This window comes from Amborella trichopoda, chromosome 4 (assembly GCF_054954075.1).
Source record: "Amborella trichopoda isolate Santa Cruz 75 chromosome 4, AtrichopodaSantaCruz75HAP2 v2.0, whole genome shotgun sequence".
In the NCBI taxonomy this organism is placed as follows: Eukaryota; Viridiplantae; Streptophyta; class Magnoliopsida; order Amborellales; family Amborellaceae; genus Amborella; species Amborella trichopoda.
This window is the reverse complement of record NC_142339.1, coordinates 49,898,733-50,010,669: the sequence shown is the minus strand read 5'-3', so window position 1 is coordinate 50,010,669 and position 111,937 is coordinate 49,898,733. Positions and strand designations below refer to the sequence as shown.

General features: G+C 36.8%; 2 protein-coding genes, 2 long non-coding RNA genes and 2 pseudogenes across 14 annotated transcripts; 3 read left to right on the top strand and 3 right to left on the bottom strand.

Annotated features, from left to right (window-relative positions):
* Positions 1 to 2,668: 2,668 nt before the first annotated feature.
* Positions 2,669 to 54,497, bottom strand: EMB2016 (mRNA methyltransferase EMB2016). 7 transcript variants are annotated; one of them, XM_020664543.2, is made up of 30 exons: positions 54,411 to 54,497; positions 54,161 to 54,250; positions 53,810 to 53,919; positions 45,307 to 45,395; positions 43,681 to 43,804; positions 40,140 to 40,808; positions 39,622 to 39,990; positions 39,400 to 39,504; positions 38,041 to 38,223; positions 37,562 to 37,703; positions 37,286 to 37,467; positions 37,104 to 37,189; positions 36,962 to 37,010; positions 36,785 to 36,851; positions 36,200 to 36,678; positions 35,983 to 36,082; positions 32,750 to 32,883; positions 14,037 to 14,104; positions 13,706 to 13,922; positions 12,720 to 12,935; positions 12,413 to 12,568; positions 12,253 to 12,306; positions 11,945 to 12,153; positions 11,237 to 11,306; positions 8,990 to 9,315; positions 8,696 to 8,873; positions 6,072 to 8,603; positions 5,861 to 5,932; positions 3,197 to 3,246; positions 2,669 to 3,050 (listed from the first exon to the last, which is right to left on the bottom strand). In XM_020664543.2, the coding sequence occupies exons 3-29, from the start codon at positions 53,882 to 53,884 to the stop codon at positions 3,229 to 3,231; spliced, it is 6,969 nt and encodes a 2,322-aa protein (XP_020520202.1). In that variant the 5' UTR covers positions 53,885 to 53,919; positions 54,161 to 54,250; positions 54,411 to 54,497; the 3' UTR covers positions 2,669 to 3,050; positions 3,197 to 3,228. The 7 variants fall into 7 exon arrangements, with proteins under 7 accessions (XP_020520202.1, XP_020520204.1, XP_006838394.1 ...); XM_020664545.2 differs by lacking the exon at positions 54,411 to 54,497 and having other exon boundaries at positions 2,669 to 3,080; positions 54,161 to 54,315; XM_006838331.4 differs by lacking the exon at positions 54,411 to 54,497 and having other exon boundaries at positions 54,161 to 54,315.
* LOC148782552 (uncharacterized) lies at positions 46,922 to 51,275 on the bottom strand (annotated as a pseudogene).
* Positions 54,498 to 59,146: 4,649 nt separating the features above from the next.
* LOC148782551 (uncharacterized) lies at positions 59,147 to 60,413 on the top strand. Of its 2 annotated transcripts, none has more exons than XR_016053187.1 (2): positions 59,147 to 59,410; positions 59,914 to 60,413. It is a non-coding gene; the product is annotated as an uncharacterized LOC148782551 (long non-coding RNA). The 2 variants fall into 2 exon arrangements; XR_016053186.1 differs by having other exon boundaries at positions 59,174 to 59,410; positions 59,850 to 60,413.
* Positions 60,414 to 73,567: 13,154 nt separating this feature from the next.
* Positions 73,568 to 75,092, bottom strand: LOC105420266 (V-type proton ATPase subunit G-like; annotated as a pseudogene).
* Positions 75,093 to 81,217: 6,125 nt separating this feature from the next.
* LOC110006812 (uncharacterized) lies at positions 81,218 to 83,470 on the top strand. Its single transcript, XR_002280095.2, has 2 exons — positions 81,218 to 81,403; positions 81,555 to 83,470. It is a non-coding gene; the product is annotated as an uncharacterized LOC110006812 (long non-coding RNA).
* A 16,185-nt stretch (positions 83,471 to 99,655) lies between these two features.
* On the top strand, positions 99,656 to 109,260 carry LOC18429035 (IAA-amino acid hydrolase ILR1-like 6). Of its 4 annotated transcripts, none has more exons than XM_088865488.1 (5): positions 99,656 to 99,701; positions 101,874 to 101,999; positions 105,488 to 105,802; positions 107,701 to 107,829; positions 108,613 to 109,260. In XM_088865488.1, the coding sequence occupies exons 2-5, from the start codon at positions 101,916 to 101,918 to the stop codon at positions 108,973 to 108,975; spliced, it is 891 nt and encodes a 296-aa protein (XP_088721614.1). In that variant the 5' UTR covers positions 99,656 to 99,701; positions 101,874 to 101,915; the 3' UTR covers positions 108,976 to 109,260. The 4 variants fall into 4 exon arrangements, with proteins under 4 accessions (XP_088721614.1, XP_006838393.1, XP_088721613.1 ...); XM_006838330.4 differs by having other exon boundaries at positions 99,656 to 100,304; XM_088865487.1 differs by having other exon boundaries at positions 99,656 to 100,685.
* The last annotated feature ends 2,677 nt before the right edge of the window (positions 109,261 to 111,937 follow it).

Below are 111,937 nucleotides of genomic sequence, written 5' to 3'. Positions count from 1 at the left end.
TTTATTATTAAACATACTTATAATTTAAATTTGAGCTTATCTATGGATATTATTTAGATTTAAATTTTATCTCTGAACTATAATTTTTATGAGATTTAATAACTAAAATTTTAATAAAGTGAATTTTTTTTGAAGTAGTCGTATAACTATTGTACGTAATGCAATTTTTATTAAAATATTTTTTTAATATTAATCTTAAGTAAATTAATGCTTAGAGCAACCCAATATCTTATGGTTGTGGTGGTACTTGCATACACAATTACGCTGTAGAAAATAACAACCTAATATTGAATAGCAACCAATGTGGTTGATTTTTTGGTTAAGGGCGGTGTTTCTTTGTCTTTATTTGTTATTTCTAATGATGTAATTTTTTTTTTGTAGTTATCAATAAAAATAGAAACATTTATCAAAAAAAAAAAAAAAATTTAAGTAGTGACTATCTAATTAGTTGGAAAAGGGCTTTTATGATGACATGACCATCTAATTGTTTTTAATGTGAGCAACTCACTAAAAGGTGATTGATTTCAATATTTCGGCTAGTCTTTCAACGTTTTGACATCTTAAAATGATATGTAGAGAATTATTATTCTCATTAACTTCCTCAAAATTTTCTCTTTTCATTAAAGCAACTAAAGTGTCATCGACTAAAATGTCTTTCCACACCTTCATCTTGTGATACAACAAATACATCTTTGGGTTGCCAAAAGGCCATATCCGTACATCATGAAAAAAATTCAGATAGCAAAAATATGTTACCACTTTTTATAAATATTCTTTTCAGAGTAAATTAATGGATTTTCTAGGCTTGGCATGTTATGGAAACTTCATTTTTATGCATGAAAATGCATGAACTAGCCTCCAAACTTTTAGAGTAACTCATGACTCCTACATCCATGAAGTAGACAACCCAAATTTTAGGATTGGCTAATAGTGGTTAGCTATTCTACACGATACGATTTCTATTGAAATGTGGTTTTTGGCATTAATCTTAAGTAACTATAGTTTAGAGTATTATGTTTGTAGTGGTACTATGCTAAGATGCTTGCTCAACTTATACCATGACCATAGGTATTAACTCTTAAAAGTGTTTGATTAAGTGGTTCGTAAAAGAAACTAATGAATCGATAAAATGGTGGAACTTCATCACCAACCATTCATTGTATAACTCTTAAAGTGTTTGATTAAGTGGTTCATAAAAGAAAATAATGAACCGAAAAAATGGTGGAACTCCATCACCAACTATTCGAATTGCTTATGAAGGACACAAAAAAACAACAAATTCAAGGTAGAGCTTCTCACAGCCGAGGGATAATGATATAATTACTTTTTTTAATTTCTTACTTTATTAATTTTTAAAATATTAAAATTCAGGTTTAGAGTTATTTGGATTCTTCTTTTGGGTATTTACAATTTTTTTCTATTATAAAAAAATGAGGGTAGAATTAAAAATTGAATTCTTTAAGGATGAAGGCCTAGGGTTTAATATCGATTACATTTTTTTAAGGAGAAAATTAGGTTTCATGTTATCTTCTATAAATATGTACTTGGACAAGAAAATAGGAGAAGAAGTGATTTTGGTTATTGTAAAAATAACTTTTAGGGTGGACTCTTTGAAAACCTTGAAAGAGAGTATATTCTCTTTTCATTTTATTTTAAGTTTTTAATTTATTTATTTTTATTTTCCCTTTTCTCCCTATATCTGTGAGAAAGATAAATTATATCGCAATATACAATCCCATTTTGGATGGAGTGATCTATTTTTACAACCGGTGCCTTTACAAATGCTCAATTGCATAAATCAATCACCGCAAGTGTACATTGCAAAGGCTCATCATGCTTATAATATAACACCTTATAGAAAACCTTTTGATTACGTCCCGACCCTTAGCCGCACTGTACGCCCCCTAGTTAGGGAATATTGTCCTAGAAATTTTCTCAGCATACAATACAATGGCAAAGTACGCAATAAGATTGTTTAAATTTTATACAAAAGACTCGCAACTGAAGTTCACAATCGGAAGATTAGGAGTACTAAAGAAATCACTGTTGTCAAACACTGAGCATTGATCAGCAAAACAAAATCATGCGAGCGGCCAATACCGCGTTCTAAAGCCCTTTCGTAAACAATACATAAAGAGAAGGAAAGCATTCAATTCTAGCACTTTGGGTTTCTTAAATTTTGCTAGCACCTCCCCATGCATTCGATTTCACACGCACCACCCCAGACGTCCAATGTCAAGAATGGATGGTCGTGGTGCATTGTTCCCCACTTAATTCATTCTGATTACAGAAGAACCGACACTGCATGGGGAACAACAAACTCCAACTGTTCCTCTAGGAGATACAAGACTATTGGAAAACGCAGTGCCTGCATTCCATATAAACCCGAATAGAACAATTATGGTTTAGACTTCTAAACGTATGCTCTAAAATCTTTTGTTCACCAGAGATGACTTACTTCCCATTTCATGCATAATTTATATTAAATATTAAACAAAAGATTACAACAATCCATGCTGTTATGCAACCAGTGACTTGCACATGTCTTTATGCAACAAGTGAATATGCTAATGCCTTCATTTCCTTCTTTCAAGATAAGTGCTGCAACCTTGCTACAAGTCTCTATTTTTCCTAACAATTCCAAAATGTTGGTAAGTACGCACAAATATATAGAAACAAAATCGTAGATTCATGATATATACAATTTTAAAAGTTACATGAATAATTTCTGATACAATCCGCTCAGTTTCTTCTCAATTGAAGCGGGTTCTAACTCTCAAACTAAGAGGAATATAAAAGTTTAACTGGGCTTGTAGAGAGAGCTTTATAATGAATAAAAGCTTATATGGGGTTTATCTTAATATAAAGGTCAATGAATTGGGAAACAAATACAACGAAAAGTTTCAAAACATAGTTACATTGAAATATAACATACATGCCAGAATCCGAAAAAAACATTCTTGGCCGGCCACAGCAAAAGCTTCCTTGGCTCCATGACTTCTTAAGACAAGAAGCTTGTGATTACTTTGTTTCTTCACAAAGGAAAAAGCCTAAGAAATTCAAGCATCAATATTCAGGCTCTGCAGAAAGCCAAAAGAGGAGATAAAAAACAAAGAAAAAAAGATAAAAGAAGAAAGAGCTAAAACATTGGGTCCAAAAAATTCATGACTAAAATGGCAATTTAAGCACCCTATACCTGCTTCAATCTCAGCAGCTATTCGTTTGTTGTTATTGATTCATACGTTCCTGAAAAATAAATAAGAATCCAAGTTAAGAGAGGAAGGAACGCAATACCACTACCAAATGTTGCGCTCCACATTTATTCAATAAGGCAGTAAAATATCAGCTGAAAACAAGAAGAAGACGACCACTACTCAAGGGAACAAAAATAGAAGGAAATTTCATATGGATGTAACAAAAAAAATCAGGAAGTATTAATCCAGCCGCCCAATTTTCCTGTGTGAGACTCCTAAAATCCTTGTCAACCCTTGTAGATTATGCAGAAGCAAGTAAAAGTTCCCCTGCTTGGAGAGGCACCTTGTAGGCTATCCAAAACATCGTCACACTTCAGAAGACTAATTTCTCAATATCAACCAGATACTAGAATAAAGCAAGGAAACCCAATGGAAAAAGAAGTGGAGGATTAGCAAGCAAAAAATCTCCTCGGACAGTCAACGACCATCAAAGGAAAAGAATCCACAAGACTTTTCAGGATACAAAGGCTCAAAGTTCTGGGTTTGCCATCTCATGATTGTTCCCATCCCCAAGTTATTCCTTCCAGATATATCTCCAATTGGGACCTCCTAAGGAGACAAGGCAGAACGATTTTTTAAAACAAGACAAGTAGTCAAACTAAAGGCCAGTGGAGACTTGGGGCCCATTTGGATGACCATCATATTATATCAAATGGCACAAAAGAAACACCACTTTTTAATGTTGGCTTGGAAGTTGGCAGACATTATTCCGATGCAATCTCGGTATATTGTGGACCAAGAGCAATAAAAGTTGCTCCAACATAAGCGCACCCCAATCTTTTGACAAGTCCACTCATTGCATGCCTCTCATCCCATATAACCACTAGGGGAAAGCACCAAAAGACTCTGTTTCAATTCAACTATTTCATTAACTAACATCTTGCCCAGCATTGCTAAAATATTAAATGCACCTCAGAGCCCAGTTCATAAATAGATTTTGTGAGTTCCGAGTAAATTAAACCTGGTTTTCCTCTTTAAGATAGTAACATCCACATCCCCAATAAATCATGGCATGAAGTTATGTAATCTACATTGCTACTACCCTAGCTAATTTTAATAGTAATTATATGGGTGGAGGGAACCATGATATCGGACTACAATGCCTACTGTTGCATGCCAAGCAGACTTCTGTGGATTCTTGAGGTTATTAACAAATAGAAGGTGCATACTTTTAAAGCATTGACCCAAGCTCAAACTAGTCCACACTCCAAATGGTGTGCAAGCATATATAGGGACCCAAACTAGATGATCATCTGGCTGGCATGGTAACTAGAATGGCATCCCCCAGGATAGAGCTCCACTCCTCACCTCTTAAGAACTTACACAGCCCAATTGTGCCCCATTCAGTCAAACCCTGGCAAAATGGTTGATATAATCTGAAGTCAAAACACAAAAAAGAACAACTTATTTCCATGGAAAAGTCTGTCCATGAAAAAGATCTTCCAAGTAGTCCAAGTTGCATGTGTATCTCCCAAGCAGTCCAAGTTATATGCGTAATTATCAACTCCATTAGTTTGACGAGCACCACATCACATTCCAATAGTAAAAAAAAGGACACTCAACATTTCAACACATCTATCGTCTTGCATTCCTGAGCCTCTTGTTCTTCACGCTTGACATGCCATGAAAACGGGGCTCTGATTCCATACTAGCTTTAAAATCTGATCTGATGATTTACAGAAAATGGAAGAAAAATAAATAAAAAGGAAAAAGAAACAGACCAAACTCTCCAAAGTGGAAGACCAGTATAAACCAACCTTTCCCTGCATTTGGCTCCTTGACACCTCTGCACATAAACCCTTCACCACCTTGTACACAATAATAACGAAAAAATATGACCATGCATAGGAAATTCCTCTATCCAAGTTTCAATACCTTGATCTTGTCAGTATCATTCTGCTTTGATTGCAACATCTCACAAAATGCCCCTGACATTGGTTCTGCATCCCCCACTTGGCATCTATATCTTTATTTTGCAGCCAAAAGTTATGAGGTCACTTTCAGACCCCAGGGTCCCTCAAACGCTATCCTTTAACAGAATCCTACCATTATGCCAATGATACCATAACATCTAATGTCATGTTAAGCAAATATGATCTTACAGGTATGAACCTTCAGCTGGATGGCAGAATATGCAAATTTTATGGTGTTCCGGAATTAGGGAAAGGCAAAACAGTTTAAAAAGATGAGAGGGATTCTATAGGACAAATTATGATAGATAAATAATAGTTTTAGGGAGATATCAAAAGGGTAAAGCAAATTCTTCAACACTCGGGACTGAACTTCCAACTCAGGACATCAATGCAATAATTTAAACCACAAACTTCACAAGGAAAACTGCTTGCTACACAAATATCAAAGAAGGCCATTCATTGATTTACATGTAACCTAAATTCAAGTTATTAAAAATTCTGTTTGTAAACCAGCAAAACAAACTTAGGACCGAATGAAGTGGCAAGTAAATACATACACAAAAAAGTACCAAGGAAAATAATTTTCTATACAGAAAAAGTGCACAAAAACAGGAATTTGCCCTATGATGTGAAACATGAGTTCATGTTCCTTAAATTTAAAATCATTAGAAGACAAGTTATTGAGGACCACACCTGAAGCATCTGCATTAATTTTGGATGTTGCTCTAGTAGTTGACGAAGCCTTTCCTGATCGCTCAATAGCCACTGAACAAAAAGCAAGGAAATTCAGCCACAAGAACAGAAGGAAGCAAATCATAGGAGTATGCAACTAAAATCATAGGAGTATCCAACCTATAATCAAACAACAAGGAGTATTTATTCCAGAAAAATAGTCCTTATATACCTGAATGATTTCAGGATTATTAAAATCCAAGGCACCCAAATTCATGCCTAACTCTTGTTGCTGCTGAGGAGCCTGATCTCCCTGGCTTTGCAAATTCTGTGCCTGAATATGCTCAACTTGAGTTGGCTGATGCTGCATGTGAGGTTCTGACTGGTGAGGTTGATAGAAAACATGAATCTGAGGTACTTGAAGAGGTTGGGGAATTTGTGTAGGCTGCACTTGCAACTGAATTGGGGTTTGTTGCATTGAGACCCCACGCTCTGATTGCTGTTGGGATACCTGCATAGGTGGCCTAGGGTGCTGTGGAGGAAGAGGAGGGCGAGGTAAATGTGGTGGTTGAGGAGGTAGTGGAGGTCGAGGTTGCACTGATTGTATAGAAGGTTGAACACTTGGAATCGAATGTGATTGACTTGGCTGATTCTGACCTTGTTGCATGGTTGCACTACCAAAGGGATTTGCAGGTAATGAACTGGGCCGGCCTGGAGGCAAGGGTGGAACAAAAGAAGGTAAAGGAGACTGCAAACTAGAAGTTTGGTTATTGGCAGCTGACGACATTGTTCCTAATATTGTTGTCGGGGGACTGGGTGATGGAGGAAGGGCACCTAAACTAGTCTGGCTGCTGTAAATTGATGACTGAGAAGTAGGAAAACTAACTGGTGCTTGTATACCAGGTGTTGAAAATGGTGGAGGAGTAGGAGGAAGAGGAGGTTGAGGTCGTCCAGTACCAGAGGAGGAAGCATTCACGTCATCATGTGATCTACCACTAGAAGTGCTATTCCAAAGAGGTTTATCCAAAACAGGGTGGGGAAGCATCATAGATGTCATATGATGGCCAGCTGCTGATTGAGGATCTGATTGAACTTGAGATGAAAACTGATAAGGGACAGAATCTGACAATGCACTAGAGCTAGGTGGAGGCAACAACAAACCAGCAGCAGTGTTGTGACTGAAAGCTCTATCCTCTCTAATTAGAACTGAAGTTGTACTAGCTCCACTAACTTCAAGGGCTTGAAATGGGTGGCGACTAGGAATTGGCGGATGGATGTCTCTTGCTGGATTGATATAAACAGGTGAAAGTTTCAAAGGAGGCTCAAGTACTTGGGGATTTATAACAGATGAGACAGTTGATGGTGGTGGCAAAGGTGGTAGAGGTGGCTGGTTTGGAGGAAGTTTCTGATCATAAAACCCAGAAGCATTTGCTATAGGAATATTACCAGTTTGATGTTGACTATCCCAATACTGAAAATTTGATGAAGCCAACCTCATATCTCCAAAAGATTGTTTGGAAGGTGACGAAGAGCTTTTATCATAAAATTGCTCAGTTTGAAATGAGTAATTATTTGTGTTGGTTGCATATCCCTGAGATGTGTTAAATGAAATAGCATTCCTTTTGTCATCAAATTGCTCACGAGAGAGAGATATTTCAGAAGCTAGCCCTTGATGTTTCTTCTCTGAAGGTGTGCCCACATCTCGAGCTCTTGAACTTTCAGCTCTAGAGAGAGACCGTCGAGAGGAATTTCCTGCGCTGTCATCTCCATCTATTCTATTTGAAGAATCCATGCTTGAGTGACGATAGAGTTTACTATCTTTCATATCTGAATCAGCCTCTACATCCAATGAACCTGGAGAATTGTTTTCACTAAGGATGACAGGGGCTTGTGGCAAATTATCATCTGACTGTGGGAATTGCAATACGTCATCAGTTTCAGTTTCCCCATCAAACACAATATCAATTTCGTGAAGATCATCATCAAGGTCTGATTTAAACTGTCGGGACTTGGAGCTCTTCACAGGGCCATTGTCACTCTGAAGAGGCATATTCTTGACCTGTGATAAATCAGTAACCGGCAGACCTGCAGGGTTTTGTCGCTCCTTTTGTCTGGCCATAAACTCATCCACATGTATTGAAGGAGGCCTTCCACCCATCGACCCTCCACGCTGAATAGAATTTGTAGCGTTTGAGCCACTACTGACTCCATCAATGTTTCTCTCTCTGGCAACATAGTCATCCACATGCATAGAAGGAGGTCTGCTCGTGTTCGGTTTCCGTTGTCTAAAAGTATCCCTTCGAGTAGGACCAGATGTTACATTGGGTGTGTTTCCTGTTCGATTAAGTGCACTTGTGCTTGGATTTTCAACCCCCAAGTTGTCTCCTCGTTGACGCCTATTTGAGCCCTCTACCGAAGAAACCTTCCTTCTCAAAGGAGCTGGCATTGAGAGTCTATCGGGTGAAGAATCAGGGCATTCCCAAACAAACTTATCACCAAGGCCCCCAAGGTCATAGTAGCTATCAGTTCTCTTGTCATTCCCAACCGACTGTTTGCTGCTCAAAATTGACAATCCAGCTTCATTCTCAATCATATTCATCAAAGACAATGAGGATCCTGATAGATGAGGAAGCAAGTCTTCAGAAGAAGCCAGAATTTCATTAAATGGGGATGAAGAACCTCTTTTTGAGGTGACATCTTCAGGTTGAATTGAACCCACAGGCTTCTCCAGCAGCAGGAGCATAGCTGCTATGGTTCCCTTTACCTGCACAAGACAAAAGTGCTAAGAGTAAGAACCAAGAAAATGACAGATCACTCAATTGGAAACAAAAATAAAACAATAGCTCCAAATTGCACCTGATCTAAAAATATTTTCAAGACTGAAGGCTTTAAACTGTTAAGTTCATTAGCTTTCTTGTCCAAAACGGATATCATCTCGTGCACAACAATAAGCTTCTCTTCATTATAGCCACTCGCAGCATCAAAACCATACCGCACTCCAAAAAGAAATTTTGTGCTGGAGATCCCCTGCAAACTGGATATCGAGCACCGATAAAAAATTAGAGGCAGTAGTATGACAAGAGATAACTTTTCAGCACTTCAAATGGATATGATTCTATATGCTCAACCTACACCAAGAATAGAACACACCTTTCACCGTAAGCACACAGGGACAAAGCACCCGAAGAAAGTATGTTAATAATGTCAAGGGTATCCATGGAGCACCGATTTTCTGCACTAATGAAATGCAATATATTTTTCCAGCAATTTAAAAGGGGTGGGGTCCTTCGCCAGTAATCTTCAGGGACAATACCACTCTGATCCATGTCATTCCCATTATCTGGATCTTGAGCATCAACAACTGAAGTTTCAATACGTGAAACTATAGAAGATAAAGCAACCCTTCCGTGATTTTGCGAAACCAGTGCTTTAAAGGCAGAAAGACATGCCCGCATTTCCCCTCCAACTGGCAAAACCTACATGGTGTATCCATCGTAGAATCAAAATAGAAATCAGTGAAAACCTCCTGATAGACATGCATCAAAAAGTGCACATAACATGTTTGGGAAGAAACAAAGTAAAACATCAAATAAACATTAATAGACTAAAATTCTTTCACGTGAAGGTTGTGAGACTACATGAAGAGCCCAGAAAGTTGACCCAAGAATATAATAGAAGGAACCATGATGAAAAAATACATTTTTCTTATTAGATAATGGTCACAGAAGGCCAAAGATATATAACTTATTTTTATTAAAAATAATCTACAAGTTGCCTCCACCTCATCCACAAATTTGAGTACCAATAGTAGTATGAGAATATTATGTTCAAAAAATACAGTCCGAGAATATCAGACCATGATCACAAAAATCCAATTCAATAGATGAACAAAATCCACATAAATAGAAATCTAAGAATTACAAGAATTTCTGATACGTGATCCCATGGAAGAAACTCAAAACCTTATATAATGGACTACTTGAAATGCCAACAGTAAAATTTGAAAAAAAAGTTACACTTAGAATGATCAACAGAGCAGCCTCAACTAGTCCAAAGACAAACTAAGTCATACTGAAATTACCGCCCTTTGACGAAAGTGGAATAGAACATCCAATGCTTAAACAGTAACGACACTAAGGCCACAGATTGCACCAAAAATGACACTAAGCATCAATTTACGTACTTTTTTGAAAATTTCTGCTTCCAAGATGAGATTAGACTGATTGGTGACTAGGTGATCAAAATATAGCACAAAGTTATTAGGTAATCCAACTAAATGTAGATCAACGACTAAGCTGATAATACGAACCACACAATGTAGCATAGTCATTAACAAATAGAAATGCAGTTATCTGAAGGAATCATCAATAGCACAGTTGTAACATTCATGATACCAAACATAAAAAACAACACTTATTATAAGATATGCTTTAATCAATAGTAAAATTTTCCTCACATAATAGCCAGTTTGAATAATAGTTCATCCCACCATCGGCATAACTCGCTCCTCTCAGAGAAGTTCAAAATTGCAATGAAAAGATATTCACTTGTGATGGAAGTCAATTGTTTCACCCAAGGGACATGGAACTTCAAAGTTCCACCCAAAGGCTCCTCAAGCCAATCATGTCTCCAAATGAATGAAGATATAAAAATTTCAGGAAAAAAAGTTCAGGTGTATTAAACTAGTCAACAGCCTGTGCAATGCACAGCCATAACCAATCAAAGTAAATTATATTTTAAATTTTGTATTCTAAATTAAATAAACTATTTTTAAGCAATAAAAATTCAAGTGACATTTCTCTATTTTTACTGGAAAATAAAAAACTAAAGGAATCCTTAAAATTTTAGATAAATTCATCAAATAGACTTTCTACATTAGAACTATATTTTATTAAGAATAATTTATTTTTATGAATCCTTTTTGAACCCCGTCATTTAAAAATTTTAAAATAAGAAAGTGTAGTTCTTATTCTATTTAAAATTTTAAATAAGTACCCAAAATATAAAAACTTATCTTAATCCCATACATGCAAGGAAACTTGATTATAAGGAGAGATTTCTATTTCCTACTTTATAAGGAGAGAAAGATATGCAAGGAAACCTTATTTATTAAGACAATTTGCAAGGAGAGAATCCTACTTGGCAAAGAGAGAGGAAAGATCCAATGGCAATTGTGAGATAAAACAAGATGAACGATATGAATTGCATGATGAAGAGACACGTATACATTCTAAAAAATTCAGTATATGTAGTATAGATTCTTAAATAGATACAAAACAGCACATATGCATAAACTAATATATATGTATCATGGCTATGTTCCTATTGTGCATTTAAAGCTCCAATCAAATTCCCTATAAAAGAAGCTGAGATAATCTAGAACATTAACATGCCTACCGGACAGAAGTTAAGAAGCTGAAGAGCAATTGAGCAAAGATCTTCAGTACTCAGGCAGCCAACAAAGCACCTGAATTAGGAAATGGAGAACTGTTAAATAACACCAATGAAACAAATTAACTTTGATAAGACATTTTTCAAGCATTCTGCATAAGTAGACATAAACATATATATAGTCATAGACAAAATGAACATAAAGGCTAAAGACAGTCAATGTCACATCTTGCCCATAATAAATAGTTTTTATTTTTGTTGATATAACATATACAATGTCTGACAAGTCATTTTAACAAGTCATATTAGATCCTTTGCAGTATACTACTACTAAGTTTCAAAAGGTTCATCGATTGTGGTGCAATTAAAGCTTTTTTCAAAAAATTCAGAAATTGTAAAAGTCCTGGGACAACAGGCCCCAACAGGCTGACAGAGCCAGCACCAGGCCAGTCTAAGGAGCCATAACCTTGCCTAGATTAATATCCAACTTCCATCCATATGAAAGTCTGATCAATCCACGAACATGTGGATACGCATATGTACATAACACTATATGCATAGATGCATGCAATACATGTATATACTACAAATAAGCATCTTGAAGCATGTCTAAGTATGTTAATATGTCATTGTAAGAATAACTGTGCATGTGTTATAAACAGTTTAATGGATCCCACCAACAAAAACCAGTGAAGTGCATGAGTATTAACTCACTTCTCAAGAGTTCCAGATGGGTGCAGGGGCATTTCAGAGTCACATATCAATGCAAATGATATGAAAATTGGCAAGCACCAACAAACAAGGTCACATTTAACTGGAAATTTTGATTCGGCAGAAAGTACGCCATCCGTTAAGTGCGGAACATAACATCTCCCAAGCATCTTTACTAAAAGTTCAACAATCCCCTCCTTCAGTAACAAGGTCTGAGAAAAATGGATAAACACGAGGTGAGCAATATTAAGAACTTGTGGAATAAGTTCCACAAGCGGCAAGAAAGTGAATAGTAATAATAATAAAACAACCTTTGCAGATGGATGCTCCAGCAAACTAGCAAGAAAATCAAGCAGCCTTTGCACCTATAAGAACAAATGTCAGCAGAAACATCGGATTTTTTTTGGATGGAATTACAAACATCTGATTTCAATTCAGAAAAAGTTCTAAACTTTAAAATATAATCATCACCTTGAACACATCAGTTTCCGATGGAGTAGATGCTTCAATAGCATGATCACGTAACCAAGAAATTATTGGACGAAGCAAGACAAGTGCACATTCAGACTTCTGGCGTGCAATGCGAATTGTGAATACCCGAAGCATATCTTGTATAACATCCAAAGCCTAATTGAGGTAAATTAGATCAAAGTCTAATATTAGTCATGAAAAATGAAAAAGACTATCGCTACAAAGACCTCATTTGACATCCCATTATTCCACCAAACATGTATACGAAGATACATAATGCAGTAGTAAATGTATGAAAGTTACTTACCGTAAATGCAAATTGCAGAACAATTTGAGAGATCTTTTCAAAAAATGGAGCCAACTGGCTCAGCAGTTTCTCAAAATGAGGAGGGCGTAGATACCAATCGACATCCCATTCACCATGAGGCCCCAGGGATGCCCCTACTCCTAAAGTTCTCAGAGCATTCAAAGAGGAGGTGCCGCTCTTCCAAAGCCATATCCCTTCATCTGGAAACAGATCTCCCTAATGATACAAAAATCAAATGTTGTTACCACTAACACAATTTCAAATCATGTGATAGGACATGAACAAGAAAAGGAGGATAGAAACTAGTGTTGATTGTTAGAAATTTCAGAAGCCCAACCTATCCAAAAAGTAATTCAATTGTATAGAACTATGTTATCAGATTCGCTTCAAAGGGCTCTTCATTTGGGCAGAGAAGGGAAGCTTTTTGGTTCTTCAGCATATTCAGTGGAAATCTTCAGGTATATTTAAAAAATTACAAAAAAATAAAAAATAAAAAATAAAACAATTTAAAAAAATTAATATGAAAGGTATATTTTATAAATTTTTGATAATACAGCAGCATTTTTCCAAAATTATATATCTTTTCGGGGTACTTTTACTATATCAATATGTTCAATTTTATCAATATGTTCAATTTATAGGATGAGTAATTTGTTTCACTTTGGTTAAGAGCCTGAAGCTGAAGATTTCAATCATTTCAGCTGAAGCAAAGCAAATATGATAACTTTGGTACAGGCACAACAGGCCAAAATGTCAAGCACTACTTATTCCTTGACAATGAACATGAAAACGAAACAACCTTGTATAAAGACCAAAACAGCAAAAAATAATAATAAAGAAATATATTAGCAAAACATTAGTTTAAAAAAGAGAGTAACAGAATACTGACCATCAGTTTTGGAATGCATGTGAAATAATGACATGATAAAAGTTCTACTAGTAACTTAAAAGGGAAAAATGAAAAGCAGAAGTAGCAAAATGCTTACCAGAAGACAGAGAAGACTACAGGCCTCCTTAGGGCCCAATGCTAGTGACGCAGTAGCAGGATTGCTTTCTAGAAGGCAATGAAAGAGTCCAGGTGTCCATCCAAATACAGGCCAACAAGCAAGAGCAGATACAAGAAGATGGCAAACAGCTCCCAAACCAAGAGCAGAACCAGGATAAGAGAATGACAAATCTGCAGCACATGATGCTAATTTTGGACTGCAATAAAAATCCAACAACAATTTAATCCAAATGAACATATCAATACAACACCCAGAATTAATATAATACTATACTTTTCATCAGTGATCATACACAGTAGCACTTCTTTACCTTATTTCTCTGTGTAAAAATAGAAGAGCATTGACTAGCTTTGTATTCCGATGTTGCTCCCCAGTTTCCTGCAGACAATATATTAATCACATTAGAAATATAAAACTAGCAGCTCCAAACTTCTAGTATATAGCATATATAATGCGGCTTCCGAAATTCACACATATAGTTGAATGATATTCAATAAAAGGAAAAAAAAAAGGAATAAGAAAACACACCTCCAACCATAATCAGGAGCTAAAACAACATATGATCAAACCCACTGACAAATGTCTCAATAGAAACTATCCAAATAAAGCATGAGAAACACAAAAGATCAAAATTCACCAAAAAAAATCCCCACCTTGGACACGTAATCACTTGACAGTTTTCCTCTCCAGTTTAGAACTCTCCCATAAAAATAGGACTGGAGAGCTTCTATTTTAAATGGTTTGATAGAATTGTAGTCGAGATTGGGAAGGAAAATGTTATGCAGGTCATCACTGAAAATGCCAAAAGATAAGTTAAAAGCAAGGAGGTTGTTAACACAAAAAGAAGAATTTAGTTTGGAGCCCTTGCTCACTGTATTGATTTTAATGTTAGAAGCCATCAGTGAATTGAGGGAGGTGAAGAGTTGTGCTTAGCGAGGGAGGATTACAAAATTCATATACAATCAATCATACATTCATCATTAGCAGGAAGAGGCAACATTGTGATACAGAGTTCATTACTCATTAGGCCTGTCATCACTAGGTTTGCCACCTCATACTTAACACTAAGAGTTAATACTAGGGCAGCAATCACGATTGAAGAAAATGGTGGCATCAAAGGAGTGGAGTTCTACACTCCTTCATCCTTAGCTTGATGAGGCAATCACTTAAAAAATTTGTATAGAATCATTTAGAAAATCTGTATACAATCACTCCTTCATCCTTAGCTTGATCAGGCAAACATTGTGATAGAAACCTCCTAAGGCCTGCCATCACCAGGTTCGCCATCTCATACTTAACACTAGAGTTAATCCTAGGCATCAATCAAGATTGAAGAAGATGGTGGCATCAGAGGAATGATATTCTACAACCATCGCAAAGACTCTGGCTGAAAGAGAAGTTGAGGAAACTATTAATACCAACAGATCTTGGGATGGATACAAACAGGTTGTTAGTGCCACCACACTACTTGTATAAGCCCCAAGGATGGTTGATTCAGATATTAAGTCTGCCATGGGATGCACACGGTTCAAAGCAAGCCACATAAGCCAATTGAGAATTCTACAATAAAGTGTGGGAGATCATTAATAACAAGTGGGGTTGCACAGAACACCACCCTATCCATACAAAAGGTAACTTTCAATTTCAAGTTTCAATGTATATCCATAACTTAATTTGTGATTTATGTTGGCCTTGAAAGACGTAAGCTTTTGTTTGAAACTTTAAAATGTAAAACATTTTTGTTCTTTAGTTTGTTATAGTTTGTAAATTGAGAATGCACACTATATGGATGTTCAAGGCAATTTCGGGACTAATATGGCTAGAAGAAATCAAGTACAATTGGATTTACGTTAACTTTCATATTTTCGAGAGTATTATGCGTGACTATAATCAAATATGAATAATTTATCTTACGTCTTTCCAGTGAAATTGTGGAAATTACATCATTATCATAATCTTCCGAGCCTTATCCTAACTATTTGAGGTCAGCTACATGAATTCTATTTTACCATTCTGCTCTATCAAGGGTCATACCTTCAGTCAGACCATAAGTCACCATATCCCTTCTCACTACTTCCATCCATGTTATTTTGGGCCTTCCCTTGTCCTTTTAGAGCCTTTTACTTGAAAAAATCACCCCTACTAACCGGTGTTATATTAGGTCTATGTTGCACATGGCCACACATCCCAAGTCTACTTTCCCTCATCTTATCGTCTATTAGTGCCACCCCTAAGTTCCCTCAGATGTATTAATTCGAAAATCGATCATTTCTTGTCTTACCACTCATCCATCTCAACATCTTCATCTCCTCTACACTCATCCTATAGATATGTTATTTCTTGACTGCCCAACATTCCTGCTCAAAGCATGGCTGGTCTTACAGCCATCCTATAGAACTTCCCTTTCAATTTCATTGGTATGCAGCAATCACATAAAACTCCATATGCATATCTCCACTTTGCCCACCCAGCTCTAATTTTATACGCATCTTCTTCAATCTCTCCATTCTCTTAGATTATCGACCCAAGATATCGAAAATAATCTCTTTTGGGTATTTCAAGGCTATCAATCTTAACTACTTCCTCGTTTTTTCTCTTATTATTACTAAATTTGCACTCAATATATTCCATCTTAGTCCAGCTAATTTTAAAACCTTTAGATTCTAGAGCATCCCTCCGAAATTCTAACTTTGCATTGACACTACCTCTAGTCTCTCAAACAAAACTATGTCATCAGTAAACAACATATATTATGGTACCTCATCCTAAAGATGCCTAGTTAACTCGTCCATAACCAAAACAAAGAGATTCAACATTGGACCCGTATCTCTTTGTTTTGGTCTACTGTCACTAAAAACTCTTGTCACACTACCAGTTATCCTCAAAGTAGTTAGTTCTGCGACGTACATATCTCTCACCATGTCAATGTATCCTTTAGAGTTTCCTTTCTGTTACAACATCCGCCAAATTAACTTTCTAAGTACGTATCGTATGGTTTTCTAAATTAATTAAGACCGTGCAGGTCTCTTCCCTTCTCCCGTAGCTTCTCGATTAGTTGCTTAAGTAGGGAAATAGTCTCAATTGTTGACCTCCCTAGCATAAAGCTGAATTGATTTTTTGATACACTCGTTTCATGCCTTAGTCGTTGCTCAATCACTCTCTCGCCACATCTTCATGTGGCTCATAGTTTTGACTCCTCGCTAGTTTGTATAGTTCTATATGTTTTTTTTGTTCATGTAAATAGGTACCACAGTATTTTTTCTGCATTCGTCAAGAATTTTCTTTATTCTCAACATCTTGTGGAACAACCTTGGTCAACCAGAATATGCCAATCTCTCCCATGCAATTCCAAATTTTGATCATTCTCAAAGCTTCTTTCACTTCAAAAATCCTAATTCTATGAATCAATCTATAACCTCCGACCTTATTTATGTTGAAGGTTCCTCTCATAGTTCAAAAAGCTGGCCGCCTGGCCACCTAGGCATGCCCTTGACGGCCAGCCTAGGTAATCTTGCTCCTAGGCACCCATGGTACCTCCTAAGTGGTCACTTCAAGCTAGCAACCTAGGTGGTGCCTCAATGCAAAGGCCAAAAAAGGCCCTCAGTTACAGACAACAAAGCACACCTCCCCATCTAAAGACGGTGGGGGACGAAGAAGGGGAGGAGGGGGGGGGGGGGGGGTGGTTTCATTCTAGCCCCCCAAACCCCTTTGTGCCTAGAGTCACCCAAAAAAAGAGAAAAAAAGAAAAAAAAAACCGTAGGCCCCATTAAAACATAAAAAAAATAGTTAATTTCTTAAGGCCCTTCTCTGTCGCTCACAGGCCCATATGCTCTCTCTCTCTCTCTCTCTCTCTCTCTCTCTCTCTCTCTCTCTCTCTCTCTTTCTCTCTCTCTCTCTCGCTCTCTCTCTCACACACAGTCACAAACATACACAATACACACACATGGACCCATACGCTCTCGCTCCACATATAAAAAGAAGAAAAAGAAGAAGATGCCCTCCAAGTGTTTGATGTGAGATTTCTCTCTCACACATATGCTCTCTCTCTCTCTCTCTCTCTCTCTCTCTCTCTCTCTCTCTCTCTCTCTCTCTCTCTCTCACCCATGAACACATAATTACATATACATATATACATATAAATACGTACATACATACATCCATAATACATGTAAACAAATGCTCCGCCCACCCCCAAGAAAAGAAACAAAACTTGGGGTGCCAATGTATCTGGGCGCCCACCCAACAGCCTAGGCACCCACCTCCATTTTTTTGAAGTCCCTCCTAGTGTTGTGCTCCTATAGTGTTTGTCATTTTACAATTTTTGAAAATAAATTTGCCACCTTTTGTTGACCTCGTCATCCTTCACCAAGACCATCTTATCCATACTCTTAATGCAATCAATATAATCTACCACCCTACACTTCCTCTCTCACTTTCACTAGTTTGAAGACATTTTTCACCTTCTATTGTCTTTAGTTCATTGTGTAGATCATCATATGCCTTAAGTTTAGCTTCAATATTTTCTTAGTGTTTTTTTTAGCATTTTTACAATTCTAAGTTTTAACCATTCCTATTACATCACCAAGGTTTATAATAAGATCAAAGTTCCAAAAACTTCGGGCCGCGCCTAGGCGGCCGGGGGGGTCTAGGCCGCCGAGCGCCTAGGCAGGTGCCCAGAACCTAGGTGGCCTAGGTTCAAAAGGGTGCAAGAGGTGTCCAAAAATCCCATTTTAGGTGCAGATTTTGCATAAAAAAATATATATTCATGCATTTTTTATAACCCAAACAAAAAACATCAAAAAAACCCCACCCGATGGCCATTTTTGCACCTAGGTTGGCACAGTCCTCTAGGGGCCCGTCCAAGGACAACCTGCTTGGTTGGTTCGCCTAGACCTGGACAGTGCAACCAGGCCCCCCTAGCCCACCTAAGCGCTAGGCGGGCTGCTCTTTTAATCAATGACTATGATTGTTTTTCGCTAATAGCCTTTTTTCGCAAATAGCCTTCTGAACCTCATCAATCCACTACCAAGTTTACTTATCGACATTTCTTTTCCCTATGGATTCTCCTACAACACTTTTAACACTTTCTTAATACAATCTGCCATCTCATTCCACAGCATTAACCTCGTGCATTCTATCTTCCATCTTTTACCAATTTATTTCTAAACAAGTCTATTTTCTCCTCTTTTAAATTCTACCACCTAGTTATGCGACACTTATTAATTCACTCGTCTTCCATCCCTTTATGTAGATATCCACAACCATGAGCCTATTTTGTGTGGTCAAATTCTCCCTTGTGATAACTTTACAATCTTTACATGATGGCCGATCTACCTTCCTAACTAGAAAGAAGTCTATCTCGCTTTTTAAAGTAAGTGTTTTCTATTGCTAGGTCATAAATCATAACAAAGACTAGAATAGTATCACCCATCTCATTTCTTTCCCCAAAACCACATCCTCCATGTACCCTTTCATATCCTCTACTATCTTCTCTTACACGAGCATTCAAGTCCCCTCCTAAAAAAGCCCTCTCCATTTGGTATTACTTGAAATGGTCTATCCATTGTGGGAATTACATGGAAGCACTAAAAGATCATAATCGTGGTGCTGAGCCAAACTTGGGGTGTGAGAAACAGTGGAGCACATTCCAATGGACCCATATTCCGAGGAGAAGCACTTTGAAAACCGAGAGGTTGTAGAAGCACTTTGAAAACCGAGAGGTTGTAGAAGCTAGTAGACATGCATTATAATATAAACATGAGGATGTGACAACTAAGAAGGGAGAAGGGAGATGAAGTATTATTAGTACAACATAATCGTGAATAGGGAACAATACTAGCTACCTACCAAATTTATTGCTAGTTGGTGAGGCAATAGCTTACCAAGGTGATGATCAGTAGCTGGTCCGAGAGGATGATCAGCCACACTGGGACTGAGACATGACCCAAACTCCTTCAGGAGGCAACAGATGGGATTTTCCGCAATGGGCAGAAGCCTTACGGAGCAATGCCACGTGGAGGTAGAAGGCCCACAGGTCATAAACGTCTCTTCTTAGAGAAGAAGCAATAACAGTATCCAAGGAATAAGATCGGCTAATTCTGTGTCAGCAGCCACGATAAGACAGAGGATGCTTGCATCATCCAGAATGGGCATAAAGCATCTCTAATAGATTCTATTCGTCTCTTTTTCAGATAAAAGAGTCGATTCCATTACAGAGCCATATGCAATGCACAAAAGATGCATGTACAGTAGTTCAATTTTATATTTTTTTTTTTTTTGTTATTCTTTTTCTTTAGAGTAATGAACCTATGAGACCCTCACACATACGGGCTGCATAGGACCCCACTCTTGTACTGTTAGATCTGCATACAAATCTCGAGGAGAGATGGGGATGCCAGCTCACTGGTAAAGGTCACTAGTAAAGGCAGTCACATCTCTATCACTCACTTTATTATCCTTGAACCAGCACTGCAACTTTCATCTCTTGAACCAACATTGTAACTTACACAAAGGAACCCAAGTCCATGTCTCTCTCTCTCTCTCTCTCTCTCTCTCTCTCTCTCTCTCTCTCTCTCTCTCTCTCTCTCTCTCTCTCATCTAAGAAATTATACGTGCAAATAAATAACCACATTGGTCTTTTGCATCCAATACCTCTCCTGGACTGGTCTTTTGCACTTTTATTATTCTCTCTCTACGGTAGAAACCAGTTATCTTGCACTCCTGGAGTGGTTTTTGCTCTTTTATTAAACCTTTTTCTCCCACATTCTACAGTTAAATCCTTTCTTTCACCATAACCAAAAAAGCCTCATGCTCCCAAGTGTGTCTAGTGTCTACCCATATCTACCCATTGAGTCTTCTCTCTCTAAAATTCATCCTTATCCTGCTACAATATGAGCTCGCTGAAATCTACACAGCGAATCCTCCCCCCTGTTGCCCTCACCAATGCAGTCCCTCTGTCCCCCACACGTGCCTGCAAAGCCCATGAAACCTATGTCTCTGATCTAGTTCTCTCTCTACTTCCATGGAGAACAAGAAGTCAAGCTTGTTGGGTTGTCAGAAATTTTCCCAAAAAGTCAAGAATTCAAGCTTCCATTGCCCGCCATGAAGGAAGAGGGGGAGAGATGGAAGAACCTGTTTCAAGTTTTTTTGCTGATTTAGATAGGCTAATTGTTGCAGTTATGTATAATGGTGGTTATTCTTCTGTTTTGGATATGAGTGAATTCCCACAAACTCCATTGGATTCTTCTCACCATGACCTCTTGAGATCCATATGTCCTAGGATCAAGAGCTAAATTTTGTGTGTTCTTAATGTGGGTTTCTCTCTCTCTCTCTACACAATAAATAGATGGAAGACTCGAACCTCTCGGGTTTTCCCTTATTGACAAATTTCAACAGGTTTGATGGGATGTTTTAGGAAATTGGACTCTCTCTCTCTCTACATTGTAAATGAATGCAGGACCAGTGTCTTGTTCCTTTAATATTAGTTTTCTAACATTAATAATTGTTGACCTTTCAAATGAATATTGAGGTTCATGAACAGGTTTGAAATTGATATGCTGAATATTTTGTTTAGCTAATCTCTCTCTCTCTCTCTCTCTCTCTCTCTCTCTCTCTCTCTCTCTCTCTCTCTCCCCCCCCCCCCCAACAACCCACCCGAGCCCCGGTTTTACTTTGTGTTCCCCACACCCCCTTCCTCTCTCTATAATTGCAATTGATTATCGTAGCTATGTGCGGCTTCTCTTAAGTAGGAAGACGTCGGGCCGGTGCTCTCAATCCTTCAACATTTCATCAACCTGTGTGTGTGTGTGTGTGTGTGTGAGAGAGAGAGAGAGAGAGAGAGCTTCATCAGGGAAGAGTCTAATGGCAAAGCCTGAGATCGCATGGACTTATGCCCTGTTTCCTTTTTATAACTTTAACCATTTCACCCGGTTCCTTTTTACCACCTTTACCGGTGAGCTGGCGTCTCACCTCTCCTCGAGATCTTTATGCAGATATGACGGCACAAGAGTGTGGTCCTATACAACCCCATATGTGTGAGGGTCTCATAGGATCATTACACTTTTCTCTATCCACTCCCTTCTGTCCAATTATGCGAATAGAGAAGAACCACTTACTATGTCATATTATATTAAATCATCAGGGTTATGATCCACCAACCCACTAGTTCGCTTATGAAGCACCAGCAGGAGAACTTATCCTGGAAGAGGGGGAGGGTGCGAGCCTGATCAGCACAAGGACGCTACAGAGATCCAAGATTGTGGGAGCTCTACTGAAAGGAGCGCCAAGGTGGTCAACTTTAGCTTAGGGACTGCTGATTATTGCGAACCAACTCCAGCCTTTGAGATAGGGACTGTTTGGAAAAAGGTTGCCCCCTTGATCTCAGAGATATTTGGGAGGGACCCCCACCTTGACACTCGGGGTCCTTGTGTACCTTCACAACTCTCCTTTTAGTATTCGAGTGTTTAGTGATGCATTCATGTATTGGAGTGCTCTTTATGAGACTATGATTCCACGTCTGCAAGACATTGTAGAGTAGAGCAATGCGCTATCTTAATGGTTAATCTTCATTGTATGCAATGTGAACTTGCGAAATGGAAATTAATGGGCCTCATTTGATCTTCATTGTATCCAAGGTACCGGGACTCGGCTCGGCCATGGGACTCACCCTAGTCGAGGCGAGGTACTACTAAGTCAAGTCTGAGTGACCTGCCCAAATCCAGCCCATTTCCAAAAAATAAAAATAAAAATAAAAATAAAAATAAAAATAAACAGACTGTACAAACCTATTGTTTAATGCCTGACAAGGAGCATTGGTAAGCTTTTGAGGGACTCTCCCAAGAGGTCTTCGGATTGAACCCCATCATATGCATTTCTTTTTGAAAAACTGACATAATACTAACATAAATAACAAAAAAAAGAGGAAAAGACACTATACATAAAATAATTTAGCTATTCTTTGAGCAGTGTGTGAAATGGGGCATTGGCTAGCTCTCGCGAGTCTCTCCCAAGAAGTTCTAGGATTGAACCCCGTAAGATGTACTTCTTTTTGAAAAACTAACATATTGATAACATAAATTTAAAAAAAGGGACATGCATTTAAAAGATTATGGTGATGTTTGAGGGGGTTCAAACCCCAAACACAAGGCAAATAAACTACAAAAACTAGCCAAAAAGATACTTAGATATTATTTGCATTAAAATGAACATAATATTACTTATAATATAACATTAGGGTGTACACCCTACTCGGCGTCACCTATATGGCAAATCCGGGTAATTCACAGAACTCTGGTTCAACTCCAACAAGTCACAGAACATTGATAGTGATTACAATATCATTTTTTATGTCATCAATTTATCACCAAATAAAATCAAATTTTTATCACTTTCCATCTTTTACGTACTATTTGTGTTAGTTATGATTTCTTTCATTTCTATTAACTTTTATTTTTAGAGATTTTTAATAGTTCTTTTGATTTTTAAAAAATGTGTGCAAATTTGTTTTGGGCCGTTTTTGGCCCTTATCTTGGCTTGGGTATGACTTGAAGTACTCGACTGAGTCCAGGCCGAGTGACCCAGCTCAAGAATGTGCCAAGTCCATTGCTTGAGCCACGTTTTAAGACAGTAGTTAGAATTGAAGACTATTTGAGAGGAAATTAGGTAAAATATGTTAAGAATATGTACTTAATAATGCACAACATATATTTTAGTCATATTATATTTTATTCTGTCCCATAATATCATAATCATCATAGTCAAGGTGTAAATATATATACTCAACAAGAGAGGCACACACCCCAAGTACGATCTCATTTGGGATATCACGCACTCCTCTCGTGCTCGCTTTTTCTCTCTCTCTCTTTACACCAAGCTTTTCTATCATGGTATTAGAGCTAATTCAAAAACCCTAGTTGTTCAAGGGCCCTTCAAGCATCTTCTTCAATCTTCTCTCAGAAAACAGCAGCCACTTTCTTCAAATTCCTCTCAGCAAACAGCAACCCTTCTCCACACAAACCCTAATGCAAGGTACCTCCTCCTCTTTACAACTAATTTACTCTCCACATACTCCTTTTCTCCTATCACTTTAATTTTCTTCTTCAAAATCGTAGATCTCTTCGAAAACCTACTTACTTCTCTTTTAGGGTTTCATATTCTTATTCAAAATCCCGATAACCTCCACTAGATTTAGTCATTAATATAGGGAGAAAAAATCTACTAGACTTAGTCCACATACCTTCCCTTAAATTAGATCTAATGCTTTAATCCATAAAACCATCCCGACAGTGCATCATATGCCCAATTCTCTTTCTTTAGGCCTTCACTTGCCTAACTTCCTCTTCTCTTAAACCCTAACTTTCTCTCCACGCACCCATTTTCTTCTATCACTCTAATTTTCTTCTTCAAAATCCCAAAAACTTCTCCTAGATTTAGTCTTTAAATTTACCCTTAGGAATATAGGGAGAAAAAATCTACTAGATTTAGTCCGCATACCATCCCTTAAATTAGATCTAAAGCTTTAATCCATAAAACCATCCCTATAGCAGCTGTCCAGTACGTCTTTCTTCTTCCTCTCGACAAAATCCCAAAGTTTCTCCTTTGAAATCTTAATGCTCTATACCCTCTCCCTAGGGCATCTTGTGCCCAATTTCTTCCTTAGGGCACTATGTGCTCACTTTTCTTTCTACAGGCCATCATGCACATAACATTCCAGCAACCTTTTCCTCCTTCCTTTCAACTTCTGGCACACACAATGTCTTTCTCCAACCCATTTTCTATGGTCACTACAAAGTTGACTTCATCCAATTTCATAGTATGGCAAGCAATCATCAAACCATCCGTTCATGGTCAAAAGTTAGATTCTTCTTCACAAACCCCTTCTAAACTTCTCATTAAAATTGATGAGATTTGAAAACCAAAGGAACTTTCATTCACAAACCCCACATATAGAGAATGGGTTGCCACTCGTGAACAACTCATTGGATGGATGTGTAACTCTCTCAAAAGAAAACCTTGTAGAAGTCATTGGAATGCCCACAGCTGCAGACTTATCAAAGGCCCTACATGAATTCCTATCACAAGAGTCAGAGGCATGTGTGATGCACTTGAAGCTTTTACTTCAGCAATGCAAACAAGAAATGATGAGTAATGTTCCAAAATGCAGATTCGGCAGCCTAGGCGATCAACGTCCAAGCTGTCAGGGCAGACGCCTAATTTCCTAGGCGGCCCCATCCATTAAAGTTGGATTCTAAGCCCCAGGGATGTTGTTTGAGGGGTTCGGTTGGAAGCCATGCCCCACAAATTGTTCTTAGAAACCTTATTTTTTCAGAAATACAAATAAAAAATGTCATCTAAGTCCCTGATACATCATACATATAAGGCACATCAATTATACATTGGAAATTGAATTAAGATAGTCTAAAAGTAAAACTAAAAAAAGATCAAACGACGCCCATTTTCCAAAATCGACATTATATTATCAGTTCATCAATGCCAATAATCAAGAAAAAATGTACAAGAACAATGGAACAAAAACAAGATAAGAAAAGAAAATAACATTATTTTCCCTTTTCCAATCATGAGACAAATGTAAGACCAAATGGCCAACCAATAAACTACAACAGATGCATTGATTGTGTTACATGAAACTTCAGTGAGTTACCCAATCTTAATAAAATGCCATTCATCATAAACAAAAACCCACTCTGGAATAGGAAGCACAAATTCAAACATAAATTGGAATCAATTACAAGAACAAAAAATAAACAAGCAGAAAAAAAAAACACAAAAACAAAACCCAGCATTCACATAAATCAACCAAACCCCAAACAAAAGATTTAAATCCACTAATTTTCAGGAGAAGCGAAACAAGGAAAGTCTTGGAAAAAAGTTTCAATCTTGGAAAAAAATCCAAATATTGGAAAAGTTTGAAAAAAAATCAATCTTGCAAAAAATCTTGAATATTCTTTCTCTCTCTCTCTCACTAGAGAGGCAATTCGGTTTTGGGGGATTGCAATGCCCCGAAAAACTCTTTCCCCCCCTTAAAAAGGGAGAATACCTAAATGCCCCTGGCTGAGGGCATTTTCCCACCCTCTCGTTTCCACCATCTCATTTCTTTTTAAGAGATTAATGTTTCTATACTATTAAAGAGAGAGTAGAGTAGGTCAAATACTCCTCCCTCTCGATAAGGGCTCGAGACGCCGCCTAGGCACCTGGCCAGATGCAGCTGCCCAAGCAACGTACCACCTAGGCAGCCCACCCAACCCTCCGTATTGCAGCAATGCCCCCTGGCTTCCTAGGTGGCCAGGCAGGAAATTTTTTAAACCTTGGACAATTGTGGTATGTTATAACTTAATTAAAGGACTATACAATCAGATTGTCATGATCCAACAAACTGTCAGGGATATAGAAAAAGTATAGCATCTCCTTACTGGTATGAGGGATGATTACATGTTTGCCACCTCAGTGACCTGCTAAGTCACCATTTCCGGCATTTTCAAAGTCGTGCACAGCCCAACTACAAGTCCCTTTTCCATAGCCTACCTACACCAAAACACACCCAGCATGAAGATTCTAATGACACGCTAGTCACGGCCAGCAAGCCTCCAACATTTAATGGTGGACGTGGACGGGGTCATCGAAATGGAGGTCATGGAGGTTCAGGTGGATTTTGTCCATTTCCATCTAATCAAGAGTGTGGAATTCTTACGGTGCCCAATTACTATCTACGGAATGCAAATCCAAGTATACATGTCAAATTTGTGACCAAAAGAAATCATACTGCAGTTGACTGTTACTATCGGTACAATCCGAAGGAACAAAGCTCAAAAACAGTGAAGACAAAGTTGATGGCCTAAACACTCAATGAAAGCCATGACTTCGTCTTCACTGAATGATCAAGCATGGATTGTCGACAATGCGGCAGCTAACCATATTCTAGGTGATCATCATCATCATCATCATCATCAAAGCCTTTTACCAACTATTTGAGGTCGGCTACACAAATCTTGGTCTGCCATTCCCTCAGTGAATGCATAAGTCCCCATGTCTTTTCTCACTACTTCCAACTATATCCTTTTGGGCCTACCCTTGCCCTTTTGAGTCTTCCTATTGGAGCCTACTTTCTCTTATTGCATCACCTATTGGAGCCAAAGCTACGTTCTCCCGAACGCATTCATTTCAAATTCTATCCTTTCTTATCTTGCCACTCTTCCATCTCAACATCCTCATCTCAGTTATACTCATCCTATGGATATGTTGTTTATTGACTGCCCAACATTCTACCTCATAAAGCAAAGCTGGTCTCACAACTATCCTATAGAATTTGCCTTTCAGCTTCATTGGCATGCAGCGATCATGTAAGACTCTGGTTGCACATCTCCACTTCGCCCAACCAACTCTAATTCGATGTGCGACATCTTCCTCAATCTCTCAATTTTCTTGGATTATCGACCCAAGATATCGAAAGTGTGCACTTTTTGGTATTTCTTGACCATCAATCTTCAATTCTTCACTACTTCCTCGTCTATACTCCTAGTGCTACTAAGCTTGCATTTCATATACTCTAGCTAATTTTAAAACCTTTAGATTTTAGAGCATCCCTCCGAATTTTTAACTTTATGTTGACGCCGCTTCGGGTCTCATTAATCAAAACGAAGTCGTTTGCGAACAGCATACACACGGTAACTCATCTTATTGGTGCCTAGTTAACTCGTCCATAACTAAGACAAAGAGGTATGGGCTTAACGCTGACCCTGATGCATACCTATAGTCACAACCATGTTATAGGTGATCCTGGTAAATTTTTTATTCGTATCCCTTATTTTGGTATTGGTTCTGTAATAACTAGAGATGGATCCTCACTCCCTATCAAATACGTAGGAAATGATCTTCTGAATTGTTCCAAATGTCCCATTCTTTTTAATATTGTGCTTTAAGTCCCTAAAATCAAGTGTAACCTCATTTATGTTTCTCAATTAACTCACAAAAATAAGTCAAATTTTGTTTTTACAGTTCTTTTTCTTCTTTTTCTTCTTTTTCTTTTTAATTTTTTTTAAGGATCTGTTGTCCAGCACAATGTTCGTTGAGCATATCCGACAAGGATATCTATGTCTCGAATGATGAATCAAGGAAGCCCCCATTGCTACATTCTTTATTTCAAATAAGTGAGGATATCAATGTTTGGCTCCACCATCTTGGGCATTGTAGTCATGAGTCAGTCAGTAAGTTATGTAAAGAGGGTCTAATCCCATCATCGTCTAAGAGTCAAATTTTCATTCATGCTTGTCAATTTGGTGAACATTCCAAAATCCCCCCTTCCAATTCTGATAAAATAGCTTCCTCACCTTTTGAATTAATTTATTTTGATGTGTTGGGACCTGCACCAGTTGCTTCTTCTCATACCAGATATTATGTGATCTTTGTGGATGATTTTCACAGTATACTAGGATTTATTTCTTCAAGGAATGATCTCAAGTACTTGAAACATTGGTACAGTTTCAAAATTTTGCTTAGAACCATTTTTGTAGATCAATCTTGTTCTTTTCTAGTGATGGAGGTGAGCTCTCATCTCATGTATTTAAGAACTACTTAAAGAATAACAGGATAGAGCAACAAGTTTCTTGTCCACAACTCTACAACATATAAACGAAACATGTTTTTATCACAAGAAATGCTAACTTCGGTGGAATGTGAATGCGCAATCCACCTAAAACTATTTCATAGTAAGATGAAAACAAGGCCAATGACGGTATAGTTCAAGATAACCAGCATGACCCATGATGCAAAAAGAAATTGTTGTGCTCACTGGATGTCCCACCAATGACACCCATCTCTCTAGTATTATTGATGAGGATGTTGGCCATCACCCTCACAAAGATTTTGAATATATTTATGATGAGGAACCTCCATCTAAGCAACACCGTGATGGTCCCCAAGGAGCTGAATGTTTATAGTAGACAAAAGAAAGGAGAGCATGCTGGTTCCACATATATACCATAAGGGTAACATTCTTGTAATGTGGGTGACAAAATGGAGAGACAAGAAGATAATATCAGAGCTATTGCAGCACGTAAACAAGTCCGAAGATCTAGCACTGTACGCCACTCTATAGACCAATTGATAAGCTATGGAGGCTTTACCAATGACTATCAGGTGTTTATCTATGAAACTCTTAAACAAAAGGAACCTGACGCAAAAAGGGATCCAAAATAGGCTAAGTAATGGCAGGTGAATGAAGGCCATCCTTTTTGAATAACACAGAAACTGTGAAGAGGCCAGTTAAGAGGAATATTGTTCAGTAAATGGATGTACAACATAAAATACAAGCCATATGGAAGTATCAACTGATTTAAAACTCGATAAGTGGCAAAAGGATTCAATCAATGGCATGAATTGACTATATCAAACTTTTAGCCCAGTTGTTAAGACTACCATGGTTCGACTAGTCTTGTCCTTAGTCTTGGCACATGATTGGCCTCTCTTCCAGCTTGATGTAAAGAGACCACATTTCTCCATAGAGAATTATAGGAAAGAGTACATATAGAGAAGCCACATGGTTTCTGTGAAAAGGATCCCACAAAATATGTATGCAATCCCTCATAAATGCAACCCCTCATAAAAAATATGTATACAAACTGGAGATATCTATCTATGGTATAAAGCAAGCCTCTTGTACCTGATTTCAGAGTTTTTCGCAAAAAAGGCATATGATTTTATGAGGATAATAGTGGATCACTCCCTATTCATTCACAAGAACACAAAGTATTATGACCATTCTCTTATATGCGAATGATACTATAATCACAAGATATTTTTGTGACATTATTGCAAATATCAAAACTTATATCCACAACAATTTCAAAATGAAAGATTTTGAAGAACTGAGATGTTTTCTGGGGATAGAAGTGGACCGGACCCAGGACAAATTTCAATTATCTCAACATAATTATGCACTAGATTTACTAGAGCAATCCAGTATGTTGAATTGCAAACCATCAGCAACACCTGCAGCCCTTGACAAAGGATTGAGAGCTAGTGAAGGAAAATTAATTGATGATTCCGAAAAATAACAAATCATGCCAGGTGCACTTCAATATATGATCTACTCGCCCTGACATTACTTGCAGTAAATCAAGTATGCCAATTTATGCATGTTCCTACCAATACTCGCTTGGAAGCCTTAAAACATATAGTCTGATACATCAAAGGTATTATAAGTAACGGCATCGCAAGTCATAGAAATCATATAGAAGATGTGTGTGTTGCTTCCATTATTGGATACTCAGATGCCGATTCGGCAGAAATTCCTGACTCATGCGGGTCGATTTCAGGATAATTTCTTTATTTAGGAAATTTGGTATATTGGAGCAGCAAGAAGCAAAAATCTATAGCCAGATCAAGCAAAAAAGCTGAGTACAGAGCATTAGCTAGTGTTGTAGCAAAGATTTATTGGATTCGGAACCTGATTAAATCGCTTGGACATAAAATGCTACGCTCAACAATTTATCGCTATAAACAAAGTTCACTAGCTATCACAACTCTTCCCATTTGCCATGATTGCACTAATCAAATCGACGTCAATTATCATTTTGCACACAAGAAGATATTTGATTCTCAGTTCCAATATGTCCTATTTGAATCACCCCTTCTTCTATCTTCCACCAAAGGACTCACAAGTGAAAGGCATCATTTTCCAAAGGACAATTGCACATGTTCAAACCCAATGTACAATTTGAGGGGCATGTTAAGACCTAAGAATATGTACTTAAAATATAATGTACATTGTAGTCATTTTATATTTTGTTTTGTACCATGATGTCGTAATTACCATAGTCAATGTCATTGTTCTAAAATGCAAAAACATATACTTAATAAAAGAGGCTGGCATCCCCAAATAAGATCTCAAGGGGGATTTCACGCCCTCTCTTCTCTCTCGTTCTCTTTTTCTCTCTTTCTCTCCACACCAAGCTTTTCTATCAAATATAAGGGCTCAGGCCTTGTAGGAGAGCTAGTGTGCTCTCTTATAAGACCTGAAGTTGATTTAGCAATACCAAACCAGAATACCTTTGGGTTGGAGATCACCACACCCGTACACTTGTCTTCATGCTTTGGAGGAAGATAGATACATGTCTAGTTCTAAAGAAACTCATGGTGGTAATCAAACCCCATATCTAAATGTTGTTTCTCCTATAGTTATCAGAATCTCTCACTCAAGGTCGTGATTCCGAATCGGAATCCCAATTCTGCGATTCCCACAAAGAATCTTCATGCAATTCATTTCCGTGAAGTTAGAAATCTCGATTCCTTATTTTAGGACTCTTGAATCCAACACGTATTAGAATATCATTTCCAATATTTATTGATTCTCGATTCAAATTGTTAAGTCTCGATTCTACATTGTTTGAATCTTGATTCCACATATAATGATACTCTCTCCATCAAATTAGAAACACAAACATAAGGCCATGAATTACAAAATAAATAATTCAGAACCTATGAGAAGCATCGAGTCAAAAACTTGATTGCAAAGATATCGAAAACTCGATTCCATATAGGAAGGAATCTCGATTCCAAATAGGTCAAAAACTCAATTACAAAGATGATGGAATCTCAATCCCATATATGTAGGGATCGTAATTCTATTTGGGTCAAATCTCTACTCCAATAAAGTAGAGATCTCGTTTCCCGAAATTCCCTTGCACGGATATCGATTTCAAAAACAGCGATCTTCAAAACAGCCATGATTCCATAATTCCGTTTCCTAAAATGATTCGAAATCTTAGGCGCTTCCAACAACTATGGTTTCTCCACTACATTTAGCATCTTGCTAAGCTAAAGTTTGGGTTTTTTGACATCAAGCACAATATCTTACAAATCTTCTCTTGCTGCCCTTTGTTAAATATTTTATGGAAATAAGAGAAGTAAAGATCATCAAAAGAAAATGTTACTCTACATGATGTCCAGTTCTCGAAATCAGTAGATCTGCCAAGACTTTTCTCTTCCAAAAGATCTAGCTGAAAACGCGCCCCTTTTTTTCAGCCATTTTCCACCCCTTGAGTGCCCAAAACCTTTACTCAAATCAACCCATTTCTAATCCTACGTCATTTTTTGTTTCATCAGCTTGTTGCGCTTTTTCTTGTGAAATTTTCTTTTCTATAGAAATTTCCTATTTTTTTTGGATTCGTTACATTTCAAATTATTTTTTTCACTTTCCATTTTATTTTTTCAAAAGAGAAATCCAACCGGTTTGATCAGACAAGGGTGCCCACCGATTCGACAAGCAATCTGTGCCTGATAACGTTGACGAATACATTTCATAGGGCATACAACTCTGATCATGACTATGATAAACAAGGGACGAATTCTAACCCACACCTTCTATCATTATAAGCAACACGATTTTAAGCCTACTTCGGACAAACATGATTCTACGTTTTTTAACATACCAGTGCCAGATCTCTTTTCACGTTTGTTACTTCCATTTTTTAACCTCACACATATCAGCTTCACGACAAAAGAAGCGAAGGAAAAAATTGGGTTTGCTTTGGTTAGCGATTTGTGGTAGAGACTAGTATACTTACTCATTCTTCCAAACTCAACCTTATGTGACAACCCCAGCCACATCAGTATCTGCTAAAATGAATTAACTGAAAATCAATTGCAATAGGGAGAATCTCACGCGAAATAAAGCATCCAATTCAATAATAGTACCATATGTAGCCCGCATAGTAGTTCAAAGCCAGACAAGTGCATTTGACAGTTACTACTTACAAATTTAAGTCATTCCTTAAATTTCATGACAGCCTGAAACTAAAAATCTTATGAATTTGACTTTAATTGCAGAGGGAAAACTACGTCAAGTCCAATAAAACATGATAAGATTTTGATTATCAATTGATAGGTGGAACTGGAAACTGCACTAGACACATGTGGATAGCAATAGTCAAACACCCATATGAATTTCTAATATCCTGTGCAGCTGATAGAAGAGACAAACTTATGAAACCAAACATCAGCTCAAAATACCTGCAATTTCTGCAGAAGGGTAATCAAAAGAAAAAGAGCCGGAACCAACAGATCCATAAGGCGCTGGTCACGGCTTCTTTCCAAGAGTAAATCTGATGTGGCATTGCATTCTGCTCCTTCATCAACAAGATAATCTGAAAAAGAAATACTCACCCAGAACATCGATTATAAGAACATTTAATACATGTCCATCAGAAAATTTGGCAATTCTACTTCTAAATCTAACAAATGATGCAAATCATTGTCAAATTAATGTCAAAGGGCAGTTATAACAAACATCCTATAACCAAGTTTAATTCCATGAAGGATCAATCGATTGTAAACATTGTTGCTTGAAATGGTTACAACAGGTTTGCAGGTCACCAGGACAACTACCTATTAACAAAGCAAACAAGTTGAGTAACATAGCCACAGAGGCCATGCCACCTAAAAACCCAACCAAAAGGAGAATATGTTACAACACTAAGTAATCGTAGATATAAGCCCTGTATGCCCACTTGTAAGTTTCCCTATTTATAATTTATGAAGTAGGAACAAGTTAGAGATTTCAAGAACTTTCTGACATAAAAGATGGAATAGGTCCAACAAGGTCATCTTGTCCGGATATATTCAATTTGTAATAGGTTTAGTTCATATTAAGAACCTAGTCCACTGAAATGTTTGTTCTGTAAAGTCCAAATTTTCTTCGGACTAATTTCTGCACGCCATGAATATACAAAGTACAAACAATTCTGGTTTCACGTGTGAAGCACTTGATCTGCTATGATCTAAGCAGAGCTTATACATACTTATTTTTATAGTTTCTATCTTGTTATTCGCACGGGTTATACATTCCTCCAAATATCTGAACATAAGTTTCTCCTGCTTTAAGTAAGCAAGCACAATAGGAATGCATCCTAAAATGAGTCCAAAGTCAAGTGTGATAGTGAAGAACAGCACAAATAACTGTTAACTTAGGAAAAGATGTAATTCCATTCCCAAGCTCAGCTAGCATACCTGAAGAAAACTGTTGAGGGTTCAAGATGTTATTCCTAGACACTCCACGTCCAAGTATCATGCAGTGTCCTTGTTCCTCTTTCCATATTAAGTAACTTCAAATAAAAATCGAGAAGATACAAGCATGCTTCAATTTGTATAAAAAATACAGCCAATAAAGGAAACATCAACATGTGGGAAAATGGCAATGGAGAATGTCCCAAAGGAAAATCACAGTACTCACACCCACTCCATCAACATAATAAATAATTAGTTGCTGTCTCTAAGAATACGATAAAATAATGGTACAGCAAACTCACTAACATCCAGCATTTCCTCCATGTCTACAATCCTCCATGGGTGTGTGGTCTAATGTCTTCCCCTCTGATTACGCTCAGCAAGTAGCCCTCCATCCTCCACCATCAGAGGCCCCAAAAATCATTAGAGGCACAATTTGAGGCCTGCCAAAAGATTGGTAGCTTCCAGAGCATTAGAATCCCACTCTCCGACTGGCTCCATGGTTAACAACAAAACATTTCAACCGACTTTCCTAAAGACCTCATCCACACAAGAATGGGATAGGCTCACCAGTGGACTACCACTAAAGATATACCTCATGCTCCCTTCAGAGGTTTGAGTACTGGACCCACCAGCCATTGGCTTCGATCTACCCACAACTGTCCTCCATTTATCAAACATGCCATTCAAATTGATTCCATGAAAATATTAATAAAATAACCAATAGAATACCTAATATGCTCTCTGGAACCTTTCATCAAAAAGAAAAAATGCTCTCTGGAACCTGTGGGGATTGAATTTTGTTTCCAAAACATCCGAAAGGTTGATAATGGGTGCCACATCCAAAGGATGTGACCTCTTCCAAGGAATGAGCCATTGACCAACAGGTCACAATCCATTGACCAATGTAAACATGCACCGAAGCGCTTGAGAGGGAAACTATATGGTGGCCTCATAAAAGGACCATCATAATACATGATCCTAAGCCTCCTATACCACTTTACACATGAGTACATATAAAAATAGAAGCCTCCTTCCAAGGAATGAGCCATTGACCAACAGGTCACAATCCATTGACCAATGTAAACATGCACCGAAGAGCTTGAGAGGGAAACTATATGGTGGCCTCATAAAAGGACCATCATAATACATGATCCTAAGCCTCCTATACCACTTTACAAATGAGTACATATAAAAATAGAAGTCACGTATTTTATGATGATTCCTCACAACGAACATGCCACAGATCTGTACGCAAATCCCATACTAGATCACTAAGCTCAAGAGACACCATAGTCTACCCTGGAAAGCAACAGAAATAACTGGATGAAATGTTCCTACCCCAATCTTACTTTCAAATCCATCCATAGGCCATCATTGGAATAAGCACCACCTCAATAACCTAACCAACTCGTGAACATCCATGTGCCTCAAGGGCCTTATAAAGCATGGATACTTCATGACTCTAACCCTATTTAACTCAAAATAGCCCACAAACCCTCCAAGTTAGACACCAGCCTGACAAGCCACAATAACTCTACTACAATACTTGCACCTATTTTATCTATATAACTTGGACATCCATGTCAATAATGTCGTGTCTAACACCTCAAAAACTTAAGACTAATGCATACCCTTTTTTTTGGTGTCCAACTATGCTATCACTTAGCATCACTTATAATCCCACATCCCTCCCCTCTCTAAATGATATAGGGCTATGTCATGACTAAAAGGCCAATTTTGAGGATAGCAATTCTGATGCATGTATCTGTGACAATCAGGATCATATCCTTATCTTTAAAGCATAAGAAATACCCTTCCTAAACTCCATTTCTGCATTAGTAGTGACCTTTAATTACTCGAGCACCCTAGGAGACCTACCCAAATCCCTTGAAATCCCACCCTTCCTTAATATAGCAATACTAAAACTCCATATGACTTGGATTTGCAAATTTCTTCCACTTATCCCCAAGAGACCCAATTCACCTACTTTGGTGAGAGAGTGATACAAACACAATGCAACTACACGCAATACAAAAGTAGAGAGCTTGTGCTCTAATCATAGAAATTTTCCTTGGGATTGAGAAACACAAAATTGGTTTTGTTGGACCATGAAAGGCCATTACAGTCAAATGTCCAAAATAGCATATGAAAAAAATCATGCTCAGGAAACAAATTCACCCAAGAGTTACTAATCTTTCAAGCTTGTCAGTCATGTCTTCTTAGACTTGGAAACATACCATATGTAGAGGAAGAATGCCCAAGCATCAACCTGCAATTGATGAGAACAATATAAATAACCGTAACTGCGCCTTCTTCATATAGTGCAGCAGCCACAGCCTTCATCCAGAAACAAAATTCAGTCGGCAACAATGAAATTATTGTTCCATCTGAAAGGAAAAGTAAGTCCAGTGATCATCAAAAATCAAATAACAAACTTCTTTGAAATTCATGTACCGGATTTCCTGCAATAAAAGCTAAGATCCTAAATGTTGCTGTTAGTTGTGATATGGAAGAATCACGGAGTGGGGCGCCATCAAAATTGTCAGATACAAGCTTCCCAAGCAGACTCTCGACAACCTGAACATCTGAATCAGATGTTGAGTCACCGACTACATTCTCAACATCCATGGAATCTGATACCAATACGCTTGAAGAAGTTAGGTGAGCATCTCCCCCAGAAGCTAGAACAGCTGCATATCTAAGAAGTCCAAGAGCCCCTTTTCGATGGTATACTACACCAGCATCCACCCATTCCAATAAGCGTATAGGTGCATCCTTCCTGTTAGATCCTGGGGAAGATAAATGTAGGGCCTTGTGGAGTTCCACAGCATGCTCAATCCAAGAAGCCAAGGAAGATGCCGTAGTATCAGTAACAATTACTTCAAAAAGCTCAGCAGCTGAATGGAAAATTGCAAGACTCAAAGGTGAAGTTCCTGAAATACATATATATATAAGAATAATTAATAAAATGGAGTGACAATGGAAATAAGCAACTGATCATTCATGTTACCGAGTCGCAAGCATCGCCAACTAACATACCATTACTCAATCCCACTGGATCTGGTTCTTTCACAGAACGTAATGCATCCATCAAAACAGATATTGCCTTCAAGACAACAATCATCAAACAGAAGTCAACGAAGAAAGCAAGAGAATGATCTGTTAAAGAGTTTGATGTCAATGTACCCAACATATTACAGCGCAGAAAAGCAGTACCTCTGGAAAATGCCTTAAAGTCAACATAGCCTGACGCCCAGAATCAGATCTGCACCAGACATTTCATTAAGTGACAGAACAGTAGCTAAAATTACTAAAGAAGACCTTGTTCTTGAGATAAAGTTACGATAACTTAATCTACCTGGAAAGAGCAGACAATTCCCAGAGTGTCCATAAAAGCTCTTCAGAATGATGAGCAGCGCCGACCAATCGATCAATTGCACTGGCCTAAAGGAGTAAATTATTAAATCAGTAGCAGCATACATGATATGGGGCCTACAGAAAAGTGTGTGCAAACTAGTCACAAGCAAGTTCAAAACTGACCAGTCGAAGATGAGTTTCAACAATCACGCCAACATCCTGGGGTCGACAAAAGAAACCCTTAGATAACAAGACCATAGCATATCTAATTGGTAAACATTCTGCCTTATCCACATCTCCAACACCTTGCATTGAAAGCATCATTGCTGCACTAGCTTCAGGCTGATGAAGAAGAAAGATTAAACCTGAGAAACGACATAAAATGCAATACCATAAGCAATACATAATCCAAGACGTCAATCGGACTGCATAGATCATAGAAACAAGCATGAGACAAACCTGAACGACAAAACAGAAGGGAAAGAACTATGGTCCCAAAGGATGTTGTGATATCCACAAAGAAATCCATAGCACGACCAGTAGCTGAACGTAATATAGGAGATGACAATAAAGCAGCTGCTAAAGGAAGAAATCCTCTCTCCTGTTTCCAGATAAACATTTAAGTGGGCAAAATTTGCAAAAATATCTCAAACCCCGTTGATATGGACCCTTCCGTCAACTTTTCTTTTCTTTTCTTTTTTTTTGAATAAGCTTGTTTTTATTTTTTATTATTTATTTTTTTGATAAGGACCCATCTATCAACATTATTTTTACTTATGAAAGAAGAAGTATAATGGAGGAAGTACTAGTGTGAATGTGGTAAGTAAGAAGACAGGTGAAAAATAAACAATAACACAATCAAATACACAGTACAAAGCTTACAACACCTCAAAACATTTTTAAGGGAATCGAAGATACATATAAAAATATTACAGTACCTTCAAAAGTGACAAAAGGTGAGCGTCAATCTCCCGATGAGCAAAAGAATACTTAGATGATGCAATCATTTTAATTGTCGCTTTGTAGGACAACAAGCCATCTTCTTGGTCAAGGATCGATGACCCTCTTACAGAAGCTACAGGCGAAGGGTCATCAATTGGCCAATTCATGTTCAACAACTTCTGCAATAACACTTGCCAACAAATATAATTCAGGCATTCACCCAAAAAAAATAAAAGACAAAAACAATCCAGGGCAGTGCCAAAAAGCAACATGCCGCCCAGGCTTCCGGGCAGGTGGTGGCTTTTTGGTCTTCTTCGTTTTTTGTGGTTTGGTGGGGCGGGCAGGCACAGCGATATCATGAGACTATCACATTTCACAATTGCATATCAGCAAATGTAAGATTAAACTAACATCTACAAATAGTAAAGGGATTGTATACAATGAAACCATTTACCTTTGATACAAAGAGGTCACAATTACGTATAAGCATCCAATGTGAAATCTAATAGCTTGGGTGTGCCACAAAATTTGAGAAATTTTCTTTTGAAGTTTGAGCTTAGTCAATGGAATGAATGCAGCCATCCAACTTCACATCCAATGGTCAAGATTAATTATGACCACCTTGTGCAAAAAGTAAATTGTCTCATTGTATACTTTTCCAATAGTAGAAGGTAATAGCAATAGCATATCCAAAATCCAAATGTCATTTCCCACTAAATATGTAAGTTCATGGCTACATGTCCAATACCACAAAGTCAAAAACTCGAAAGTACTCAAACACAGAAATACATAAGCAGCAAAGCATAGACCAAGTCCATATGTAATCCAATTCACAATATAGATAAAAATAACATTTGAGAAGATTTCTCAATCAAACTTCTTGACTTTTTTTTTCCTTTATCATTTAAAATAAATCTGAACAATCTTCAAAAAAATTATTTCTTTTTTTCTCTGTCTTTGTTTTTTTTTTTTTTTTTGGGTGGGGTGGGGTGGGGGGGGGGGGGCAGCATGGGCGTTTAAGCATATATCCCGAACAACTCCCCAACCCCCCACCCCCAGGAAAAAAAAAAAAAAAAAAATGGGGAAAAAAAATTCCTTAAAAGGGGGGAAAAATACTCTTTTCCCATGGCCTGAGGACAATTTCTGCCATGGGACCATGAGAACCTCAGACAGATGCCTCAGCTGAGGCGCGAGGCACCACCTAGGGGCAGGCCACCTAGGAGGGCCCACATTGGCCTAAGCAAGGTGGCTAGGGACCCGAAGGGCTTCAATCATAATTGCAAAATGAAGTATTTCAGGTACAGCTACCCTGATCAAAAGAAACCAAAGAAGTTAACAATCATGGAGATACTGACCAGGAGTTTCTTGAGCTCATTGTTGGCTGCAACTAGTGTGTTTGTGCTACTATCTGTAAGTCTTCCAGCGGCTGTTATACTTCCCAGTAACGACAGTACTGCTGACTGAAAAGAGGCCCACACCCATATGCCAAATGCAAAAGAATCCAACAAACTAAATGTTCAATGTAAACTAATTCATGAAACGATAGAGAAAATGTTGACCGACATGGTAAAACATACCTCAAACTTGGATGCAACTTCATAAAAACGAAGACGGTGTAGAATATATGTTGCAAGAGAAGCAACATCATGGCGCTGCTTACACAACAAAAACTTCAAGAGCCGACTATAACTTTTGCTACATCCAGCTGGAACATGTTCATCTTCATGTGGCCACCACCCAAGGAATCCTTCACATCCGATGGCATATCTAGTTGCACGTTCAACAACTCCAAGTAGCATCAAGTGAATAGCAGTTGATTTCTGCATGTCATCACACAAGATGCCAACAAGATGATCCACTCCACCTCCATTAACAAACTGAAAAAAATGCTCTTCAGTGCTGCAAATTAGGTATAGTGCGCTCAACCCTACAACCAGTTTCTCATTCTGCAAAACATATCACAAATATGTCCAGTGTAGGGTATTTTTCAGATACAGGGATTACTCTTTAGAATGCAAAGTAATTTAGTAAAGATATGACTTAGATTTCTAGAATACATTTAGGAAACAGGGAGAAGGACAGCATGAAGAATTACCCTGGAAAGCATTGAGATGCCAGTATCCAGTAAATTTTCATTAACTTCAAAATACTGCTTTAATACAACTGTAAGCAGTTCTTGAGTGTCTGGTTCAACCCCATCTTCTAGAAGAACGTATTCCCCTGATATTTCAGCTGATGAACTCATTGTTTCACGTGGAAGCAATTTATAAACTTCAAATAGCTCATTTTTTGCCTCAATAAGAATGCTCTGTAAACCCTTACTCCCTTCACTCAACTTATTCCCTTTGTCTTGCATCAAAGCAATTGTTCTACCAGTTAAATCCGCAGCAAGAAATGATGAAACAGCTGAAACAAAGATTTTCACTACTTTGCGTATGGTTTCCTCGTCTTGAGACACCTGACAGATCCTTAGAATTATCCGCAAAAGCTGTCTCATTTCAACTGCAAGTTCTGGTTCTGCAACTAGAAAAAACAATGACTTGAGAGGAAGTATAGACTCCTCTGGACACAACTTGATTCGTTGCAGTGCAGGTGGGAGGTCCTCAAGTTTTCCCTCGGCGGGTGAATAAATTAGGTTTGTCATTGAACTATCTACATCAAAATCCATGCTGAACTGACCCATGTCTTCTGTTGTATTGCCATAAATGACTAAAGTCAGACTGCGATAACTTCCGCGTACCACGAGATGATTTGTAACCACCGCCTACACCAAACTACTGCATTAATTCACATGAAATAGTAGAAATTAAAGGAATAATTTAGTCAGATCTAGGAAAGAAAACTCAACAAAGACAGAGCAGGACAACCAAAGGGCATAACACACTGCGACCAAAGACATCAAGAAACTAATAAAGAACCCAAAAAACAAAAAATAATAGTTAAAAAAAGTTCAAGCCATTCCAACAATGGTTCTGGCCAGATCTACAATTTTTTATGTTAGACCAGTGCCTGACCATTTTTCGGCACAGTTCATGGTCCAATCCTGTCTTTACCTGTGGCATAAAATCTTCACTGCTACAAAACTAAAATAAACCAAATTATATTTAGTAATGGAAGAATTTCATAGCAATGACAGAAAGTACTAGCATTTCAGACAAGATGATTTTCATCAAGATAACTTTCCTATGAATAATAATTATTATCAAAGACAAATGCCCAACCTTCCCCTGTATATTCTACTACTATGTGGGAGATATGATCATCAATCTTACTGTGTACCCGTTGCATTTGCTTCTTTTGATGGTTGGTCAAGTAAGAAAATATTGTATTTTCGGGTACATCATTATGGATTGGATTTCAGAAAAGATCATTTTGATCAAGAGAAAATTCTCCCCTCAGAAAAATATTCTTCATCATCAATAAATGTTCGACCTTCCCTTGTATTTCAAATGAAGTATTTTGATTTGGAACACCACCAGAGTGGTAGGCTACCAGACATAAGCAGTAAGTCATTAGTCAAAAAGTCTTTGTCAAGGCTTTGTTTCCCGGAAATGAACTAGTGCAATCAATGCTTTGTTAATGAATAGTGAAGCACATATAACTACGAGGGGAACTAGCCAAAACCAAGCATTATATCCTAACAAGGGAGATGTTGGTGAAGGTTTTAAGAGGTAAGCAGGTGTCATTATCTAGTCACCACCGATATGGCTCAATTAAGCTGATGGGTATGAAATGTTACGTTGAAGTCCAATATAGCAAATCCTTATCGTGTAACAAAAGACTAGCCCTGTAAGTTGCTTTGGAGTCTTAATAAAACAAACCGCAATGTATAAAAGTTAAAACACTCCAAATGAATATGGAAAAAAGAAGGATTCCACCAACATGGAAGACTTCCTAGAGGAGCACTCAAGGGAAAAGATACATACATGTTCAAACTAGACAAACCGGCAAACAAAACTCACTTCCTGGCAAACGTATGAGTGTTCCTTAACAGAACTCTGCCACAATTTAGCAAGAGTGTCAACACTCTATCACTAGCTCACAAAACAATTAATTTCTAAAGGTCCTGTACACAAACCACTACTTGGTTCTAAACTATTTTCGGTAAATACTTGGTTCTGAACTAAGAACCAGTCAATGTTCAAATAAACGCAGGCCTAGGCATTTTGGAGGCCTGATCGCCCACCCAGGAACAGGTGGGGACCCATACCCAACCTCCCACTCCCCCCCCTAAAAAAAAAAAAGACTAGGGAGTTATTAGGGCAGAGTTTTAGGCCTTAGGGAGTTTTCAGGGCAATCTTAAAGCACCAAACTCCTCATGGCAAAGAAAAAACAAATATTACAAAACAAATTTATAGATAAATTTATAGATACAAAGACTCAAAGAGATTGTAAGACACATCAAATTGCTTGAAATTTCAAATGTCATTGTAAAAGACTACAAATAATACATTACTTGCCCATGCATCCAAGACAAAAATAAAAAACAAATAAATTTGACCACCCCAAAACTCAAAACAACTCTATGGCATCACCACTCGGAATATGCCAATTTCATCGTCCAAACATCATCACCATAATCAAAGCCTTTTCCCAACTAATTGGAGTCGGCTACACGAATCCCAATCCACCATTCTACTCTATTAAGAGCCATACGCAGAATGCCCTAACATAAGCAAATAGCATATATTCCAAATTCATGAGAAATTTTGGCAAAGATTTACATTGGCTGCCTATCTAACACAACCCACCCCCATTACCCGGGCTTGGGACGGGTTAAGGAAAAGTTTAACGTCCTCACCCTTCTTAGACCAAACGAGTTAATAATCAATTAATCACAAAAAAATCAATCTTTTCAACTACAAACATGTAAATATATCATAAAAAGACAAAAGAAAGTAAAAAACAAAATGATGCAAAACATTTAATATATTATAGCAAAAAAAATCAAAACCCATATTCAAATATCATAACGGCATAATGCAATAAAAATATCAAAATGGACACAATGTCGGCCCAAACCTTGTCTATTCAGCCACCAAAAGTCCTCAATTTTGACCACTAGAAGCTCCGAAAACCACCATGAGATATTGCCTTCGATTTCGGAAGAAATCAAAAATTCAAAAATTTATCGATCTTTCAATAAATCACAAAATCAAGGTTTTTGGGAGTTTTTCTCTCTCTAGATGGCACGGATTTGGTTTGCGGGTTTAGAATGTCTCCCAAAACCCTGTTTACTCCTTTCTTAGGGAGGGGGGGGGGGGGAATTACTATATGACCCTAGCCGAGGGCATTTTTCTGCCCTCAGCAACCTGCATCAAGACAGCGCCTGGCCCACCTAGGCATTTTAGCTGATGTGAATTTTTGAACATTAGAACCAGTTATCCAACAGATGTAATGCCATCAAATGCTCAAGAGAGTCCATGTATCATCAAAATCCACTTTAAGGCATTATGACAAGGGATTTCTAAGAAAACAGACCAAGATTAAATGCCACAGAAACTAGAAAAGTATTAATTCAGTATTACTTCAAAATATGTTCATTACTGCAAAGTAAGATGAATATATGTTCCAAGCATTTAGTGGAAACAAAAGGACAACAAGCATCACAGAAAAAAAAATGATCAAGATGATACCTCAACTTCCAAAACATTTGATGAAGATTGCGAGTACAGGAACGGCTGACATAAGCGCCTGAACCGCGGTTCTCCTTCACACTGAACAAAAGCCTCTAGAGCAAAAGAAGGAGGTGAACTGGATCTGGACATATATTGCCATAATGTGAGATCACCCAAATGTTTTCAAGGTGCAGCGAAGCTTCGCATTGCACAAAGTGAAATTTCATTACTACTAAACACTAAGAAGTTTAAAAATTGATAAATTCCATATGTAGCCAGGCTCAATGCCAACACGTTGCATGGCTGTTTACCACACCAAAGACAACCAAAGCTAGCCCAAGTTCCTATTTTCTTTTGGATAGTAAGCCTAGGAAGTCAAGGTGTGGGCTGCAACCCCATCTATATAACAAAAAATAATGCACATATTCTGCTTACTAGAAAAGCATCAAAACACAGAGTTGATAAACACTGAGGGCTCAGCTTGCTTATACACGAGTTATATGCCAAGAGCCCAAGAGCCATCCCGAGCAAAGCTAATAATCTAGAATATTTTCAAGGAAGTGATTTAACGCAACACTTAGCAAAAAGAAACGGTTCTATAACTCCATCAAACAATCCCTGGTTCTAAGAAACAGGAAACATACTGATGCTTTTAGTCATTTTAAAAACATCACACATAAAAGTAATGTAAGAGAGATTCATCCAAAAAAAAGTGATACAAGAGGCAAGTTCTTGTTCTTTTTACTCGATCAAGTGAAAACATATCCGTATATGCCTGTAGAGAGCATAATGAAGCATCCCATGCCCCTTAGTATTTAGCATAGTGGTTGACATATAGGGTATAGAAGTGGGAGGTCAAGGGTTCAATCCTTGAAATTTGTCCCCAAAAAACAGACCAACCTGAGCCCTTCTTTCTTTTTTTTTAACATCAAATGAAAGGGTTGACATGTAGCCCATCTATGCAAGAAATAGATAATAGCTTTTTGTAAGGATTTCATGCCCACTATCTTCTAATAAAGATCATGGGAAAGAGAATGACACAGAGAACTGAAAAAGATACCCTAGGACACGCACTGGCAAACCCAAAAGCCCTCAATAAATAAGATTTGTTGCACAACAATCAATCTCAAACTACAACCATAGATCACAATCACCATATATCATAACCAACCTTGTTCAGAGAAAGATAACAAGAAGATGAACGGACACCACTGTATGTATATACATGATGAAACCGGGCACAGCCCTTGCAATTGCATAAAATGAAAGAGAGGAACACATACGGAATGCCATAGGCATATATCTTTGGGAACACTTCCCATACCACTTTGTAGCAGATTGTGTTACAAATTCACTTTTCCCATTAGTGAATCATCACAGTTATTTTCTGTCTAGTGGCTCAGAGTTCCACCACAGTAGCCTTTCCTACAAATGTGCTTTCATCACACTTGTCTGGTCTAAATGGTAAGACATCTCAGTTTGTATTAAGAAGATCAGGGGTACAAATCTTAGAAGTTTGTCAAATAACCCAAAACAAGCTAACCTACACTTTCTCATTATGGAGAACATTATCAAAATTATGTTGTTTTATCAAAACAATGAAAAATATTTCCTTAAAATGATAAATAACTCTGTATAACATACCCTGTGATTGTAACCGATGGACAGGAGGACGATGCACTCTGCTCAAGAAATTCACAAGCAGTGATGATGACTGGTTCTGTAAATTGGACCTGCAAATGAAGAAAATAGTTTAATCTTTAATGGCATTATTAAAATGCTGCAGCAATATCATTTAGTAAGTTTTCATAAACGCAAAAAGATCTCCAAAATATGTGCAAACCATAGCTGTAAAACAAATACAAATGCAGTGAACCTGAGGACATAGAACCACAATTCCTGATAAAAAGAAGTGTATTAGGAACTTTAGTCCTTCCTTAAATCCAAAACAACCTTGTAATTAGCTCCTTTGCCCAGCAACTGAGTAGCATACTACCATACCTGGGCCAGTTCTCAAGACATCAATAAATTCCATATCCTTCACTGACCAAATTAGTTTCTTCTATTAATTGCATGGGTTTTGGAAGAACCAACTTGTACTCACATCTATCTTACATGTTGATTAAGTTCACGCCCAACTCAAATTCATAAGCTGAGAAACCAATATTGAGGCAAAAAAACGATGGTGGTTTTTTTTTGGTGAAAGCTAAAGTGCTAAACCTTTGTTCACGTCCATGAACTCATTCATCCATGCATGTCAATAATCCTCTCTCTTCAGCTTCTTGTTGATGATGAGCATTTTCCAAACCCTAACTCATCCAAAGAGGAACACAACAAGGAGAACAAGAAAGGAGACAAAGGACCCCTGTTTCTTTTTTTGGGTGAAAGCTAAAGTGTTAAACCTTTGTTCACATTTCCGCAATGTCTTTCATCCATGCACGTCGACAATCCTCTCTCTTCAGCTTCTCATTGATGATGAGCATTTTCCAAACCCTAACAAATCCAAAGAGGAACACCACAAGGAGAAGAAGAAATGAGGCAAAGGACCCCACAAGAAAGTGAGAGTGAGAGAGAGAGGAGCACTCTAGAGATTCAAGAGAGAAGCTGGACAGACCCATGTGGAACCCATTATTTTATAGATTTTTTTTTTTAAAGTCAAATTACGGTTTCCTATTAAGTCTGGTGACTTCTTCTTGTTCCCTAAAGGGATTCAATTCTATAGTTAGAGAAGTTTTCCCCTCCTTTTTTTATATTAGGAGATGTAACAAGGCACTAGATGACTTGAGGTCCGAGATATTTAAAATTAGATGTCTTGGGGTCATTATAAATAGAGATGAAGGCCTATAGTCAACACAATGAAGTTTGAGTGTAAAATGTTTTATGGCGGATGCCATCAAGTTGTTGATTGCTCAACCCTACTCATGGAGTTGATTCCATAAAAGTCTTGATTGAGTTTGAACTCCTCAACCCTTCTCATGATGTTGATCCCATAAAGACCTGAGGTATGTGTAGTAGTGTGGATTCTATATTCAATAATAGAGCTAACCTGAGCTTGGTGTGATGTTGATTCTATATCAAGCTAGGGGGTCCCTTCCTTCACTTTCCTTCTTCTCCCATCTGACCCACACACCCTTCATTGGCATCCACCAATGACTACCAAAGCCTGTCATCATCTCCTTCTTCCTCTATCTTTCCTCCAGATCTCACATCTTTCTCTCCAATCCACATAGATGTGGGCATGAGCATCCTTTTCTTTCTTTCAAGCAGCCACACTTTTAACCCCACACATCCAACCACCACACCCCAACCCACCATCTTCATCATTCCCCAGCACCTGAGCTAACCATCCCCCCACATTGTCCTCAACCCTAATGATGTAGGAACAAGGGATTACAACCTTACACAAGTACTAGGGTTCGGTGGGCTAGATAAATAAAGCTCAGGGTTTAATAATTACAGTTATGGAACTTGGACAAGGCAGGGTCATCGTGCGTTTAGGTTCAGGTTGGAAGGTAGCCCTGGGGAACTTAGAGTTTAAGGAGATAGGGTGTCGTTACAGGGGTAAGGTTTTTGTATGGGTATGATTGGGATATGGGTATGGCTGGTATAAACATAGTACACACACAAACACAATCACATATAGTTACCAGGTTGGGAATTATCGGTTGGAAGGACGAGTGGGGTAAGAGCATATTACATTGCTAATTTTGTAGGTTAGGAATGGATTGATGGATTAGTGGAAGACGGCATGATGTTGTATGTATAAAAGGCAGGCAAGGAATGGTTTAGGGGGTTCAGAGGCGAGTAGGGATGAAAGAACAGACTAAGGCTTCATGGGTGAAGGTGGTTCTCTAGGGTTAGTGGGTGAAATTTGTGCATATATGGTAGAAGACATCTAGGGTTGCATGTATGACAAACAGGTTTTAGGGTGTGTAGAAGGGGTATGAGCTATGAAACGAGTAAACAGAGATCACATATTTGTAGCAATCACAAACACAAGTGTCGAAAATGTTAACCATAAAAACAAAGCCATGGACGAGAAACACCCATACTATTTAAAGTATACAAATTGTATGATTTTATATAATTAATAAGATTGTTCATGGGGTTGTAAAGCTTTGAACTTGAAAAGACAAGGTTAGCAATTACATGATAAAATGATAAAAAAATTGCAATGTTTGTATTAATTGCTTGCTTTAAAAGCAAACTTGGAATTGACCTAAATGGAGGATAACCTCTTATTGATGTAACTTGTTCAAAAGAACAATATTTTATAATTTATGTAATAAAAATACTATCATATAATTTTAAGGTGAGGTTTGTCTAGCGATAGAATAAAAAGAGCATAAAAAAAAGAATATTTACAAAGTGATTTTGGGTGCCACATTAAAAACCAGAAGTCTAAGAAGGGGGAGGAGCTTAAACTATCCCTTAACCCGTCCCATTCCTGGATAAAGGAGTTGGGTTGTGTTAAGTAGGCAGCCAACATAAAACTTCGTCAAAACTTATCATGAATCCTAAACGCGGACCAGGATTCGTGTAGCCAACCCCAATTAGTGGAAAAGGCTTTGATGATGATGATGACATTAAGAAACAACACAGGATATAGAATGTCTCTTTCTAAAATAAATTTTAGAGCACGTGTCAGTAAACACTCACCTTTTATAAGTAGAAAATCTTTTGTACATGTATCATTGCAAAAATAAAAAGAGCACTCTCATTCAAAAGTAAATCTTAGAATATGTTTCCAACAAGTGAAAAATTGAAACAAGTGTGCAATAGACACGGTTGATGAATGTATGTTCTGCCGTGACACACAAATTTGTGTGAAAACTGCTTTGAAACGCCTCCCAACCCTTGACACGAGTATGAGAGAGGGTATGTGAATAGAAGATGGAGAAGGAAGCATAGATGGAAAAGGCATCAAATCCTACATAAACCACGGCCAGACTTAGAATTGCATAGACACAACCCTATACCATTCTAGGGTTTTCTTTGAATAAAGGAAAAATATCTCGATAGACCCTATTTTTAGGTTTCATTTCTCCATAGATCCAAGGTTTCAAAACCTATCTTTAGACATAGATATTCTATATATTACATCTTCTAACCCCCTATACCAATTTTACCCCATCTTTTTAGCCCAAACAAATTTAAAAAAGACATCCTTTCTAAACCCCCTCTCTCTCTTCACGTCTTTCTCTTTCTCTCTCCCCATGAATCTCCCAAACCCCTCTCTCTCCATACTTCCTCCAACTCTCTCTCTCTCCCTGTGCTTCCCCAAATCCCTCTCCCTCTGTTTTTCCCCATGCTCTCCACCCTCACCCCCTCTCTCTCTCTCTCTCTCTCTCTCTCTCTCTCCCCCCCTACCCCCAAAGAGGGGAGAATTCATGGCCATCAAATTATACAAAACATTCTCAACCTCCATTGTAGAAGGCATCTTCTTAAACCTCGAAACCATCTTCAATTCTCCCTCATCCTCCATTAAAACCTCCCATCCTCCATTATCGCCCTTGAAAACCACTCCTCTTCTCTTACTCAATGCCCCTCTAACCTCCAACCCCATAAACGAATAAATAACTTCAAAAGAAGAAATATAACTACCCATCCTTCCAAAATCACTTTCTTCATCAAAACCCCATTTTGGATTGAAAATCAAAACTAGTTTTGCATCAATATCTATACAAACAGCTTCAACAAGCTCAAGCTAGGTAGAATCAGGAGCTATGAAAACCACCACATCACCCAATCTAGAAAATCCACCTTGATTCCCTACTTTCATTGCGGAAAGCTCGACGTTCTTTATAGTTTGGAACGGCTCAAGCGCCCGATCAGCTTCATCGACAAAGTTAGAATCTGACCAGAATAACACAAACTGAACAAGTATACATTACTTTTGATTCTAATTTTTTTGAAAAGTTCAACAGCTATTCCAGTGAGAGATTGCGGGGTTTCACCAATGACCGGAATTTCAAGCCTGAATCTTGGTTGTTTCTACTTCTTTAATTTTCCAGTGAGACTTGGGTTATTAAGGGGCTTTTCAAGCGCTTTCAAGAGGCATGTTCTGGCTTGGTTAATGGCTTCATCCTTGGTTGCGGGTGGACAGTTGACATCTTTCCGGCTGATATTGATTTGAGCTGGTATCGTATTGGACGTCTACGGGAAGATGCGCGAGAAGGAAGATGAGGAGGAAGTAGAATTGATTTTTGTCTTTGTGGGTAGAGAGAGAAAGAGAGAGAAAGCGTGGAGAGTATGGGGGAAAACAAAGAGAGAGGGATTTGGGGAAGCATAAGGGGAGAGGAGTGAGAGACGGAGAGAGAGAGTTGGGGAAGTATGGAGAGAGAGAGGGGGTTTGGGAAATTCACAGGGGGAGAGAGAGAGAGCGAGGTGTAGAAATGATGTCTTTTTTTAATTTGTTTAGGCTAAAAAGACAGGGTAAAAATGGGTAAAGTTAGTCTAGAAGGTTAGAATATATAATAGATAGAATCTCTATGCCCTAAGATAGGTTTTGAATCCTTGGGTCTGTGGAGAAACGAAACTTAAAAATAGGGTTTACAAAGATATTTTCCCTTGAATAAACACCGTAAGGGAAGTATGAGGAATCAAACCACATCACAGCTTTAAAAACAAACTTTTGTTTGATAAGGAATTTTCCATTGTCTTGGCCATAGGCCTACATCTCTATTTACAATTACCCTTGTACCTTCAATCAAATTAATTTGAGCATGAAATCATCTACTTATGTGACCCTCACTCCTAATTTAAATATAAAAAAAAAAAAACCTACTGGTTAGACCTATTCAATCTAGGAAACAAAAGAAGAGACTCAACATAAAACCCTAATCTAATTAGAAATTTGGAAAGAAGGGTCCGACCACTTTAGAATTTGCAAGTGGAGCCCACATGGGCCCTCTCTGGCACAACATAGAGAGAGTTTGTCCTTTCTCTCTCTTATTGCACGGCTAGGAGAGATGGCCAACAGCCTCCCTTCTTCCTGTATCAGACCTCCTTGGATGGCTTAGGGTTTGGGATACCACATTCTCGCCATATCCAAATGCTAAATTTTTCACCCTCAACAGCTATGAGGCTTCTTTTTGACGTCTTTCGCACAGTTAAATTAGGTCATCCTAAGTTGGTAGCCTATTGCAATATTCAATGAGCTTCATATTATAGATGATGTGTCTACCACTGACCTTATGGGAATTACGGAAGAAAAGCAAGTGAAAGGATTTTATCAAGCACAAGACACCACATGGTAACCTTTGCAAGAGGATTGTGAATGTGGTTATATCTTTGGATATGGTGGCTCCTTCTCTGCATAAAGGGAGAACCCAAGACTTCATCATAGAGTAGGATGGTTTTTTGGTGCAACACCAGTCTAGACAGAGCCATAGGTGGTCCCGTCCACCACTTGCATCCATTAAGCCCAGATGTTTGACAGGAACCCAATGGAATTCAAGTCCAATAGGGTCATGCAGGACCTTCAATGTAGTAAATGGCAGGTTCTAAAATCTTGCTTAGGCCCTATCAGCTTACATGACTTGACTACAGTAGAGGTCTCCTTGTTGACTGAGCTGAGGATCTTTCCCCGAACCATTCTCATCACAACGCATTGTAGAAGGTGATTTCCATAGTCTCATTTGGTGGGCATTGTGAGCAGTGTTCAAAAATTCGGATGTGGCTGCCTAGGTAGGTGCCTAGAAGCCTACACCGCCCAAACACAAATTACGGGGTTTTGGGCCCTCTATCATAGGGGCCTGGATCAGATCACAAAACCTCCCAAATGAACTTTTTGACAAACATACATACATACATAAATTATACATATACATATTATATATGTGCATATATTAGTTTTCAGGGCTTCTATGTGTAATTGTGTTGTACTATTGCAAATTTATACATGAATCGGGTTGAAAATATAATATGCATATATCAATTTTCAGGGCTTCTTTGTGTAATTGTGTTGTCCTATTTCAAATTTATACATGAATCGGGATGAAACTTGAATTTGAAATGCCACGTTATGAGGTTGAACGTTGCCTCAAACCCATACAAAGTTGCATTCTATTACTCATCAAATGCCAATATGCCATAGGTCCATAATCAATAATCCACATCAACATTCGACACTGGCAAAAAGTCAAAAATGTAAATAAAAAAAAAGGGCAACAAAACTCAAAATGCATAAACCAACAAGATTTGAAACGTTACATCACATCAGACGAACTAAAACTGACAAAAGAGTTTCATCATCGCTCCCAACAATATAACCACTACCATTAGATGCATCTAAATCGAATGATGATGCTATGCCATCATCATCAAAGTCATCCCCACTCCACAATTCCTCTTTATTCACACTCTCCTCTAACCTTTTCAAAATCAAATAGCTAAGCCCCAAAACGTATCTAGTAGATTAACTTTTGATTTTGCAAGAAATTGAAAATTTTGAAAAAACATTTGATCTTGAGAAAAATCTCAAAAACACAAAGTTTGGGGGTGTTTTTCTCTCTTGAGAATGCCCAAAAGTGGCTTTTGGGGGCTAGAATGCCCTACAAAACCTCTTCCCCCTTTTTAGGGGGAACATGTCATTGTTGCCCATGGCCGAGGGCCTTTTTCCATCGTCAGCCAAGAGCATTAGGGTACCCCATGCGTAGGAACATGACAGCCTAGTGCACCCACCTTGGCCTTTACTACTCGGATTTTTTTCCCTAGCATGCCAGGCAAACAAATTTATGAACAATGATTGGGAGAGCCTCCTATATGGTGCCGTGTGGGAAATATCATGGAAGAAAAGAAATCCTATACTTGAGCTACTACATTGGCTCTACTTTTCATCATGTACCTAAAAAGGCTAATGAAATGCCAGATAGGCTTGATAAGGATGGAGTGAAGCTTGTTGTTAAACTTATACAATGGCCTAAGCCCCTGCTACTCTACTCTTCTTTTCTAGTTATTATTCTCTTCCCATCCAGCCTCTCCCTTACCTTTTTTTTATTTTCTTCTTCCATCTTGAAGCATATGTAACAAGAGCATAAACCCACCGCCCACAAAAATGCCCATATCACTTTACATGCCTTGGATGTTATACTATAAAGAGCCTTCCAAAGGGAGTATACTACAAATGAAGTGTTGTTTACGTATCAAAGAGGCAAATTCGTATATATTAGAGCGTGCAAAGAAATTATATTAGAGGATGGAGACCTCATAATAATTGCCATCAAGAACTATGCACATAGGCCTCCCCAAGAAGATACCCGTCAAGAAATGCTTCATCAAGATACACATCAAGAAATGCTTCATCAAGAAAACAAGAGATGTAGGCAAAATCTAGTCCTTATAGAGGTCTGCTGGACAGATAAGCAAAGTCCAACTTATACACAACAACATAGTCCTAAACGAAATTTTGCCCCGCAACACAAGCTCTGCACTGATCAGCGTCCTATGACTGACTTTGTCAACAAACGGCCCCTTGCCTTAATTTATGAAACCACATCACTGTTGGCTGTGTACTCTAGTTTCCTACCTTTTTGAAGGAAACTTAAAGATGCAACATCAATACGGCAGGTATCCTTCTTTCTTAGTAGCTTGTAATCTATCTCTATCCCTACGAATAGGGATAAATTGATGGCTTGATAAAGCTTACTTTTCTTGAATAAACTTATTAAACACCCTGGCAAGTACATTCATTCAGAAATTTCAAATTTCACACCATGACGGAAAATCCCATTAAGAAAATTCAATTACCTGCCCAAAAGACAGAAAATATTATAGAACCAACGTCCACTGGTAGGAACTAGTGCTAAATAAACAGATGTAAAAAAGGAAAAGCCATCTTTGTGACAAAAAAAAATATCACAATATGAAAGGAGAAGCTTAAGTATATAAGATCATGAACATATATATCAGCATTTCACATTAGGAACTAGTGCTAAATAAACAGATGTAAAAAAGGAAAAGTCATCTTTGTAACAATATGAACGGAGAAGCTTAAGTATATAAGATCATAAACATATATATCAGCATTTCACATTATATGTGTGTGCGTGTGAAAGCAAATGCATTAAGGTAGAAGAGATTAGCAATTCACATTATATATGTGTGTGCGTGTGATAGCAAATGCATTGAGGTAGAAGAGACTTACTTCATCGACATATTCATCAAGATGAGAATGGACAAAGGAGTGAGCAAACAAAACACACGGTTCAGGACGACCCATCTCTTCTCTTTTCCCCTTCTACAAAGCCATGAACTCTGAAGAAAAACACAACCGCAACTTCTCAGAAAAAGATTCAAGAAAACACTTACCAGAAAACGATTCTCAGAAAAAGATTCAAGAAAACATTTTCCAGAAAACGATTCATAAAAAAAAAAGTAAAATATACCCGAACGGCTGCAGTTTCTCAGAGCAAAACCGCCACAAAAAAACTAAGAAAGAAGCCAGGAATCACAGCGAAATTAGGGTTAGACTAGAAGGGGAGATGATCACACTCACAATTAGGGTTAGAGTTTTCTTAGGTGCCTGGGGGTCCTCTCTCTGTAAATTCTTCCTCGCTTAAGTCCCCGCTTCTGGTTTCAAATAAATCTGAAGTGTAAATGCCAAAACCCAGTTTATTTATGAGAAACAAGTAAAACCTTTTTACAGTTATATATATATATATATAGATATATATATATATAGAGAGAGAGAGAGAGAGAGAGAGATTTGAAGCTAAAACGTATCGAGGGAAAATATGGAAAGATACCGCTCACGCTTTTCATTTTCAGATTGAGGTTTTACGCGTGGGAACATTGCAGGTAGGTTCCGTGTGAAAACGAAACGTGCCCGGTTTGGTGGGTTCTGGTCCACGGCGTGGGTTCAAGTCGATCCAGGGCAAGCTTAGACGTACAGAGTAGTCCCGTTGGAAACGGAGGCCTTGTAGGTGTAGAGGTACGGTGCCCTTCAAATTTTATTATGGAATATAATTTTGATGTAAATTGTTATTAGGATTATTTTAAAATTTATTTTTATAATTAATTATAAAATTTTAAATTTAAAAAAAAATTAAAAATCAAGTAGATCTATAAACATATAAAAATTTCGAAACTGGACGGTGTAGATAATATATTGTAAAATGTACTATTTATGAAATTTAAAATCTTTTTATTTTTCATAGTCGTACATCTTGATGTCGAGATGATCGATCAAATGGTTTTTCAATATTAAAACTACCTTTTTCGATGGAATTTTTAGGGGCATCCGTATTGCTACATTATAAGGTAGTATCCTTATATAAAATTTTTCCTTCTAACAAATAATTTTTCAAATAGAAAACGTATATTTTTCTAAAAAAAATACTACTTCCCTTTTTATAAATGAGACTACATACATTTTTCAAAATACTATAGTTCAAAGGAGATATTATTTTATAGCAAAAATACTCTAGAAACACACGTGCGTGAAAGTGTGCACACGCACGCCTATGGGGATTTTAGAATTTATTGCTCCGAAAACTTTTGGCCAAAAAATGCAAAGTTAGCATTTTCTAAAACAAAAACCTTTTAACCATCAAATGTCTTTATATGTTAAAAAATAGCTTTTAACCATAAGACCCGGTTTCTATGCGGTCAAACCTGTATATGTAGAAATGCATGACTCTTAATAAATCTTTTTTTTAGATAGATTTTAAGACTTAATTTTTAAGGACATGTAATCTCTGACATGAAGATTATGATATGAAAAAATAAATAATTTTAAAAAAACAAAAATATTAATTCTAAAAAAAAAACATTTGGACCGTTAGTTTCTATTGTTTTTAGATGGAGCACCTACTTGGATCCATCTTTAAGATCTATGCTTTACACTTTCTGGACCGCTTATGTAGAAATGCGGTCCAGCACGAAACAATTTTCCTTAACCACATATAATTTGTGTATTTTAGAAGGGGTTATTTTTGTGTTTTCCAAATATCTCAAATTTTAATTTTAAATTTAAAAAGATTCTTTTGACTTATTGAATAATGATTAAATTTTTAAAAATATTTTTAAATAACAACAATGTCCTCAATTTTTCAAGCAAATTGCTCTTAATATAATTTTTATATATATTTTTATATTTTTCGTGGTATTTTGTTGTTAAAATGGAGGTTTTCTTTGAGAAAGTGGGTGAAATGTAGTAGATTTTCTAGGAGAAAGCGGGTGAAAATGAAGCGAGTTTTAGAGTTGGGCGTTTTGAATAGCTGTGGTAGAGAGAGTGGAGAGGAAGTAAAGTGGCAGACAAAGGAGACAAAAGTTGGGGGTGACAATGGACCCGGACTTGACAAAGGACCCTAGGGGTAGACCCAATCTGAGTCCGGTATGGGTTTAAAAGTTAGACCCAGCAGGTCAGGGCCGGGTCCAAATCTTGGACCCAAATATTATTTGGGTCTGGGTTTGGATCAAGGTCAGGGTCCGGTAATATTTTTTAGGTCCCTGTATACGAAATATGTTTAAACATAATTAAATATATAAATATCTTAATTTCTAGATCGGATCTGGGTCTGGGTCCATACTATTTTTTTGTGTCCAGGTCTGGGTCCTTTGGGTAGAGAGGAGAGATAAAGAGAGGTGAGAGTGGGTTTTGGACCTTTGGGTAGAGAGGAGAGATAAACAAGAGTGGGTTTTGGGTTGTAAAGAGAGGAGAGAAAAAGTGAGGGTCCATATTGTTGGCTAGCCATAGGCAACAATGATAGCTTTTAGCTTTTACATTTAGCAAGAGAGAAAAAAATTACAAGTGCAGTCTAGGGTTGTAAAATGAGAATGGCAATTTTAGAGAGATAAATAGTTGCAAAATGAAATGGTACCAAAACAGTAAGACGTTTGATGATGCTTGTAAAATTGAAGAAATAATAGTAGTAAAAATAAAAATAAAAAGGACCTTTTGGAATTCAACATAGAGCAAAAATTCAAAAGGATAATGTTTGATGGCGGGATGCTTCTCCTCGTGTTGGAATAGAGAGAGAAGTGGCTTCAATGGTGATCGAATGGGGGAGAGAGTGAAGAGAAGAGATGGTGTTATATATTGAAGAGAGAAGAAATCAATCGGTGCATGAAAAATAATTTCTTCATTTTGGGCTAAAAATAGAAATTTTGATTTTTAGCTGAAATTATTTCTGCTCCTTTTTTAAAAATCCAAATAGTGGCAATTCTCATTCTTCTTTGAAAAATATTTTTTGGAAATACTTGTGAGTAGAATAATTTTAAACTAGACATATTTGGGTAATTAATTTGAAATAGAACTCAGAATAACCTTTACGTCTAAATACTTTTCCAAAAAAAATTACAAATTCAATTATTTTCAAAGTGTGAGGTTCGTTTGGCATATGTATGTTTGTCAATTTTTGGACCCCAAACCTCCAGATGTGCTTTAATTGGGTATGGACAAATTAGTAAGGCGTATCAATTTCTTCTAAGGTAAAATTGAATCTAGATATATCTAATTCTTTGAGAATTTAACTCATATGAGTGAATCATAAAATGATAATCCTCTTCCAAAAAGAGATGAATAAGAAACTTGTAATGAACCAATTAAAGGGATAGTATAATTTTAGGCATGAGTTTTATATCCACCTGATGATGGCTAATCAAAATAAAATATTGACTAAAATACTCATGACTTCAAATGTGGAGTAATATTCTTTCTCATTGAATGAAGCATTAGTATCTCATGATGTTGTATTTTGGAGAAAGGCTGTAAATGGTGACATGGACTCTATTTTTCTTAATAAAACATGGAATTTCGTAGATTTGCCGCTTGATTTTAAACCTACTGGATGAAAATAAATTTTCAAAAGGGAAAAGATTGTCGATGGGTCTATTAATAAGTACAATGCCATGTTAGTTGTTAAATTGATTGACTAAACCGAAAACATATTGTTAAATTGATTTAACTAAACAGAAAACATAGACAATGACAGATATGCTTAAGTAACAATGATACCTACTTCTCACTCTTCCCTCAGTTAACTAGCTAATCATACACCAAATGGATTTGAAAACCACTTTTCTAAATGGTGAATTAAATGAAAAAATATTTATATGTAAAACAACCAGAGGAGTTAATTATCTAGTTCAAGAAAATAAAGTATATCATCGTCGTCAAAGCTTTTTTCCAACTAATTGGGGTCGGCTACACACATACTGATCACCATTCTGCTCTATTAAAGGTCATACCCTCAGTGAGGTAATAAATCCTTTTACCGTTTCTCACTACTTTCAATCATATATTTTTTAACCTACTTCTGGCCTTTTTTAGCCTTCCATTTAACTAACTCGCACCTCCTAATAGGTTCTTATCTCATCTTATCACCTATTGGTGGCACACCTAAATTTTTCCAAATGTTTTCATTTTGAATTTTATCTCTTCTTGTGTTGTCACTCATCCATCTCAGCACCCTCATATCTGCTACACTCATTCTATGGAGTATACAAGAAAATAAAACATATAAATTGGTCAAATCATTATATAGACTTAAACAAGCTCCATAATATTGGCATAAGAAATTTGATAATATAATATCACCGTATGGTTTTATGAGAAATGAGGCAAACAAGTATATGTATAGTAAAAAAATTTACTTGATATATGTCATAATATTTCTTTAGTCTTTACATTGATCATATGCTAATCTTTGGCCTTAACTTGGAAATTGTGAAGGAAATGAAAAGATTCCACATATCTAATTATAATATAAAGTATCTAGGAGTAGATGATGTAAAACTAGGTATTAAGGCAATAAGAAAGGATGATGTGTTATTTTAATCCAATATCAATAAATTGAAAAGATGCTCAATAAGTTTGAACGTAGTGATCATGAGTCAGTTTCATGTCAATAGATCACCATATAAAGTTAATGAAAAATAAGGGAAGACGTATTTCTCAAATTGAGTAATTAGAAGTTTGATTTATGCAATAAGTTGTTGCATATGCAGTGGGTTAACTTAGTACATTTGCGACTCACCCAAGAAGAGATTATTGGGATGCAAATTTTTTAACAATGCAAATTTCATTATTTTCTAAACCCTTAGGACCACACTATTTCAAGAAATCCCTGAACCACATAACACCATAGTTCCCATCCTATGATCCAGTATCCTGACAGACTTACCGATTTTGGAAATAATCAAGGAGAAATAGCAAAAACAAGTAAATCACCACGAAATTGGAAATTTCAGATTTTGGTCAAATCTGGGTTGGGACACAAAGTGTGTCGCTCACCCTAGATTAAACAAAATCATGTACTTCTAGTTGCCAGCCTAGTCCAATCAAATTTCAACGAATCTAGACCATTTTGGGATAGGGGACACACTTAGCGTATCACCGAAGCTTGGGTCTGGCAACACAAAGTGTGTCGCCCAGCCCTCTGACCAAAAAAATTGAGTTTTGAGCTGGCAGATCCATTTTTTTTTGTAATTATATATTCCATGTGTTTTTTAGTCTATAAAAGTTAATTTTCACCTCTTTTAGGGTTAGAATGTGAAAAGAGAGAAAAACCCCAATTGGTGAGTAGAAACCCTAAAGCATAGAAAAACCTAACGAAACCCTAAAGAAGCAACTGATGACAGCTATCTTCAACATTTAAGTCAGATCATAACCTCATTTCAACGAAGCCATGGCTTGGTTAACTCTGAAGAGAGAAAAGATGATGCATGGTGTAAACTCAGTCGCCTTCCTGATACGAGCGAGACTTCGAAGCATTGGGTATCCCGAGCCAACTGGTTCAGCCATGTAAGTTCATTTTCACAATTTCCCTGCATTTTTAGTTACTAAAGTTATTTGATTAGATTTGAAGTAGTTTTATAGCTTTATTTAAGTATTTTGTGGATAGGATTGATGCCGAATCTGCCAGTGATCTAAAGAAAGATCTATTCACTTTCGAATAGAATCAACCCCTAGCTCATAATCTAAATTGATCCTTTTTAATACTTTTTTAAATAAGTTTTTAATGCCAGATCTAAACAGGGGCTAATCTTTCCCCACTCCCCAGAGTTGTCTAGAGTTTGAAGTACCATATAACTCTCTCTCTCTCTCTCATTTCCCCTCCATTTTCAAAAGAGTTGCTCTCCTTTTTTGGAGTCCTCGACGTAATGAACTCTTATCTCCTCTCTCTCTCTCACACGCACCCTCTTGATCTCTCTGCATTTCTCTCGCCTCTTTCTCTCTCTAGAAATGACAGCTCGTAGAGATTTGAGACAACAAATGCACAGCCTAACCAGACCACCGAATCACAGGCCCACCTCCATCTACACAAGCAAACTCTAGAAGTTGTCGAAAAATCCGTTGATTTCCAGTGAGAAGCAAATTCTCTAGCGATTTTTGCAACAGATGCACTTTCAGGCGGCCACATTGCCAGAAATCTTCTCCCTCCCATTGGGTGACAAGCTCATAGAGAATATCAGGAAGATCAACGGCCGCGATCGGCTCCACCTCAAAACCCTAGCTCCCCCAGCCTTCGATCCTCTACGAATCGGGATCACAGTGAAAGAAGTGCACAAGCTAATTGAGATAGCGTCTTGTTTTTCAAAAAAAATAAATGGACATGCGCTGTCTGCTACTTTAAACGGGGCTCTGGCGAGTGGGTAAAAGACCCTGTTCAACGTTTCTATTGCCCGCCATGGGGTAACTTAGGGGAGAAAAAAAATATCTAATTGCTGTTACCTAAAATTAATGGAGAAACCTTAAAAATTTATTGAAGCAATTGGAAACAATGACAATACCGATTACCTCTTTCTACTACGAAGCATTTTAGAATTTTATCATAATTGTAGAATTGGTTGTAAGCTATTCGTTAGTTATAGAAATTCGGCCTAAAAATTCATTATTTCTATATTTTAATAATTATTAAATTAATTGAAAATAAGTCATCAATAAAATTAAAATTTTTAAAATAAAGAGCAAAGAATATATTAAAACGGAAAAAAAAAATTACATAAGGTTGCAACCTCATACTGTAAAAGTAAGGTGCACATAAAAAATTTAATAGAAAAGAGTATTTCATAGTTAGAAAACCTTCTAATTGATCATTTTGACGTCGATATATATGGATATAAAAATAAATAAAAAAATTCAGGTCCTAAAAATAGTGAGTCTCTTAAAAAGTTATTTGGATTGTCTAATTTCAAGATTTTCAAATATTTTTAGATCTTCTCAATCAGCATTATTTTTGAAATTTTAAATTTTCTAATTAAAGTTTAACCTGGATTTCAAACCATCCTAAGATTTGGCAGTACATCTTCCAATAAAATTTAGAGGTGCCTTACTTATATAGGGCACCTTATACAAACCTTACCCTTTTAAAACTGGTCTTCAATTTTAAATCGTGAATAAAAAGGAAAGTTTAAAGATATCAGAAAGCAAATAGCGCCCTTAAAACACTAAACGGTTAAAATTTAATAATGAATTATAAGCTAATTTTAAATGATAAAAGAAAATTGTTCCATGTGTTGGGGATGGCGAACTACTTATGTGTTTCCCAAGGCATCACATATCCATCTTTAAGATGGATGCATAGTCCCTCCAAAAAAAGATTAAAATCAATGGTCTAAAAAGCTTATTTGAAAAATTATCATTTTTGTTTATGAAATTTATTTTATTTCTACATTTTAATGACCTCCATATTAAATATTATGTATACCTAAAAATTAAGTCCAAAATCCATCTTAAAAATGATAATGTAGTCGGACGCAGATCTACATATGAATCCAAGGGAATCGTAAAAACCGTGCCCAATGATAAAGCTTTGCAATTTAAATTGCAAACTATTGAGAATTTCATATATAAAAAAATGAGTTTCCTATTTTCCAAGTGAATACAATTTGATGGCTTACAAACATTTATGAAACTGTAAAAACATGTTAAAAGGTTAGTCATAGCTATTTTTAAGAGCACAAAAACTAACGAATTAAAAATTTAAAAGCTGAAAATTTATGAATTTTCTTAGGAAAATTATTTTATAAGCATGAATACACACAAATAAAATTATTCTTTGAAGAAAATTTCTAAGTAATAAATTACAAAAAATTAACGGTGGTGGTAATTTAAAAGTTGTAAATATAATTTTTGTTGAAGGAACATTTTCTATAAATTTATTATTTTAAACTAAGAAACAATCATAAATGAAAATTAAGAGCATAACAAAAATATTTTTTTTATTTTAGTTGGAACAACATTCTAGTTTTTTAATGTTTTAAGAACTATAAAGTAATTATGTTACCAAGACTGCAAAAAAGAAACTAATATTATTTATTTTTAAAATCTTAAAGATTTTATAATTTTGAGTACAAAGTTTTATGCATTAAAAATAGTTATGGCTAATTTCAAGCAATTAAATTGTAAATTGTAAAATATTTAAACATTACGTTCTTTTATTTTTTTTCTAATAATTTATGCTTCCCTTTCTAACTATAGTACTAGAATATAAAACTGGTTTTAATATCTTTTTGCTTTTAAATTACAATCATGATTCAATTTCGCGCCAGATATTATTTTTCCGTCAAATGATTTTTTCCGCAGGGTGTGCGTCTCTCTCATGCATAGCAAACACCCCTGCCCTTTCTATTATTCTTGTTCTCTCTTGGTTTTTTTAGAAGCCCTAAAAGGACAAGTCATTAATATGATCTTTGTCGATTTTTAGCTTTTTTTTTTTTGATAATGATCCAAATGGAAATTACATCCGAAATAACAAGCTCATGCATCGCCCCTCCCTTTCTTCGCCAAAGAATATACAATGTCATTCCCCTCTATATGGACACGTTGGAACATGATCGTCATTCCTCGAATAAGAAACTTAATTTTCCATCCACTTTGATCTGATCTTCCAAGGTGGTCTAGACACCGCACCGCAGCAATTTATCACGTTCAAAGAATCACATTCAATCACGCAACAATCTTGTATCCCTCGGCGTCTAATGATCTTCATCCCTTGTAACACGACAAGTAGCTCTGCCTCATTATCCGTAGAACACCACTAAGGTCTAGCAAAACAGAAGATGCACTCACCATAACGATTTCTCAACACTGTCCCTACACTTGCCAACCTCTGATTTCCTAAAGAGCTACCATCACAATTTAGCTTCACACTACCCAAAACCGGTGGAATCTATCTCCCCTTATGCGTCACCTTCATCACTTTTTTGCAACATCAAGCTCCTAACATTAACCTCCATATCTACCTTAGAGACCCTAAAACCTTCCTTTGTCACAGAGAACCAACTCCAAATTGTATACGATATTTTCCTCTTAACCATATCGCATTCCATAACTATCCCCTCAAAAACCCTCCTATTTCTATCCAACCAAACCTCCCAAAGAACCGTTGCCCTTCCTATCAGAAAATTCAAATTTCCAACCTTTGGCAGACCAACACAAGACAAAAACTCAATAATTTTTGTATGGTTTTGCGGTAACATAACAGTTATTGCCAAGTGATTAAGAAACCAAAGCCAAATATCATGCATAAAAGCACAAATGCAAAAATAAATTATCACCATTTTCATCAATTTCCTTGCAAAGCATACATACATTTGTGATAATTTTCCCTCTTCGAAATAACTTATCCATTGTCAAGCACGTATCTTGTAAAAATATCCACAAAAATACTCTAACCTTTTGTGGAACCTTCCATGACCAGATTTGACGCAAAGAGTCCCTATTCTACCTAATCCTATCATGAAACAACAATTTGTATGCCGACTTCATAGAAATCACACCATCACTTTCAGTTTCCCACACCAACTCATCATGAAAATCTTGATGTAATTTAATCTCATCCAGCAATCGTAGCAACTCGGACATTTGCGTAATAAAAGCATCGCTGACCCCAATGGTTTAAAAAACGGATCGGTGACCCGGATCGAGCTTCCAAAAAACCGATCTGGATCGGCGAATCGGCGATCCGGATCGGGAATCGAGTGAATCGGTCAAAATAAAGCTTAAAAAAAATTCGAAAAAATTATGAAAATTCATTATAAATATTGATTTTTAGGAATTCAATAAAAAATGAGGGTACTCCGTTAAGAATTTTCATGTTTTTGAATGAATATGCGAATATTGATATGTTCTTTCCCTGCATGAACCGCCATTCAGCATTTAATTTACAGTATTTCGTGCTCATCCCTACACTGTTGCTGTTGGGACTCGATATGTGAATAATATGGCTGGGATAGGGTGGCCTCAGAATCATCATCTCTCTCATTTTCTCTTTGAATAATATGGATTAAAAAAAAAAAAAAAACAAATTTAAAAAAAAACCGATCATGGATTAAAAAAAAAATCACAAATTTTCAAAAAATTCTATCATGGATTACAAAAAAAAATTCGATCATGGATTAAAAAAAAAAAATCACAAATTTTCAAAAAATTCAATCATGGATTACATAAAATTCGATCATGGATTACATAAAATTCGATCATGGATTACATAAAATTAGATCATGGATTACAAAAAAAAACACAAAAAAAAAAACAAAAAATTCAATCGTGGATTACAAAAAAAGAAAAAAACAGTTCGATCATGGATTACAAAAAATTCAATCATGGATTACAAAAAACTCTATCATGGGTTACAAAAAAAGCAAAAAACAAAAAATTCAATCATGGATTACAAAAAAAAAAACAAACATTTCGATCATGGATTACAAAAAAAAAACAAACATTTCGATCATGTATTACAAAACATTCGATCATAGATTACAAAAAATTCTATCATGGGTTACAAAAAAAAAAAAAAAAACAAAAAAATCGATCATGGATTACAAGAAAAGAAAACAAACATTTCGATCATGGATTACAAAAAATTCTATTATGGGTTACAAAAAACCAAAAAATTCAATCATGGATTACAAAAAAACAAAAACAATTCGATCATGGATTACAAAAAAATCGATCAAGTATTACAAAAAAATCTATCATGGATTACAAAAAAAAAAATAAAAAAAAAAAAAAAATAAAAAAAATAAAAAAAAAATAAAAATAAAAATTCCGTAAGGACTCGCCGATTCCGTACAGTGGATCAGCGATTCACTGTACAGAATCGTCCGGTTCTCTCTAGAACCGGACGATTTCCGATTTTTTAGGCGATCCGGTCCCCTTTCACGATTTCCGAGTCGAACCGGGCGAGTCCGGTTCGACTCGGTGTTTTTTAAAACGCTGGCAGACCCTATTGTAGACACATATGATGTACCAACTTCCTCTCTCCCTACAAAACATCTCACTTACTTTAGCCATGGGGTTAGAAGATGCATTGAAAATTAGATGAAAGGCAAACTTCATAGGCATCTCCCCAATCTATTTCCCACGCCACAAAAGAACCTTTAAACCATTTCCCACCTCCCATCTAGAACATTATACCATGAAATATCTATTTTGTATAACTCCTTTCCAGATCCACGGCTTGTCCCGACTTGTCCTGGACCCCTTGCCACTTCACAATTCCTATCTTCTCCATATTTCTCTTTTCTTCCATAAAGCATCTTCCCCATCCGTCGATCCCCACCACCACTTAGCCAATAAGGCATAGTTTGCCAGCTTTAAGCTTCACCCCCCTAACCCTCCTTCAGAAACATGTATGCAAACTCTATCACAGCTCACCAGATGGTATCTATTCTCAAATTCTCATGACCCCAACAAAAAATTCCTCATTAGCTGCTCAATACTCTTTAAGATCGAAGAAGACATCATTAAAGGAGACATTTGAAAAATCGACAGGTTAGAAAGAGAAGATTTAATCAGGGTCAATATACCATTAGGAGACAAATTTTTTTATTTCCACAAATCCAATTTAGAGTGCATCCGTTCTACCACAGGATCCCATATTGATCTTGGGAGTCTTCTATCTGAAATAGGTAATCCCATGTATTTCATAGGAAACACCTCCACTTTACACCCCAAAGATATTGTCTAGCCATTCTAGCAACACATCATCACAGGCCACACCAATAATTGAGGTTTTAGCAAAATTTACCTTGAGTCCAAGTCCTACTTCACAGCATAGAAGAATCTGTTCCTCACAAGTATCACTAAAAAGCAACGTATCGTCAGCATACTGAATATGTGAAATTAAGAGAAACTTGAAATCCTTTAAATCTACTCATGTTCACCATGTTACCAATACTCTTGCTGAAAGCTTCCCCCATAATTGTAAACAGGAAAGGAGACAAATGATCTCCTTGTCTCAACCCTCTCGTAGCCCAAAAAAAACCTTGAGGACTTCTTTAAACCAAAATTGAAAAGTGCAAGCTTGTTAAACATCCCTTTATCCAACTGCACCAATTCTCCCCAAAACCCATACAGTTCATGACAGCGATTAACACATCCTAATCCACCTAATCATACACCTTTTCCAAATCTAGTTTGAGTAACACCCCAGGCTCATTAGAGAGGGTCCTCGAATAGATACATTCCTACGCAATAAGAACCCCATATGTGATTATCCATCCCTAGCATTGTTCAAAAAAATGGACCGCCCAACGCCTAGGTGATCCAGAAGGTTTGGGCACATCGCCCAGGCCTAGGTGGCCAAACTGGGTGGTTGTCCCTAGGAGGTACGAAACCCGCCTAGGTGGTCGCCCAGGGGCCTGCACCCCGCCTAGAGGCAGAAAAGTACTTTTTTTTTTTCAAGATATAAAAGTTTAGAATGATGGTTTTTAGGTTCATTTGAAACCTAAACCTACAAGAACACCTTTTAGAGAAAAAGAAACCTCCAAAAAACTACATTTAATTGGATAAAAAAATTACATTTAATTGGAAGTATGGGTACAACCCAAAACCAAATGATAAAAATTGTATGAGGTATAATTTTTGTGAAAAAGATACTAACGAGGATATTAGCCGATTCAAAAAACACCTTGTTGGTGTTGAAGGTACTGTTGGTTATTGTACAAAAGTTCCTGAAGCAGTTCGGGATAAGATTAGATATTTTTTGAATTTTGAAGAACACAAAAATGATGAAAGCCTTGTTCTATGGAAGTATCTTCTTCAGGTTCTAGTCGGAGTGGTGATCGGGGTTGGAAGTATGGTTATAACCCGAATTCAAGTGATAAAAATCATATTAAATGTAATGATACTAATGTGGGCATTTACCGGTTTAAAAAACACCTTGCAAGTATTAAGGGGGATGTTGCCCCGTGTAAAAATGTTCATGAGGCTACCAAGGAAGAAATTATACAATATTTAAGTTCAGAGAAGCACAAAGAAAATGGTAGGCAGCCAAGAGTCATAGGATCCCATCTGCACAAACTGCACATACTAGTAAGAAGAAAGTAGAAGAAGATGAGGAGGAAAAGGCAGATTCAAAAGAAACTGAGGAGGACGAAAGTTATATTGAAGAGGAAGATGACTCTGATGATGATGGCCTAGACTTTGATGCATATGATGAGGCTTGCCCTATTGATATTCCCTCTGATGATGACGACGATTGAAGACTCTTGCCTCTTCGTGCTGAGTGTTGAGTATTGAGTCTGTTAACTATTGTGTTGAGTCATGAGTGTTGAATTTTGTTAGACTGTATATTTTCTAAATTTCTGTATATTTCTTTTCTGTTGTGTGTTGACTTTTATATCCTATACTTGTATCGCTTTACAATTTACTGTTTTAACAATATGGATTATCAAAATTCTCTTCTCGACATCTTTTTTTTTTTTTTTTGTCAACTTCAAATATGGTATTTTGGTAATTTAGTATGTTTTTTACTTTTTTTCAATTGGGCAGCTGCCTAGGTTCTGGGCCCCCTGCTAGGCGCTAGGCGACCTGGAACCCCCAGGCCGCCTAGGACCCGCCTAGTGCTTTTTCATACACTGATCCATGGATGTAAGCATATTAGGGTCACATAATAACCTTATTTAACACTCTCTTCAATTTTTCAGCTAATACCTTTGCAATAATCTTATACATGCTCGTTAAAAGACTTATTGGGCGAATATCCGATATACTAGAGATCGAACCACTTTTGGGGACAAGTGCCACATAAGTTGAGTGAATCGATTTGCTCAACACACCTTTATCTAATAACTCATTGATCATCATCAATAGATCACATTTCATCTCCGCCCAAAAAGTTTGAAAGAATCTTAATGGGAATCGATCCGGTCTTGGAGCCTTATCCCCATGCAGTGCAAACATGACAAATTTATCCTCCTCTTCTGATGCCCACCCTTCTGAAGAATTCGCCTCATCCATAGATAACCTTTGAAAATTCAAACCGTGAAGAGTAGGAAGAAAGGACATATTCTTTGTAAACAACAACTGAAAATGGTTGACAAATGTCGTTTCCCACGCCACTCTATCCCCTTCTAAAAACCCCTCAAAGCATACTCTTGATAAATCATTCTACCTCCTCCTTGAATTTGCAATTGCATGGAAAATTTTTGTATTTAAGTCTCCATCTCTTAACCACTTCACCCTTGATCTTGCACTCCAATGTATTTCTTATGCTCTCAATTTACCATGAAGAGAGCTAAAAAGATTGACCTTCTCCTCATGAAGCGATTATGTGAAAGTCCCCCCATCCTGAACCTGAGCATCTAAAGCCTCCAAGTCAAGCAAATCTTGCTGAATTCTCTGATTTATTTGAAACTTGGTTTCTTTTTTCCATTGGATAAGCTTATGTTAACTTCTTATGCACCATGAAACCAACCCCTCCCAATACAATCGAGTTTTGCCAAGTACTCTTAATGATATCCACAACATCTTTTTCTTCTAGCCACACAAGATCAAACCAAAATGGTCTAGGGCCAAATTGGTTGTTAACTGTATGTAAAGCTAGTGGAACATGATCCGAAAGTTTATTAAAAGCCATGACTCACACTAATGGAAAATGTTGCTCCCATTTATTTGAAATTAAAAATCGATCAATCTCACTTTGAATAAGATTATCGACGCTATTATTTGACCAAGTATAATGCACACCATTTATTAGCAAATCAATTAATTGATGCCTCATAATGAAATGATTAAAGAGCATCATGGATGGAGTAAGAGAAGTAACAGATGAGATTTCCACAGGCCACCGAATCATGTTAAAATCATCAGCAATACAAGTTGGCAAGTTCACATATGTAATCAAATTCAATAAAGCAGTAAGAAACTCTTCTTTCATTTCATTTGCATTAGGGCCATAAACATTGCAACACATCCATACGAAACTATCTACAATCCTCTCCAAAATCACTACACATATTCTATTAGACAAAACCGAGTTTATTAATTTAAAGCAAGTTGGGTCCCATAAGGACCACAAATTGTCAGATGCTCCTATTGAATCACAACCAACAAAAGCTACCAGCCCTACTGCCAAGATATCCCTAACTAAATTAATTGTTGTCTTGGTAATTTAGTTTCCTATAACAATGCCAAGATATCCCTAACTAAATTAATTGTTGTCTTGGTAATTTAGTTTCCTATAACAACGAAACATCAGGCTTTAAGGACTTAACTAGAAGCATAACTTCACACTTCCTCCTCGCCCCACCAAGGCCTCAAACATTCCAACCGCGCACTTTCAGTAAATTGGGAGCAGGAGCCATTCCTGGCAAAACCAGGACCATCATTAGAGCTTGAAGAGGAAGAACTGGAATCAACCACATGAACTGCCTCCTTGCCTCATATATCCTCCGCAACCACGCTCTTCTTTGGATGTGGTTTACGTCTCCCCACCAACCTGACTGAAAATCTTGTCAAAGTAGCCGGCACCCGGCCTACACCATTATCATCGCTCCTCTCTCCAGATGCAGACTTATCAAGCACCACACCCATATTCTTCTTTTTGCTCTTCTTCTCAGCCTTCACCCAATCTTTAATCACTTCCCAACACCTTAGCAATAGGTACATCTAAGCCCATACCTATATCATGGAACATGACCGCAATTTCCTCTTGTTGATCCACAACATTTCGACTTGGATCATCAAGATCCAACTCTTCGTCATCCCCAACCACAACCCTATTGCAATAATATCATCCTCGACACCTTCCACAATTTCACCCTCCTCCCTTTGATCAAAACCAACAACGAACAAACCCTCATCCCCCGCAACAATATTAACAAGAGCACCATAAAAAATGGCTTGATCAAACCCAACCCGTCACCCAATAGAGCCTTTCCATTCATGACCCCAACATTATCTATCTGAGCTCCATATCCTCCCCCCACATGAACCTCCCCCACCTTTGGAACTAAAGGACCACCAAGAAAATCTTGCCCACCCATCTCTCCTTCAGAGGGCAAAAGTAGTGGGTGTGTAACTTCCTCATTTGATTTTCTGCCCACCACCCACAGGAAACTATGAATGGCTCAGCTAGAAGCATCTGAATAGGGCCCACATAAGCTCCAAACCCTTCATCAAGCACCACTATCGGCAGCCCCAACTCCTCTGCTAGAATCCTTGGCAACCTTATCGCTTGACGACAAGCTGCCTTGCGAAAAGGCAAGAATCTGTGATCCATTGCTCTCCACCAGGCAGCCGTAAGAGCCAAAGCAATGGCCTTGTGTAAGGTAAACATGAATATCAGAATCCCAAATATTTCTTCCGAATAACATATCTTCTTTCTAAATTTTGTAACCGACCTCCACCTCTCCTATTTTCTTTCCAAAGGATAAACCCCAACCACCTGTCTTGACCAATGGAAACTTTTCTCTCTCTAGGATTGCTTTATTAATGAGAACCATCAAATCTCCCACGCAGATCTTGGCGTCTCCATTCAGCTGACTGTTCTCTCTCCCCAAGTCATCCCCATTTAATGCAATATTGTCAATAACCTGCATGGGGATATTTCCCAAATCTCCCTTCCTATTTTTACTAGTGGATCCCACCTCCCTCCTAGAATGGTCAACCTTTTTCAAATTCAAAAAACCTCCATCCTTAATAGGTTGCTTTTTTTTTGGGACTTAAATCTTTTTGAAATTAAAAAGTGATTGAATAGGTTCCCTCCCATACAAAAAACCGTTACGACTGTATGTGTGCTGTCGTAACTCCTTTTGGGCGCCATGGCTCTCTGCAAATTTCTTACAATTCCTTCACGAGCAATGTTTTTCCTTTCTCAATATTCCGTCTTTTTCTAACAATAGTCTGCCACTCAGCTTCCGTCTCTTCCCTCACAATAGTATCATGTACCTTTGAGCATGTTTTTTCAATAAGAATCGAAGCCTTTCTCTCTCCTTCAACCTGGACTCGAATTAAGAAATCCTCCCCTTGAACAGAAATTCTAATAACACTAAGCATAGGTGAAAGTGAGTTTCTCTTAATTCTCATCCGAACAAAAGACATATCACCACTATTGATACCTGTCCAATCCATGGTAGCAAATTCACCACACAAGTTACCAATTTTATAAAGACATCAAAATTCCAAGCATGCAAAAGAATACCAAATAATCTAATCCAACAAAAATATTTTCAAATTAAAGATCAAAGAACCAATGGACTCCAGACACTAATGGTTAAAAGCTTACCTCGCACCCAATGTATAGGATTTTGCATTGCTTTCCAAACATCATTAGATGAAGCAAGCACGAATACGCAATAATATCCTCCATCTTTTTAACCACCGGTTCATACGATAGATTCCAAGCCCTTTTGGCCCCGTTTCCCAGGCTAAACAAGTCGTTGGATGGAGATGAAAAGGAGTGTACCACCATCATAGAAGCTCTTTTCAAGGTATACAAGATGCCATCCTTCTCTAGAACAATAGAAAGAGGGTCCTCCATTCCACCCTCCTCATCATCTTTGTAAACTCCAACTAAAACGTTCTCCTCTAATTCTGATCCAAATGGGTGGTTTTTTCAAGCATTTTTTCCGATCAAGAGGTTTGTATTTTCAATATTACATCATTATTGTTTGATGAAAAATCAATAAATTTTGATTTTGTCAACCAATTAGTTAAACTTTCATTTCTTTTTAAGTTCTGTACTATGTAGACAGTCAAACATGCACAAAAGATGCATATCATGATAACATTTAATCCAAATAAATAAAAAGCATGCAGGACCTTTATTCAAATTTTCAAACATCTAAATCTTAAAATTCTGTTTCATCAAACATACCCTAAATCCGGACTTTATAAGCTCAATTTTTTTTTTTTCATTTATTTCTTACCATTCTTCTCGATCACTGATCAGACCTTCTGGATTGGTCGATCTAACGATTTGACACAAATATGTGGATGAACAATGCACCCCACCGATATGAGTTTTGAAACACTAGTGCATGCTACTGTTATACAATAATCTTTACATAGTCCATGCCAAATGCTGTGCACCGGCGATGTACATTACACCTGACCATTCACACATTGTTTCTGCTTAGTTGTTGTCTAGGTGTAGATAGACGTAGATGGAGAGAGGGCTGGAGCAAACTATATTTCGCCAGTAAACTGTTGAATCTATAATTGAAAGGGTAAAGTATTGTGTTAAGAAAGACATGGATTCAATTTATTATGTGTGATAATGAATTTAGTATAATAATTTTCATATTAATTTAGTTCTGACGCTTAGCAAAAATTTGGCCAATGTTTCGTGGGCAAACTAAATGCAGATGGCAAAGGGAAGGGCCAGGCCTAGGCCATCCGCCCTTGTCAATAGCCCAACCCTCATTCCCATAGGGCCAGTGCAAGCCTAGCCCCTGGCCCTATTAGGGCCAGCCCAAAAACAAATGAAGAAAAAATAAAAGAGGGATGGGATGGGATGGGATGGGCCTGCCTGGTATTGGCCCTAGTTCGGCCCTCAATACACAGTTTGTAGTCTATGACCTACTCTTTTAGGGTCGGGTAAGCAGTCTGGACCAATCCAGGCCACTGGGCCAATTGCCAGCCTGATGCAGCATTTGTATTTATTTCATTAGAAATTCACATTAAAATTGAGTATGACCAGGGTTGTGAATGGGTGAGTCAAGTCCAGGGGGGCAGGACTGACCCAGAACTAGACTTAAAAGGTCCAAAAGAATCGAACACGAACCAAGACCCCGACCATCCCATTTCAAGTTGGGGTGCACCAGTCATTTTATCAAAATCTGCCAAATTTTGTGGACATCAGAAGGTTCTGCCGCAACTATACAGATTGATACTAAAATGCTAGCATAAACTTCTTCTCCTGTTTGGTAACTACACAGATACATACAAATTGAAATTGTCAATGAAAGGAACATGGTCAGACTGTTCCTTTTCAACTTTGCTCTGTTCCTACTAAACCCCGACAATAACCCAAACAGTCAACTTCCATTAAACCAGAACACAGTCAAGGAAGTAACCTTGCCATCGCACTCGAGACTTTTCGTTCATCACCGTCCCTTGAATTTGATCCATGGTGGAGAGAGAATGGGACACATTTGCCTCCATCACCATCCATCATCTCAATGGACAGTGATAAACCCAAGACTATTATTCTCCCATAATCATCAAGATCATAGAGTTACACTTTTCCATAAAAAATATTTAACCCCCCCCCCCCCCTCTCTCTCTCTCACAGACACACACACACACATACACACACACCCTGCACAGGCGCATGCAAAAATGTGAGCATAAGAAACCCCAAAACTAGGTACAAATGTGCGCAAAAGAAACCCCAAAACTAGGTTGTGTGGTATATTCCGTGATAGGGGACACTTAACACATCCAAATAGTTTTAAAAAATCAAACAAAAAGAGTCTGATGTACAAGTATCCATTGAAGAGACCTCTTCATTTATTCAATTATCTACAGAAATAACCCTCTCCTAGTTAATAATCTGAAAAATGAGTTAGAAACCAACGCACTCCAGACCATACTGGTCGGCAGCTACATATTCATGTGCACAAAGACACCTGAAAGAATCCCACAAACAACTAAGAGAATAACACAGTTCACATTCCATAAAGCATCATACTTTAAAGAAATAAATAAATTAGATCGACTAACCTTTCAAGTTTTGACAGTCATGACGTGCTTCATAGTCATGCTAACCACCTCAGGGGAAGCCCTTGAAGTCTCGCTCTTTAGAGCTTCACTTCAGTTTCCTCTTCCAATCGATTAACGTTCGACCCATAACTGCAACTACTCTATTCCATATAGAAACATGATTATTTCTAGAAATTATTATTTTATAGCTTGATAGACTGTCTCATAAGTTGGACAAAAAGGAACGGAAAAAGATTACTCTAAAGATCTCAGCAAAAATTCAGGAAGTCTCTTTAAAGCTTGTACAAAATTTAGATATCGGGTACATAACTACAATTACTTATAGACTTTTTAATTAAGTGTAAAATGGTAAAAGAGAGAACCCAACATCCATAATGTCAAAAGCCAGTACTTTTGAAAAATAAAAAGGAGAAATCAAAATCCAGTAACATTAGATTTTGTAAACGGTTTCAGATAATATTTTCTTTACTATTTGAGTAGACTTATCTTCATGATTTCATTTTAGAACATTCTTTCCTAAATTCTAAGAAGTAAAATGAAAGGAATGGCGAAAAATTACATTAATAGATGAAGTATCAAAGCATCATAGAAACTAGTTCAATAGGAAAAACTATGAATATGACTTCTAACGACTAACGTACCTCTGAAATGTTTTTCTGATACTCAGCAGCTTCCAAATTAGTACGATATGCAGTTGCTTCATGCTCTGCTTCATCTTTTGCGTGCTTAAGCCTTGCCATTTTCGCTGCAAAATATACAGGGATTACAACGGCTTACTTCTTAAATTTAGCTTTTGATGAAGAGAGAAATATCGAATAATCAAGTGCAACACACATACACGAGCAAGCACATGTTTGCACACACACAATACCTACTAAAATATTCTCAGTTGCCATATGAGAAACGAGATAATATATATATATATATATATATATTTCCAGGTATTTTTAAGATTCTAAGTTTCCATAGAACCTAATAATCTATGCAGGTTCCTAAGCATTGTTTTGATATTTTTACAAAGCTAAACAAAAATGAATAGAACATTTCCTAACACGCTTCATACCTTTTGGTCCAATAATCTGAGACCCAATTTTTATAAGGAATTTTGACGATTTGAATTCTATCCCTTCATATAAACTAATACACCCAAAGGAAACTAATGGAACAAAAATTTACCATTTCTGGAACAGGCAACTACCTGTTGTGCCTCCTGCCCTGCAGCTAGCAACATTTGAATTCCACCTTGTCCCCTGATTGAATCCAAAGCGGCAATCCAACATGAAAATCAGATCACAATGGTGTCACCATATCAAGACCAGGAGGAGGCTGATTAAATAATGTGTCATACTAGGAAACTAGAATGCACTCCAGCAACCCAACGTAGGGTGTTCACCCTTTTGGGATGGCTTTTGGACTTGCATACAGAGAATCCCAATTAACCAAAACCCCAGCTAACCTTGTTTGCTCCAACACCACTAGTCCCAACTGTATATAAGATATCATACTCCACGTCATCAATCTCCAACATTATCTAATATAGAATCACTTGTACAAATTCACCAACAAAAGCAAGGATCTTAAGGAAGATAGTGAAAGTGTATGTCAATAAGAAAAAGCCCAAAGGAATTCCCCAGGCCTTGTAAGAAGCAATAGAACACTCATCCAGAGTAACACCAAACATGCAAAACCATCTCCTCAAATTCTGTGACACGGAGAGCTTTAATACATGGGATTGAAAGTGCAAAGTGAAGTCCCAAGAGAGATGATGAACAACACGCAGACTCAGAAGTTCAAGACCTTGATGGAACAAAAATGAAAGGTAAACCTAAACATGCTTAAACTCCACCAACAAGTATTATCACCGGAAATAAAGGATGCAACAGATATAAAAAAAAAAAGGATGAGAAATGTGATGAGTTGTTATGTTCATAGAAACAAGGTGTAACCATGCCACAATTTCCCAACAAGTCTTCAATGCTAGCACCCAAAAGCTACTAGGCATGGTTAAACCTGAATCTTCCAATCACACTCACTTGGTTACTGGATAATTTCATGGAAAGCAATATTCCCATCTATGCAAGCTAGCAGAAGCAAATCTTGTCATTTTTTTTTCTTTCCTTTTCTCTTTCTATTTTAATTTGCTTTTTCTCCCTTTTACTTTGCCATTAGTCCTTTGCTTCTTGTAGTTACTTTTTTCCATTTCATAATATAAAATATTTGAATCAAGGTGAGGCTAACAGCATAAGATGAAAGGGAATAGCTGAAACAAAAAGCATAATCAAACATAAGACATAAGAAATTCCCATGCTATGTTCAAATGATAGAAAAACCATAATGAGGAAAAGGAATCAGCTGCTTAATTAGATAATCAAAGCTATACCGGCTTCGGGAATAAACCCTGCAACAAAAGTGAAACCTACAAGGATTTAAGTGCAAGCCTTGTAACTACATTATGATGTAAAGAAACTAATTTTGAATAGGTAAAGCCCACGAAAAGCTGCGAAGAATTATCAAAACCAAAAAAGTGGGAGAATCAAACTTCCTATTCAAATGCAAGATTTACAAATCATTTTTTCTCAAGTTATAATGCCTCTGGACTTCTAAACAGGACTAACAAAAGCACTACTAAACATCTGACAATTGTAACACACACTCAAGGAGAACATAAAAGTAAAAATAACTTAATTTTACCCCACACTTCCAAAGATTAATTTCATTACCAAGAAAAACAGTAAAGACAATATCGCTTTGAAACCGCGAATTTAGATGTTATTTCGAGGCGAGATGTTATTTTACCATGGAAAAACAAGATATAAGAGTTTACCTACAGTAATCCTAAAATACTCTTAACAATAATTTCTAACTTCCAATACACAACCTGCAAAAGAGAGGATTTTTTTAGCCCACCAATAGAAAAAATAAATAAATAAACCGGCATTGTGTAACCTAAATATAAACCTAAAAATGACAAATGAAAACTACATCAGTCAGAAAAAAGCTCCATTTTTTTTAATCACAAATATGCCACAAGTATTCACGCTGTGAACTTTAGATAATACCTACTATGAATCATATAGAAATGAGGAGACTAAAATAATAAAATCAAGCAGAATCAATCAATACCCCAGAAGCAAAAAGAGAAAAAAAAAAAAAATCCAAAGGAGACAAGGATGAGAATAACTTATAAAACAGGGGAAAATTTAAAATATTCTCAAACATTAAACAGATGCATTCTGCTTAGACAGATAAAAGGCAATAGAAGTCACCGTTCCTCACGCGAAACATCAAAAAAGAAAAAAAATCCAAATACAAAATAAGTGGTAACTAAAAATAAAGAGAAAGTGAAAAAAAAAAACATAAATGAAATGAAAACATGAAAAATAATAAAATAAGATCGAAACTTGCAAAAGAAAATTGAAATTCAGAATGGGTGGAAAAAACAGACATTAAAAGAGGAGCGATACATAAAGGAAAAGGACACGAAACTAAAAAAGAAATGTATAGTTTTAAAAAGTGGACCACGAGAGCCTAAGCGGATATCCTGGGAAAAAGGATAGAAACTAAAATCGAAATGTATAGTTTTAAAAAGTGGACCACCGAGAGCCTAAGCGGATATCCTGGGGGTCCGCGTGAACCAGCTAGTCGATCGCCTAGGCTCGCACACTACTCAGGGGCGCCTAGGCTCACACACCGCTCAGGGGAGGAGGGATCGCCTAGGCTCGCGCACTACTCAGGGGCGCCTAGGCTCGCGCATCGCTCAGGGGCGGAGGGGGAAATGCGGTTGAGAGCATTTTCAGTGGGGAAAATGCGGTTGGGACTATTTTTTAGTTATTTTTTAATACTAAAAGTGATAAAATTGTGGGTTTTAATATGGTAAAATAGGTTTTTTTTTAAGAAAGAAAACTTATTAATTTTTTTTTTCCGCCGTTATGAGCGCTCGCCAATGTTTCGGTGGCTTGGACGCTCAGCCTAGATGCCGCTTAGCGCTATTTGAAATACTTTCGAACTTCATGTAATAATCAAAATAAAAAAACCATATCATTGCTGAATCTAATGATAGACGATCGTACATGTAAATCAAAAGCATACTATAACGATAAAAAAGAAAACGTAATTCATTAATCTCACGTCTAGAAAGAAGAGGAAAAAACTTTTAGAATTTAACACTTTTTCTCTTCTCGTGACAAAATTAAATTAAACTTGAAAATAGAGAAAAAGCAGGGACAAAAAATGACAGAGCAAAGAAAAATACAAAATTAGAATTTTCATTTCACTCACGTTATAGTTGGTAACCGATCTCTCAACTTCTCGCGATCACATTTGACAACCAAAACCCGCGGGAACATACTCTTTGTTCACTTACCAACCTTCCACGTGTGGATCTAGTACCCCGAATTTGGGTATGGTAGCAAACCCACAGCCTAGGGATAAGGGTGCCAATGGACCCTAACCCGGACCCGAGACCCGTCGGGTATATCTGACACGGTTTCGGATATGGGTCTATATTTGGACTCGATGGGTCGGGTCCAGGTCCAAAACTTAGACCTATACACTATTTGGGTCCGGGTCTGGGTCCGACCCGTACCCGTACCCGTAAACTCTAGAAGATAAAATACTTCAAGCCCTATTCATTCACATGTAATAAATATCATATACAATAAGAACTCATCATCATCTTTAGCTATTAAACGATTAATCAACAACTTGAAATCTAATGGCGGGTAGTTGTGGCCTTGTTGCTGATAATATGTTATGGATAGTAAAAAAAAGGCAAAAAAAAAGAGAGAAAGGAAGCCCATAGTGAGGGTGGCAATAAACCCGATTCGAGTTAGGACCGGATGGGTACGGGTATAAGTGAAACTTTTGGACTCGACGGATTGGGTCTGGGTCCGATACCTAGACCCGAATACGATTTGGGTCTGGGTCGAGGTCCAATCATTTACGACCCGTTGCCACCCCTACTTAAGGACCTGGATAGAGGAAATAAATAAAGGGCAAAATTTATATGCCCTAGGTTTTATGAAAACAAAATAAAGCTTTATCTCAAATCCTCATTTGAAAATCACTTTCGATAACAGAAATCTCTTAATCGAAATTGCATGACGTATTGGAATCAGCCATGCAGAGTTAAAACCCAAAAAAATAAATATGAAGATAGTATCAAACTTTAATTTTTAAATAACGATAGATTATTCAAATATCCATTTTCTGCTTCTGGTTATGATACTGAAGTCTAGTAGGTGAACACTTTGAAATAGATGGTACAATCAATCTGCTAGAAGAAATACAATGTTCAAGGCATGGAATCCATCATTATTTTTTTCAAATCCATGATTATTGTCGTTGTAAAAGATCAACAAAAAGATGGAGAAGATTGACTAAAGAGTTTGGAATCCCCCTGCTTTCGCGATATATTTTCGAAGCAAATGACACAATTAGCCCTAATCCGTTGTGGTCTGGTGTGTTTAGATACTTGGCTCTCAGTCGAGATGCCCAAGTTCAATTCCGGGCAACGGTAGTCTTTCTAAGAAACGGTCCAATTTTTCTTCTTTCTGTTTTGGATTTTACAAAATTTATGGTAGTTTTCACACAAGACAAAAGGATCAACATGATGTCAAAGAATTATACTAATAAAATGCCAAATACTTTAATTATTGTGGGCAAAATTGTCAGATTTGTTTCGGTGTCTTCTTCGGATTAGTGATAAAAATGGAGTAATTTGGTGCTTCAACCAATTCATCAGATTTTTTTTATTTAGTATAAATAAATTAGATATTTATATATAAAATAAAAGGTTTTGAGCACCAAACATTGAAAAAATGATTTTGATATTGTTGGAGTTTGGTTGGTTGAAATGGGGGAAGAAAATGATACAATTTGCAAAAATAGGATCTCAAACTCTTTTCGTTTTCGGGTATGCATGAGCGCTATCTCAATGTGATATTTCCCCCCCTCCCCCCCCCTTCGATAAATTATTTGATGTGCATAAGAAAGGCAATTCGTCCTCGGGATATAGGAAAACATAGAGGTTTTTTTCAATATTCTTAAGCTCTATGCACTCGGACTTGGAACCTACACAATAGACATCTAAGTCTTGATAGTTTAGAGAGATAAAGAAATAAAATTGAGTAGAGAGTGAGTTAACTCACTGGTTTGCTTGCTGGAATTGCAAAGAATAGTTTATTGAGATAGGCTCAAAAATTGGTTTGTTGTAGTAGTTACACGCATCACTCAATAATTACTAGTTACATTAGTGTTGTGGTGGTTACATGCATCACTTAACAACTACAAGTTACATGAGTTACATGCACCCCAACAACTACAAGTTACATGAGTTACATGCACTTGATGGATGCTGCTACAAGCCCTCATCTCATCAACGGGCTAGATGACCGTTGGATGTCCCATACTCGTCAACGGCTAGATGATCGTTGGATGTCTCACACTCATGGACGACTAGATGACCGTTGGATGTGCTGATGCGAGTGTGCAAAGTACAAAGTATGCTATCAAGCTGCCTTGCGCCTACGCACTTGCATTTTTTAAATACACTTAAGCATTTTCGAAGTTGTTGTTTTGAAATACACTTAAGCATTTTTCAAACAAAAAATACTAACAGATATGAACAAGATGTTTACGATATCAAATAGTTGAAAAAGACTTTGATGATGATGATGAAACATCTTATACAAGAGCGCATACAACATGCTTCGATTTTTTTTTTTTTGATGTTGAAAAATGGTTTTTGTATCTTTGAACACCTAAATTTTACTTGTCTCAGGATTTTTGGGGGCACACAAATAATTTATTTATTTATTTTTATTTTTTGAAGTTGGTAGCTAAATTGTGAAGAGGATACATCCCCAAAATAGTTTGGAATAAATGCTCCTGAGTACGAAATCTTGTTACGAATAGAGAAAACCCATTAGAAGTAACGTAAGAAGCACATATTGAGTGGAGTAAACCAACGGGAATGTGAGAAGCACAAAACCGGTCCATGCCATGCGACTTTGTAGTTTATTGTTTCCAATCAATATTATTAACATCACACCGCCTACTGAATCGGTGAAGGATGTGGTCCAGTCCAATGTTGTTAGATTCTTTTATGAGTTTTTTTTGGTATGGTGAGAAAAATGAAACATTTCGGTGTTTTGATAGATTTAAGAGAAGGCTTCATACTTTTTTTTCAGTATAAATAAATTAGCTATTAATACATAAAATATATAAAATAATAATAATAATAATTATTATTATTATATAGTTATTTCTTTGCTGGCCAAAACAGACATGAAGGAAACCCAAAGCAGACCCGAATATGACCGAAGCGGTCGCACCAGGTTTGCTGCTCTTCAGTTTATGCCTAAAATCCGAAGTTTTCAGTTGAAGCGGAGCGAATTTGATAACATTGATCCAGTCAAGACCGATCTTACTATTGGTTGAACCAGTTTGACCAAATTTTAAATGTATTACAAAATATGTAATAGTTTAAAATATATAATATATTAAAATAAAAGGCGGTCATCTTTGTTTGTCCAGTCAGCCAAACAATAGTTTTGACTAATTTTTTTTACCAAATATAGTTTTTATATTGGATTAGACTGGTCAAAGCACCAATTGATGGGTCGACCGGCCAACTCTTTCCAAATTGCAAAGTATCACATCTTATTTTTTTTTCTTTTTTTCATCTCTCTCAAAAGGTTTTTTTACAGCTGAGCAAATAAATTGAAGTCATCCCTCGCCATTTATCTGTGCCATAAAAACCCAACAAACTCCAAAGCCGAACACCAAGGAATCATATTGAAGAAGAAGCAGCGGAGTTGAAGCCATTCCTCACTCCAGGTACGCCCATTCCACTCTTTTTAGGGTTTTTGCGAGAAGGTGTTTATAAAATTTAGAGAGAGAGACTATTTCTAAAATTTAGAGAGAGAGAAATCGAGAGTTCTGAGCTCAAGTCGTGCCTCATAGAGAGAGAGATGCTCTTTTTGTTCAGAAAACCATGAAGCTGGATTGCTTTGAGAAGAGGTGATAGTTTAAAAGGAATGGTAAGGGAAATTTGAGTTCTCTTTAGAGGGTATGTTTTTTCTTGGGTTTATTGTAACTGTTGTTTTTCTTTGCTCTGTTGTGCTTATTCTGTACTCTCCATTATCAAGGGGTTTGTGGGTTCATTTTTCTTTTCATGTTGAGGGGTTTGAGTTTTGCTAATCTATGTGATTTATGCCATTTCGCTTGATGGAATCTTCAGTTTTCTCATGTTTTACGGTTCAGTGGATTGTGCTGTAATAAATTGTCCAAATCTCTCTCTCTCTCTCTCTCTCTCTCTCTCGGGTGTTCTCAACACCATCATTTGGATGCCATGGGATAAAATTTGGGTTGTTTCTCTTATTAGAGATTGTTTTAGAATCAATATATGTAGGAGCTTAAATCACAACTGTTTTAGTCATGTTGTATTTGTACCTCTGGATGCAGAACTATGTTTGATTTAGAAAATTCACATTCACCAGGTTTTCTATTGGTTTACATGATTACAAAAACTAGCTTAGGAAATTCACATTCACCAGGTTTTCCATTGGTTTACATGATTACAAAAACTAGCTTAGGAAATTCACATTCACCAGGTTTTCTATTGGTTTCTGTGATTATGAAAACCAGCTCTTGCTTTATAGAGTAGTTCAAGCCCCAAATAGGAGAGCATAGTTGTTGAAGTAGACATTACAAACTTGTATTGATAGGTTCTCTAAGTTCTAAGAGGCTGAATCCACCAAAGTTGTTCTTGTTAGGGTTTATGGACCACATTATGGCCATCAACTTAGGATAACTTGTGCATACTATTAAGGAGGTTGAACACAAGTCTCGGTTCCTTAACTGCTTGTTGTTGAGTGCATCAGTAAGCTTCATTTCTTTTCGATGTTTTCGTCGTCGATTGGAATCTTTTGTCGATATTAGCCTGGGATATGGCATTCATTTTCATGCTTCCTTTGCTATGGGTATCATCTTTAAGTGCATGTTTGTTTTGTAGAAAGGGGGCTGCCAAAGACTCCTCTTCCACACTTTGGAAGCTCAGTGACGTCTACAAAATACATAAGATTCATAGGGTCTTGATCACAGTATTGATAGACTTTCATTCACATGACATTTTTTATTGTTATCTAGAATCAAATGATATGTAGCATAAGTTTTCTGACCAAAGTAACAAGGCTTGATCTTTCTTGGGTTGCTTTTAATAGAGTAGTTTTCACAGGAGATTCCCATAAAAATCTAAAGAAAAATCACAAAAATATGAAATTACAGAAATCAGTTTGGTATGCAAGAAATCTGGATGTTGCTGCATTATATGTTATTGATTTAGGGAATGATGTTAATAACAGAATGTTATGCTATGGAAATATTTGATCCATAATATATGTGTGTCATTCAGCATATAGATATCAGTGCAACCCCCTTACCTCTCAAGATCCAACCAAGGCAAATTGGACTACAAATAACGATGAATTCATGGTTGAACAATTAATAAAATTAGATTTTGCTGGGAAGCGGTCCAAAGAAAAGAATTCCTCTCTTCAAAGTGGCATCAACATATCCTTATGAAACACAAGTTAAGATAGTCGTTGCTGCTTGCACTTTACATAATCATATCCGAACTATAACATGTGGTGATGATTGGCTCTATGAGAAGTATGATAGGGAAATTGCATGTGGATCAGTTGAAGGAACAAATATTGAATATAACAATGTAAACCCTCAAGCTGATAAAAATGATAGCGATGAACTGCGAGATCGTATTGCTATAGCACTTTGGGATGACAATTGTGTTCACCGTTGATCATAATATGGCACATAAATATAATTGGTTGTAGTCATGTTTTCTAGTATTCTCTTTTGTGGCAAAATTTCCAATACTTTGAATTATAATATTAATTACTTGGGGTATTGTTCATGGGTTGTGGAAATGGTGTGAAACTCATTTAAAAATATAGTTGTTCATTCTCCTCTCTATGCCTATGGAATTTATTAAACGTATGAAAGAACATAGTTTAAAATCAAGGTTGGTCAAAACTTTTTTATGTAATAAGAAAAATAAAAAAAAAATACGAATTTAGAATTTATTGCAACGCATCCAAACAACATATCAGACAAATAAAAGTTTCTTCTTTTAATAGACATCCAAACAGTCTACCAACATAATAAAATAAAACGGTAATGTTCTCAATTGAGGAGAAAAAATTGCATTTTTTTCAATGCGAATATGCTTTTCTTTGACATCCAAATTGGGCCTAAAGTTGATAAATAAAAATAAAAATATATTTTAGTATTGAAACTACATTTCTCGATACTATTTGAATGTAGGCTCTAATTTGATTGTTTAGAACCTAGGCTCCATACAACCCGCATCATAAATAAATTTCTAAATATATACTCGGAGGGTGGATCTAGCCTGGGCATGATCTCAATCACAGTTGCATGTAGTTGTGTTTATTTGGAACTTTGGATGACCCTTACCATGTGGTTTTTTGCCTCTAAGATCGTCGCAATTCTAAGCATAGTGTTTGCTTTCACCTAAGAGAGTTCAACGTGTCCTTCGTTTTAGGGTCGGCAACATTGGGACCTGAGTCGGGCCAGCCTTGGCCATGGCCCGGCCCTTGTCACTGCAAGCCTGAGTTTAGAATAGGCTGAAAGGGCCCTAGCTTCAGCCCGGGCCTAATGTTGTGGCCCAAGCCCAGGCCCCACATCTTGTGATCTAGGCCCTAGTTTTTTTAGGGTTGGGCCACACAGCCCATTGCCAGGCCACCTAATTTAAATCGTGGATTTTTCAAAATAGTTCCATGTTGTGTAGCTCAAAATCACCTTGGTCCCCACAAAATGTCGTTCAGAACAAAATTTGGATCGGGGCCCATAACACTCTCACTTTTTATAATTAGGGTTTTGTTATGGTACTCCAACATATGGAATATTTTTTTAGTGTATGCAATATTTATTGGGCACTCGTTATCCTTGTTTTGTAATATAAATTTTTTTGAGCAATAATATTTTTCATTATTAAGAGAGGAAGATAAATATTTATATAGGGAACTAATAACATTCTATTAGTGATTAAAAAAAAAACAATAAATGAATATTCTATGTTGGTGATGTCACATTTTATGTGAATGATGTTATTCTTTACTATAATAGATAAATTATTTTCTTTCTTTCAAGAAATCTTATTTACTCTTGATTAATTACTTAAAATATCTCTAGACCAAAAAATTATTACATTGTGATGTAATGATATCATATGTCTAAAAATATTGAGTATATTAAAGAAATACTCCATATATACGAGTACCATAACAAAACCCAATTAATATTTTGGAGGGTTGAGGTTTTATAAAGTAACAAAGGCTTGGAAAATATGGTTGTCACTCTAACCTTTAACATGATAATTTCCACCTCAATAATAATGATTAATGAAAAGAATAAGATTTTAAACCTGAAAAATGATCCATATTGCCAAATATTTTGTGGACTATTTATTTAAAATTTCAAGTCTTTATTGATTCATTATATTTACGTTATTTTCAGAACTTCAAATTTCAGAATTTTGGGGGAAAATAGATATGTTTGGACATATCACAAAGGTTGCCAATATCATACACTTTTTTGGACGAACTAAATTTCATGAAATCATAATAGAGTTCATTTACTTTTAGTATCAAAAGGTCACAATCACTCCTATTTGTCCGATTTCAAATCAGGTGGTTGCAAGAATATTATTGACTAGACTCAAAGTTAAAAAAAAAATTTCTCGAACTTCATAACATAATTCAAGCCATCCAATTTAACATTGAATGGCTAGAAGTACTTGTGACCTCTTTATAATAAAGATAAATAGTCTTATAGTATACAATTCCTTAATTTAGTGAAAGTTAACCGGTTCCCCCGGATTGGTTTTACACAAACCTCCCTTGAATATTCCCCTGGTACTATTTATCTTTTGAAGATTAGTTTATGAGTCAAGGGACTCATTTCTACATTGGCAACAATGAGGTATTAACATCCATCTTTAAGATGGATGTAAAGTTGTGGTCCCTGAATAAAATCTAGTGCTTCAAAGCTTTTTTTCAAAAATTTATCTTTTTAGCTTTTAAGCTTTTAACTACTTTTTTAAGTGCTAATGATCTCCAGAAACTATATACATTTTCAAGATTTTTTTTTTTGGACAAATTCTATTTTCAAGATTTTCACTCCTTGATTTTAACCGTTTTTTAAGTTTAAAATTTTATAATTAGATATGAAATAGATTTTGAGATAATCTTTAGAATCTTTTACTACGGAATTATAGGTTATGATAAAATTTGAAGGTGCGCTTTAATTTGATTATTTAAAGTTGTCTTATAGAAACCACACCATTTATCTTTTTTAAACATCCCAAATAACCTTTTTATATATTTTCCAAAGAAAATGCCCTTTCTTCTTCTTTGACTACGTGCTTAAAATCTCGCAAAAACGGTGGGACAGCCCAATATCCAACCATATGTTCTCTCTCAGTGAGTTGTCTCCTCCACCAATTCTCTGTCTTTTGTTCTCTCTTCTTCTTCTTCTTTTCTTTTCTTCTTCCACGTTTTTTTTTTTTTTGAGAACGTGCGTAAAATCTCGCAAAAACGGTGGGACAGCCCAATATCCACCCATCTGTTCTCTCTTAATGAATAGTCTCCTCCACCATTTCTCTGCTTTTGTCCTCTCTACTCCACCTCTTATCCCTCACACATGCTCTTTTACCCCATACTATCAATTTTCTTTATCTCCAATCCCCCATTCCACCATTTTTTTTCTCTCTCTACCTTGTTGCGTGTTGAAGTAGTTACTGTGGCATCCTCTCTGGCAGGCCCATTGGTCGATGGAATCGCCTCACCTTTGATGTTTTTATCGAGGAATTGTACACAATGTGACCATTTGCCTTTGATAAAAGGTGGTTACAATTATTTATAACGAGTGGTTTAAAAAATGGATAGGGAGGCTCAAAAACCTATTCGGATTGGTGAATCGGCATTTCAAATTGGAAGTTGATCGAATCGGTCATCTACATGAGGTGTGACATCACTGACATGGAGTATTAAATGTCTCCAGTGTGCTCCATGTTGGTGATGTCACATCCATGTGGATGACGTCACACACCTCTTAATAACAAAAAATACTCTTATTAAAAAAAACTCCATATACAAAATAAATGTATAAAAGTTTTCAAAATTTATTGAGTACAATAATAAATTACTTCATTGTGAGTACTTTAATATACCTTTATTTATAATACAAGGAAGCCAAAATAATTGTTGTCCATCAGATTTAAAATTATGTGGTTGTGAATGTGTCTTCGACTAGACTCAAAGTTTAAAAATGAAGTTTTTGAACTTTGTGACGTCCCCCAAGCCTTCCAATTTGATATCTAGTGGTTAAGAGTAATTGTGACCTCTTTGTAATAAAGATTAACGGTCTCAAAGTATGCAATTCCTTTACAATATATGCGTACAAAATGTGCACTTCATATCATGAAGTTGATTGATGCCACCGAGCCCTTTGTTGTTATGATGATCTTGTCATCAATTTGAATGGGGAAAAAAAGATTACTCCGCTTTACAGATGAGCTGTTTCTTATATTCGTTTCTCTTAATCCTTGTCCACATCCTAACTTATCCTATAGCCTGCAATGTTTGTTACAGTAAAAAAAAAGAAAAAAGAAAGAGAAGCATGCAAAGTTTGTAAATGGGACTTCCTCATCTCCTGTAGGAGAGTGACATGCAGGAGAGTTTGGGGTGTTGCAATGAATCATACAACAAGGTTTTGAAGAAGAGGGGAATTTTACCGATAGACCAAGAACTTGGCATTGATACTTCTTCAGTAGGGCTTGCTAGGCAATTTGCTTTGCATGGAAATGGGTTTTCTTATAATTTTGCAGCTGCAATGGCGAAATTGCAGGTTATGGTATGGGCTGAAGGAGAGATAAGGAAGAACTGTAGGGTTTTTTATCCACCTAGCATAGCTTCAATATGGAGAAGGGGGAAATATAAAGCCTAGAGAGAGAAAATTGCTTGGGGTTGGCTTTTCTTTGATACTACGTACTGCTTGGTAGGTTGGATGTCATGAGGTTGCTATTTTTTTTATCTTGAGAGTAATCTCTGTAACCTCGTATTCCATTTATATTTGCCTTCCCGTGTTATGGTGATAATATGAGAGAAAGTAGATTTATGTGGATTGGTCATGTGTACAAATCCAGTGTAACAACGGTTAGAAGGTACAAGTTGGTTCAAGTAGAAGGCTAAAAAAGAGCAACGGATAGGCCAAACAATACACAGTTAGAAGTAGTGAGAAAACATATAGGGACTTATGGTCACACTGAGGTAAGGTCTTGATAGAGCAAAATGGTAGACCAATATTTATATAAGCTGATTCCAAATAATTGAGAAAAGACTTTGATAATGATGATGATGATATTAATCTTCCTGTACAATGATGATGATGATATTAATCTTCCTGCACTATGTTGGAATTAAAGGTGGTGACAATTTATTAACTGCCATTTGCTGAAGTTGGTCGGCTTTGAATAATGTACTAACTCTTTATGGATTAAGAAATTATTGATGGGCTGGAGATTCTCTCTTTCTCAATTGATAATGGGTTAGAGATAGTCCAACTAATGGTGCTGAGAGATGACAAAATGATGGAATTGGGGAAAAGAGGTGGTGTAGAGAGAGATATGGGGATTTATGCCTCACTGAGGGTATAGTCGTTGATAGAGCATAATGGCAGATTGATATTCATATAGCTGACATCAATAATTGGAAAAATCTGATATAGAGAGAGAATAACGATAGTATGGGGAAAAAAACAATGTGTGTAAGAGAAGTGAGGAAAAGACAGCAAAACATAAAAAAACAAGAATAAAGAGAGTGAAAGATAAAAAAAAAATGGGGGAGGAGATGATCTGTACAGAGAGAGAGAGAGAGAGAGAGAGAGAGAGAGAGAGAGAGAGAGAGAGAGAGAGAGGATGTTTGAACCGTGGGTGGTCCCATGGTTTATGAGATTGTAAACCCATGGTTAAAAGAAACCGGAAGAAAGGTCATTTTCATATGAAGAAAATGAAAAGGACGTTTGGGGGAGGTGGATGGAATGCTAAATAGTTTTAATGAGTATGGTGAATTATTCAATGGGAGTGGTCATGTGGGAGAACTCCAATTTCTAGGGAAGGAGGCACATGTAGGTTTTTTTTTTTGGGCAATTAAGTGGTAAGACAGGCTCTTACCCACTTTTTCCAATAGTTAGTGAGTTTTTGAAGCTGTCAGTGAGATTGAAAGGCACATGCACCTGAGGTATGTTTAAAATTTGCAATTACATAATGTTACTCATGCCTCAATACTTTCTCCTCCATAATGCTAATTTAATGTTTCTCATAGATGCTCCATAACGGTGGGTGGTCCCATGGTTTATGAGATTGTAGACCTGTCGTTAAAACAAAACGGAAGAAATGTCATTTTCATCTGAAGAAAATGAAATGGCCGCTTGGGGGAGGTGGATGGGATGACATAGTTTTAGGGAGTAGGTGAATATTCAATGGGGGTGGTCCTGTGGGAGAACTCCAATTTTTGGGACAGGAGGCGCATGTAATTTTTTTTATTATGTTTTTTTTGGGTAATTTAGTGGGAAGGTATGCACTTACCCATTTTTTCAAATAGTTAATGGGTTTTTGAAGCCTACAGTGTGATTGAAAGGCACAACGTGCAATTGTGGTATGTTTAAAATTTGCAATTACATTATTTAACACATGCCTCAATATTTTCTCCTGCATAATGCCAATTTAATGTTTTCTCATACATGAGTGGTCCCATGGTTTATGAGATTGTAAACCCATGGTTAAAAGAAAACGGAAGAAATGTCATTTTCATCTGAAGAAAATGAAAATGACGCTTGGGGGAGGTGAATGGGATGATAAATAGTTTTAAAGAGTATGATGAATATTCAATGGGGTGGTCACTTAGGAGAACTCCAATTTTTGGGGAAGGAAGCACATGTAATTTTTTATTTTATTTTTTATGTTTTTTTTTGGTAATTTAGTGGGAAGACGGGCCTTTACCCATTTTTTTTTTTATAGTTAGTGGGCTTTTGAAGTTATTAGTGGGATTGAAAGGTACAAGGTGCAACTGATGTATGTTTAAAATTTGTAATTGCATAATGTACCTCATGCCTCAATATTTTTCTCCTCTATAATGCCAATTTAATATTTTCTCATACATGCTCTATAACGGTGGGTGGTCCCATGGTTTATGAGATTGTAAACCCGTCTTTAACAGAAAACAGAAGAAAGGTCATTTTCATCTGAAGAAAATGAAAAGGCCGCTTGGAGGACGTAGGTGGGATGATAAATAGTTTTAAGGAGGATGGTGAATATTCAATGGGGTTGGTCATGTGGGAGAATTCCAATTTTTGGGGAAGGAGGCATATGTAATTTTTTTTATTATAATTTTTTTTTTAGTAATTCAGTGGGAAGACAAGCTCTTACCCATTTTTTCAAATAGTTAGTTAGTAGGTTTTTGAAATTTTCAGTGGGATTGAAAAGCACAACCTGCAGTTGAGGTATGTTTAAAATTTGTAATTACATAATGTAACTCATGCCTCAATATTTTCTCCTCCATAATGCCAATTTAATGTTTTCTCATACATTAAACTTGTGGTTAAAAGAAAACGGAAGATCATTTTCATCTGAAAAAAATGAAAATGACGCTTGGGGGAGGTTGATGCGATGATAAATAGTTTTAAGGAGTATGGTGAATATTCAATGTGGGTGGTCACGTGGGAGAACTCCAAAATTTGGGGAAGGAGGCACATGCAAATTTTTTTTTTTCTTTTTTTTTTTTATGGTTTTTTTTTGGTAATTTAGTGGGAAGACAGGCACGGACCTATTTTTCAAATAGTTAATAGGTTTTTGAAGTTGTCAGTGAGATTAAAAGGTACAACGTGCAACTGAGGTATGTTTAAAATTTGCAATTACATAATGTAACTCATGCCTCAATATTTCTCCTCTATAATGCCAATTTAATGTTTTCTCATACATGCTCCATAAGGATTATGGTGAGTCATCCTTTGTTGTAGGTTTATTGAGGTATCTTTGAGGAGGGAAAGTTTATATAAGGTATCAACTTTATATTGTACAAGTAAGGTTCACCTTAGAAACCCACGGGAAAAGGTTGTTTTGTCACTGAAAAACTCTCCAATTGATTATCTCGATCTTGATATGCATTGTATAAAAGTAAAATAAATTTCAACTATTAAATATAGCAGATCTTGTAACATATTATCTACCCATTGTTAAGATGTTAGAATATTCATCGATCTACTATAGTTACATCATTTTTTAAGCTTTTAATTTCATAATTTGGGTGAAAATTAGATATTTAGGCTATCGCATGAGTTTTGACCTCAAAAATTTATCTTTTAACAAGTTTTTAAGGTGCACCTTACCATGAACCCATCTTTGAGAGTTTCAATATAATTGCTCAACAATAATTTCCATGTAGGATTTAGTTTTTTAATGAAATTTCAATTTTTTGCACATTTTCGTCCCATCAAGCATGAGCGACGATCAAGTTTTAGGACAAGAAGAAAAGAAAAAAAGCTTTAGGGCTTGGGATGTATAATGCAAGAAACCAATTACCTATTGTACAATATCAAATTCATCTCTTTCCGTTGAATGTGAAGTTGGTTGGCGTTGGGTATGTCACAAGGGATTGTATATTATGAGACTATTTATTTTTGTTATAAGGAGGTCACAAACACCCCTAGCCATCTGCTGAACAACTTGGGATGTATCTTGAATTTCGAGAATTTTTTCTTTAAACTTTGAACCAATCCAATTTGAAATCAAATGAAAAGAACGCTTGTATCCTCTTTATACCAAAATTAAATGGACTCTTTGTGTACTTTTCCATATCACAAAACAACAAATCTTTTTCTTTTTGCTTTTTGAATTTTAGGTTTTAGGTTGATCATTGGAACACCTTCAGTTGCTATATGCCACATCAAAAAGGCCAAAGGTGATTGTGGCTTCTTTGGATGATAATTGGTCTTGTTGTATACTTTCTCAAGTCTGATCCAGACCTCAACTCTTGATGCTTGGCCTTCAGGCCTAGCTTGAAAGTCTGGCACTTTTTCGTCTAGATCTTACTTTGATTTCATTGTAAGGCATGCTAGTCTTATTCTTTTTCATTTTAAAAGTATTCTCAAATGTATTTTCCTGGATTTTGGTGAACATTTAGCCAGCAAGATCAGTGGACAATAGGAAGTAGACCAAGGGGTCTACTTTGGATGGTCCATAATTTGAGGTAGCTTGAATATCTTCTAATTTAAAATATGATTGATTATGTTTAAGTGAAAATCACGGTGGATAGATCTCAGGTCTTTGGCTATAAACATCACCATGTGTGAGACGTCCTTGGAGTTGGCAATCTATTTACCCCAAAAAAGCTAAAGAAGGGTCGCTCTCTTCACTGATGAAATTGTATAAAAACTTCAAAAAATGTATAATTCTTGGTCCGATATTTCAAACATATCATCAGAGGTAAAGTTGAAAAAAATAAACAAATATGGTGGTCAAACTGGTGCGGACGTAAATAACACATATTTGTGGTGGACCTCTCCGTTGCATCAGGAAAAAATGGTACGGACATAAATTTTCCGTGATAGTAAAATATAATTTATTATAGAGAGGTCCTTGCGCATGCTTTTGCTGTTTCGTTTTGTTTTGCTTTGTTTTTTCTTATTGTATTTTATGCTCATTTGTATGTGGAGGAAATACCATTGTGTAGTACATGGGCTGGGCATGGGTACGATTGTGAATTACATGTCCCTTTCAATTGGTTGGATAAAGATAGTGATTCAGATGGTGGAATATTCATTTTGTTTTCATTGAAAGCAATGTTGATTATGGATATTTATTCATATTAAGTAAAGGGTGAGGTTTTGTATAAGGTCGTGTCGTAGAAATAAGGTGTGCCTATAAATTTATTTAAAGGTATTGTTTTGGTGTCAAAATTTTTATGACGGATCTAAAATCTATTTTTATCTTTAGTTATAAAATTTAAGTTTTAAAAATTGTATAGATCGAACAAATCAATAAACATTTGAAAATCTTGAAAATAAATGGTTCAAATAACTTGTTCAAGATGCACTATTATTTGGATTTGAAATTCCTTTTTTCCTTCATGTCCATCATCTCGATGTCAAGATGATTACTTGGAGGGTTCTCCAATGCCGGAAGATTCTCCTTTGTAGGATTTTTGATATGCACCTTACCTTCAACAGTATATGGTTGCAACCTTATATGGACGTTTTGCTTAAGAGTAAAACTCCCATCTTTTTAAATGGTAGAAGAATATGCTAAGTGCTTATGATATTTTTTAAGCTAAAGGATATATAAGTGGTGTTTGAAAAAGCAATGTTTTTCTCTTTTCTTGTTCTTATCATGTCACTACTCTCTTTTTCTTTATCAAGGACTTATTAAGTGTTGCTTTATTTTTTTAAGTGAATAGCAGGTTGGGGTTGTATTGTTTATTTATTGAACAACATGATGAGAAGGCGATTAAAATAAGGGAGATTTTATCAAACTACCCACGAGAGATTAACAATCTATACTTATATCTTTGAATTTAATTTCTAAATACCATAAAACAACATATGGTCTTGAGTTGGAATAGTTCTAGTAGAATAACTTGTTTTCATTGGTATTTTTAATGAGCAACCTTTCTATGCTTCTCCTATAGCATAAAATTTATATATTTCTCCCTATCCAACAGTCCATTTTCAATAGACAGTTGAGATTGCCCCAATCACAATGTCATGTCTCTACACAATTTTATTTTTAATTTTTTCTCGAAAGCATTTTGACACCAAATTTTGGGTGTCCACTACTCTATTAAACTCGCACTTGTAAAAAATATAAAAAAATATTCTCAATAAAATAAAATTATCAAAATACCCTTGAAAGTTTCAAGGGGTATTTTGGTATTTATATTTTATCAAAAAATTATTTTTAATAGGTGTGCCCCATTGAGAAGATGGTACATAGCAATTTTTATACAAACCCGGTTTCTATGCGGCTAAGCCCGCATATGTAGAAATGCGGGCCTATTAATAAATCTGTTTTGAGATGGATTTTTGGACTTAATTTTTAAGGATATGTAATCTCTAACATGGAGATTATGGATATGACAAAAATAAATAAATTTTAAAAACTAGAAATAATAATTCTAGTAAGAAAATATTTGGACAGTAAGTTTCCATTGTTTTTAGATAGAACACTTGCTTGCGTCCATCTTTAAAATGAATGCTTTACACTTTTTGGACCGCATATGTAGTCATGCGATCCAGCCCCCATGAAATAATTATTCTTTTTATATTCATACAATTTATAGAAGAAAAACTAGAAAAAAAAATACTCGAGGCGTCGAATCTAGATAAAACGGTCAGTGGCTCACATGATCTAAATGAGACTCTTGGATGGGGGAAAGTATATATCTTTTATGGAGAAGTATAGAAACCTTTCTCATTTTTAAAAAATTTCCCTAAATAAATTGTTAGCTTTTGTTGCCTATTACCAAATAAGTAATTGACTTTATTTTTGGATAAGTTGCCTATGATTTCTTTGCAAGCGCTCACTATTTTTAGCCAATATCAAATAATCACCACCCCGCAAATACTCCTATCACCACTTAGATCTTAATCCAATGGTTGGAGAGAGGGAATTCCCGTTGTAACCAAATACAAAATGCCTCTTAAATGATCATTTCCTTTTTCATGGTCACTGGAAACCAGTGTTTTGAAATTCGACCAAGTCCGATAAGTTACTTAGACTTGATGAGGTGGCAAGTCTGAGTAGGAACATGCCAAACTCAGCTGCTTCTTATATTTCAGTGCTTCTGTACAGACTCTATGGAGTCATGACAGACTGCACAAATGACTTCGACTCAGGACTCTTACTGAGTCCCCAGTCTGAGCCTTGTATTTTAACTTTTTTGAAAACTATATCTTAACCAGTTTGAATGCCTTAAACTAGAACTTATATTTTAGATTTCTAGAAAGAAACGATGTTTGTGTGCTTTTATAGCCAATACTTAAATCCTATGTAATGGGTTATATTCAAATGCGGCCCCCTTAAAATGACCAGTAACAACCACCTGTATAAATGAATTGTAACATGGGAAATATTTTATGACAATTTACGAGAAGCTCCAAACACTGTCAATTTGTTGGATGGCCTCTCCAATCTAATTGGAACTCTACATCATCAGTGATGTGCAAATTTAACTACTCATTATTGTTGCTGTTGTTTGAAAAGATTGCTATATCAAGATACTTCTTTTGGAAAATTCGGATCCCAAAAATCCTCCTAAGATGGTTTTTGGGGCCTCAGTTAACCATGTAAATGGGCAGATCAGTGTGTGGTGCTTTTCCTTGGAGCCATGGTTTACATGGAACCAGTGTTTAAAAACTCGGTGATTCGACTCCAAACTGTTGTATTCGAACTGGAATTCATAGGTAGCCAGTCTTTCAGTTTTTTTTTGGGTAGTTTAGTGGGGATGGGGTCCTCTATAGATGGCCAGTCTAATTTTCTCCCCAAGTTGGGACTCGACTCGATACACTAAGAAATCACATTAAAATGGGTTTTTTCTTTTTTATTATAGAACTATTGTTTCATAGAGTTCCTCAACCATTTTTAAGCATTTAAGATTTTTTAAAATTTTATTTACATTTTTCTATCGGGATTTTATACAATTGGATCATTTGTCTTTGGTACAATAAATCACAACTATTTTTAGACATTGGACGCCAAATTGAATAGCTTGTGGTATGTTGTAAAGTTAGAGATTTTATTTTGACTGTGAATCTAGTTGATGACACTCATATAACTACTTGATTTAAAATCTGACGGACAAAAGTGATTGTGACCTTCTTATATCAAAAGTAGGCAACCTCTTTCAAGGTTAAAAAAAACGGACTGGTGACCCGATTTGGCGACCACAAAAACTGTGTCGGATCAGTGGATCAACAATCCGGATCGGCCAGTTTTGGCCTAAATTACTTTTAAAAAAGCACTGTAATTTCTCAAAAATATAGTTTTTTAGATTTCTAAAAGAAATAGTGGCAATTTATTATGGTTTTCCATTATTGTGTCAAAAATATTTAAATACTGAGAATCTATCTCATGTTGAGTGTTTATTGTCTATTAAATTTATTTTATAATTAAAATAAAGTTTAAAAGGGAACATGACAATAAAATGATTATCTCTAGCTAATATCTTTATTTTATTATTGTATTAATTTAGGAGTTTTGAAATTTAAAAAAAGCTATATGGAACAAATTTCATGAAAGAGGTTGATAGTAGAGAGAGTGAGAGAGAATTTTAATGAAATTATTTGTTTGTAGTTTGTACTATTTAGCAGAGAGATTCAATTTTAGTAGAATAAATTTTAATGGAATTATTGATGGATCAAACTTTTTAGCGAGAGAGTTCTTAGTACAGAGAGAGACCCCAAGGTTGGGGGGAGAGAGTTAAAAAAAAAGCAAAGGCTTTTATAAAGCTGGTGAAGCAAAATAAAAAAAAAGCCACACGTGCAACTAATGATCAAATAATCTCCAACTAAATAATCTCCCACTGTTTCACAAATTGTGTATGCCTAGGCTTTTAAGCATTTTACGGTGAAGCCAAAAAAAAAAAATCCCATGTTAGCGATTTCATGAAGGGATTCATACACCTTAAGTATACACATTAGCCACACGTGCAAATTGTTTAGCTATTATCGATCTTGATTGATAAGTACACGTGGGGTGATGTTAGTGATTGTACGACTTTAAAAAAAAAAAAAAAGTGGGGTGGGCTGCCCCAGTTTTTACGCTCGGTTGATTCATGATAAGAGATTTTGTCATAGAGCCGGCCGGTTCAAGGGGTAAGTCGGCTGGTTCTCGATAGGAATTGGATCTGCTGCAACGATTTATAATCTAAATCAGGCAATTCCGATATGATTCAGCAATTTTTAAAACCTTGGCCTTTACGTTTACTTTTCTTTTTTTATTTTAAATTTTTTAATTTGGTGTGGAGTTGCCAACCAAGTTAGGTGATTGCTTTGACCCTCCGCTAGAATTTTTGTCCACTACATAGAAGCAAACAAAGTCTTAGTCCACTGGATGTATTACGAAATTTAAAACGGACATACAAATTGGTCATACTGTGAGCGTCAATTAAGGAAAGAAAAGATCTGATCGGATAACGAATAATCTTATTTTCTTCCAATGATTATTCGATAATCTACTTTGTTAGAGAAGAAAAGTGAAGCTTTATATATTCTAGTCACATTCACTTTTCTATATTCAAGTCGCATCTCTTATTCAATGAATATTTTGGTCAACTAAAGCTATCTCTAATAATTTTGATTTATTTAAAAATATTAAGTTAAAGGTAAGTTTAGATTCTTAATTCTAAAGGCCAAAGGCCTAACTGTTTTCTAGGATGTTTACATATATGCAAAATAATGTGTACATTTCAAGTAAAGGTTGGGTTAAGTGCAAATCTATACCTCAATAAATAAGGAAAAAGTGTTGACACCTTATAATGTAGAATTAATGTGCACCTCAAAATCCGTAAAAAAAAATGATGATTTGATGATACGAAAATATCTATTTGATCATCTCGGTATCGAGATATATAGATATGGAGAAAAAAAAGATTTTCGGTCTTAAAAATAGTACATTTTTCATTACATTATTTGGACCATCCATTTTCAAGATTTCTTACACTTATAGATGTGCTTGACTTGCATTATTTTTGGAGTGTGAAACTATTATCTTGCCATCATGAGAATTTTCGACACCAAAATTGCATTTCCTACTTACTTTTCAAATTATTAATGTAGAGATGTTTTTTTCTCTATTTTTTGGGTAGTTCAACAATAGAAACCGAACGTGACACATAACTCCTCTAGAAAGAGATGTTTATTACGCTAAAAAAAAAAGGAAAAAAAAAAGAGATTTTCATTGGTGGAACGAACAAATACTTAACACCCTTCTTAAAACACAAACAACCATCTAAGAAAGTAAGGAACTAAGAAAAATTATCTATACATGTTATAGGTTGAGAGAAAAATAATTAGATGACAATGGAAAAGAGCCATGAGGTAAGCGTCCAAAAAAATCTTTTAGAGCCTTGCTGCATAAGAGTTAGGAGTACATACGCAGGACAAGAATATAACCAGGTCACAAACCGTAACAACTACGCGTCTGTATGGCACTCCGGTCCGTCTATCCTACTTTTAGAGTTGGAGATGCGTTGCGTGGCGGGTGCGGCCTGGTGGGTCTAGTCATAAAAAGACTAGGAGATGAAAAATCACTCAATAATTAAACTAAGGCCGGTCAACTACGACTCGAGAGTAAGACAGTGCCGGTCCACACCAGGCACGTCGCTTGAGCAGGTCCTATAATGACTAGAACACTGTAGCACGTCACGCCTTAACCCTAATTTGGATTGGTCTTATAAATAATGACTAAAGCCACGCTGTGGCGGACAGTAGCCCACCTTCGTAAGACCATGTGAAGGTTAAAGTCAAAGCGGTGGCGACCCGACGCACGCCAAAGTCGCCACCACCCCATCGACCATGGGTCTTCCTGATCCCTCTCTCTCTCCGTTTATGGAAGAGGGGAACTTCTGCCAACCACGTGGAGGAGAGGGAAAGAGTCTTGTCTTCCTTTTCCGTACCGTGAGAAGCCGTCCTCCGTCCATATCCTCACTGTTTAAGAGAGAGAATCGTAGAGGGACAGGGACATTCGTCCGTTTATGGAAGAGGGGAACTTCTGCCAACCACGTGGAGGAGAGAGAAAGAGTCTTTCGGTGTTTGTCTTCCTTTTCCGTACCGTGAGACGCCGTCCTCCGTCCATATCCTCACTGTTTAAGAGAGAGAATCGTAGAGGGACAGGGATATTCGTTTCCTCTCGCGTTACACGTGTTCTGTTTTATACGACATACGCGTAATTAGCACGTGCCTCATTCGTTTCCCATCAATCAAACAACGAGTAACGGGTCCCACGACTAAAAAACATTAACAGCGGTCCCCACCACTAAAAAATCCCTAATTTCCACCTACCGTGATTTTCACACAAATCTGAGATGATATTGGTGCAGGCATCAAGAAAATGGGTGGCCACCGCTTTTTCCCTTCGGTGTTTCCTTGTTTACGGAAAAGCAGGAAACCCCAAAAATTTGCTGCCGTGTTTTCCTTGTTTCCGGAAAGCAGGAAACCCCAAAAAATTGTTCCTCTGAACCTCGCGCAGAGGTTTGATCATGGCGACGTTATCCCTTTTACCCCAAACCACTAAATTCCAGAGGCCCTAAAACTCCAAAACGGTAAGCGGGTCCCTCCAAAACCAGTTTTTACAGTTGCTCCAAAATCCTAGCGGCCCCATGGGGGCTCTGATGGCTTCTAAAATCCTAGATTTTTACAGGCTTTAGACTCCTAATGTTTAGGTACGCCGAAAGCCCAATGTATAGGTAAATTCCCAAAATTCTACCTTCCCAGGGCCCCATGAACCCTAATCTACAGCTTATGCTTTTCAAATTCCAACACGTAATTTACTAGGGGACCACAAAATCCTAATCTACGGAACCCCGCAAACCCTCAAAGCAGAACTTTGCAGCAGGTTCAAAACCCTAATTAACAATGGTTACTAAAGCCTAATTCGGACTGGGGAGGCCCAAAAACCATGAATGAGAAGGGGAGGGGGCTTTTCAAAATGCAATTTACATGGGTTCCGCAAAACCCCAATTTGCAGGGGTTCCACTAGAAACCAAATCTACAGGCACTCCTTAAATCTCTAATGTGCTGAAGGGACCTCAAAACTTTAATTTAAATGGAAAATACAAAAGCCTGATTTAGAATGGTTAGGCCCCAAAACCCTAATTATGCAGAGGGGGCCCCAAAGCCCTAACGTGCTGGGGCCCATGAAGAGGTCATCACTGGCAAGGAGTAGATGCCTATACGCACGGATGTCTTTTAAACATCATGGGGTTATGACGGAGCAGTGACACGTGCTGCTAAAAAAGCTGCACCATTGAGCCATGAGGAAAAGGTGTGGTGAATCTGATTCATCACCAACCTGCCTTTTCTAAATTGATAGAACGTTTTCTGTCTCCTCTTATTTCTCGTCTCATATATTACATCTGTTCTTCCTCTTCTTCTTTTTTGTTATAGTTTATCTCTCCGTATCTGGAGCTTGCTGGTGTCGTTCATGGCTTCCATTGCCTGTTGTTTTTCTTGGGTTTTCGTAATTTGGGTTTTTTTAGTCCTTTTCGATCAAGTGAACTCGAGGTTGGATTTGAATTGCTCGGATTGGGATGGTGTTAAATTTGAACTGGGAGTTTTAGATGAGAGGGTTGGAGAAGAAGGGGAAACAGGAATTGGGGGCTCTCAATCTTCATCTGAAGAGATTCTTGCTCTTGCAAAGAGGCCTGAAACAAAGAAGTGGTTGAAAGGATTGCGGCGAACCATTCATGAGAATCCTGAATTAGCTTATGAAGAAGTGGAGACGAGTCGTTTGATCAGGAAAGAGTTGGATAAGATGGGTGTGAAATACCGATATCCACTAGCAAAGACTGGTATAGTGGCTTCAATTGGAACTGGGGGTCCTCCTTTTGTTGCCATTAGAGCTGATATGGATGCTTTGCCAATTCAGGTGTAGTTTTGTATATGTGCAGTACCTTTGATGCGTGAAACATGTGGTGTATTCTCTTTCTTAAGGCACCTTTTTGAGGGAGTTGATGTGGTTATCTGTTTCAATTGGTGATCGGATTTGACCACCCACACTTGATTTTGGAGAATTCAAATTGATGATGTGGAAACTAATGTATTTTAGTATCCGGTATAAATCTGGTGTGTTCCTCTAATAGTGGTCGCATGAATGCAAATTAAATGGTTCTCACTGCAAGGGTGCTTACCACCTGTTCTCGGTGGTTGCTGGTAAAGATTAATTGAACCCATTGAATGTCTGTCACAAGGAACCAACATTAATCTATGCCAACTGACATTGCGAATGGATCGCAGATGCCCATTCAGTGTACGGTGTACTCACAACTACATGCAGGAGGTTTTATTTATTTATTTATTTATTTTTGGGTAATTTAGTGGAGAAGACAGACCCAACTAGTTTAGGAGTTAGTTTTCTGAAGGTGTTAGTGGGTGGTGTGAGTGGGAATGAAAACCAGGTGATTGATCTGTCGGGGTGCTACCACTACGACCCCCTTTCCACATCTAGGAGGTTTTTGATTATTCGGGTTTGATCCCACTTTAAAAGCATTGATTATGCCCTTGACATCAACTCAAACCTTTTTTTTTTTTGGGTTGGGCTTGACATTTTCTATCTTGGAATGTGTGTATGAATCCTTTTCTGTGGACAGTAAGGCATAATTTATTGTTTTTTCTCGTTTAGGCTACTACACCATGTTTTAGCTTGGCAATTTCTTTATCATGTAATGGAACATTATTAAGTTGCCTCTCTTGCATTGGACTTTATAGTAATCCCAATACTAAACATTTTTATGAGGACATGAGTAACATTGCCTCATGGTGTGCATGATGTGCATGTGCATGTGCATGATGCATAGTATATATATATAGAGGAATAAGACTTACCCAAAAAAAAAAGTATAGAGGAATTATATATTAGACACGTGATACATGAGTGAAAGTTGTGAGACCAGTGTTTAGCTCCTTTCTAACCACCATGGCTGGATACAACCAATGTGTTGCTAGTTTTTAAGATACCGTCAAGGACATGGATGCACCTAAGTGGAACTAATGCCTCCCCCTAATCATGTTCAATGATTTGCTTTCTACCGGTGGCCTAAACATGGGCTGAGAGAGCACTCTTAACCCTACCTAGATGTTTCTCACTTGTGCCTTAGTAGTGTCATACAAGATTTGGTTTATTAAGTTCATTTAGTTTTTGAAATTTGTTTAGTTTTACTTCATTTAGTTTTTGAAATTTGTTTAGTTTTACTTCATTTAGTTTTTGAAATTTGTTTAGTTTTACTTCATTTAGTTTTTGAAGTTTGTTTCATGCTCAGAGCAACAAGATTGTGCATGTATGATTATCAAATTGTGCATGTATGATTATCAAGCATACTTTCTCCTTAGAATGCATATTTATGCCCTACTTAAATGTTGTGTTGTTTGATGATTTTACTTCTTGAGAAGTCCTATTACAATGAAATTTTTTAATTTTCTTTTGCCATCTATATTGTAGGAAGCTGTTGAGTGGGAGCACAAAAGCAAAGTTGCTGGTAAAATGCATGCCTGTGGGCATGATGCACATGTAGCGATGCTCATAGGAGCTGCCAGCATATTGAAGGATCGAGAACATCTTTTATATGTTTTAGCACTTGCCCTTAAATCTCCCTTTTCTTTTTATATAGCTTGCTACTATCTGTGTTGTCTTTTAAGTATAGTCTTGGGTGCTGCATAAAGTTTCTTAACCAGTTAAGTTTTAACCTAAATAGGGCTGATATTTTGAAATTTTGGAATTTATGCTGTTATATCATTAGTCTTAAACACCATGGAATTTGTGCTGTTTATCATTTTTTAACCCGTACCACTGTTATATGTCAAACTTATTGTTTTTGTCCATGTTGCTATGGAGTTTCAGTGGGGTGGCCTCAAGTAACTTCATATAAAAATGGTATTTACAGATGGCGTATGTATTGAGATATGTCGTTTCATGCAGCTGTGTTCTGGATTCCTGATTTATTTCGCGATACAAGCCATTTTTATACGTGTTCAGGAAAGGTTTCTTTCCTCAAGATGGATTTATGATATAAAACAATGGCTAAGCATGGAAAACCTGTTTGAGAACGATCCTGGACCAGGAAGTGTCTAAATTAAACATGATTTTTGAGGAATTTTGTTTGGAGTAGCAAATGGCACGCTAACGTGACCATGAAGTATTGTAGTATTCTATTTACTAAAATATAAAACTTATTCTAGTGAATCAACATCATTAATGTTCCATCAAAATAATCACAAAATATTGTTCCGTAGAAAAGAAAAATATGGGAAATAGGGATGCATAGAAATGCATAAACATAGGAAATTTACTCCCGCCGTTAGAACTCCATGTTGTAATATTTGAAGTGCCTATGAATTAAAAATAGAAAATGGTTTAAAAGATAGATTTTTCATTTTTTCTTAATCTTGAAGTTTTTTTTCTTATTTTCTTGCTTACATTGACTTAGAAAATGCCAAGATTAGGTGAGTAGAAGCTTTCTTCTTATGAGGTAAACCGGTAAACCTAACATGAAAGACCAAGCATGGTGCACTTTTGTAGGTACAAATATTTTAGCTAAAGTAGGTGGTGATTGATAAGGTGACCATGCTAATTAAAAGTAATATTTTTTCTGAAAACATTCTATTAGGATAAAAGAAACCCCCCAAAAAGAAGAAAAAAAGAAACACCTGTAGAAGTGATATCATAGAGTGTTATGTGCATTAGTCCAATGATGATGGATTCTTGGCTAACCTCACTGTGGCTAGGACTTCTATTGTGAAGAGACTAAATGAATGTGTACCTCTTATTAGAGGAAGGGTAAAAGTGGGCAATTTGTTGAGTTAACACACCACCAGCAAAATCTTAGAGTTAGATGGTAATAAGGCCCATTGAACTTGTATCGCACGGTGACAGACTTCATAGGCCCACATGAAGAAAGGAGGTGTGATATTTATCATGCAAAAGCCAATTTCAAATGGGTTACAACATTGCTATCCAGTATCCCTTTTGATGTGGCACCTATGGCATTCGTTTGCAATCATTGTTCATGGCTTAAACGTTCAGTTTCTTACAGGCAAGCAACTTGTAATTAGATGATTAAGTTAAAAGAGAAATGTCTTCAGAAAGCATGAAAAATCTTTGAAGAGTGGTTGCTCTTTAATGTTAGGCAGGTAGAAGGATACAAATGAGTAATTACGTTGGGCCCTAACATGGATGCCTGACAATAAGCTAGAAGTTCAAAGCGATAAAACAAGTTGCTTGATCATCTATTAGTACGTCAAACCAAGAGCAAAGGTGACATCAAAAGCCTCAAGAGTTGGATGTATGTTTATGGTGTAAAGGATGGCTCCATATTAAACAGGCAATCAAGAGTTGGATGTATGTTTGTGGCGTAATGGATGCCTCCATATTAAACATGCAATCAACTTCGTCGTGCGAAACTGGTCGTTACTCTTGTTTTCAGTGAATATAACTTTAATAGCAGTATTGTGGAAACAATTTATTGAGTTCAAGTTCCATGTTCATTAAAATCGTGGATAAGCATGGAAATCAGGCTATAGACCTCATTTAGGTCTCAGCCAAAAAGGCCTACTCTTCTTCAGGTCATGAATGAGTCATCGCATAATTAAGTTGATTCACATGAGGAAGAAAAGGCAAACTTCTACTAAGATAAATCTGCCTGTATCTATTACGACTCTAGCTTGGGTAAGAGGTCAATGGGAGGTAATTAAAAGAATATAATTCGATCATGTCCCCTGAAATGTAAACTTTTAGAAAAGTTAAATGATTATAATTGGCAAAACATGTTAATGATCTTTCAGTAGTTTGGGATAAAAAATCCAGTCTTAATCTAGCAAAAAAAATATAATCTGTATTCATGATTAGGGGTGTGAGGTGGTAGCTGATTAAGAAATAAGAAGTGGAAGAAGATGTAGATTTAGATAATGAGGTCAGTTGCCATGGTTCCATTATGTGAGAGATCATGAGGATTGCGATGGTGATGTTGCGGTGGAAAATTCAGTGATTGACTGTAATTTTTATGTCACTAGTCCTATGGCGATTCAGAAAAGACACTCATGGGATTTGTGGATCCTTCTGATAATTTAAAGCATTGAACAAGTTAAACTTGAAATTCCCCTTCTTGTATTGTACTGAAACGCTGTGAACCTTTTGTAAACTATCTTCGTTGTCTTGTTTTACTTGATGAATAATCCATCCTCACCTGTTGTTGATGCTTCACCATGTGAAAATTTGATTTCTGTGATCCTCAACTGTTCTTGCTTGTGTTTTGGATATGCGGTGATTACCTTTTTTGCGCCATTCCTCTCTTCAAATAGTTCTCTAAACTTTTTTGTTTCCCCAATATTTAAAGCCCAAAATGGCTTCCAGAGCAGTCTTTTTCGTTAACATAAACTGCATATATCTTGAAATATGTTTTCTTCTACCAGTGCTTTGACAACTTTGTACTGTCTTCACGAATTTAGTCATTGGGATTCTGTTTCTTCCCCCTCTTAATGATTATCTAAATTAGAGTTGAAATGTCATGTAGTGTAAGACACTATCTAGAGTCAAATTTGTCCAAGCTCCAGCTGAAAAAGTAGGTTGGCAATTGCCTTTGATCCAGATCCCATAGGAAGTTAGGTTGGAGTCAACTTATTTTTTAAATTGGTGTCTTGTTTATTGTAAGTTTCCGGGAAAATGATGAGAATGAGTATGAGAGTATCAAAGGGTGCGGAATATTGATTTGACCTTCCGAATTAGGACATTCTTTTTGGGTCATGGTTTATGTCATCTACAAAGAAATACCTAATTATATTTATAAGTGGTACTTGCATTTTGTTGCGTTGGTTGGTTCTATTGTGTTTCAGTTCATGAGTGCTGTGCTTCGCGTGTCCAGGTATTGAGTGTGTCATTTATATGTGCAACTTGTTCTTGTAATTTGGTCAGATGTCATGTTATTTTCTTTTCTATCAAATAGATCTTCAAACATCACTGCTTAAAAAATTGAAGATTTCAACAGTCATCAATTGCTGCTCTATTTTTCTTTGTTGAGCATCACTGCTTTCTCAATTTCTGACTATCTATTGTTAATTCAGGGAACTGTCAAACTGCTGTTCCAGCCAGCAGAGGAGTCAGGTGCTGGTGCCAAGAGAATGATTGAAGATGGGGCGCTTGAGAATGTTGAGGCAATATTTGCTGTTCATGTATCATCACAACATTCTACTTCTTTGATTGGGTCTAGGCCTGGTCCATTGCTTGCTGGTTGTGGGTTTTTCAAAGCATTGATATCAGGGGGGGGGGGTCATGCTGGTACCCCGCATCATTCAACAGACCCAATTTTGGCTGCCTCAGCTGCAGTAATCAGTCTGCAGAACATTGTGTCTCGTGAAGCGAATCCTCTTGATGCTCAGGTATTTATTCATTGAACATGCTTCTTGTTCTAGCGTGACGTCTTATCTATTTTTCTTTATTGCCTGTACTTTAAATACATAGTTATATTTATAAATTGATGTTCAGAGCAAAAGTATCCATAGATTTCCTTTTATAAATTGGTGTCGAGAGCAAAAATATTCCTAGATTTCCTTTTCACTATTGACACAAGGTCTGGAAATAATGAGAAAAATGTCAGGCATGTGATGGGACTGGCAAATTAAGTTGAAATGGGAGCCTGTGATCTTTTCCCATTTTATTTTCTTAGTTTTAAATTCAAGATTAATATGTTTTGGATTGCTTAATGGATCACTGAACGTGTTCTTTCAAGTACGAAAGGCAAAGAAAAAAAAAAAAAAAAGAGACGAGGAGATCTTGCTGACTACAAAGAGTTGGACCTATCTTGGAACTCACCCAAGTGCCATGATGATTTGGCTGGAGACTCAGGAATCTGAATCGGTAGTTTTGAGACCAAAAAGTTTACAAAAAAAAAGGAAATATCATATAGTTCTATATGGTGAACAAAGGAAAAAATAAAATTTAGCTCCCTCTCATGCCCAAAAATAATGTTGAAACTTAACAGAAGTAGCTAAAAATTGAAAGAAACAGGTTCCTTTTTTCGGCTCTTGGTTAAAACCCAGGTGATGCATGGATTTGCTCAGTCCTGTAAGACTCAAAGCAAGTCTCTGATGACTCTCTCTCTGTCACTCTCTCTCTTTCTCTCTCTCTCTCTCTCTCTCTCTCTCTCATCTGTATAACTTGACAGGTCAGTTGGCCTTGATTGAATTCGGACTCTTCAAACAGTGGCAGATTGTAAAGAAAACTGAATTTGTGGTAAGAGTGAGGAGAGGGGACGAAGACATATCTAATCTGTTAGGGGATATTGGAATATTGTGGAAGGGAATTTCTCACTGGTGAAAATATTGTGTTTGCCTGAGAAGTTCTCTTGCTCATATGAATTTGTTCAACTGATTAGTTGCTCAAAGGGTGAGGTGGGTGGGAATAAAAATTAAACACAAGCAAGTGTAGCTTTAGGGGCTCATGGAAGGGGTACTTCTATTCCACTCTGACCTGCAGGGTACACAGTTTGAGAGTGACTAGGGGTTGGGTGTGTTTTGGGGCGGGTTTATGATTAGCGAGGTTTAGGTAAATTTGGCCCAATCAGGATTGTTGTTGTCCTTTGTAGTAATTGTCTTTCCTTTCAATGGTGTATGCATATACAATTACATAAATGCTTAAATATATGGGTGCGGTTTATATAAGCCGGCAACCTTATTGGTGGATATATGGTTGTGGTGTTCTACACTTTTATTTTAGTTGGACAATGTAAATTTAGTACGTCTTTTAATAAAATGCAAAAAAATTATACGTTTTTTAAGACATGTCAAATCTACACCATCTAATTGAAATGTGTAATGTAGATTACTGCAATATTACTTTTACATTTAAGGTTGGAGCCTTATATTAGCTTTTTCCTACATGTATTGCTTGGAGTCTTGGCTGTATCACGTGCAATCCTAGGTACTCACCTAGGAAGGTGGTACATAGGGTGCAGTCGTGGTGTAGATGATCCCCTTTAAGTGCTTGGGGATTGCTAATGTCTATTAAATTGAATTGGCTTTAGCCTTTGTATTTCTTCTCCTGTGAAATTCTTTTTTTTAACATATCTGGACACAAAGCATCTAAATTTTACTTTTGTTTCTGGTTTATGGTCTTCTTTTTCTTTCTGTTTGTTACTTTTGTTTTTTGATAAATTTGTCCCATCTAGTTTATGTTTTGGTATATTGGTTTCTTTGCTCCTCACAATGTTGGGATTTATTGGCTCTAGGGGTAACTTTGAATTCTTCATTCCTTATTTGATATTCCTCTCTTGTTTCAGGTAGTCTCAGTGGCCGCCTTCAATGGAGGAGAAAGGTTAGATGTAATTCCCAAGTCAGTAACCATAGGTGGCACCTTCCGGGCTTTTTCCAATGAGAGCTTTTACAGCGTTAGGCACAGAATTGAGGAGGTGACCATTAAGAAGAGCCCTTTAATATTGTTACTCACAATCTATCACATTCATTTTTGCATGGGTGCCTTGTGTATCTATTGGTTTATACTGAAAACCGTTTCTTGGAAATACAGGAGCAAAATGGAACGCATCAAGTCTCTGAGAACAGTTTGCAAATAATTAATCAATGGCACAATGAAAAAGAAAACATAAGATAGTTTCATCAGTGTATGGGATACTAAGCAAATGGCACATATTGCCCATGAACTTCACATAAAATGAAAATATAAAAATCTTGATTTCTATTTTTAAAAAGCAAATCAATTAGAGGAAGTAGAAGGAATTATCTTAATTGACAGTTCAGGCTGAGCTCTATTCGTCCATACATAATACAAACCATTTGAATTGTTCCTGAGATAGAAGATTAGTATTAATGTTTTCCAATCTAACACTGAAAAGTATTAAATTTCTATAAATCACCTTTACTGAACAATATTGAAAGGCATTCATTACCCCATGTGCATTATTGCATTGTAAGGAGGGTTTATAGTTGCCAGTATTGCAAGAAATCTTACTTCCAAGGAAGAAATGCACTGTCATATGAATCTTGAAAAGGAAAGAATGAAAAGTAACAGAAAGAGGTTAATAATTTTTTCTTTTTTCCTCCGTTAAGGAAGATTGTCCTCCGTTAAGGAAGATTGGTGAAAGCATGAATTTTCAAGAAAGTGAGCAAGAGTTGTGTCATTACCTTTTCTTGTTAATTGGTAAGAACTCTCATCTTAATTGCCATTGTTTGAACAGGTTATCACAAGGCAAGTAGTGGTATACAGATGTTCTGTGGAAATTGATTTCTTTGAGGAGCATGGGATGTATCCACCAACTGTGAATGACGTGCACATGTATGAGCATGTAAGGAAAGTGGCAATCGATATGTTGGGACCAGCCAGCTACTTGTATGTACCACCAATGATGGGGGCCGAAGATTTTGCGTTTTACTCGGAGAAAATCCCAGCTGCCTTCTACTACATAGGGGTAAAGAATGAAACCATAGGCTCTGTACACACTGGCCATTCACCGTTCTTCATGATTGATGAGGAGGTTCTCCATGTTGGTGCTGCTGTTCATGCTGCCATAGCTGAGAGATACCTTAGTGAGCATCCATGATATGTATTCAGGTCCAAAGCACCAAATGCTATGGTATATGAAATGATTGTTTATGAGTTTGTTGCAATCAATCAATTATTTGTTTATTCGAGAAGGTGATGTTGCGTATACGATTTTAGAAAACATTGGTGGTTTCTTTTCCCCTTGGTGAAGGGGCATCCAACCTCTTGGGTGGGTAAGATCAAAAAGGTGAGTTGGATGGTGCGTTGAGGTGTTGTAACATAGTCTGGTTCTCTTGGTGGATTTTTCTAATTTCTCCATTAAAGTTGTAGGAGCTATAAGAAATGTCAATTCCATTCTCTCTCTCTCTCTCTCTCTCTCATGCACACACAGACACACACGCAGGCACTGCACAATTCTTTTTATTTTTAGGGTGAGGTGTTGCTACGGGTTTCCTTTTATTTTTAAGGTTCATATTGCTTGGCAAAGGTAAAGTATGAAACACATCAAATTTAGCATATTCATTTGGTATTGCCCCGTTTGATATGCTGACAATTTTTACAAAAATTCACCTCAAAAAAGGAAAAAGTATTAAATGGAGAGAATAAGAGTAATAATCCTATGAGACCTTTCTACATTTATGTGTTTAGGACTCCAATGGATTACCATTAAATTTGACGCAGATCTCTAAAAAAGTTATCACATGGGTAAGGGATTTGACTTTTTTAAAATCTGTGTCAAATTTAATGGTGATCTTTTGAGGTCCTACACACATGAGTGTTGAAGGGTCTCATAGGATCTTGACTCAGAGAATAATGCGAATTTGGATGGATCACTGATCAAAACCAGAAATAGTTTTTCTAGTATACTTGTATTGAACACCCTGATGAGGTGTTTGGTTCAGGGTGTTTGGTCTGGTCCATTTTTTCCGAACGTGTTTGTTCGGAAAATGCTTAATTAGCCAGTAAAGTCACCAAGATAACCCTTTTTTTTTTTGTGGGCTAGTTTTTGATATAACTAACGTTAAGAAGGGCTCACTTGGTTCATTCAAAGTTGCCTTTAGACGTCTTGCTAGGCTACAGACTACGAAGTCAATTTCAATATTTCTCCTTCGCCTAAATACAGTGTCTGAAAGAAATCCTAACGACTGTTGCAATTCTCTCGTCCCGAACTTCTCATAAACCTTCTAAACGATGTGCTTTTGTTCCATTCTAAGAAATCGTAACGACTGTTTCAATTCTCTCGTCCCAAACTTCTCATAAACCTTCTAAACGATGTGCTTTTGTTCCATTCTCAGCTACTGTCAATGCCAGAGAATGTTGTTCAACATTAAATTCTTCATTTCGATTTCCCTTCAATTCCTAGAATTTTTACGTGGGTACCCTCAGTAATTGTACCCTTCTAACATAAAATACAAAACACAAGCCTTCCACCAGTGAGGATTTGTTCTAAGTGACAATTATGGTGATGGCTTCTCTTTGCATCCCCATCCTTATAGCAGCATAAAAACTATTTAGATCTCATTTTCAAATCATGCATAGGTAGGTTGATTGGGCAAACAAAGTACATTCTCCTACCTCTTTGCACAAATCTTTTTGCTGATGTCATATATTACCCTTCCTCATGTCACTTTCCTTGTTAAAGGTTGAGGTCCATTAGTTATGCTGATAGGAAAATTGTTTCATGCTGGCTGGACCGCATTTTCATAAAGCATCGATCTTTAAGATGGATGCAAATAGGTGGTCCATCTAAAAACAAGTACAACTACTACTGGTCCAAATGTTTTCTTAATATAGTTATTATTTCTAGTTTTCAATTTTTTATTTTTTTTTCATATTCATGATCTCCATATTAAAGATTATATATTCTCTAAATATTATGATCAAATTATATTTAAAACTATATTTATTGCTAAGCCCACATTTCTACAATATGCGGGCTGGCCGCATAGAAACCATGTCCTTACTAATATAAGAAGAAACAGATCAGGGTTTTAAAACCCTCATGAATATTTATATGCAGCCACACCTTCCTTTTCGGAACCATGTACGACTTTCGGTTCATGAGAGTTGCTCTCAAAATCTAAGAACTCATTTGTATGCGGCTTTGAAATGCGTTCTGCTATTGTGGAGAGCACATGGCAATGGCTTGCCACTTTTTAAACCTGTTTAGTTGCAGACACACTTGATTCCTTTCTATAAACCAGAAAAGATATACCTTTGGTTAGGAATCGGACTTGGGTTTGATTAATTAGTTGTTGACTATTATAGCATTACATCTCAATTCCGATTCCTTTATGTTGTCCAACTTAGTCCTGCATTCAAATGCTCTTCATTTTCCTATGCTTTTAAAATGACATACTTCTTGAACCTCAATTTCAACTGCATAGCATGCTTTACCAACACTAGACTCTTGCATCAAGAGAGTCACTTAGTTAGGTGTGGTAGGGAAGAACATTCTTTTCTTCCTTGTGATACTTAACAAAATCTATGGGACTATACTTGAAGTTTCTTGGATGCACCATTGCTTTTTTTACCACGAATGTTTAGAATTCTACAGAAAGGATAAAAAATTTGTCAAGGGCAGGCAATGGGTCGGTAAGCCCGGCTCTAAAAGAGTTGGGCCTCGGCCACAAACTGTGACCCGAGGCTGGCCGAGTGTCAGGCTAGGGCTATTGGCGGCCCAGTTCAATCTAGCCCAGCCTCTTTTTTCTTATTTTTCTTTTATTTTTTCCTCATTCCCAGCCGTAATAGGGCTAAGGCCGAGCTGGGGCCTGCGTCTTGCCTAGCCCGGCCCCTTGCCACCATTATTTTTGTTCTTTTGTTTAAGTAGTTTAGAGGAAACCACGGGCAATCCTCCAATTTTCTTAACAACAGTATCCCCTTGCTAATATAACTTTAAATTGACAGGTTGATTTAGTTGTTAACCTCAATTAAATCGTTGCAACCTAAAGGATTGGTTCCAAATCCCTATCCTCAACCTACCTTAACAACTGTGCCCTTCAAAGATCGGATAGAAACCT

Bases quoted from the DNA above. Each gene is read 5' to 3' on its own strand.
- EMB2016 (XM_020664543.2), bottom strand. From the start codon at position 53,884: ATGGGTCGTCCTGAACCGTGTGTTTTGTTTGCTCACTCCTTTGTCCAT. The intron at 39,991-40,139 runs GTAATTCTTCAT...TATGTTTTGCAG, and splicing joins GCATCTCAATGCTTTCCAGG to AATGAGAAACTGGTTGTAGG. The intron at 39,505-39,621 runs GTATGTTTTACC...GCCTCTTTTCAG, and splicing joins AAGTTGCATCCAAGTTTGAG to TCAGCAGTACTGTCGTTACT.
- LOC18429035 (XM_006838330.4), top strand. From the start codon at position 99,861: ATGGCTTCCATTGCCTGTTGTTTTTCTTGGGTTTTCGTAATTTGGGTT. The intron at 105,803-107,700 runs GTATTTATTCAT...CTCTTGTTTCAG, and splicing joins CGAATCCTCTTGATGCTCAG to GTAGTCTCAGTGGCCGCCTT. The intron at 107,830-108,612 runs GTGACCATTAAG...TTGTTTGAACAG, and splicing joins TTAGGCACAGAATTGAGGAG to GTTATCACAAGGCAAGTAGT.